Source organism: Lissotriton helveticus, chromosome 5_1, assembly GCF_964261635.1.
Source record: "Lissotriton helveticus chromosome 5_1, aLisHel1.1, whole genome shotgun sequence".
NCBI classification, from domain to species: domain Eukaryota; kingdom Metazoa; phylum Chordata; class Amphibia; order Caudata; family Salamandridae; genus Lissotriton; species Lissotriton helveticus.
The window spans coordinates 1,557,533,779-1,557,677,957 of record NC_136065.1 but is presented as its reverse complement, the minus strand read 5'-3'; positions in this window follow the sequence as shown (position 1 = coordinate 1,557,677,957).

The following is a 144,179-nucleotide window of genomic DNA, read 5'->3' as shown; positions in this document are numbered from 1 at the left end:
ACCATGCCCATAGATTTACACAATTTGCACAAAACAATTGAAGAGTGCACGTTTTATTTGCTATTTGTGGTGCACATTGCTTCATCTTCAGGCGAGCTCCAGCCCTCCTCCCGAATGGATAATTTCCTGGTAACTGGATTGAGGTTTACCGTCTCTGAAGTGCAAGGCTGTGGCTCGTGTACACCTTATGTCAGGATACACGCCATGGAACCGACGAGGCACTATTTACACAATAGTCGTGCTTCCCACTCACCATAATATGGAATATTAGAATTTTAGAGTACACATCTGGTTACCGCATCATTTCAGTGACTTAGCCGCACAGCTGCCTGCTCCACTGCTACCTTGTGATTTAAAGATTCATTTTAGATAAAGGGAGTGCAGCCTTTGTACATCCCGACATTACACCACACCTATATAAAAGATCAGCGGCACCACAGGGAAAGAAACGCCAATAAACTCGCTTCACAACAATTAGGTTCTGGGTTAGGGTGGGAGAATGAAAGCCCTCATTTCATTCCTTTCAGAGATAAGATGGGCCTTTGAAGTTTCAAACACATCACAGCAGCCGCTCCGCGCCACTGCCTGCAGCCAACCCCGCCAAGCCCGTTTCACCCCAGCGCTCCACGTGCTGAATAGCGACTCCCCTGCTCGCCTGCTCTTGGCCGCTATAGGTTTATCAAGGGTATGCGCATTGGCGGCATGCACTGATGGCAAGAGCATATTTTACTATTTTTACATCTTAATTCCCCTAAACTGGCCCTTCACAATTTATTGCGGGGGCGTTTCTTTACAAAGCCAATTACGTTGATTCTGGGCAGCTGAGCAGCGCCTTACCCCTCAACATCCCATTCAGACCCCGCTGCTTTCGCTAAATTGCATGCAACTCATCTCTGCTAACAAATACCATTAACCAACCACGCACTAATTCCCCCACCAAAAAATCAGTACTTAACTAGTCTCAAAATCGTATTGCGCGTTATGTCGGGCATGTTCTCCTTACCCATTTGCCTCATGCACAACATGGAACATATATTTGTTTGACTCCTCCCCCACTTCTTTAATCATATGTAAATGTTTCTTCTTTGGCTTTAAATGTTTACACAACCTCGCATAATGCCCCCTCTGGTTACTTTTTTTTGCATACAATAGAACATGCAGGAGAATTGGGGTTATTAGCTAAATGGTTGTAATTTCCACAGCAGTACCACTTCAATCTATCCTCTTTTCATTCTCAATCTTCTTTCTGCACAGACACTCACTAAACTGATATGCTCCCTGCCCTCCTCTGATCAAACAGTTGTACCACCTTTAAGCTCCTTGATGCCTACGGGTTTAGTTGCGCTCTACAAATTTAATTTCAATGGACAACGAAAACTGAGAAACCACTTTTGAGGAAACCAAATCACAGAAAAACAATTTTAAGGAAAGACAATTTTAAGGAAATACAAATATAAACGAAAATTAAAGGAAACATTTTAAAGGTAAGATAACTTTAAAGTAAAATCCAAAAGTATGTTAAAATTGGGGCAAGTTTAAGGCTACTGCGGGGTTTCGGGGTTCAGGGAAGGGTACTGTTTAGGGCGGTGAGGGTTTTTTTTAGGTCGGGAATAACTGGAGTTTGGGCATAAAAAAGGGAAAAGTGTTTTTTAGCGTTTAGAGATGGGTGGAGTGTAGGGGTGGTGAGGGTTTTTTAGAGTTCACAGATGAGTGGTGTTTAGGTGTGTGAGAAATTTTACATTTCAAGGATGGGTGGAGTATAAGGATGTTGAGGAGATTTAGGGTTCATGGATGGGCGGAGTTTGGGGCTGGTGCAGGTTTTTAAGGTTCAAATATGAGTAGCAGCAGGTATAGTGAAGAGTTTTAAGGGTTCACGATGAGGTGGAGTTTAGGGTGGTGAGTAATTTTTAAGGATTCTAGGATGAGTGGAGTTTAGATGTAGAAAGGGGCTTTCAGTGTTCAAGGATGATTCATTTATGATGAGAAACTCTTATGGGTCATGGATGTGTGGAAAAGTAAATTTTGCCATGTTCTGTGTCCCTACGTGTCATCCATCATATGTTATGTGTGCATGATTAAATATGCATATGTACTCCCTATATTTGATTAATGACGCAATTACAGTTGTGTCCACCTCTAATATGCCAGTTTCCAGTCCTCGTGAATACTACGAATATCAGGCCTATGTAAAGCTACGTTGCCACGTTTCCCAGTGTGCACGTTATTTCATTATAAAGTCCCCGTTTCTAGGCCTCAAAAGGGCCCGGACACCAGATTCAGCTCCTGTATCCTGAAGCCCTCGCTGAGGAGCGATCCAGCCCCCACCTGTATCCTCGACCCTTCACTTACTTCCTGCCTCTCAGTGCCCGGTTCAGCTGGCTCTGCCTCTGAGTCTGCCAAAAGTATGTTATAGTTCCTGTTATCAGTTCAGTCCTCCTTCTCTGCATTCCTAAACTACTGAACTGCATCAATAGTTTCCGTCATTGTCTAGCCTCCTCGTCTCCACGTTAGAGAAATACTGTATTTAATGGTCATTTCATATTCTTCATCATGCACTACATGTAGAATAATGCATGGTCCAGTCTCAGAATCAAGTTAGCCTTTCCCCTCCTGACTTATAGTTTATATCAACATGTTCTCTAAACATCAGATACTAGATACTGTTTAGGTACATGTCGCCCTGACTCTCCAGACTTCAGTCTCTGCTCCTAGCACAGAGTTCATAGCCCCCAGCTTCTCCTAGTGATACGTCATTGCTAGTTTGCGCGCACCATCAGGTTAAAGGTCCCGGCTCCTTAGGTAGCCCCCTCCATGGTTTCCACCCTATTCATGACATATTCTGTTACGTTTGCATCACATGTCTATGTATACGCCCAGTTACACCTACTTTCGCCCTTATCTTTCGCGACTGCTACGCGTCACACCTTCTGCTCCACCAACTGCTACGCCCACTGCAATGTAATGCTATGTGTTTGCGTTATGTATATATGCTCATGTATTGTTATTAAAAGTCAGCGCGCTCATCCCAGATCCAGCCCCAGCAGCTGCTGGGCCCTGTCACCCTATTCCTATGCAGGTTGTCCTGATCCTGTCCTTATGCTGTAATAAACCTGCAAAACTCCTACTACCTCGAATCTTGACTCTTATTTATTGAGCTATCTGTTATGATATATGTCTAGTCAAAAAGAGAGGTATTATTTATTTATTTACCACATAATGGCGCCCGAATAGGGACTTGCCCTTTCCCCACGCGTCGGTGAAGCCACGCCGACCCCCTGACCCTCTGCAGTCGTGACGGAACTCTTCTGCGCAGTGGCAGATATTTCTGCTCAAGTATCCCTCAGGCCCACGGAGGAGACGGAGGAGGCGGTCCAGCATCCAGACGAGACGGTGGAGGAACGCGGCGAGTCCCGACCAGAGCCCAAGCCAAGAGTCCAAGGTCCGAGGTATCCGGAGGTCCACCCGTAACTGAAGTCCGAAGTTCGTCGTCCGTCGTCGTAGCAGTCCAGTCCAGCCTGAGGCCTTCCGTTCTTGCTGCCCGGTGAGTACCGTTACTGGGGTGGTATCTAGACAGGGTCAATTTAATTGACTCTGGTCTGTGGGTTGGTGGTACACAGTCCCACAAACGAAGTGCCCACTTCGGTGGATGCGGGTCCTGACGTGTCTCTTTATGAGACCGGTAAGTTTCGTACTGTTTCAGCAGTGCATCTAGTTTCTGTTCTAGTCAGTTTCTGTTCTCGAGAAAATTTATGCGTTCTGTTCTCAGTATTTCCAGGTAGTATTCTGTTCGAACTGTTATTTTAAATGTTTTTCATGTATTCTAATGTCGTGGTATGAATGGGGAATAAGTATCGTGTTCATTGTGTATTGTATTGTGTCTAGATTACAGTTCAGTCATGCCCATATTTTCCAAGTTACGTCAGTTGAAAACTAGAAAGGGTCTGCTGGAAGCAGCAGTTCCCGTCCCGCCCAGGGACAGTCCAGGTCACTTTATGTATCAGAAACATGGCATAAGCGCCATATTGTATCTAGATTTATGGGTAGAGTATACCAAACAGTTAGAAGAAAAGTATAGATGGCCCGTATCGGGTACATGGGATGCCGAGTGCATCATGCGAGTAGAAGAAGCATTATGGAAAAAGAAAGCCAGACAGTCACAGAAAGATGCCATCGAGTTATGGCGCAAAGAAGCTCATAAAAGAACCGAAAAAGAAATCAGAAAGTCAGAATTAAGTAGAGAATCCTTAGAACGAGCACAAGAAAAAGAATTAATCGAGATAGGTGAACAAGTCAAAACTGAACAATCAGACAGACAGAGGCATGCCCTTATTAGGGGTATGTATCCTCTTCTTGCCGAGGGCTTGCCAAAAGCGACCCCGGAGGCATCCAGTAATTTCCCGCCACCACTAGTTCCGACCAAGCTACGTCACAAACCGACCGCAGCTGATATTTTTATTTCGTCCTATCTGGACGACACAGTCCCGGAATATGCAGATCCTGTTCGCGCTCCGCCAGTCCCTGTAAATCAGGCACATCCTGCTCCTCCAGACACCGGGGCACCCCATGCAGTACCTGCTACGGTACCCCCGGTCCAGCCAGCATTTCAATTTCCCGCTCCGCCACGAAGAATATCAGTCGACGATTCTAGTCTAGGGGCCGCAGGAGGAGGTCCTCCTCAAACCCCGCCGCCACGCAAGCGTTTATCAGCACTCGAATTACATGCTCAAGCATCACAGCGTACTCCCAAGAGTAATAAGTCTGTTGCAGAAATCAGGCAAGCCCTTGGCGAATGTGCTTATGACCCAGTCCCAGGCGAGAATAATATGGTTTTATATTCAGTACGCGTAAGGAGGGTGACCGAGTATCTAGTCACCCTACCAAATATGAAAGAAGATCTAGACAGAATATATCGTTTCATCCGTACAGGGGATGATCCAGAAAGTATTAAGGATGCCATGTCTCAAAGGAAAGCTGAGATCCAGCGTATGATATTAAAGTTTTTAATTAACTGTCTAATAAGAGAACAAGATTACCCGTTTAAAGATCAGGCCGAAATGAAAATCCTGACAAAGTGGAGTGATAATATAGCCGAGGGTAAGCACAATACCATTAGTGCCATGGAGAGTATGTACAAGAAAATCCGTAGAGAAATAATAAAGATACACGAACAACGTAAAGCAGCACAAGTAAGCGAGAAAGAAAGTAACTCTGATACTGAAGAGGTAGAGGACGAGAATCCCGCCAGAATAGCGTATGTAGGAAAATCTAGATTTCCAGATCGCCATTTACGCCTAGAACACAAGTCAATTTTCCATCATTCAGCACCAGAACAAGGTTCCCTAGAACAAGTATTCCAAGCTACCGATCACATTCTGAAATCACGAATCGGTTACAGTGAGTTAGGTACTATGCATGAACAAGAAATAGCCCGATCAGCAGTCCGATGGATTACTGATTCTACCACTTTTCCAGACGAAATAGTGGCACAAATGTTTCTGAAACTGCCCCCAGCCGAGCAGCGACTGGTGGGTATGTATATGATCCAGTACCTCATTACTCTGTATGAGGGTCAGCACTCTGATTCAGGTCCGTTACACGATATCCTGAACGAGTTACTCCAGTATAGATGGAGAGGTTTAGGTACCGATTTAATTAGTGTCATTCTAGAACAGCGCCACAAATATAGAACGTTTCTGAACCCGCATTTTGTTCATGTCTCACCCCCAGAAAGTAAACCATTTTACATGGAAAGACAGAACCCGTTACGAGAAGTGCATCCAGTTAAGACAGAGGACGGTGAAATGCAACGAGTGTTTGTATACACTCCAATCACAAAGATGGAACTCCTCGAGATGAAGAAATTAATTCCCTGTCATGACAAAGATCCAGCAGGGTTCCATAGAGAATTAAAAGACATGCTCCGTATGGGAGAATACACTTACCCAGATATCATTAAAATGTTAAAGGTCCTGTTGCCCGCAGGGGTGTATGAAAAGCTAAAGGAAAAAGAATGGGAGGTGGGAGAGAAAAAGATAGATTGGGCAGTTCTAGAAGCTGAAGACAAGTCACGTGTACCAGGTACCGGTCTTGGGGATAAATGTAAAGAATTACCAGAATTATTGATTCAAGTTTTACCTAGATTATTAACAACTAGAAAAGAAGACTGGGATGCAATCTCAGCCTGTAAACAGAAACAAGAAGAAGACATTAGTGATTTTTATTCTAGGTTTGAAAAATGTTTTAGCATCAACAGTGGTCTCAAGACAAGTAGTGAGTCATACCCTCACCTTTTGGTTACTAAATTAGTCGAGAATTCAAGCCCACAAATTAAAAATCGAGTTTTGAAAGTCGAAAGTACCTGGCAAGCTAATACCCCGTCCCAGATGCTCCAGATGCTTCAGTACCACCAGAATAGAATCAGGGAAGAGCAAGAACACGAGAGAAAACGTATGAAAGACACGAAAATGAAAGTACTAGTTGCACAATCTGTTCCTCAAGACAGTCAGAAGAGGGGTCCGAATCAAGCCAGTCATCCTGCAGCTCCCGTTAAAGGGAATTGCAATTATTGTAAACAGCCAGGTCATTTTATAAATGAGTGTGCAGTTCTGAAACACAACATAGCTACTGGTAAGACTAAAGAAAGACCACGTCCGCCTAGACAAGAGCAAGTTTCACAGATTCCTCAGCCACAGAATGCACAACAGACAGTTACAGTACCGCAGCCTATCGCTGCAACACAGCACGTTACATCGCAGATGTACCAGTATGCACAGTCTGAGTATCCAGAGTATCAGCCATATTCATGAAACAGCCTAGAGAGGGAGGTAGGCTTGCCTCTCATCGAGATACCTGTAGATCAAGAAGGTCCCTATGTTCACAGTCAAGTATTAGGGAAAGACAGAAAGTTTTTGATTGATACAGGGGCAAGTGGGACCACAATTAGTCACGCCGAAGTTCCAGGGGCTCCGCTCTCAGGCTCAAGAAATGTTTCCCTTGGATTTTCAGGAAAACCTATTGTAAATGAGATTTCAAAGCCAGTTACTCTAGAAGTAGGTCCATTGTCCCGTACTACTGATCTGTTACTTACTAAGTCATGTCCAGAAAATCTATTAGGCATTAAAACACTGAAAGAGTTAGGTGCAGTTATATGCTGTTCCCCAGAGGGAATACGTCTGTTCCTACGTGACTTCAAGGGTCACTATGTGTTACGAGATTTTGATCCCAGATTGTCTAATGTCCCGCAGCATCTATGGGCGCAAGGTCCAACTGATGTAGGTTACATGCAAATCACACCCTATCGTGTGACTCTTAAGCCAGGTGTAGTGTTACCACGAATCAGACAGTACAGATTGCCACCTGAGGCTGTAGCAGCCTTATCCAAAATTATTGACGAGCTCATGGCTCAAGGAGTGGTTGTAGAAACTGACTCCAATGTATGCAATTCTCCGATCATTCCAGTCATGAAACGTACTGATCCAAATGCACCCCCAGTATATCGATTAGTGATTGACCTACGAGAGCTTAATAAATGTATTATTCCGCAGTACCCAGTTGTCCCTGACATCTCTTCCCTATTAACAGCCATTGATTCCGAAGCCACGTTCTTTACTGTCATAGACCTCAAGAATGCATTTTTTAGTGTTCCTATCCATCCAGACAGCCAGTTCCTTTTCGGATTTTGTTTAAATGGAAGGAGCTATATGTTCACACGCGCTCCTCAAGGTTTCACAGAAAGTCCTAGTATTTACAGTCAAGCACTCAAGAGACAACTTGATAATGTTCACATGCCAACTGACACTGCCCTTCTCCAGTATGTCGATGATCTCCTGATCACAGCCCGTTCTGAACGTGCTTGCGAGCGAGCATCCCTTACAGTCTTGTATTTCCTAGCCGAGATGGGGCACAAGGTGTCCCCTTCTAAGCTACAATTCTGTGTCCAGCAAGTGGTATACTTAGGACACTTACTGTCCAAGAGGGGTAGGCAGTTGACACCAGACCGTATCCAGTTAATAGCGAGTCTTCCTCAGCCCAAGACCCAGAAGGAGGTACGTGCTTTTATTGGCCTCACTTCTTATTGTAGACAATGGATTCCGCAGTATGCATTTCTAGCTAAACCACTGATACAGTTAACGACACAGGAGGCAGCCGTATCGACTGTCCTCCCTTGGACATCTGAACATACACTTAGTTTCAACGAGTTAAAGAAAGCTTTATGCCAAGCTCCAGTTCTAGCTACACCGAACTACAGTAAGCCTTTTACACTTTTTGTTACTGAACGCGAAGGTACAGCATTATCTGTTCTCACACAAGATCAAGCAGGACAATACAAGCCCTGTGCTTATTTTTCGAGCACATTAGATCCTGTAGCCCAGGCTCTGCCTGCGTGCCTCAAGTCAGTTGCAGCCACAGCATTAGCTATCAGACAAAGTGATTCCATAGTTTTAGGACACTCTTTGACAGTACAAGTTCCACACTCCGTGGAAGTTCTTCTGAATCGAACACAAACTCAGCACTTGACAATTGCACGTTTAACAGGTTATGAATTGACACTGTTCCAGCCACACATAGAAATCAGACGCTGCAACATCCTGAACCCTGCTACACTGTTACCATCAGTTACTTCAAATTCTGCCACACATGATTGTGTGGAAGTAGTTAACATTACGACTAAGCCAAGACAAGATCTGACAGATACTCCGTTACCAGACCCCGACCTGACACTTTATGTGGATGGTTCATGTATGAGAACAAGTACAGGAGAACTAGTCGCCGCGTATGCAGTGACTACTGACACTGAAGTTATTGAAACACACCGCATTGATACCCTGTCCGCTCAAGCAGCAGAGCTAGTTGCTCTGACACAGGCCTGCATACACGCCAAGAACTTGAAAGTTAATGTTTACACAGATTCACGCTACGCATTTGGAGTCGTACACGACTTCGGAGTGCTCTGGCAGGAGAGAGGTTTCATGACTTCTCATGGAACTAAGATTCAGCATGGTCTCCTTATTCAAGCTCTGTTAGATGCCATACATTTACCGACATCTATCGCTATCATGAAGTGCAAAGCACATACGAAGGTCACTGACATTATTTCTCAAGGTAACGATCTAGCAGATCGCACAGCCAAGCTTACAGCACAGACTCCAGACATTCCAGTTAACATGACACACACTCCAGAACCGATTACATGTATGACAGTTAAGGACCCTACACAAGATGTCATAGATATCCAGTTACATGCTACTCCCGATGAAATCAAGAAATGGTCCGAACAAGGAGGGGTCCAGACAGATCAAGGATGGTTAACGAAGGGTAGAGCCACATGGTTTCTCCCCGACTCTATGGTTCAAGTCATTATCAATACCGCACATAGTCCAGCACATTTAGGGGAAAAAGCTATGTTAGATAGTATCCAGAACATTTGGTTCAACAAGCATTTACGAGCTGCAGCCAAGCAGAAAGTCCGTACCTGTATGATATGTTGTCAGTTTAATCCAGGTAAAAGTGTCCCGGTGGAACAAGGTGGATTCCAGCCCCCTGACCACCCTTTTGAAGTCCTCCAGATGGATTATATTCAGATGGAGCGATGTCGAGGTTTCAAGTATGTCCTTGTAGTTGTATGCGCTTTGTCCAGGTGGACAGAAGCATATCCAGTCCCAGATTACACAGCCGCGACCACTGCCAAGCAGTTGGTTCGTGAGTTCTTCCCTCGTTATGGACTCCCTAGAGTCGTATATTCTGACAACGGCCAGCCATTCTCATCCGAACTCATGAAGCACGTTTCCCTGTTGTTAGGGTACCAGTGGAAGTTCCATTGTGTACGCCATCCTGAAGCAGCCGGTCTCGTTGAGAGACATAATCAGACCCTGAAAATCCGCATCGCCAAAATATGTAAAGAAAAAGGTGTGGACTGGCTAGTAGCTCTGCCAGTCGCTTTATTTTATATGCGCATGGTTGCACATTCCAGATCAGGTCTGTCCCCGTACGAGGTCGTATTCGGCCGCCCCCCAAATATGTGGGGTACTCCTAGACCCCGAAGTATTACCGATGTTTCAAGTAATATGCTGACAGATTACCTAGCTTCCTTGATGTCTGCCCTCAACTCATGTCGTTCACAGGTTGCCGCCGCATTTCCAGACAATACCGAGGTGGCACCGCATGAAATCGTTCCAGGATCCATGGTGATGATCCGCAACTTTGACAGATCAAGTCCGCTGGAGCCTCGATGGAAAGAGCCCCGACAGGTCCTCCTCACTACCCGTACAGCCGTGAAGTTGGAAGGACGCAAAGGCTGGGTACACCTTTCTCATATTAAACTTTTTAATGGTCTGAAACCCGCCTTTAAGAACATTTCCCAGGATTCAAAGGATTGCCAGAATATTGTTCTCAAAGACTGTCCCGCAAAAGACATTGCTACAACCCCTCCCCTGTTAGAGAAAACTCCGCAGCAGGAGTATAAACAGAAACTACGGTCTAGTAAATTAAGTCAGTCAGTTTGATTGTCTAAGTCCTCCCCTAGGTGAAACGGTTAGACTGTTTCTGACATGTATAAAATAGACCCTCATAGTGAGAGAGTTAGTCAAAACTCAATTCGATGTATCGTTTTTCTATGTTTCATTTTATTTCTCAGCATTATGATTTCCTGCACCAGTTATGCATTTTACCTATATTTCCCAGTTTCTCATGTAAATAAGTCTGCTAATGCTACAGCAGAGCACACGTTTAGTGATCTGCCCCCTCATGAACTGTCCTACCGCCTCGCTATGCGTAATAACTCATTTATCCGCATGTTACATTACTCACACCAGACCAGCAATGCCACTAATTGTTGGGTGTGTGGTCGACTCCCCCCTTTCCAGACCCCGAAGGGAGTTCTGCCACTTTTTCCTTATCCATTCTCACATAACGGTTCGTGTGGAGCATGGTCCACGTTAACGTCATCCTCAACAGATATGTCTTTTCTTAACAGTACATGCTTTCCAGACAAGCAAGGTCTTCCCCACAGAACAGGTTTAGATCTAGAAAATGAGGTGTATAATTTAGGTAATTATTCTTCGAATTTTATGGTCCTGAATGTTCAGTCTGATACTACTCCAGACTTACCTGCTATTTCAGTACTACCAGTCAAAGGCGAATTATGTGTCCGAAATAAGGGTTCCGTACATGTAGGACATAGTGATTGTACTACTATTGTCAAGTATAGTGACAGTGGGAAATCTATTTTCAAAGCTTCACGTCATTCTTATTTTATTTGTGGTCAAACCGCATATGTTCGTCTGCCCCTCGATTGGGAGGGAACCTGTTACATTGCCTTCCTACTGCCACCAGTTTTTCTAGCCCCATCTGATTATCATAGAAACACACATCTAGTACACGTTAGACATAGAAGGGAGTCCCCAATTGTCGATTATACTGAAACTGCTCTAGAACAGTATACAGATTTCAATAGAGGTTTCTTTTTCTTTGTAGGACCTATCCAGAATAGTAAGCTGATCCGTAGGTTAACCAGAACCCTTGAAGCTGTAATAAATGAGACTGCTTCTGCTCTAGGTAACTTAACCGAAGAGCAATCTGCTATGAGATTTGTCGTTTTACAGAATCGTCTCGTCCTTGACGTCATACTGGCCGATAGGGGCGGGGCCTGTAGAGTCATCGGATCTAGTTGCTGCATTTTCATTCCAAATAACGCGCCGTCTGTTTATTCAGCTATAACCAGACTCCATAAGATTGCCCATCTGATACACCAAGACCCAGGCACCTGGACATGGTCCGGTTGGTTCTGGAATATAATTTCCGCCTGGGGATGGAAAATATTGTCCTTTCTAGGTATTGCAGTAGCGATCATATTCAGCTGCTGCCTCTGTATACAATGTGGCCCTGCGATTTGCGGCATTTGTGCTACTTCTTGTATTCCTAGTCCCAAGCCCCGTTCTAAATCCCGTTCCAGGATAATTCGAGACGAGCAAATGATACTGTATGAAATGATAGATGGTATCATGAATATTGATGTTTCCTGATGGAAACGTAGTGACAAGGAGGGAATGTGGAAAAGTAAATTTTGCCATGTTCTGTGTCCCTACGTGTCATCCATCATATGTTATGTGTGCATGATTAAATATGCATATGTACTCCCTATATTTGATTAATGACGCAATTACAGTTGTGTCCACCTCTAATATGCCAGTTTCCAGTCCTCGTGAATACTACGAATATCAGGCCTATGTAAAGCTACGTTGCCACGTTTCCCAGTGTGCACGTTATTTCATTATAAAGTCCCAGTTTCTAGGCCTCAAAAGGGCCCGGACACCAGATTCAGCTCCTGTATCCTGAAGCCCTCGCTGAGGAGCGATCCAGCCCCCACCTGTATCCTCGACCCTTCACTTACTTCCTGCCTCTCAGTGCCCGGTTCAGCTGGCTCTGCCTCTGAGTCTGCCAAAAGTATGTTATAGTTCCTGTTATCAGTTCAGTCCTCCTTCTCTGCATTCCTAAACTACTGAACTGCATCAATAGTTTCCGTCATTGTCTAGCCTCCTCGTCTCCACGTTAGAGAAATACTGTATTTAATGGTCATTTCATATTCTTCATCACGCACTACATGTAGAATAATGCATGGTCCAGTCTCAGAATCAAGTTAGCCTTTCCCCTCCTGACTTATAGTTTATATCAACATGTTCTCTAAACATCAGATACTAGATACTGTTTAGGTACATGTCGCCCTGACTCTCCAGACTTCAGTCTCTGCTCCTAGCACAGAGTTCATAGCCCCCAGCTTCTCCTAGTGATACGTCATTGCTAGTTTGCGCGCACCATCAGGTTAATGGTCCCGGCTCCTTAGGTAGCCCCCTCCATGGTTTCCACCCTATTCATGACATATTCTGTTACGTTTGCATCACATGTCTATGTATACGCCCAGTTACACCTACTTTCGCCCTTATCTTTCGCGACTGCTACGCGTCACACCTTCTGCTCCACCAACTGCTACGCCCACTGCAATGTAATGCTATGTGTTTGCGTTATGTATATATGCTCATGTATTGTTATTAAAAGTCAGCGCGCTCATCCCAGATCCAGCCCCAGCAGCTGCTGGGCCCTGTCACCCTATTCCTATGCAGGTTGTCCTGATCCTGTCCTTATGCTGTAATAAACCTGCAAAACTCCTACTACCTCGAATCTTGACTCTTATTTATTGAGCTATCTGTTATGATATATGTCTAGTCAAAAAGAGAGGTATTATTTATTTATTTACCACAGATGGCTGGTGTTTTAGGGCAGTGAGGGTTTTGAGGGTTCAGGAATGGGTGAAGTTTGGGTGAACTGAGGTGTTTTAAGGGGTATGGGATAAGTGGTGTTCTGGCGTATAAATGGGTTTTTAGGGTTCACGAATGGGTGAAATATGCGGTAATGAGTGATTATGTTTCAGCGATGGTGTTTTTTTTGGGTCAAAGGCCTTTTAGACTTCAGGGTTGAGTGTGCTATAGGTGTGGTGGGGTTTATGGGACCAAGGACTGATGGTGTTTAGGGGCTGTGCGGGATCAGCGTTGGGTGAAGTTTACAGGTAGTGATGGGTCAGCGAATTAACAAGCATCTGAAGTAATTGTTTGGCAAGGTAAAAGATATAAATATGAAATAATGTCCCCTGAAGTAAAGCACTAAAATATTTATCTTCGACAAAACTGTTTCTGAAAGTAAGACCTGCAACGATTCATTGAAACTTAAAAAATAAGCATTCAAAAGCCATTTTTGACTAAAAAGACATTCTATGAATTGGTTTCTATGAAAAGGCAAATGCCATTCATTATGAAAATTTCCATTAAACAGTTTAGATGAAATGGTTTCTCAGTAATGGTAGTCCATTAAATAGCTTTTCTATTAAATCACATCCAACCTTTTAAACACGTTTGCGTGATAATCTACTAACAAAATAACACAATACTACACTTAAAAAGAAAGAAACGGCTAATTGTCCTTAACATGCTTGTTTGAAATTAATTCACACAAAAAATTACAATAACTAAGGCAATAGCTCATCACAAACATAAATGCGAGATCTATTGGCTTTAGCAGTGCTCGTTTTATTTTGAGGCACGCAAACCATGGGCTGGCCCATTACCTTATTAGGTAATGTAATATAATGATATATAGTAGCTTTAGGGAACAGTCTGCATCTGTTATTTGTTCCAAACTCTTAAGATCTAAAACATTTCTTAAGATGTGGCTGGATCTTCCTTTTTTAACTCAGGAGAATGAGTTGAATGTAGCTATATGACAAGCGTGACTGTAAACTGAGCGATAACTTGAATTTATGGCAAACCTAATGTTTATTTGTTTAGCGCACAATCGCCAGTTTCTTGGCATTGTATACGGTTTGTCTCTCATAGTGAAAATGAGGTGCAGGATTAAGCAGTGCAGGATTAAGCGTTAAAAACATAGGTCTTCGGGGGCGTCGCTAGGTGCCTGAGGAAGATGGTGCCACCCATGTGACTTTCCATGGCATGTCATCAGAAAAGTACGGTTTTATGGTGGTTTCCTCCGTCTGCAGTTCCTTCCTAAATGAGTATGGTGCTAGTCTTTCTGATGGCTCATTTCTCCTGACTGCTAAGTATCGGGTGTAACGTGCTCCATGTTTCCCGACGGCGATGCACTTTCTTACCTCAGAGGCATCCGCCATCTTAAAATACCTGCATAGCACGGGAGAGTGACAAAGAGCTAACAAACACCCTGGACATCAGTATGGTTGGCCTGCAGTAGGTACCAGGTTTATTCTTTGTGTGGACTTTGCGCAATTCACCATTAGTCTGCCTGAATATTTATTTAAACAGCTACCTGAAGGCTCACACTGCCCCTCATTTTATGCAGGAGGTTCTCTACAGCATATTGGGATTTGTTAACTCCTCAACAATTTTTATGTCTTGGCATTTGCTCTTTCCTCTTACTGACCACTATATTCACCAAATCAAAATTGATAACCACATAGCCAAGCTATCAATCCTCAAAGTTATAACCATGGTCTGACCCTTATGTTCTAGCTGGACAGATATTATTAACAATACCATTTTTCTTTTTACTCCTCATTGAATGTATACCATCTCCACCCCTTTCTTTATTTATGGGTAGATTAGTAACTGTCAAATTGCCTTTCAAGTCTCCTCCTCAGGCATTCTAGACTTTCCTCAGTAGTATCTCAGATTTCAGAGAAGGAAGATCCATGCACCCCCCTTACTGAGGTTCTGAGAATTCTGAACCCGTGGGTTCCATTTTGCCTTAGTGAAGGGAATAACGGATAATATTGACATTGATTCAGACACAGACTGAGTGATTGCCTATGTAAGGGCAAAAGGAGGGTCTGAGGTTCTGAGAATTCTGAACCCGTGGGTTCCATTTTGTGTATGGCAGCCATTTTGTGGTTGCCCTCACATAGGCCATGATTGTGGCTGAAACTAGTCTTTTGAGGACATGTACACCTTAGCTCGAGTTCATGCTGACTCCTGTTTGACCTGAGTGAACTGACCCTGTTGCCTGAAGCTGACCTTGTTAAACCAGTTCCTGCCCTTTAGCTGATCAAGATTGAGGATCAAAGCACAGGACATTGTAGAGTTTGGTATGCACACACACACCCCTTATCCTGCTTTTTATCTGTTTTCTGTTCCTTCTTTTATGGTCTGTTTATGATATGGGTTGTGGTCCTTTTATTATGGGTTTGTCCCGGCTTGTGTAAGAAGGAATGTTAGGCATTTTTGCATGCTTGCAAAAGCTAGGACTGCCCCTTACTTGTACGCTGAAGTTTGTAACCCTAAGCATATAAAAGGCCTCGGTTTTCTGTATTCCTCAGACTACCTCATTCAGTTGCTACGGCTTCTGTGTGACGTGGCCTCACTTATTACATTTAATAAAGATGTCTTTTCATATTTTCAGCTTCTGTGCCAAGTTCTTTTTTTATTAGTAAGTATTCCCTGAGAATGAAGATTACAGTTCTTCAAATGGCGCGGCCAACGTGGGCTTCATCAGAGAAGTGACTTTCTGAAGGAGTGATCTTGTCAGGAGACTGAAATCTACTGAGGAGGAGAGGATGGGACTCTGCTACTTTGTGCACAAGGATTCTGGAGATTCTCTGTCTTCGCAGCCCGGTATATTTCTGATCTTCCTGATTTTGATCCTCCACATGATGTCACTCCTGACTGAGAACCTTTTTGGCGTGAGTATTCTAAAAAAGACCGTTAGGTCATGTAGAACTTGACAGTTAGAATTTGGATAACCTTTTGATTAGTAAGAATAAGAAGTACAAGTGGGTCGCTCCCACGACTTTGTTTGGTTTCTTGGTTTTGATTTGGTTATTGCAATTACCAAAGCCGAGGGTTTGGTTTCTTGGTTTTGATTTGGTTATTGCAATTACCAAAGCCGAGGGTCTTGTATATTTGCGAGTATATTGTTTTTGATAACCCCTTGAAGTTTGAAGCTAGATTAGTGAGCTATGAGATGCCTGGTCTTAGCAAATTTAGGACAGTAACTTTGGAACTTTGGAATTTGTGTTGGCCAACTTTAGATTTGTATAGGTTTGTATATGCGAATTGCAATTTGTGTAGAACAGGTAATGAGGAGAATTTTCTCTATTTGGTTTAGTTGAACGGTGCACGTCCGAAAAGTACATTAAGCACTACATTGATTATAATATTGTATATTTTGCAATATTTTTGGCATGCCTGTTTAAAAGCTCACATACGAAGAATGTGTGACTTTATTTGGAAGGTACCATAGTGTGATGTGAAGTAAATTAGCCGGCTTCTCTAGAGGGAATATCTAAATAGGTTTAGATTTACAAACATATTTCTTCCTTGGTGATTTTGTATCCCCAGGGAATTAAAATATGACATAATACATATAAGGATCCTTTGTTCTGCGCAATGTTATGATGGAAGATATGCAGAGCGATTTTTTGGTGTTCTGTTAGCCAAAGCTAGTGAATTGAGCGTATTTTCGCTTCTTGGACATACATCAGTCTGTTGGGCTGTTTTAGCAGTCTTTTGAAACACAATTGAGAAGCGTTTCTTGTAAATATGACTTACAACTAGTATTTACAAATGGTTTGGTTTAAGTACAGTCTGTGGGCTGTCCTTTGTTTTTGTTCGGAGTATTGGTTTGTGGGTTAAATGTGTGTTTAAATGTCTATGTGGTTTTCCCATTAGTGCAATTTCTGTAAGTGAATAGCGTTGGCGCTATTTATGAAATGCATGGCTAAAGCGCGCCGTATTGTGTGTCCTGAGTGTTTCACCCCTTTCTGTTTATGTCTGAAATAAGGGATGCAGCTTGCTTTTATATGTGAAATTAGCCAAAATGATTGGGTTTATTAAAAATAATTATTAAATTATGAAAAATAATTATTAAAAATAAGTGCTACAAAATTCGTTTTTTACTATTCATGAAGCTTAATGCTCATACTGTGACCTCCTAGTATTATAATTTAATTTGAGTTGTGTTGCACTGCATAATGAGGACATTAGCATATGACATCTCACTTAGCGCAGGCGTAAAAAAACTCATTTTTCTAAGGATTTACACAAGATATCTCTAATGTCTAATATCTGTAATGTGTAAAGAACATTCTGAGGATGATTAATATGTAACATACTTATAGGATATTTATTTTTAAGTGCCCAAAATATCAAAGTCGAATTTGGGTATTTTTGCCATTTAAAATAGCTTTAAAGTGCCTTAGGCTTCAGTAAATGCATACATTTAGGTATAAAACACAAATTTGCAGGTTGTTCCCATTTGGGGTTACGTTTAATGGCTCAGTGAGCCAATGTGCCTGGTGCAGAGGTTTGAATTTAATATCAGGGTTGAAGGTTTTTAACTTTGGCTGGACCTAACTGAGACCTTCATCTATTTAAGGTTGATGAAATGAGTACCATTGCAAACAAGCATTTGTTCTAAAAACTGGTATGTGTGTTATTATGTTCTGCGAATTATTCACAGTAAATGTTTTAATAATATAAGTATAGAAATAAATTATAGCCCCTAACAGGAGTAATATATATAACATGTGTTTTAAATAGAGTGAATTATTGCAGGTTAGGAGGAATCCGGAAGGCCTTTTGACTTTGTCAGCCTCAGAATGAGCAGAGGGTGGGGGCTAATAGAACTGCAGAGGTTTGCTCAAGTCCCGCTGAGGTGTTATCTTTAGTTTCCCTGTAAACAATGGAAGGAGGCTGTCATGTTGACATTTGTGACCTTTTAAATTAAGGCCTTGTCTCTGTGAAATGCAGAATGACCTTGCTAAACAGGCCTCTAAAAGGAAGGGTTTCTGGTTTCTCCACAAAATTAAAGAACTTAATTCCAAAGGGAAAATTTGAAAAAGGTTTCTTTGAAAGTCCCAACACATGCTAAATGCTCCGCAGAAATGATATATTTGTATCTCTGCCTCTAAAAAAGTAATGTCTGCTAGTTGCTTTTATTTGACCGAAAATGAAGCATTGCATTAAGCCTTAGACAGAAAATAAGACAAAGCTTTTTATTTAAATTTTGAAGGCTACATGCCTAAGTGAGAACGATTTTCCAATTAAGAATTATTTTTTACAGTGGAAATTGTGGCCCAAAGATAACATGGAGTGTCAGTGAAAGAATTTTACTTTCGGAAAGTTAAAATGGCTTAATGTTGCAAGCTGACTGACAAGAAGGTAACAGTTAAGTAATGGACATTTATTTTTGTGTCTGTTCATGTGTATTATGTTTTGTCTTCTGATTAAACGTTATGATTGATGTCTGTTTGTTATGAGAAATGTCTCTCTTTTGTGTGTTGTGTATTTTATTTTTTGCTTCTGCCCACAGATCATTCATGGATTGTTCTGGGTGATTTTAAGGCTGACAAGACACGTGAGTTTGGTTGGTTGAAATGAGATGTGTTTTTGCGTAACTCCTTAGGAAAGAAATGTCCATGCGTTTTTCATGTTTGTGTATTTGGTTCTATCATGAATTGTTCTTGCTGGTTCTGTGTGTCTGAAAGTTGTATTTGACAGCAGATATCCACTAATTGGTGATCTACTGTCAAAAACGAGGGTAAGGATTTTAAACCTGACACGGTGTTATGTGTCACCGCTCATTTATATATGCTATTGTTTTGTCTATGCTTTTTGTGCTTGATATACAGCAAGTATATCTGATGGCTTGACATGTCCGTTTTGTGCATTTTTTTTGCATGTTTTTTGTTTTATGTTGCTGCTTATGATACTATTACAAGTTTACCTGTGTTGTGAAGGGATATACATGACGATGTGTATCCTGCAAACAGTTGGGTAGATTTGCTTTGACACTAAATTTCACAGAAAGACAGACAACACTTCATCAGTGTATGTCAAATTTGGCTTTAATGGTATTTGAAGGAAAATAAAAAAGAGATATACAGAATCAAAGTGTGTCACATGCTGTTAGTCACGTACTGCCCCTCCCCTTAAGGAACAGGCAGCCCTACATTTATGCATCCTGATTGGACGTAAGGATAAATTATAGATCTGTGACTTTTGCGCATGGTGACCTAATTTTTATATTACATTAGTCAGTTTTGTTCTGCTTCCTGAATAGTGTATGGCCTTGTACCATAAAGGAAACAAGGTTTCATTTTTCCCTGAAGATAGGAACTGGAACATTAGCTGAGATTACCGTATATGGTTTAGCGGCCAGCGGTAGAGCTAACATTCACTCAAGTAATTTCTTGTTCTTCCTATAGATTTTTCTTTCATCACTTCTCCCCTGATTGATGTTGCATTGTCCCTTGTAATTGGGGGTGTTAGCTGTGTCCTAGTCCCATTTTCCCTTTTCCATATTCCTTTCACCAGTTAGCCTTCTTTTATTATTATTATTGTATTAGGTTCACACTTCCAGATTACAGTAATGTACCAGAAACCCCTATATTATGTAGAATTCCCTTTTGTATGACCAGACTGGTTTTTAAGAATTTTCTTTAGGCCTACTCCATGTCCCTGATAATCTGGATTATGCGATTTTTCTTTTGAGATGTTCTAGATAAGGAATTTAGGAACACCTAGACTTAATCATTGAGAGACAAAATGTGTTTACCCCATTAGACGATGTCACTATGTGTGAGGACATCCATTTAGATAAAATTCTCATATAGTTATCTACCCTTAGATGGTAGAGGATATGCTCTCACATGGAAACCCAATTGAAGAAAATAGAGGCGCTGTTTTGCTTATTGCCTTTGTCTTTGTATTCTATGAGAATGACCGTGTGTTCTAGACCAGAATTGTCTCATGGTGTATGGCCACTCCCTCGCAAATTGCAGGCCACCTGCTTGCAATCCTCTTGTTAAAAACAAACTGTTTTTGTACTAAATTGAAGGAAAATAACAAATGTGTCCCATTTCCTACGTCACTAGGTTCTGTTGGATTAAGTCATAATAACCTGCGGACCTTTGATGAAAAGCTAATTCCCATCAGTGACAGTCCCAGCACCCAGACAGTGATCGCCAGCGTGTCATCAGTGATATCTCCAATGTATTGTACTTGCTTCATCAGAAGGCGTTGAACATCAGAGAAGAAGGAGGAGCTGGTTTTGCGACAGAACCAGAGTTTCAGTGCAAAAGAGCGAAAGAGAAGGATTCCAGTTATTTAAAGTTTTTAGTTTTTCACCTGTCATGTGCTGGTAACCTCTGACAGTAGGTAGTCCATTGAGCCCCTTGGCCTGAGTTTTGGCCACACACACCCCCTTTTCTTTGCTCCAACGGAAAGGCAGTGCACCAGAGGATCCAGGATTGGAAAAAGGCACTACATTGTGGTACCTATGATTAAATGGAAGAGCAGCCCAAGCATCCTCTGACACTGAAAAGCGAGTGTTGGAGTCTGAAAGTGTTGCTGAGTATGAAAGCCTGTTGCTCTTTCCTGATTAATAGTACTTGGGTCTGCATGAGATGATCTGTGCCCATGATCAATGGAGAGCACACTATCTGTAGTGCCTGCTGCAGAGGAGAGATATTGGTGCCCTGCCTTGAGACATTGAGACTGTCAAATAAGCTGCAAGTGTTTGCCAGGAGGGCACTCCAACGGATACTGAGAAGGACCATTTTCATGAAAGACCTGAATGAAGAGGCCCATGCGGAAGAAAACAACACAAGAGGACTTGATGAACAATAGAAGCCTGCCGGAGAGGCTTGGACGGACTCTGGGCATTTCCCGTGCGATTGCATAAAATGGGTGTTAGGAGACTAATTTTTGCTGTTTTGCTGGCATTGTTTTAAAGTAGTATTCTGTTTAGTAAAAGCAGAATAAAGTCCATTCCCTGTGGAAGAGTATCCCTTTTCACCTCAGAGTATTGATGAGGATCACCACTGTTTCACCTGAACATATAATAAGTTACTGAAATGTATAGGAGACATAAAAAATGTTACTAGATAATTTTAGGATTTGCTTTCTGCTTAGAGTTGTGAAAAATTATAATTTTGTATGTAATAGTGGTCATTACTTTCTCTTGTTGTCCATATGTTCTTAATAATATGTTTTCTAGTATTTTTAAGCATGACGTTATCTTTTGTGGGTTGGATTGTTTTCACTACCCAATTGACTTCTGCACCCACCTCCCAACCTATGTCTTTTCCTACTACTACTTCTTTGCATTCTTTTCATATCTTACCTGAACACGAGCAGATTAGAAGGTCGGAATTTGTGAATAATTTATTTGTACAGTTTCAGCATCAATACCAGTTAGTACTGAACACCACTAATTGTTGGGTATGTGGTCTTATGCCACATACTACAGATAGAGGTATTCCCTATTTGGTTCTGTCATTTAGTTACAATGGGTCTGTATGGGCATATCAGACGATGTTTATTTATGCCAACGAAGTCTATCCCTTGCGTTCCATGAAAGATAACTCGAGTAATAATGCCTTAGTGAAGGGAATAACGGATAATATTGACATTGATTCAGACACAGACTGAGTGATTGCCTATGTAAGGGCAAAAGGAGGGTCTGAGGTTCTGAGAATTCTGAACCCGTGGGTTCCATTTTGTGTATGGCAGCCATTTTGTGGTTGCCCTCACATAGGCCATGATTGTGGCTGAAACTAGTCTTTTGAGGACATGTACACCTTAGCTCGAGTTCATGCTGACTCCTGTTTGACCTGAGTGAACTGACCCTGTTGCCTGAAGCTGACCTTGTTAAACCAGTTAGCTGATCAAGATTGAGGATCAAAGCACAGGACATTGTAGAGTTTGGTATGCACACACACACCCCTTATCCTGCTTCTTATCTGTTTTCTGTTCCTTCTTTTATGGTCTGTTTATGATATGGGTTGTGGTCCTTTTATTATGGGTTTGTCCCGGCTTGTGTAAGAAGGAATGTTAGGCATTTTTGCATGCTTGCAAAAGCTAGGACTGCCCCTTACTTGTATGCTGAAGTTTGTAACCCTAAGCATATAAAAGGCCTCGGTTTTCTGTATTCCTCAGACTACCTCATTCAGTTGCTACGGCTTCTGTGTGACGTGGCCTTACTTATTAAATTTAATAAAGATGTCTTTTCATATTTTCAGCTTCTGTGCCAAGTTCTTTTTTTATTAGTAAGTATTCCCTGAGAATGAAGATTACAGTTCTTCATTACTTAGAGGCCCTGCTTCCTCATCCAGTTCATCTGTCACCACAGCTTCATCGTCACTAGGTAGAGCATAATACAGAAGACTAAAAAATGACCCACCCTCACCCACAAGCTCTTTTCTTCCTGCTTAAATGGATGTCTTATTGAATGTATGTATGTATTGCGACTTATATAGCGCACGTATCACCCGAAGGTATCAAGGCGCTTGCTTAGGGAACCCGTCCTGGTATTCCCCTGTGAGATACCCCGGCAGGGTATCCACAAGGTGAAAGCCAGGCATCCCGCCGCGAGGGGCCGTAGTGGAGATTAAGCAAGCTATTGCCCAGAGTCGCAGAGTGTGACCCCGTGAGTCGAGTAGGCACCGGAGCGAGAATTGTCGAGTCCGTGGAATTTTTTTAGCCCGAGACCCGCTGAGGCGGGGAATCAAACCCTGGTCCACGGCCGATCTCAGCTTCTGGGTCTGCCGCCTCTAACCACTGAGCCACGCTTCTCCTCTGCCGCCTCTAACCACTGAGCCACGCTTCTCCTCTGCCGCCTCTAACCACTGAGCCACGCTTCTCCTTGAAAGAAATCAGGACCTTGCATCCCTATATAGAAGAACAAATGCAAAACTACAAACCCTTAGTGACAGATGGCCTCACATGCAAGAGCAACTCATCAGTTGAACATCATCTGGCAGTCTTTACGGAAACTACCCTAAAGGTAGACACTCTTCAGTCACAGGTTTCTATCTTACAAAAGGCAAGTTGAAGATTTGGAAAATAGAGATAGGAGGAACAATCTGCAAATTTAGGGTCTGCCTGAGGTTACTTAAGGGACCTCCCTATTTACCTTTTTCAAGTCTTTTCTGCCTAAATTATTGAATACTCCAACAACACTCTTGCTCAATATCCAACGAACAGGTAGTTTGCCTAATGAGGCTTCTACTTCCAAAAACCCAGAGGAGTTATTCTCTACGTCCTTGAATATGCAGACTTACTCAAAGTCCTCGCTGCAGCTAAAATGATTAAATGAATTTCCTGGTCAGGTAACACGATCTACTTCACAAAAGACTATGCAAAGACTACTGCAGACAAGAGCAAAAAAATTACTATATTTGCAACTAATGCTTCGCTCTCCAGGCAATCGTATTGAATTATTTCACCCTTTCTTATTTTAATTGACTTACAAAAATAAAACAACCACTTATGGAGACCCCATTCGTTTGAAGACTTTTCTAGAGTCTTGCAGAGCTGAGAACATGGCACTTCAAGATCTCCCAATGCATAATTTATAATTTGTTCTCACTGTAGGTTTTGTTTATCTACATAGGGATTCCACTCATCAGTTTTATTGTTAATTGTATACAGTTGTTGAAGTTGCAAAGTAAAATTATTAGATTTACTTGTTCCTTAATCCAACACTCTTTCCCACTATTTTTGTTTTTCTCTTGCAGGTTTCATCATGTTTCTGCTTGTATTCATCCTACATTTCAAGTTCTGCCCACCTCCTTGCATCTCTCCCCCAGATTCCGGACATCTCATCCCTTCCATGTGGCTCCACCTCCCCCCATCTATTTTGAAATGTTTGTAGCCATGTTTTCTCTCTACTTTTAACTTGTCTCTTTCTTCATACGATCAAGATCCTCAACCTCTATATTCCGTCTCTTTTCTATTCACTCTCTATTCTATCTTCTCATTTTATTACTCTTTTCTTTTATATTTCTTCAATGTCTCTTATTTGCATTATTATATCGCTTGAATATTACATGGTTCCTGTTAAATAATTTTAAATAGCTTATCTGACACATCTCATTATCCCACTTCTTTTTTATGTCTTTGAAAATTGTGTCTTGGATCTCAATTCTTCTGTTAACCGGCAACGAGTTCCAAGTCATCTCTCAAGCTCGGTGCAGATACTGCACTCATTCAAAAATCACACCTTACTGCGGACGAATCTATACAATTGGAAAGGTGCCCAGAGGTAGTCCACAGAAGCACTCCAAGATTTGGCAGGCATGGGTAGATTACAGAAGAATTGAGTAAGAGCCTGTCTGTTCCATGAGACAAATGGTAAACAAAAAAATTCACATGTTCATGGGGCTGGATGGGGGCAAGAGGAAGTGAACCTTGCATTTTACTTTTTACTTTTTTTGCATTGTCTTGTGTTCTTTTGCCGGCATGTGGGGGTGGGGTGTGGTGGGATGGGGCTGAATCTGCAGATGTCCTCTTATGTTCAGGTTTGTTTGCCATTTTATTTCTTTGCATGTGTTTTTATCATACAACACAGCAAAACCTAACAAAGTTTGTTCCCAAAAATAATTGGAAAGGGGTTGGTGAAGTTTACTTTTCTCCAGGAAATGACAAAAGGAATGGAGTTATAACTTTGTCCTGCAAATCTCTTCCTATTCATTTAATACCACAAGAAATTGATATAGATGTAAGAGGTTTGCACTTTAAATTATTGATTGTTAAAGTTTCACTGTCTCTTTTCAATCTTTATGGACCCACTGCTTCTGACTTTCAGTTTTGGTTTGAAGCCGCCAAAAATCTTATGAAACGTTCAGATGATAACTATTTTAGATAATTCCTTATTTTAAAATGGGAAAAGGTTCTTTAATCTATTTAACTGAAAGAAATAGGTTTTGGACACATTGGATATTGGCAAATTAATTCCAAGATTTGAGTCATTATGAATACCAAGACTGGAGACTTGTGATGCCGCAATAAGAGGAGTAGCAAAAGAAGATCTCACTCAGTATCTCACCCCATCGCAGCCCTCAGTCATTCGATGTCTACACGAGATTAACATTCAAGGACCTGCCCTCTGATGGATTGGTTCCTTCTTGACAGAATGAACAGAAGAGGTCATCCTTGCACCATATTGCTCGGAAAGTCATCTACGGAGTGCCCAAGAAGGAGATACCACTGTCTGGATTACTTGAACTTTCTATATGCTGGAATCACAAAACAACTCACCAGAAGACTACAAACCATCCAAAACACAGCAGTCCGATTCGTCCTCAATCTTCCACACAGCACATACACCGTCCACACCTTAAGGAGCTCCACTGGCCCCCAATACACATATGCACCAAATTCAAACTCCTCACCCACACACTTATAGCACTGTGCAACAAAGGCCCAACCTACCTAAACAATTGCATCTCCTTCCACCAGCCATCCAGACACCTCAGATCAGGTAAACTCCTACTAGCACACATCCCACACAAACAGTAACAATGCTGGAGGTCAAGCCTTCACTTACATTGCTCCTAAAGCATGGAACACCCTCTCCTTCACATAAGAGCCTCCTCACTTCCTGAGTTCCACAAGAATCCATTGCTTTTTGACTAACCCAAACACCTTTTCCCACCCTACGAGGCAAGGTTCTCCCACCTGATGAGTGCCAGGAAACCCTAAGGGGTGATTGTCCACTCTGTAGGTACACAAAACCTAACCGCATAGCATAAGATGGCCTACTAAGAACAGTTATATGGATTTTAGGAGAAGCGTACAGAATCTTAGCTTTGTAGTGTTTAGTTTCAAAACATTGTACTTCATCTGCCATCAGGTTAGGAGTAAGCATTCAGCTAATAAAGCTTATAGCTACATAGCTTATAAAGATACAATTGTGTATTTGTTCATATAAATCATTCTGAAGCTGATATACAGGAAAAATTCTTCAGACTTCCCCTACTGCTGCTACGTATCGACAAACTCACCCTCTGAAGTTACACAGATGCGCCTGTAGAGCCATATCTTGGATATAGGGTGCTCACCATACACGTTAATTTTACTTATGATATATAGTACTTATAATCTGGATTCTTCCTACCACTGACACACTGAGATTTCCCTCTAGTTTAAACCTACTGGTTACATTTGGCACTCCCTATAAACGTATCCCCGGATACATCACTGATGCTTTTTCTACAGTTTAACTCCACCATTAATGTACATGATTGTCCTTATAAAAATACCCTCACTCAGACATAAGGGGGAGATCCCATAGACGTATGACACATTTTGTAAGTATAGTGCCGTCCATGTAGTTATTCTAGGGCTTTCAACATAAATTGTTCCTACTTCATAATTAGCTGGTAGCAACTCAACGGCTAATATACAGGTTGTCCTTGTTGTTTAATTCTACTACCGATATACAGGACCATTCCCATGGATTTTTCCTTTCACTGGTGTATAGAACTGTCCCCATAGATTAATCCTACAATTTATGACTCTAAAGAATTTTCCTACGGCATGCAAGGCAATTGCTACATATGCATCCTGTTGTTCTAGGACATGGCAGTCCATATAGATTCATCTTACCTTGGGGGGTACTTGCGGAAGCTGGTTTGCCTCCGGAACTATTGACGTTACTCGTCCGCTTACATGAGAACAATTTCGCGAGAATCAGGTGGGGTGCTCAGGGCGAGGTGACAGACACGGTGATGGGTGATGAATTTGCCCCCTTAAAGCGGCTTTCAGTTAAACGGGCCCACGCAGCTAATCGTTGGTTTACTTCCGACCTTAAAGAAAAAAAACTAGCTGCAAGGAGGGCTGAACGAGTCTGGAGAAGAACTTACGACCCTGCCCAAAAAACAATCTATCTGGCTGTTCTGCAAACCTATAAAAAAAGCATCCTGGAAGCAAAAGCCGAATATTATACTAACAGAGTAATGATTGCCGAGTCCCAGTCGAAGGAAATTTTCTCCACTGTCCATGAACTAGCATCATCCACTGGAGCCACAGTCACCATCCCCCCCTCCCAATCCCTCTGTGACTCGCTTAACGAGTTCTTTATAGACAAAGTTGTCAAAATTAAACACAACATTCCTCCGCCTTCCTCCTTTTTTGCTGACCCTTCCCCTCCCCCTACCACTGTTAAATTGACTAACTTCCCGCTATTAACTACTGACACCCTCCTTCCTCTGCTTCATCGGGTCAAATCAGGCTCTCCCTTGGACTTTGCCCCTGCTTGTATCCTCAGAGAAATTTACTCAGTCTGTCCCACCCCCCCTTTGACCCTTCTCAATGATTCACTTGTACAGGGTTCTGTTCCCAGTTCTCACAAATCGGCAGCTGTCATCCCAATCCTAAAAAAATTGGACGCCGACCCTTCCTCCCCCTCCAACTATCGCCCTATTTCACTCCTCCCTTACCTTGCAAAAGTTCTGGAAACTCACATCACTTCCACTTTGGGCACTCGCGTTGAGGCAAACCATTGCCTCTCCCCCTGCCAAGCTGGCTTTCGTCCCCTGCACTCTACAGAGAAAGTGGTCATTTCAGTCATGGACAAGCTGCGCGAAGGTATCGACACCAACCTTCCGCAAGCCTTGATTCTCTTAGATTTATCCGCCGCTTTTGACACGGTGGACCACTCCATCCTCCTAAACCGTGTCAGGGCGGCGGGCATAGAAGGCCTAGCCTTCTCCTGGCTAGAGTCCTTCCTTGCTGGGAGAACTCAAGCAGTCCGACTGACTGGCTTTGCGGCGGCCTCTCGCAAGGTAGAGTGCGGGGTCCCTCAGGGCTCATCACTTTCCCCTCTTTTGTTTAACCTTCATATTTTTCCCCTCATTTTTATGTTACAGCAACTGGAGGTCACCGTGTTCAATTACGCGGACGACCTCCAGTTAATCTTCAATCTGTCTCACTCACCTTCATCTGCCCTGAACGTCCAAACAGTAATGACGTTCATTCAAGATTGGATGAGCTGCAACCACCTCAAACTTAATCCGGACAAGACCGAGCTGGTCCTGACCTGAGGTGGTTGCAGTCCATGGTCCCCTTCTTTCTGGCCCCCTTCCCTTGGTGCCCCTCCACTTCCGGTACCCAAAGTAAAAACCCTGGGAATCTTTCTGAATCCCCAGCTCACCGTTCACCCCCAAGTCAGTTCCGTGGTTTCCTCATGTTTCTTTTCCCTTAGAGTAATTAGGAAAGTGTCCCGTTTTTTTTCTCCCTCAGCTTTAAAAATTATTATGTTGACCATGGTACTGTCCCGTATAGACTACGGTAACATAGTCTACAATGGGGCCCCTGCATACTTGATCCATCGATTACAACTGGTGCAGAACCAGGCGGCCCGCCTGATCCATGGCCTACCCAAATTTCATCGGGTCACCCCATTACTCAAAACACTGCACTGGCTCCCTGTGAGAGAGCGTGCCCTGTTCAAACTCGGCTGCCTCACATATCAGGCCAGATCGGGCACTGCTCCCGAGTTCATCTGTTCCCTCATCAAGCCGTATCGCCCTGGCAGAGAACTCCGCTCGGCCAATCTGGCCCTTCTCACTATCCCTCGCTTTAAAAAGCAGAAGGCGGGCGGAGTGAGATTCGCTGTCCTGGCTCCAACTTTTTGGAATTCCCTTCCGGTCACCCTACGTACCTCCCCTTCTTACCTTCTGTCCCGGAAGAATCTCAAAACCTTCCTTTTCACATCAGCCTACCTGACCTAATTGCTTAGTTGCTGCCTTCCACTGTTCATCACTAGCACCATGAAACCGCTGGGTATGCGAGCGCTGTACAAATGTTTTTAAATTCAAATACACATTCCCCGTTGAGCGAGGGGTACGGCAGGGGTGTGTCTTGGCACCAACACTGTTCTCAATTTACATCAATGGGATTGTAGACTACCTAAGCCGTTCCCCCACTGATGCACCATTATTGGCTGGAGCTCGAGTACCCATTCTCATGTTCGCGGACGACATGCTCATAGTTTCCCGTACACCAAGTGGGCTCCAGAAGGCAGTTAGTGCCTTCGGAGAGTTTTGCAAAGTTCATGGACTCGAGATAAATACATCCAAGACTAAGTTCATGTGCCTAAACCAGCGGAACACCTTCAGGGGTTCTATAAATTTCGATGGTACCCCATTGGAACAGGTTGAAGCTTTTACATATTTAGGTATAAGCCTCCAAAATAACTTGAGCTGGAAAAAACATACTGACATGGCTGTATTAAAGTTTCATCAATTGGCTGGCATAGTGGCTCTTAAACATAAAACTTCATTGACCAAGCCTATTACTCCTGCATTAGAAATTTACAATATGAAGGTAGTCAGTGCCTCTTTATACGGTTCTGAACTATGGGGTTTCTCCAATATGAAGCAATTAACACTGGCGGAAAATAGTTTTTTTCCGTTGTTTGATTGGGGTCCCTCAGAGTACTCCTACCGTAGCATTGACCTATGACCTGGGCAGGAAAAGGATTAAGGATCTAGCAAGGCTGCGTCCGTTGCTAGATTGGAGACGTTTAATGACCACACCAGAACTTGTGCATTTTGCAAATGCTTTAAAAGACATCACAAGGGCAGATCGTTTCCATTCGATCCTGTGGTTAAAAGAAATAAGAGCACTGCTTAGCAAGCTGGAACTTGATCACTTATGGAATTCTTCCGACATCGAAAATTTTCCATCTAAGGCCATGTTAAAGAATATGTATTGGGAAATGGTATGACTATCTACCCAATGCACAGGCTCTAGCTCAAATTTAACAGCGCGTTATTTGAATATCAAATCTGCACCTTCTTGTGAACTTTATTGGGACATTATCGAAAAACCCCTTGATAGAAAACTGTATTTCCAATTTAGGATTGGGTCGTTACCAACAAAGGCGTTCACCTGTAAATGGTCGACAAATACAGATGATAAATGTCCCAACTGTAAAGATTTGATAGAGGATGCAGCCCATTTATTGTTTGTTTCTCCCTTGTATGCCATCCCACGAAGTAAATGGATAAAACCAGTGTGCCTGAACTTAGGAACACGTAGATGTAAAGAGGCATTAAGAATATTGAAAACAGACTGTACACCCCATTTGGTGATTGCTATCGCAAAGTTCCTAGGCTGGTCATGGATCATACGTACTCGCACTTTATAGCAGCGAGGCACAGTTTGAAGATACCATAGATATGGTTGATTATTATATTTTAATGCTGCTAATTTCGTAACAACAGTGATATGTTTAATCAGTTTCTTAAAAGATGTTTTTTAACATTGTTATAGTATTTATTGTGTTGTGTAAGTAGGGATGTAGAAATGCTTTTATGACTGTTGTCGAATAAAGCTTTGAAATTTGATTTTTCATCTTACCAGTGCTATAGGGACAGTTCAGTGTGGATATATCCAACCACTGGGATACATGGCTGTTCCTATTGATGTATCCTGCCCCTAAATATCAATCCAGTATGTTATGCACTCCACATAAAACAGTCACAGGACATATATAAGCAACTATTCCAAAAGAGTTAAGTTACTGCTGATCAACGATGCTAGCCGTAGAGATTACCAACCTTGGTATACAGCCAAGAAAGTTCCTGTACCCCCACCTTTTAACTAATGTACATGTCTTCTGGTAGAGATTAAGCTCAACTCCAATATATAGGTTTTTTCTACAGTTTCCCCAACAACTGCTAAACATGGCTGTCCACATATGTTCCGTCAACCATTGATACACAGCTCTTACTGGTTTTAGGCCTGGCCTTCGCTTATTCTCCCTAGCAGTGATATGTCCCACAGGATCAGGCCCATTAGGAAAACGAAAGGTGCTAGACAGCTCTTTCTTTAGAAATTTGAATCTGCAGCACTTGCCATATAATTCCCAATAAGCAAGTTGATTTAAGGATTATCACAAAAAGAATGTATTTGCAAATCAACAGATCAAAAGGTATTTTAAAATTGTTGCATTCTGGGTGTAATGCCATGCCTGACACTTTGCAAATGTGAACTTGTCACCTTTCAGCTGCTCATTGGTGTGCAAAAAAATGTAAAGCAGTGACAGTTTTGCTCACATATTATTAATTTCCTCAATTGATGGATTGAGACATGTGCTTCTGACCGTATCAGGAATCAAATATAATTCAGGATGATAAAGAAGCATTCGTTCTGTAGGATGAAATGATCTGGTCGGATTGTTCACACAGATTCTTGCATGCATGACACAGGTTTCGAAGCAGTGGTTCTTTTTAAAGCAGGTACGGCCCCTTCAGAAGCATCACTGACATGTTTAAGTATATATAAGGTCCAATGTCTTGAATAGTAAAGCGCCTCCTAGTGACAAACATGAATGAGTATGAAAACACTACCTCTTCTTTACAAAAATGTGTTACTGGAAAGAGGTGCTTTCTGAAAACAATTTTCAGACCAGAACTGGGATGCTCTACATAAATGAGGAATGCAAAAACAACAGTTGATGGACAGAATGCAGAACAATGTCATACATTCACCCTAGTACAGAGATCTGGGCCTAAATCCATCTTTTGTTGCTCACCACACCAGTTCAGACATGGCCATATGCAAATCAGCCTTGACCCTGTGCCTCATGGGAACAGTCCAGCCCGAACTGCCAAGCCATGTCTTCCCTGGACCGGAATCAAGCATCCTAGGACCGGTTTCTGGCTATCAGCCGTCTTCAGCCAGGATAGCTTGACTCCAGTGGCGTGGAGAGCGCGGGACTCACGTCTGAGCATACCCGTCCCACTCGGGGTGACACATGCAAAAACAACAGTTGATCGACAGAATGCAGAACAATGTCATACATTCACCTCAGTAGAGATCTTGGCCTAAATCCATCCTTTTTTTTTTTTTTTACATAAATGAGGAGCATATTTTATTACAAGAAGCGCGTGCGTCTATGCTTGTCTTCTGCCGAGCGGAACCTGTACATGCTTTTTACTATCTATTTTCAACAGGAGGCAAAAAGGGCAGTATTAATAAAATGGCATTCGTTCTTACTGTTACAATATAAAATTAGAAATTGCTGGGGTATCACCTTTTAAAAGGATCTGCTGAAAATGCGCATTTGTTTCCTCAAGTTGTCTGTATATACCTATAGTCCTGGAAATCCCTTTTGCGACAGTACAGTAAGATGTCACAATAACTAGACAATAATGGCACAGAATGAGTTGAGTAATTATTCTTTGATTACAAAATATGCCTCATATTTAGCCTCACTGTCACTGAACAGCACACACCGTCACGTGTTACATTTAAACTAGTGTGAAAGGAAGGCTTCCCTTCCGGCCCAAACATTGCATTTACGGGATGCATTTCCTTGAAGGTTACAGATTTAATGGAACTTAGTGAAAAGTGGGACTGTAGTTGGAACCCATTGGGTTTATATCAGCTTAATATTCATTTTACCACTGATATGAATGGCTCTGGGAATTATTTTTCATTGTCCACGTTAGTGTCCAGTTTTGGGACCCTCTATTAGGACACACAGACCGCGGCAGCCCGCAGCACGGTGATGGTTTCTCCATGGCAACAAGCGGTGCCCGCACACTGGCTGAAACCGAGGGCATGGACACAATGCGCAGGGACCGGCTCCCTCCTGTAGGCCGAGATAAGGTGAAGGCAGGAAGCATAATGCCGGGGTGAGATAAGGGCCGCGACGGGTGGGCAGCCAGTGATGGACGGCTGCCCACAGAGCCCTCGCCCACAGGGATGGGGACATGATGGAAATCAGAGCCTGTGATGTGCTGTGAGCAAACCAGGCGCGAGCCTTGCACGGGCCCCTTTGCCCAAGGCCTCGCGGTCTCCTGGGAGACCCAATCTACGCACACCCAGCCTGCCCTGCAGCAGCACCTGCCATTGCAGACTTGTATTGTAACATCTATATAGCGCTTACGACCCCTGTGTGGGGCGCTGGAGAGACTCGCGCACACAACTTAGCCTCCTTCCCGCCCCTCTATGTTATTCCAGCCACGAGGACCATGAGCACACGCTCCTAATGCAGTATGGAGTGGGTGGGGGCCTTTCACCACCAGGACACTCCGAGCGTTCGAAAATCCGGACACAACTCACCACACAAAATAATCACGTTTTGCTCCCTGAATCACCCTCTCTCCCTTCTAAAGTAACCACTGTTTATCTTTATAACGTGTTCTCTTTTTAATCTTTTATAGAAATAGTTGATATTGAATATGCATATCCCTGCTTCCCCCTCTCTTTCCCTCCCCACCTCGCTCTCTTTTTCTCTCTCTTCCCCATCTCCCATAAACATTTTAAAAGGCTCTTTTTCCTTCGTGTATGTTTATCTCCCATTTTTGGGATTGATTCGCATGTATGTTTTATTAATATCATTCCAATTTCCACTTACTGCTATACATTTTTGTAATGATGTTTTACTATGTTTATCATTTTCAATAAAGCTTTCTAAACTCTAAAAAAAATAATCACATGTTGGAATGTTTACACCATGAGAATAATCACAAACAAGATGCATACAAGACCAGTCATTCCCAGGACTTTCCACATCAGGACATTTAACATCTTCAAACCTGCACAGCTTCAGACTACTGAATACCAACAACCCACTGCACCACAACCATCACAACCTACAAAAATCGAGAACCCCCAGACACTCTTGTCAACTCGGTACTCACAAAAGCGGACACTACTGTCAGTCTTGGGGCAGTGAAATATTTCCACCTTGAGCTCCAGTGCTCTCGATGCAGTGCCTTTCACAAGCTGCATATTCAAACCTGGAAGTGTCCACAGCGCCGAAAGGCATGCCAGTTTGGAGTGAGTGCCATATACAATAAAATATACTACGAAACAAACATACACACTCGGATGGATATACACACACACAGGCTTGAAACGTTTTTCTTCAGAAGTATGCACTAAGACTCACTAAGGGTGTGAAAAAATCGTTTGCACAATTGTGTGCACACTTTTTGTAAACATTCATCCTCATACATACAAACATGCTCTCCATAGTATAGGAGCTACCCAGTATCACACTACCACACGCGCACACATTTACACTTCAGTATTGTATAGACCTCCCCACAATCTTTACTCGTGTGCATTTTTAGTTGCACTGTGTACTCGTATGCATTAAACTGTTGTGCGCAAAATCCATAATGAACTTATGCTCTGTGGTTGGGTAGAACCCCTCAGATAACCTCAAATTCTCCTACACGCATGTGGCCGCACAGGCACAACACATGCACTTGTGCTGACAGCCCCTTTTGTAGTGGACTCGTAGCGCTATAGCTGGCAGGGTGACACAGTGACATGAGCTCAGCCACGTGACCAGCAGGTTGTTTCCCGGTGTCGGCAGAGAGCAGGTCACATGACAAGATTTCGCAATAAATGAAGATTGGAGCTTCTGTTGTGCCAGTGGAGTCTGGCCTGCCCGTAGTGCAGCATCGTGCTTTTCCTGGGTCTACGCACTGGTGCACTTTTATTTCACAAACCGGCAAGATTACCTTGCAACTGCTTCTTTGCCTTAAAAATTATGTTATTAACTTAAGTGTTACCTTATAAACTTTTTTTTTTTTTATTAAGCCCCCATTCACAAAGAAGTCATTTTTAGGTCTCGCCTGAGCCAGCGCATGCGCTGCACTAGCAAGACTTTTAGTAAGTGTGCTTCAGAAAAAGGCGCTATCTGGCTTTCCTCTCTCATCAGCAGCGTATGTTTTGTTGCCACCATCCCCCCATCCAGTTGTCTCCATGCCTCTGAACATGTCTCTTCGCTCTCCCCAGCGGACGGACGCACGAGACGCACAAGAAGGACGTCGAGCAGGTCTACCTGCGCTGCTCTGTCGGCTCCATCCACTGGATGTAAAGGAGCTTTTAAAACGCAGCATTTAGAGCGTTCCTTTTTGAAAAGTGCACCAATTTGAAGCTTTATCTGAACCCTGGCAAATAATTTCTGATACCGATGTTTTGGCCAATGAGAACATTCTTCCCTTGCTTGATCGAGCCTGCCCTAGCTGTAGCCAATGAAGAGGACTAACTTTATATGACATAATCAGAAACGCGCCTGCTCCGACGGCACAACTAGAGGTAAGAAACAGGAAACTCCATACGCTGACTTGTGCAGCACTTCCTAGTCAGTGCATAGTAGGATCCAAGAGAGTACACGTGACGCTGTTGCATGAATTCTACGGCACTCTTTCCTTCCTTTTATCACTTTGTATCTCCAGTGTCTAAGCAAGGTGGCTGCTTCAGCTTGTCAAAGTCGATAACGTATCTCTCCCTGCTATCGAAACTGGCCACAGACCCATTAAACAGATCGTAGTTGGCAGGAAGACTCAGATTCTCCAGGCAGCTCATTTCGATCGCTAGCCGATTCAGCTCTTCAGCAACTTACCGGTCTCGGAACATACCTTGCCGAAAGTTCTTCACTGTGATAATGTAGTACCGGGTAACAACTTGTGACATCGGTTATTTTAACCCTTTGGCTAATACACTTAAAGTACCAAATATATAAAGAAATTAAGCGTATTTGAGAGCTGTGTACATTCGTTCTAAATGATTAATCAAGCAAATCGTAGGACACATATTACAAGCATTGGCACAGCCAATAGGTCTCGCTTTTGGGACCATATAAGTATTTTGTTTTGCAGCACAATATCCTTGGTGCAACAACATCAGCTGTTGCATGGCTAAACCTTGTACCTTATAAGTGTTTAGCCATGCAACAGCTGATGTTGTTGCACCAACGATATTGTGCTGCATAACTAAATACTTATAAGATCCCAAAAGCGAGACCTATTGGCAATGCCAATTCTTATTCTTTGAGAGGTGTGGGCTCGGAAGCAGTTCCAACAGGAGAAGGGCTCATCCGCTCAAGGTTTTCTAACCATCTCCGAGGTTCCCATGGAGCCAACCTCAAGAAAAGCAGGCAAACTGAGGGATCGTAACAAGCTGAAAATGACTCCTCCTCCCTGCCATGGTATTACTTATCACATAATCATAGGAGCTAAAATTGGTATTGTCTAATCATTATTACTAGCCCACTCTTCCCAAGCCACCCAAAACCTCACTTTTTTTTATAAGCAGCTACGATCAAGCCTACTAACTCTTTTCACAGAGTTGACCCAATTCAGAAATTCTGGAGGTGAAGGAGATACCCATTTCAGACAGATTGCTCTCCTTGCCATTAAAATTAAGACAAATATTAGTTGTGCATGCTGTTTTATAAGTTCAAGTTGTGTCCACTCTCCTGGCAGGACCACAAAAATAACTATGGCAAAGCTTACCTTATCTCTTTCCCCAAAATTTCTGAGATGGTTTGACCAACTCCTTGCCAGAAGACCTGAATCTGAGGACACTGCCGGAACATATGAATATCACTCACATTCACAATAGCACACTTTAGGCAAGCTTTGGTTCCTTCGCCTCCCAATTTTGATAACCTTTTAGGGGTCCAGTATGTTCTGTGAACTGTAAACAAATGGTTTCTTCTGAATGGTGCAGCTTTAACAATCCACCATAAAGTGAGCATTGATACTTGCCATTAATATGTTGTATCTATCGTTTGCAGGTCTCTCTTCCAGTACTCCTCCATAGGCACGGATGTCGGATACCCCTTTACCAGCATCCAGTACCACTTGGAAACTTCTTTGCTTTGATGAAGGGGCCCCAGCACTTTATTTTCCCATTCTTCGTTTTCTTCCCCATATTTACTGAGTTCGTGTGCCCAGCTCGACAATTGATAAAACTTAAACCTATATAACCTTTGGTTCATGATAGTGTTTAAAAACTAAAGCAAACAGCTGGATACAAAGTTCCCCAGGGGAAGTGTGACAGAGTGGAGAAAAGAGTAGATATCACTAGTAAGGTGACTGGAAGGGATCCCTTGTCGGAACTTAGAGAGCCTCACACACCCAGAATATTAGGTGTGAAACACACCCTGACTGGAGGGTGTCCAGTGTCATCATCGACTCACTGCCCCTCGACAGACCGGCGCTGCAATGTCTGACGGAGCACCCAAAGGCACTCTTTTGGCGGGGTTCTTTTGTTCCTTGCCGATGGTGGGTGTGAGTGAGGATGAAAGAAAGTGTAGTCGGTGCAAACGTGAGTGAAAGTTAAAAAGGGTAGTCAGTCCACACTGACTTTTATTAACGTGGCTGATTCCCTGTTTAAAAAGGGGTGAGAGGGGAGCTAGAGACCGTATAGGTATACAGAAGACTAACTCAACCCCCTGGTGTGGTCAACATGTTTCTCGCCAACCGGCGATTCGTCAGGACCTCAACAAAGTACTACACAAAGACACATGCTTATTCACTTTGAAGAAAGCAGATACAACCTCTCTCGGTCGAAGGAAAAAGAGGGCCAGGGGGTCCTGCTCTATTTAGGCGACCTAGAGTTAGGGTAAAAAATATATAGGTTAGAAAAGAACAAGTCAAGTCAAATCTCACTTAAGTGACTTTCCGTTTAGAAGATATAACGTGACTTCGGTGATAAATCTCCACTCTGTGAGGGGTGAGGGGGGGGAGGGGGGGTGTATATAAGTGAAGAGAAAAAACAGTCGTACCAGACATTGGGTGGAAATTCCCTTCTAAATCGGTCTAATAATGGCACGATTAATGTCTCACATTGGAGGTATCCCAAAGTGCTATTCAAACACGAAACTGAGGTGTGAAGCCAAAGCTATCAAGAGGACACCCATTCCTAGGAAAAAAAGCAGGCATGTTCTTACCCTTAGGGAAATGATTAGGGCCTCGCAGCATACTCCCGTGGGGCCAGCGCTGTTAGGTTAGATGAACCTGTGGGGTATGTAAGGGAGGTAAAGGTTGGCGTCTTAGTCCAGCAGGGTAGGGTTGAGGAGATCTGGTGATGGAGGCTGGTGGGAAAAGTGCCCTCCATGGTGTGACCCTGGTTATCGTTAGGTATAGGTGCCAAATTAAATGCAAAAGTAAGTTAAATTCCAAAAACATGGAAGCGGTGTGCATACTCTATCGAGCCCGGGCTTGGCTGGAGTATGATACTAAGATCAAACTGCATACTCCAGTCTCCAGCGTAATGCCAAAGAAGGGCGCTCGGGTGAGGGACTTCAAAGCGTTGATCCCAGCCTACCGAGTGGAAAATAGAGGTGAGTGGAAGTCAGTTCACCTCATGCATAGCGTTTATATGTCACTCGCGCCATGTTCAGAGAATGACCCGCGCTGAATTTAGCCTTAAGGAGGTAGAAATGACCCGGGGGCATGGGGGACGCAGAGGAACCAACGAAGGGGGGAGGAGGAAACACCCCAGGGTACTACCCTCACTCCGTTTGATTCGTATCCATGCTGCGTGGGAAGGGGGAAGCGGTGATAAGAAGGTATGGCGTAAAGTGCGCTATTGCCAGTGCCCACTGATTAGCGGGACGAATTGAGGTTGTGTTAGAATAGTGGAGACTCTCAGCGATACTGGTTAGATCGCCGGGAACCATGCCGGGTGCTATCCGTAGAGCTGAGCTTAAGGAAACTGCACGCGACTCGGGGATTAGAGTAGGAGCTTACCTTAAGTCAGGCGCTGGATCGGCGGGACACCTACCCCTCACGCTCACGGCACCTGGTCAGGGTGCGGAGCAGCTGGTGAGGAGTCACTTCGGTGACCGCCTATATGTAGGTAATAGTCCTTTGACGTCAGGGCTACATCGGTAGTAGTGTTTAAAAACTCCCAGGGAACTATTTTGTTTTCCCGCAGTAATTGCCCCCATTTATTTATTCCTGCTTCCATCAATGGGACAGCCAGTTTATCCTGCAGGCAATTAGGAGTCCCTGGAGAATTCCAATCGGTGCACTAGTCCTGCTATATGGTATCTTCAAAATTCTTCTAATCTGGTACCAAAGCTCACGTGCCGCTCTTAAAATCTTTAATTTAAATTTCTTAAAATTTTTGGGATGACCGACTTTAAAAAGAAAACCATAGCTGCCAAATGATAAGTTTATCTCATCGCTTGTAAACGGGGGGCAAAACAAGCTGAATTAAAAAAAAGAGGTCTTATATTTTTTAACTGGAAGGACCAACAGTAAATATGGAAATCTAGCCTTGCAATGCCTCCTTCTAATTTCGATCTACGAAGTTTCTTCCAAGCGATCCTCACTCCCTGGCAGGACCAAATAATACTTGTTATTTCTCCTTGCAGAGCTTTCATAGCTTTAGGATTGAATGACAGCGGGATTGCATCAAAGATAAATGTGAATTTTGGTAGAACAGAATTTCTCACCAGGTTAGAACGACCAATGATTGAAAGCGGTGGACACCCACCTCCCAAGACCTTAACTGAGCTCTAGTCTTTCATTTTTTTGTCCAAATTTGCCTGGACCATCTTCGTAAGGTCCTCCGTAACCTGTATTCCGGAATATCTTAGCTCTTGTTTTATCAAGGGGTTATTTAATTGAGTATTCCATGACATGATCTCAGTTTTTTGTCGATATATTTGATAGTCGGAGACCTCCCCAAAATCAATTAAAAGCTGTTCTAGCACAGGAGAGGTAAGATTAAAGTCCCTTGTAAAGACCATCAGATTGTCAACATAAAGTGCCACTTTTTTCACCCACTCGATCCATTCAAATGGCAGGATATTTTGATTTGCCCTAATTTTACACGCTAAGGGTTCGATGTATCAATCAAAAAGCAAAGGAGATGAGGGGCACCCCTGTCTATTCCTTTGCTCTATATTAATTGACACAGTGAGGGTCCCATTAAACAAAATCCAGTAGGTTTCTTATATATGGCACCAATAGCTTTAACGAACCTCTCGCCTAGGCCAAATTGGTAAATCGTTTGAAGTAAATAAAGCCAACTCACTCTATCAAAGGCTTTTGCGGCATCAAATGTAAAAACGGATAGAGCGAAGTTATTTACTAAGGCTATATCAATTACGCCTATGAGATCGTATGTTAGATCATGCAGTTGACGGCCTTTGATAAAACCCTTCTGATTGGCCTGAACCAGGGAACCGATTACTTGTTCCAACCTCTTTGCTAAAATGTGCGCATAGATTTTATAATCCCAATTCAGCAATGAGATTGGTTTGTAGGACTCACAATTTTTAGGGTCCTTATTTGGTTTCAGAATTAAACTAACTGCTGCTTCGTCCCAGGACTTCGGGCTCGACTGCTCTTGGGAAAATATACCATCAATCAACTTAGCCAAAACAGGCATAATTTCCTCAGAGAGAGATATATAAAACTCATTGGGGATACTGTCCAACCCAGCATCCCAGCCTCTTTTTGACTGCCACCTTAACCTCCTCTAAGGAACATTTCTGGTTAAGCAGCTGTGCTAAATCATCACAAAGTGAAGGCAGTACTATACTGTTGATATAGTCTTTTACCTGTATTTCAGGGGCTGAAAGGTCCTTAGTATATAACTCTTGAAAAAAAGTCATGAATGCTTGTTCTATCTCTGCCTTCTCTGTGCATCCCCTTCCCAAATCTTTGGATACTATTTCTTTTATTCTATTTAGGCTTTCCTGTTTTCAGTTTATATTTTTGGTAAATTCTGTTGGTTACACATTTTCGCGCCACTAAAAACAACAGATAACGTGTTTTTTTCGGTGGAATGTTTAGCTTTTATTATTGATTGCTTTCTGCACTGATAGAACATGGTATATAGACAGTGTACGTATAGTGTATATGAGGTCCAAATACATTTTTGCAAATCAACCTTCTTGTGGTACACCATACAATACTTCTTCTCTCGCTCTTTCCTTCGCATGTAAACTTCTGTGAAAAGGCCCTCTCAACATTGGCACTTGAGACGGGCAATGCCAAAACAGCCAGTACACAAATTGTTAACTCTGGCCACTGACATAGCTTTCCATGCCAATACTTGTGCACTTGAAGATTGCGATTCTACGGGCTGGTTCTGCAACATTTGCATTGAGCTAGGCGCTTGTGTAAATCGGTCAAAAATGAAGCAGCACTTTTGAAACTACGGAGGAAATTCCCATGTACTGAAGGGAACTAGAACTTGTACAGAGTACCACAGTGAGTTTTCATTGACTTCAAATGCCTTTTGTGGTGAAGGGACATTTCTGTGCATCATTGCAAGCCATTTCTCATACATTGTAAAATAAACATTCCTGAATTGCTCTTCAACATTGCTTTGCTTACCAAGTGTCAAGCACTCTAACATGGAACATGTTGCAGTGCCAAAGTCACTAAAGGTTTTGCCTGGCCTACTCTCAAGGAGATGTTTCACATCTACACCAATTATGCTGAACACTTGGCAGACAAGGGTGTTTTTCATACTCTTGTTTTTATATTATGTCCACTACAGCAGTTATGTTTTCCTGTAAAAATCTAATAATGCAGTAGAGTGTACTTTTTTCACATCACTATCAATATGCGACCAAAGATCCTCACATTTCTTGCCTTCGGCATTACTCAGCAAAAATTCTGTAAACGGTTGCCACATGGATAATATAGCATTCATAGCCCCTTGGACTGAGAACCATCAGCTAAGGGACACAGTTGGGATGACTCTTTGATGCCACACAAAGCACGAAATGATAAATATTCGTGTTTTAGTTCCTGTGCATAAGAATGGACTAAAAAGTCAATAGCATCCCTCATTAACTCTGAAGATTATAAAGATGCTCTCAGTATACCGTCTAACAAGTGGCAAGGATCTCCTACAGGGAATCACTTAAGCTCGGGTATCAATTTTGACAGGTCATCACACAACTTTTTCATATACGTAGCTGAATCACTGCAAATTCAAACAATATCACTCCAATCTATGTTGAACTTGGAAAGAACCTTTTTTGCAGAGCATTCCAAGTGACACTTCATTCCATGTTTTCCAAAAGTCTGGTGACATGCTTTCACCACTATCCCAGATGCTTGGTGCTAGCGCTCTTTATACATATACTTGTCACTATACCTTGCATTGATCGCTTTGTTTGTGAAGGCACTGTACTCAAATGGTTCTCCTCGTTCCTCCAAAATAGATCACAACAAATTAAGCTCAGTCATTGCCTCTCTAAACCTCAACCTGTCTCTCTCGGTGTCCCTCAAGGATCTATCCTATCCCCAACCTTATTCAATCTCTTCATGGAACCACTCACCCTCATTCTCAAACAAGCTAAAATCAGTTACCACCTCTATGCTGACGACACTCAACTATACTACAAGATCAAATCCCACAATGACATCCTTCACCTCAATGATACCTTGATTAAAGTCCAAGCCTGGTTCCATCTCAATCATCTCAAACTGAATCCTAAAAAAACTGAAATCATCCTTTTCACTCCCAAAAACCATTCCTTTCCCATTAAACTCTGGATCAATGAAATCAAAGCACTTAATTGCTCCTTCTCCACCTCTAATTCTGTCAAATCCCTAGGCATCAGCATCGATCAGAATAGTAATCTCATCCCCCACATTAAAAATGCAGCCAAAAGTGCTCTTTTCACCCTTCACCACCTCAAAAAAATTAAACCTTTCATTCCAGCTGACGATTTCAAAATCGTTGTCCAATCTCTTGTACTTTCCAGGATCGACTATGGTAACGCCACACTTGCTGGCACCCCTAAAGTTAACTTTCACCTATTAAATCTATTCTCAACCTAGCTGCCAGACTTATTTCTGATTGTAAAAGATTTGACCTCATCTCTCCCGTCCTCAAAAATCTCAACTGGCTCCCAATTGAAAGACGATCCAACTACAAGATAGCTTGTATCACGCACAAAGCTCTTCATCAAAACACCCCCTCTTACCTTTCATGCAAACTACAAAAAGCAGGGTGCACCAGGTCCCTGAGGAGCACTAACACCCTTGTCCTGATCCCCCTAGACTAAAATGTAAAAAGACCCAATCACGTGCTTTCTCAGGTAATGCTCCTACGATTTGGAACTCTCTCCCCAAAGATCTTCGCTGCAACCCCCTTACCTTCTCCAAAAAAAGACTCAAAGTGTTTCTCCTCAACAAATATTGGGGTTCCTAACGTCTCTGATTCTGACCCTGCTCACTCTTTCCCTCCACTTGTTCACACCTCTACTTAACTCCTCTCCCTCTTCTCATATTCTCACTCCCCTTCCCGACACCCCCCTCTCTCTTTTACTTAAATATTCCTTGTCCCCTTAACTATCCCTCTGTTTCTCTGCCCCCATAGCTCATTTAATGCTATGTTTTATCTCATGTGAATCTTCTGCACATTTTCAATTGTATATTGTATCCTAATATGTTCACCTACCTTGTAAAGCACTCTGATACTCTTGGGTCCTGCAGCGCTATATAAAACCTTTTAAATAAATAAATAAATAAATGCTGACCCACTAAAAACTGTGGGTTGATGTCTTAAGGGTTTTTACCCATTCTCTGTGAGTAAATGTGATGGCACATATTAGGAAAGATTCTTATGAAACCAGCCATTTTACCTATCAGTGAAAGAATCAAACACAGCCAAATATCAAATATGATTTTGATATTTCCGGATTCTCTACAGTTTATAAAATAATGAAATGAGACCTAAACATGCTTCTAAACCCTGTATCTTTACACCTAAGACCACAAAACTGAAAAAAGCAAAAGGAAGAAGAAACAATATTTTAGTGGCGTCCCTAATCAACAAAACTCAAGCAGAATAATGTTAGCCCAGTCTTTCTTACTGTTAGCTTGTGTAACAAAGTTACATTGTATTGGCCCCTTCAGGAAGAAAAACAATGACTCTTTCACTCTCTTTTTCCTTTCTTTGAATGGCATTTAGTTTGTGGTTTTACAGGTGTTTTTTCAGTGTTTATATGTTTTAACGAGTGAGAGCTATTTTTCGTTCAGTGGGGTTTTGTCAGTTATTATAGGGTTAAACCTAAAACCCCACAGCTTAATTATATTTCTTGTATATTCAGTATGAGATTTCCGAGCGAGAAGCTTCCCACACCCTCCCCCATATTCATAGTGGGCTAATTTACTGGTCTCTCATTTTTTCCTTAGAATACCGTCTAAGTAACCTGCTAAGGCCAGTCTTGCTGTTCAGATTTTATTGTCATTCATAACCTGGTCCTGCTCTTTTTGCTTAAAGATTCTCTCAGTCAGAGCCCTTGAAATGTCTCTTTCCAGAACTTTTATCCTATATTTAGTCTCCTTTGGTTTTTTGGCTGCAAGACTAAGAACTCTACCTCGGATAAAGGCTTCCCATATCACATGCATTGGAACTGATAAGTTGTTAACTTCGATAAAAACAGTGTATCTCTCTTCAACTGAGCTATTACTCTTGAATCTAATAATAGGGATCTATTAAACATCCACCTACTATTGGAGGACCCCCTTTCTAGTTGCAACTCTAAGAGAACTGCTGAATGATCTGAGAGGTGCTTGGGGATATGTTCCTCCTTTTTAACTCTATTGACCAACCTGGTATCCACCAGTAAGAAATCAATTCTGGAGGCATGCCCGTGCCTTTTGTTATGAAAGGTAACATTTTGACTGCTGCTCAGCCCCTTAGTTTTGACTCAACATACATCCATAAGTTCTAGATCTTCCATCAAAGTTTTGATAAACTGTCTCATTTTTAGAGAACCAAAACTCTCCCCTTTGATAGATTTATCAAGATTAGGGTTAAGCAACATGTTAAAATCACCTCCCATAATAATTAGGGCTTTAACCTCAAACAGCTGATAATATATTGATTTCAAGGGCATGTTGTTGTCAATGTTTGGTCCACAGTATCCTACCAAAGCATGCCATACATTCTGTATTTTACCATATGCAATAATCCAATGCCCCGTCATCTACTTTACACTCCCCTAAAATGGTTTTGCAGATTTTTTTAATAAGTAAGGTCACTCCCTTAGTGCAACATGGTGGTTAGTGTGGACTGACTCTACAATCCACTTCTGTTTACACAAGATGGCCTTTCATTCATATTGCATTAGATGGGTCTCTTGCAGAATCATTATTTCGTAATTCACTTGTCTCAAATGTTGCAAAATTCCTCTCCTTCTACTAGCTACTCTGAGCCCATTGACGTTCCATATTAGAATATTTAAAGGGACATGTTCTCTAGACATCTGGGTGTTTTTCTTTCATAAGAACATCTCTCAACTAGGCTCGTACCCCCCGCTTTCGTACCTCTGGCCTCGAATTCTAGATTCCTATAAATGAGGACTTTACATTTTTTTTCTTTTTTATTACCATCTGCACCCCACCCAGAGTATTTCTAAATGTAATATCTCATCAAATGACCACATCCCACCCCGGGGAATCCTCCCCAAGAAAAAAAAAAAGGTATGTTTGATATGATACCCTTTGGAGCTCTCTGCTCTCTCCGGCGTTTGACCTTTATTCTTTATGCTTCTGCTGTGCCCTTATCTGCTCAGTGAAATTTCCAGCCTCCTTAGGTTCTCTAAAACGGTCCATTTTGTTATTCCACATGACTTTCAACAAAGCTGTGAATCTCACTTGGGCTGTGGCGCCTAGCAATCTAAACTCTGGTATAAATTTCCCCAGCTCCCACTGTCTATCTTGTGTAATCTTAAAAATGTCTGATCGCACATGGAACAACCACTTCCTTTTGGTGAAGCTGGCAGCTTTTAGGGCCTCCGAGAGGATTGTTCTTTTACAGTGTAAGACTTAAAGTTAATCAAGATTTTCCTTGGATTCTCCCTATTCAGACTCGTTAAAACATTTTTTTTAAAGGGTCCTGATGAATCCTCTGGATATTTGCCTCCAGCTCCACAGTGTCTACAGAAGGGATACATTTGTTAAGTAAACTTATAAGAAAGCCCTTAATATTGGCAACCTCAAGGCCCACTGGGATCTTGAGTATTCTGATATTATTATGTCTAGCATTGTTTTCCAATGATTCTATTTTGTCTAATGTATCCTTCTCCCCATTTTGTGAGCTTGGATTTCACCTTGATTGAGTTCCACTACCCTATTAAGGTCCTCTAAAGAGGCTTCCATTGAACAAATTATCATAATAGAAGACATTCTTGCCTACAAAGTCTCGCAGGTCTCTTGAACTTTAATGTGATTTCTCTCCGATATGGCGAACTTGCTTCTAATTTTGGTAGATAAGGCATCTAGCATTTCTGCCAAACCCAGATGCTTCTAACTACCTTAAGTTGTTCTAGAATCGGCCGTTGTGACTAAGGGATCGGGACCCTAGACCACCCTGTAGAGTTAATTGCGCTATCACCCAGTACCTGAAATCTGTTAGTAGTTTCAATGATCATTTTATCTTCAGTAAGTCCAATCAATTCACTAGCAGCAGGGGCAGGGAGATAGGGTTTATCAGACCCTTTGGTCTGTGCCTTCACCTGCACTTTAAAAATGGGCTTTAGTGAGGGGGTTACCTTAACTCGCTCTGCTTTTCTTTTCTGCCAAGCCGAAGCAAGAGGACCCTTAACAGTAGATAAAGCAAGTGTGGAGTCATTTAGCCCCCCTATTTTCCTACCTCAATTTTCTCCCATACACTCAATTTTCTCCCATACAGAACCTTGGAGAAGTGGAGGTTCTATTGTACTGATATTTTTGTTTCTTAGAGCATACCGGTTTGGCTGCCTTACAATACTCCCATCAGTTAGCCCGCCAGTTAATGCGGCTGAATCCTCCACTCTTATTTGAGATTCCTGCTCCGGCCTTCCTTTGAAACTCTTTCTAGTGACTGTGAATGAATGGATATGGAAAACCCTAAAGGAATAAAGGGCGTAGAAATCCTGAATTTAATGTGAAAAATCATATGCTAAAAACTTTGGGTAGTTATCATAGGATTAACGAGAATTACAGAAAGTTTGTAAAAGAAACGTTGCACCTACCACTCAGAACAAAACTTGTACTTGTGAACTTTACCTTGCTGCCATTTGCAAATATATCCACAAACCGGATGCATGCATGCTTCTCAACACGCACGGTCAGAAACACACAACACAACATTCAAACATGTAGCACGTCATATAAAGAAATGCCACAATCATTGAAGTGTACAATCACATCCACATACACTTACACACACCTTAGCTAGCACAGCAGTACATACTTCCAGGCATACACCCGACCCCATCATGTGGAAACACATAATGTGATCAAACACACGCGACCTTCTAGGAAGAGTGGCCTTCCTTTGCTGGTTGGACGGTCAGCAAGGATAAAGAGTTGGTGAGTTAGCACAGTGGGTTGCAGGCCTACTGCACCACTTCTTTAGAATATGATTGAGCCCATGTTAAGAATTTTTGGAAATTAGTATAATTGTGTTGGGTTGCAGTGATTTCTCCTGACACAGCACATGTATGCCCAGTGGAGGTTTAGGCACCATTTTAAAAAATGCATCCGCCCAATATCTCTCGCTTTTTGTGACCCCTCGTTTAAGTAGTCCCGCAAGCAAAAAATGCTATTACTTCTTCAGATACTTCAACATCTGAGCGGAACAGCAGCAACTGGGGTTAAGGTTGTATTGTAGTATTAAAACTCTACACCCCCATGCATCCGTCCACTCACTAGGTGATTCAGTTTGTGTAGTATTTTAAAGCAGTGGTTATTAACCTGTGGTCCGGGAACCTCTGGCATTCAGCTTAGCCTACTCAGGGGGTCCGTGACAGCTCAGAAAATAAAATGAGATTAATAGAGTGCACATAACTTAAGAAGCAACATGCAAAATGGAAAAAACGTCAACTTTCAGTGAATGTAAATTAATTTGAAATTGGAGGGTAAAAATTAAGTTAGTATCTTCAGATTGATTTGTAGGAGCAGGGGAAGCGTATCGAATAGAATACAGTATAGACAATGAGTGGACTGCATTGAAGTTAGAAAAACTCCAACCTTTTCAATAAAACTGATTTAAAAAAATGTGTTTGTGAATAAAATATTTCATTATTTGTGTATTTGTTTAATGAATGCTTGTTTCTGTATTTTTTGTGTATTGTTTTGCGGTTCAAAATAGTTGGAAATGCTAAGGGCAGGGTCCCTGGCTTTCAGTAATGACTTAGTAGGGGTCCCAGATGCCAATAATAATTCAGTGGGGGTCTCCCGGTTCCAGTAATGATTAAGCAGGGAGTCCCTAGAAGTTAAGAACAACTGATGTGCAGTACTGATATCTCGTCTCTTGATTCTATTAGTGTAGTCAGTCTGAATAATAGGTCAGAGAGTTGTGCACAGTCAGGAAAATGGTTCCAAATCCCTTCTGGACTAATATGGTGTTTTATCCTCCCAAAGTCCAGAACATCAGTAGCATGTTCAGTGTGTGTGTGTTATTTAATCATACAGAGGCAGTGCAGGTTGTGTGGTTTGCTTTAGGATTGTGCGAGGGGGGGAATCTGATTTCACATCCCACCTGCCACTGTTTTCAACAGAGATCATACAACAACACTCATTGAGCAGACCATCAGTCGTTAATGGCCATTGATAGCAGCACACAATAGCAACACATTAAAAAGTTCTCCGTAAGTGATCAGTCACAGGCATGTGCAAAGGTGGCGAAGCTGTAGATGGCGGTGGAAAGCGTCCAGCCGAGGGGTCAACGAAATACAGGCACTCGCGGCTCACTCATCAACTAGGGAGAAAGTACAGGCTACGGGTTCAGGAAAGGGTTTGAGGTGAGTAACCTTAATAGAGAGGGAGGGTCTAGCTTGAAGTCTATCTCATTTCCTTACATGTCGGACTCAGCCATTCATCCTACCAACAACGATTACAAGAGCATCATTGAGCTGAGGCCGAATACAAGATCTTATGAAAGTGTCTCATTCATTTTGCGGGACTGCAGCATATCACTGTCCTTTTTTTTTACATATAGATTGATAATGTGACAACTATATTTTACAGTTTGGCCTTTCATTTGTAAAAATACAAATCTATGGCCTTTCTGCCGCCCGCTGAGCAGAGGGGGAGAGCAATGTGGAGGGAGAGGAGTGTGGTGGTTATGGTGGCGTGGAGGAGAAAAGCAAATGGGTAAGAGAAAGACAATCATGGAGCTGGGGTAGAAGCACACTGCTAGAGAGCAACGCGGAATGGGAAGAACAGGCGGGCAAGGGCATCACGGGGGGAAACACATGAGAGAGAGAGAGGGCAGCGCAGAGGAGACGTATCTAAGCTGTCTAGCAAGACAGCTCGTAGAGTGCTTCCATAAAAAGAAAAAGTGGTGGCTCAAAAACAAAGCAGTGGTAGGACACAAGTAATGAGTACATGCTCCAGGGGAAGAACAAAATCATGAAGAGGAAGGAAGCCTAGGAAGCTGACCAATAAGAAGCAAGTAAATGAGAGGGACAATGAAGTCAACCAATGGTAAGCAATGGACAGGCTCTAAGCACACTAAGTTGACAAAATGTCTCTCAACACACAGCGCAGTCTAGTAGGCTCAATTTAAAAAGCATCTGCGTCATTTTTAGGCATGCACTTACAAAAAAACAGGCTAACTAAAGGATGAGGAAGGTAGCGTAAAAAGCTTTTTTTATTATTATTCATTTTGAGCAATGCGGCATTGCATCTAGGATCCTGTGCCACATACCTAAAACCATTGGCAGAACTAATGGGTCCAAAAGGCGAGACCTACTGGCTATGCCAATGCTTGTTGTTTCTTGAAAGGGAAAAGGGAAGGCGAACAGAGCTGAGCTGTGCAGTAAGGAACAAACACAAGACAAAAGGAGGCTCTTTCTAATTATGTGTCCTTGGGAGGACATGAGGAATACTTTAATTTCAGCCGGAAAACCACAGCCTGAAAGTGCACCTCATTTCTGGCCTTCAACACCCCAACTGTTCCCGTACTAAGATCACATGAAAAACTGTAACTTCACTTCTATCTTGGCCTGCAGCAAATACCCTATATTCAGAGCCACTGGAATTAAGCGATTGTGTGGCCACGGCAATTTTCAGATTTGCCACATAATCCATCTGCCGCATAATCTGAGATTTCAACAAAAAAAATGTTTCTAGCTCAAACAGCTCAAAAGTAATTTAAAATGCAGCGACACGTGTTGCTGCACAGTTTAAGGCCTTTTGCAAAGCTGGACTGCAGGCCCGGACTGGCCGTTGCGGGCACCGGGCAATCCCCCAGTGCGCCGCAAGGGTGGGTGCCGGTTTTGGCTGCAAAATCGGCCCTGTAACAAAATCTGCCGAAAACCGGCCCCGGCAAAGAGCTTGGTCGCACCCCCAGGGGGCCTGCTGAGCACTTTGCCAGGGCCGGTTTTTGTTCTCAGTCCGGCCCTGCTGGACTGGTCACCTTCCTGTTGTTTATTGCTATATTTGGGTGTTAAACTGGTACTAATGAGGTGCAACCAATGCCCATACAGGGTTACCACGTTTAAAAATGACAAAATAATGAAGCAATACTATTACAAAATGTTCCACATTACACCACATAATTTGGCTTTTCTTGCCGCACAATTTACTCAACCCAGCCACATAATTTGAGCCCTATCCTGCCGCACCCTTCCAGTGACCCTGCTTATATTCCAGAAGTACACCCCAACACACAGCTCTGCCAAAGCATTTCACTTCAAATGTGCAGAACTCCTGTTAGTGCAGTACGGGCACCATGCACACCTCTGTTAGAGCGCCTTACTGCTCAATAGCTCAGACTTTTACTCCGAATCTGGGACCCACGCACTGCACACATTTTTAAATGCAGGCCCCAACACCTTTAGTGGGGAACTTTACAACCCTCTTCTTAAAGTAACTATCACGTCGTTCAAATACTTGCACCCTCTTCCTCCGGATTCCTGGTTATTATTCAGCTGCAACCAGATGTTGTCTTGCCTGCAATAAATGGCCTTGCAGGGCACTGGGTTTGCGAGCCAATGCCTTTGTGCAGGTGTAGCGCTGTAGTGTAGCTCCTATTTTCCCAATAGGCTCTGCGCATTGGAATAGTACCTGCAGCAGTAAAGGCCTAGGCCAGACGTTAACTAGGTCTACTACTGTCGATACTAGACTTAATTTTTGGGTTTGCCAGCTAAGCTCAGAGTTCGCTAGAAACTTTCTCGAATGTTCAAGGAAGGATTAACTCCCCTGATTAGACAAGAAGGGATTTAGTTTCTGACAACCATAGAACATGACAACTTTGCTCTCCCCTAATCAAGAGTCAATCTCGAGAGTCGTGTGAGCACAAGGCAATTATTTTACTCAGTCAGTACGTGCATTCTTAGTCTCATCAGAATGTAGAGAAAAGGAAGAGACGGGCGTGTTCAATAAAAGATGTTATTTATTGATCAGTCTCTTTTCTCGTACAAGAGAAATGGATCGATATTATTGCAATACTTATAGTTAAGTAAAGTGCATACATTAGAAGCAATAGTATAAAATAATACTGTAAAAACATTGATATGGTTTCTGAGCCATATGATGTTTAAAATGAATAAAATATATTTACATACACATATACATTTGACTAAACGTACTCAACTGGTGTTTCTAAATACGCCTACCCCGTGTACCTGACCTAAGTCTAATGCGTGGGCGGGAATAGAAAGTTACAGTTTAGTTTAAGTTTGTTTTTGCCAAGTGAATAACTAAAGAATTCTCTAGGAGGGGTTATTCAGTTCTGTACCTGGAATTTAGGATGAATGAGGAATGGTATCTCTTTCTCTGCTCTCGATATTCCAGGCTGCCTGCGAGGGCTGCCCAGAAGCGCCGGTGCTGGGTCTCTCGGCTTGAGATAGCAGCGCGTCTCTCAGCGCGTCAGGAAGGCGGGGCTGCTGGCTGCGGGGTCTGCTTCTGCTCTCGGCTTCGGCAAGTATGGCTGCTCCGTCTTGTCACCACGCGTGTGTTTGCATAGGGCAAGGTCGGCAATATTTATACCTTAAAGGTGCCGGGATTGACGTAAGGATGGACATAGGTACGTCAATAAAGATGTCATACGACTTGTCATACGACTTGCTCGTTAGCACATTCTTTACTAAAGTTCTCTGTGAAATCAAAACAATGGCCGCACGGATTATCCAGGTTGTCATAGGTTTGATTTGTTATGAGAACGTCGTATGCCTTATCAGGGGCTGGAGGAATATCGCTTGTCTAATTAGATCTCAAGCGTTATGACCTAATCAGATAACACGTTCCTGTGCCGTAGTGTGACTGCGTCAGATAACGGTATCTGCATCATGGGGAATTTCTTGCCTCATGGGCTGACTGTTAGTTAACTAGCTAGTAAGTTTAACCAGAATAGGGTCAGGAATAGGGGGATCGAATCAGAACCTATAGAAATACACGACACCCACTCCACGCTAACTATGGTCATATCTACTAATCTATGCATAGTATAACATAGTACAACATACTATAGAGTATAGTGTATACCTTACCACCCCAAAATACATAAATGCATTTCGAAATTTTCAAATATACTGAAAAATTGCAGTCATATATATTGTATGCACTTAAGCTATGAATTAGATGCAAAAGTGAACACGCATTGTTATGCATTATTGATTGTTGGTATATGAGAAATACACATGAAATGGCTCTTAATATGGCTATACAGAAAAAAAGTCGAAACCATTTCATCACATAAAATCTATTGCGAACATACCAGCGGGCAGCTAAAGTCTATAAAGTCTATAAAGTATCTAAAATAGAAATCTTAGTTCTCTAGGAATAGTCTCTTACTTTAAGCAGAAAATCAGTGTCCCGGGAAAAAATATATAGAAAAATATTTTAGGGGCTTGCTGAAAAAAGTTGCTGTCCGTGAACTGGATTGTAATTGTTCATGTGACTTTATTTTTAAAGTTGAAGGCCGAATTCAGGGAACGCCGTGTGCGAGTTTACTCAAAAGTCTCTATTTCTGTTCCGGAGAGAACATCATATCATTCAGGCTTTCGAAAAAACTGTCAACAGCTTCATGGGAAAGTTCCTCTAAGTCGGAAATAGGGGTAACCATGCATTCATGCGCATGATTGTCTCCATTGACATTCTGATTTGCATTGCTGACAGAAGGTCGTACCTGTTCGATGCTGCTTTCATCTTGAACTTCACTACTCTTCAATCGCAGTGGTGAAGATTCCAGGAATGCCGTCATCAGAATTGGCAGCCTTTGAGGGCAGCACAGTGCGTGAACCTTGGTAGGAACCAACAGTGTATCTGCATCCACTGGCGCATCCGATTGTAGCGTCAGACAGGTGTCTAACACGCATTCTTCTCCGCATAGCAGACACCTTAGTACAGGTAAAACACACCTTTGCCACATTGGTCGAAATGATAGAAACCAAGTCATGTTTAGGTCTCTAAGCCGGGATAGTCCCAGGATTTTTGATATCCGGTCCCGGTATCCAATGGCTAGGATCGTATCTTCCATTGTCGTGAGATTTTGTTCTGTGACATGGGTTGCCATAACGAAAAATAAGGACTAGGAATAGGATTCCTGCAATTAGTCCTAGGATCAGGGGAAGTCCGCCAAAAATCGAATGGACGAAGTCTGGAAAAATACCCAGTATGGCTTTGAATGGTGTTAATGCCATCGAAAATACTGTCTTAAATACCTTTGAGACCCCTGTGGTATCAGAAATATTTAAGATTTCGCTCAGGATTTCCGCGAAATGTACGGGGGAATTAGTTGATAATAATGTATGTATCTCTGCAGTCGTCCTTGCGACTTGTAGATCATACGTTTCTTTAGATGACGTGAGCCTTGTAGGCGTCTGAAGAAGCACTGTTTTCATTCTGCTTAAAGTGTCTATTCGAATAGAAGTAATCTTCAATCCGGGCCATACCCTTGCCTCCTTGTCTGGAAAGGAGCTGGGAAACAAAGAACGTCCACAGCACTTGACCTTCGCCGTCGTAGTGACGAGATAAGGAGTACCGGGCATAAGACTACAGCATCTGCGGTCTACAATAAGAATGTAACTCCCATTATAGAGTCTTTGAAAGAATGGTTCTATTTCAGTTGCAGGTGCGCCTTGCTGGTGACATGAAAGGTTGTATGAATTCCCTTCACAGGCTCCGTGCAAACTAATTCCGTTACACAGAAGCGTGCCGCTTAGTGACATAACACAATTGTTGCCACTAAGAAACACTTTCTGTCCTTTATTACTGACACATGCATGTGAATAGGGCAGGTTCCATGTTGTTTTAAGGTACCCCTTTCCCAATTTCTCGTACATGCCAGCCTGTATATATTTTTGGCAGTATTGAAACCTGAAGGTTGAGATTGGAATATTTATGATTCCGTGGATTATCCATTCACTGACAGGTCGTTCTGACATTGTCAACGGTAATCTTTCTAGTTTTTCAATGCTCAAGATTGTATAATCAGCACCCTTCTGCGCCATACCGATCTGTCTATCAGTAAGGTTAAAGATTTGGAATAGTGACGTTGTGTTGATTAAACGCCAAGGCACATAGCCTGAACGCAGATTTTGTAACGTCCAGCCAAGCTGTACAATAGAACGCAATTGTGACTGACCATGTTGTAATAACAGTAAGTCTTGCGATAATATATCGATTGCTGACGACACAATGCTGTCCAATGAAAAAATTCTGGAGGACAGAGTCATTAACCCATTGTCCACTACAGAAAGTGATTTTTCCAAATTAATACGGTCAATTTCCCGTATTCTTTCTGCTGTCTCAATTTGAGTAACCTTCCAGGCCTCATTGTATGCTGCATATACAGAGGCTGCTATGAAACGCTTATGACGCTGTTTGCGTGGTCCCAGTATGAAATCACGCAAGTCAGCACCATCAGTAAGTAAAGTTAGGTGTTGCTTAATTTCAGGCAGTGTGGAAGTTTGTAGCCATTGAAGGCATAATTTGCCCACACTGTAGGTTGTTATTATCCCTGGGTGATGTCTTTGGGGATATCTAGGGTCTGGCCTGGTCATTTTGAAACCCTGTGTTTTATTCAGGAATCTATCTTGACAGTTATTTGTATCTGTGGGCCAGATCAACCATTGTTTCCAATCAGGATGTGTTCTGTTTTGGTTAAGTATATGGTTTATGTCTATTTCTTCATCTGTTTCAGAGTTATTGCTAAACATTGTTGGCTTTGGAATAGACAGGTTATTTAAATCTTTGATTTTGGCTAAGCCAAGACAGGTGGTTTGTTGAACGGTGTCATTTAAAAATATCATTTGTTCTGGGATCATGCAGGCTCTAAACAAAGCTTCTAAACCCTGTACTTGCCATTCTTTTGTACCCCAAACACTTTTCAAATCAACATGTTTGTCCCAATAATCAAATCCAAAAGTATTCATTTTTTCAAAGAAAGAATCTGAATATATCAATTTTGTGTTGGTTATCATGGTTTTCATCCCTGTCTTGTTTGACAATTTGTAATAAAATGTTTCAGCATTAGTTATGTTAAAACCTGAAAAATATGAATATTTGCCATATACGGTTCTAGAGCTCCCTTTTGGAGGTGTAGCACAATGTTCCCATTGATTAAAATTTAAAACATTTCTAGGTTGTGCAGATTTATGCAAGAAATGGTTACCATAATGGTTATAGCAGTACATGCTGTCATAATTTGTAGAACCCTGCAAATAATCATGTTTTGTAAATTTAGCAGACATTACTAAGTCAGACATCATATTGTTTATACTTTCAAAGTCCCAATCATCAGCAAAAGAGTTTGGTTTTGCAAAATCACTCAAGGAGATCTTGATTTGGTGTGGATATTTCAGGATCTCGACCGGACCATAAATTTCATAGTCAGTGTTGTCCCAGGCTACCCCACCAGATATTGGAATTGCTGTGAAGTTGGCTGAAGAAAGTTCTGAAGAAAGTTCTCTTTTCTCGACGTGTGAAGATGTGTGTGGTTTGAGGACCAAGTTGATGTTCTGACTTGCTGTGTCCATTTTAGCATATTTTCCCTCAATGAAGCGTCCCAAAGTAAATACCATGATGAGCCAAAGTATGAGGATAAATGCACCAAAACCCACCCAAAATTCAATCCATGGAGAAACTAGATATGTTTCTTTCAGTTGTTTTAAAAGTTCCTTCGCTTTGTCTTTAAAGGATTTTGATGATGGCTGTGTCTTTTGTTCGCTGAAGCCTTCAGAGGAATCATCGAAGTTGATGAAGTAACCGGATGCAGTTCTGTCAATTGTTCCAATTGGTTCAGGATTTTTGTTTCTTGCATTTTCACTTGGTACTTCTGTATAGATTGGTGTGTCTCTGCTAAATGTCTTTATTTGGGTTTTCAGAGGTCTAAGTTCTATTGCATTGTTGCATAGTCCTTGTTGTTCTTCCGTAGGCGTTTCGAATGTGATGAGCCTCTTTGATAGGACCTCTGTACTGGTAGCAAACCTTGGTGTTCTGCTACTTATTGGGAGTCCACTTGGCCTACTGTTTGTTATCGGCCACATGTTGTGGTTTTACCAGGTCGATGGATACAACTCGGTTCTCCTTTTTTCCAGCAAGTGGCGGTAGTACAACTGATCTTGTCCCGTTGACAGACAATACAGGAACTGCTTTTCTGTAAGAAGGCCCAAATTCCTTCTTTACCGCGATCTTCTCCCTGACTAGATCCCCGACTTTTGGAATCCAGACAGGTCTTGCTGGGACAGGTGGTGATTCTTCAGTGGTCGTTGGCTGTTGTTTCAACTGTATGTTGCTCAGGTCTTTTCTTGTTTTGTTTAAGTCCTGCAAAATAGCCAAACGGTCTTTGACATCAAAGCTTTTTTCTGTTACCACTGAAGTCTGACTATCAAGGTCAGAGATCAACATCCTAGTTCCGAATAATAATTCGTACGGACTGAATCCCTTCAGAGAATTTCTTGGCAAGTTATTTAGACTACGTTGGACACTTATTAGATGTTTGACCCACCCAGCTCCCGAACCTAATATCCTTTCTATTATAGATTGCTTTCTGTCTTGGTTTTTTCTTTACACCATCCCATACCCTCAGGAAGGAAGTGAGAAGATTCCCGCTGGGCTGTGCTCATTTGGCCATTCTTTCCCCCCCCCAGGCTGGATTGCCTGAGAAAAAGAAAAAAAATGGTCGAACGTAGCATGCTCTTAGCGTATATGCCATTTAGACTCGCAAATCTTGTATAACAGTCCGGACGTCAGCCGAGTGCTGTGGATCTACATTATAAGTGGGAACTAGCCTGTATATGTTAATCGCAAGCCATTCTTTTTAGTGGTGATGTTATCTGCCTTGATACGACGAGGTATTAAACTGCTTCTCTCCCCACTGCGATCTCTGTTGCAGTTTGGGCAGTTTTTTACAAACATGGTGTAGTGCAGGCTCATGCCTGGCCACCAGTACCGTGATTGTAATTCTTCCAGAGAATCTTTTAATTTAAGGTGTCTGAGACCCTCGCCCATGTGTGCGTCTGCGATTAACAAGTTTCTCCTGTCCATGTTTGGAATCACTCTATCCCCCACTCCAGGGATTCGAGCAAAAGGAATGGAGTTTGCATCTATGATGTATGTGTAATTGAGTGGATAGTTGATCGGTAACGCCGAGCAGTCGCCTTTTGATGACGTTTTTACTGCCAGCACTGTTTCGCCGTCAATGTATTTTAATGTACGCTTTTTTCGATCTACGGGAGCCGGTTTACTGGCTGCCGCTGCGGCTGTTTCAGCCAATGAATTCCCTACAACGTGAACGCCATCACGCTGGTGACTCAGTGAGTGTGTCACGTGAGTCTTTGGTAGTTCTTTTTTCAAAAGAGCTACCTGTTCCCAGAGCAGTCTCTGCTTTATTGGTGCATCCGTGTCATCTTTGTAATCGTTCTGAATCCAGGTCTGCAAATCCTTGTTATATGCTTTGACGCAGAAATATGAATCTGACACTATAAGTGTCGGGAATTCGCGATCCGCATTATCTAGCGCCATTTTCAAAGCTAATATTTCAGTTTGTAGTTCTGGATTAGTTTCTACTGAGTGTGATTTTGTTAATAGAGGTCTTAGTTTACCTCCGTGCCACACTTCTTTTGTAATCTCACATGTGGGATTGTATGCATGTTCTCCCCAAACGGAGGGTTGAGCATGTCCGTCTGTATAGATTACACAGGCGTAATGTCGTAGAGGCAGAATGTCGATTGGCAGAGGATACGTTTTTTCATATTTTAGATTTTTTAATTCTTCTAGTTCTGGATCAAAGAAGTAATATACTTTGTCCGTTGTGATTGAATTTACCCATTGTAACCATTCTGGATCCAATGTTGTTGTTGGTAAATTACACGGTGTTGTTAATGCCTCAAAGGCTGATTCTGCTGTTCTGACTGTGATATGTCTACCGTCAGCTATGTCTTTTTCTCTAGCTATTGCGGTTTGAACTGCTTGAACAATTTTTCCTTTGTTGTTGAATCTCTGTTCAGCTTTTGTGTACAAATGTGATTTGAATGCAATTGGTACCTTATCTCCCTCATTAGAGGTTAGGTATGTGAATCCGTATCTCCCTGGGATGACTCGGATCACAAGGTTGCGTGTATTATCACGGGTTTCTAATTTTGTTTTAATTAGCATGTCTGTTTGTAAGGATCTCAAAATTTCTGTGTGTGCTTGAGTCCAACTGGATCTTTTAAAGTCTGGTTTAATTAGATCGTAAAGGGGTTTGACCCTTTCTGCGTAATTTGCAATGTAAGTTCTTCCGAAATTTAGGAAGCCTAGAATTGACTGTAGGTTTTTTAGTGTTTTAGGAGCTTGGATTACGGCACATTTCTCTAGGAAATTGTCTGCCAGGCTCTTGCCTTCACTTGATAACTCATATCCTAAGAATAGGACCGTCAGATGGGCAATTCTGGACTTTTTGAAGTTGAATTTGTAACCCTCTGCAGCGAAACCAAGTATTATGGTGTTCACTCTTTTCAAGTGAGTTTCCAAGTCATCATCTGTTAAGTAAATGTCATCGACATAAGATAATGCTTCATCATCATATAGTTGTAGTAATTCTGTTACTCTCGCTGAGAATACCCCCGGGCTGTTCTTGTACCCCTGGGCTAACCGACAGAATTGTTTTTGAGTGCCATTTACTGAGAATGCAGTTAAATATCTGCTCTCTGGTGCTATGTTTTGACAAAAGAAACCGTTGGAGATGTCCAAGGTTGTTTTGTATTTTTTGCGCACTATGTTATTCATTAGTGCAGCACTGTGTGAGTTTTGCACTGCAAAAGTTTTGCAACATGTGTTAAGGTGTCGGTAATCCAAAACTAGACGGTACGAATTGTCTGGTTTGGAGACCGGAAACAAAGGATTGTTCATTTGTGAGGTGCAAGTTTCAATCACCCCTTGGTATTCTAGCTGATCTAGTATTTCATTTACTTGTTTTTTAGCTTCTTGCTTAATTGGGTACTGCCTTTGTGCAGTAGGTTGTGATTTTAACTGGACTTTGTGAGGAGGAGAATCCTCATCCCATCCTACATGATTTTTATATAAAGCAGGTGCTAAGGCCACTGCCCACTTTCTAGCAAGTGTATATTTTTTATGAATCGGTATTTGATTCGAGAAGGCAGGCATAATTACTTCTTCGCCATGAGGGCACTCCCTGACAAACTCTGGTGGCCAGTCTTTTTCAGCTAGAAGGATGTCATAGCCCTTGGATAGGTTATCCCAAAATAGTCCCCTTATTTTCCTAGTCTTATCTCCCTCTATACGTAATGTTATCTCGTATATTTTGTGGGGCTTGCTAACTCTGGTATCTGCAGTTTCCACTTGAAGGTATTCATTCGTGTCCACTGTCTCCAGATGATTCATAAGGACTTTGCGAGCTATGCTCACCTCTGCTGCGCTGTCTAGCATTGTCTGAGCCCATTCTCCGTTTTTCAGTTGTGTCCTCAGTATTCTCGGCATTGTTAACTACCTTGATACTGGCTACCTTCTTTTTTGGAAATTGTGATTTCTTTTTCAGTTGAGCAGGTTCCTTGTCTTTGGACTTGGCGTGCTCTTCTGATCGTCCTCTTCTTTCCGATTTCTGCGAGGAATTCTGAAAAGATTGAGAGGGACGTGTATCAATGTCTTGATATCTATCAGGTTTTTTAATATTATCCCTATTTCTAAGGTTATATCTATTCCCAGAGGGTTCACTCTGAGGTGACCTTTGTCTCGGGTTTGGAGATTTCTCTCTTCGCCTAGGAGACCTTCCTCTGGACTGGAATTTCTTTTCTTTAGGATTGGATTGTTTATTTCCATCCCAGTTCTTTTTTGGTGAATTATTATTAAAAAATATTTTTTCTGGACTTGTAATCAGTTGCGGTTTTACTGGTATTCCACCTAGACTATCTCTGCCTAGTTCTTCATAGGATTTTTCTATGATTCTGGCAATTTCAGCTGGTTGGTCTGCTATATCTGTCTCTTTTAACCTCTGGCGGATCGCCACGTTTGCTGCTTCACCCTTTATGTTGGCTAGTAATATAGCCGAGACCTGCTTGAAGTCTTTTAGTAATTTCATACCAAGAGTTAAAGCTGGTTCTGGACCGTATTCATCTTGAATTTGTTTTAGCACATCTGGTATCACCGAAATGGATGGGACACCGTGCGTTTTTGTATAGATGGAAGCAAAGACTGTACCCCAAGTGTCACAGTCCTCAATGTGTGGTGCGATTCCCATTGGGAGACATATAGTCAGAATCCTGTGTTTTTCTAATGGGGTGGTGTCAGGAAACACCGCCTCTATTTGGGTAATTTTCTGTGCCAACCAGAATGGTATCTGTTCCCGTTTAGCTGGAACTTTACCTAGGCAGGATTGGATGTTCTGTGGTGTAATTTTATTTGTGTTCCCCTGGTGAGGGGTCAGCTGTGGAAGTTTAATCGCTGGCTGAATTGTTGAAGTCCGCATTACATACTGAACTAATTGTCTGTGAATTTTTAGTAGTTGTTTTAGCTGTATTAACAGCTCTGCTGCAGGCATTCTTTCGATGTCTGGATGTGGTGTGTATCCGGCTAGGACCGGCCACGTTGCTCCTGGTCTTCCTAAAGGACCGAGCCTTGTAATGTGATTGTTATGTATTAGGGCGCCATCAAATAAGAGCAAATGCTCTTGGAATTTGAGTGGTACTTCCACCTCCTCGAAAGGAGTGTACTCATTAGGAGGTTCCTCTACTTTGTAATAGTGGAAGTACTTTGTTACAGCATTTGCTGCTGGAAAATTTATCCATGTATAGTATACCTCTGTCTGCCGATATTCGTGTGCCTCGATTACGAATATGACTGTGCCACCTCTAGGTGTCAGTCCATTTTCTATAAGTTTTTAGAGTTATAGCTCTCCTTTTGGCGACCTGGATGAGTATTATATCCGGGTCTGCATCGAGTGCTGTAGTATCAGCTGCTGCTATTTCAGTAGCTAATCTAATTGCCTCTCTTTCTTCATCACTCTCTGTCATTTTACCGACAGGAGGCTTATGTCTTTTGTTTGCAGATCAGGTTTCTTTATGGAACAAAGATTAGGTGCACAATATTTTGGAACTGTTTTATCCTTCAACGTTGACTAGACCAAGAACCATACATAGGAGTTCCCTCCTGCGAGGTTTTGGAGGATATTATAACCTTTCACCCACTCCAGACGTCTTTGGAGTATTTAGGAAAAGGGGTCTGAGTGAGAAAGCACGACTGAGTTACTCTAAATGTCTTACGTTAGTTTTATCGCCCTTTCCAAACGCGTTGGGCGCCATGTAGTGTAGCTCCTATTTTCCCAATAGGCTCTGCGCATTGGAATAGTACCTGCAGCAGTAAAGGCCTAGGCCAGACGTTAACTAGGTCTACTACTGTCGATACTAGACTTAATTTTTGGGTTTGCCAGCTAAGCTCAGAGTTCGCTAGAAACTTTCTCGAATGTTCAAGGAAGGATTAACTCCCCTGATTAGACAAGAAGGGATTTAGTTTCTGACAACCATAGAACATGACAACTTTGCTCTCCCCTAATCAAGAGTCAATCTCGAGAGTCGTGTGAGCACAAGGCAATTATTTTACTCAGTCAGTACGTGCATTCTTAGTCTCATCAGAATGTAGAGAAAAGGAAGAGACGGGCGTGTTCAATAAAAGATGTTATTTATTGATCAGTCTCTTTTCTCGTACAAGAGAAATGGATCGATATTATTGCAATACTTATAGTTAAGTAAAGTGCATACATTAGAAGCAATAGTATAAAATAATACTGTAAAAACATTGATATGGTTTCTGAGCCATATGATGTTTAAAATGAATAAAATATATTTACATACACATATACATTTGACTAAACGTACTCAACTGGTGTTTCTAAATACGCCTACCCCGTGTACCTGACCTAAGTCTAATGCGTGGGCGGGAATAGAAAGTTACAGTTTAGTTTAAGTTTGTTTTTGCCAAGTGAATAACTAAAGAATTCTCTAGGAGGGGTTATTCAGTTCTGTACCTGGAATTTAGGATGAATGAGGAATGGTATCTCTTTCTCTGCTCTCGATATTCCAGGCTGCCTGCGAGGGCTGCCCAGAAGCGCCGGTGCTGGGTCTCTCGGCTTGAGATAGCAGCGCGTCTCTCAGCGCGTCAGGAAGGCGGGGCTGCTGGCTGCGGGGTCTGCTTCTGCTCTCGGCTTCGGCAAGTATGGCTGCTCCGTCTTGTCACCACGCGTGTGTTTGCATAGGGCAAGGTCGGCAATATTTATACCTTAAAGGTGCCGGGATTGACGTAAGGATGGACATAGGTACGTCAATAAAGATGTCATACGACTTGTCATACGACTTGCTCGTTAGCACATTCTTTACTAAAGTTCTCTGTGAAATCAAAACAATGGCCGCACGGATTATCCAGGTTGTCATAGGTTTGATTTGTTATGAGAACGTCGTATGCCTTATCAGGGGCTGGAGGAATATCGCTTGTCTAATTAGATCTCAAGCGTTATGACCTAATCAGATAACACGTTCCTGTGCCGTAGTGTGACTGCGTCAGATAACGGTATCTGCATCATGGGGAATTTCTTGCCTCATGGGCTGACTGTTAGTTAACTAGCTAGTAAGTTTAACCAGAATAGGGTCAGGAATAGGGGGATCGAATCAGAACCTATAGAAATACACGACAGCGCACCATCTGCTGGTCACTGGGGGGAGCGTCACGTTTGGAAACGATGAAAAGGGAGCAATCGACGAACTGTTGTATATTGCCTGGTGCACATTAGGGACCCACGTCAAAATGAAATAAATAGACTCGATCGTGTGTCAATTTCCAACTTCTGGAAATCTCAAACGTTTTATAATGTAACCCGCGACTTTGTGAATTCCTTTTTTTGTTATGCTTCTCAGCAGACTTGCACCTTTGCATAACAAATTTACTAAGTGTAAATAGGTTTGTTAACTTCTTACTTTATTTTCCAATAGAAGATTTCCCCCATGCATAAACACTTATTTTATGGGTGGGAGGGTGGTTCGGAGGAGAGGGGTGTCTAATGATCCTTCCCACTGTGGAAAGGGATTTACTCCTGCTTGGTATAAGCAAATATTTACTCTTCTTCGTGATAAGGATACAGAAATGAGTTGGTGAATACCTACAAACATGTATGTTTGCAAGTGTTCAGATACTTATGGGCACTCCCACACTACACCACCAATTCATGCTATGCCCACTACCGCTCATTCATTTAGTCACACGACAATCTTTGTATGAGCAAATTCTTTTACAGGTGCAAAACCAACTTTTCAGCGTAGCAAAACTCTATTTTCAGTAATTAAAAAGCCTGCTTAGGTGTGCGAATCAAACGTGCATGCACAAATAGTTTAGGAAATTGGACTCTAAATGTTTTTTTTTATTCCATCTTGAGTTGGGCTGGTTTATTGTCCTCAAAAGAATAAGATGCAGAGTCAGGGCCAGTCCTATGATTTGTGGGACCCCGGGCAGTATAGGAACACGTAAGGACCCTCTAAGATTCCACATCATAGGAAGCTACATCAGTGGAACATTAATTTTCTCGCATTGTTAAAGCAGCTTTGCAAGAAGCTTCTTTCCTAGTGTAGATATCACTGAAATGGCTAAAAATATAAATAATAATCTTAATAACATAAGTACATATTTAAAGCTGCATTAAACATAAATACATTACATCAATCAAACTGCTAGATCAGGTGAGTGACTTGCAGGTGCTACAGCACAGGACAGGAAGCAAGACTGCAAAAGATAAGAGGAGACAACACAAATATACACGTGAGGTGGCTAACAGATTGGCAGGCAGAAGCACCAGGGGCTGGACCACACTTGCATAATTAGAACGCCTAAATACAGCAATTGCTCTCAAAATCTATTCTTAAGAGCTGCAAAGAGATGAACTGAATTAAAGATATACAGAAGAGATGGCTATAAATGGACAACAGTTTCTGGCCAGGGAAAAAAAAACTGCCAAAAGCTATACTGGGAACCAGTCACTAGATGGATACATTATAGTAACAAAACAAGAGGGGCTTATTATAGTAAACTCTGTGCAGTTTACAGCTATAAGGAAAGGACATTTAGGAATGTAGAATAGGTAGTTTGGGGAAAGTGGAGTTTGACTTGCAAAATAAAGCTAAAGCAATACCAGAAACTTACAGAAAAATACACAGTGGTGCACCAATAGTAAATAATAATGGAAAAAATCCAAATCAAAATGTAGAATGTTCTATATCTTCTTTATTTTGCTTGTACATTAGACATTTAGATACAACTGTTACAGCAAAACAACACAGCCAACGTGTTTGGTTCACCACTGAACTTCTTCAGGGTGTTTTGACTTCGTACAGCCAATATACCATGATATGCATCTCATGAAACTGTTGCGAAGAAATAACCAAATTGCACCTGCCCTCAGGTAAATGCATTGGACCTTGGATATGAGATAATTAAATGCAAGACCATTTCAATTGCCCACAAGTCACTCCAATCACTCACCAGGCTATCCAACCAAACACGTTTGGTCTTCTAACCTCCAATGGAAGATCTGCCTCCGTTAACCTACTGCCCATCTACTTGTATAGGCTCAATGTTTGGCAGATCACTCCATGTGCATTATGTACTTTATGGAATGCCCCGCTCTCTCCTCAGCTGCCCTACTTATCCGTAGCTCTCTTCTCATGTAAACTCCCCACTCTTCTCTTCACCTCCCACAAGAGGACAATTCTAACTGAAAACTTGCCATTTCTCTGGGCCACTCTGTCACTCCCTGAGGTATTTGCAAACACAACAATGATGGACAGAATGTGGATCAATGTCACACATTCACCCCAGTCCAAAGATCTGGGCCCAAATCCATCGTTTTTCCACTCCACACCACCCTGGGTTAGACAATGGCGATATGCAAATCAGCGCTGACCCTGTGCCCCATGGGAACAGTCCAGTCCGAACTACAAAAGCCATGTCCTTCCCAGAACGGAAACAAGCATCCGAGGACCGGACCGGTTTCGAGGTAGCACCTCTCATAAGCCCGGCTAGCTTGATTCCAGTGGTGTGGAGTGCCTGGGACTCACGTCTGAGCATCCCCAGTACACTTAGAGCGGTAATTGCAAACACAACAATGATGGACAGAATGTGGATCAATGTCACACATTCACCCCAGTCCAAAGATCTGGGCCCAAATCCATTGTTTTTCCACTCCACACCACCCTGGGTTAGACAATGGCGATATGCAAATCAGCGCTGACCCTGTGCCCCATGGGAACAGTCCAGTCCGAACTACAAAAGCCATGTCCTTCCCAGAACGGAAACAAGCATCCGAGGACCAGCCCGGTTTCGAGGTAACACCTCTCATCAGCCCGGCTAGCTTGATTCCAGTGGTGTGGAGTGCCTGGGACTCACGTCTGAGCATCCCCAGTACACTTAGAGCGGTAATTGCAAACACAACAATGATGGACAGAATGTGGATCAATGTCACACATTCACCCCAGTCCAAAGATCTGGGCCCAAATCCATCGTTTTTCCACTCCACACCACCCTGGGTTAGACAATGGCGATATGCAAATCAGCACTGACCCTGTGCCCCATGGGAACAGTCCAGTCCGAACTACAAAAGCCAGGTCCTTCCCAGAACGGAAACAAGCATCCGAGGACCGGCCCGGTTTCGAGGTAACACCTCTCATCAGCCCGGCTAGCTTGATTCCAGTGGTGTGGAGTGCCTGGGACTCACGTCTGAGCATCCCCAGTACACTTAGAGCGGTAATTGCAAACACAACAAAGTGTACTGGGGATGCTCAGACGGCTACGTCTTTCATCCCTTCGTGTAGGTTGGTTCTGGCGGTGGCTGGGTCGTTGGTGAGGGAGAGGATCAGCTGGGTGTCGTCGGCGTAGGAGATGATGTTGAGGTTGTGTTGGCGTGCGATGGCCGCGAGGGTGCTCATGTAGATGTTGAACAGCATGGGGCTGAGTGATGATCCTTGTGGTACGCCGCAGATGACTTTGGTGGCCTCTGATCTGAACGGGGGAGGCGGACTCTCTGGGTTCTTCCGGCGAGGAAGGAGGTGATCCACTCTAGTGCCTTCTCCTGGATTCCGATGTTGAGTAGGCGCTGTACTAGGGTGCGGTGGCAGACAGTGTCTAACGCTGCGGAGAGATCCAGGAGGATGAGGGCCGCTGTTTCCCCGTTGTCGAGCAGGGCTCGGATGTCGTCGGTGGCTGCGATGAGGGCGGTCTCGGTGCTGTGGTTGGCCCGGAAGCCAGACTGTGAGTGGTCAAGGGATCCATTCGTCTCGAGGAAGGCTGCCAGCTGTCTGTTGACTGTCTTCTCGATGACTTTGGCAGGATAGGGAAGGAGCGAGATGGGGCGGTAGTTCTTGAGGTCGGTGGGGTCCGCTGATATTTTTTTCAGTAGGGCGCTGAGTTCGGCGTGTTTCCAGCTCTCTGGGAAGGTGGCGATATCGAAGGAGGCGTTGATGATGTCCCGGAGATGGGGTGCGATGACGGCGTCCTGACCTGACCTGGTCAGACCCGGTAGCTCCTCCCGCCGCCCCGTGGCCCACCCTGAGTGAGCCCGGCCTTGTCCTGCTGCCGCCGCTGCCTAGCTGTGTTCTGCCCCTGTGTGGATTGACCCCCTGCCCCTGCCCGTTCTGCTGTGCCTGCCAGGTTCTAAGTATTTGTTCATTTTTATTCTCCTGATCTGATTGTCGCTCCCTCTGCCGTCTGTGCTCCCCTGCCCCTCCACCTGTTGCTGCCCGTTCTTCTGTGCCTGCAAACGTTTTCTTAAAGTTTTTTTTGTGACGCTTCTTGTTAATTGTGCCGTTGTCGCCCCTTCTGCCGCCTTACTGCCAGCTGTCCCCCGGCCCCTCCCCGCTCCCTGCCGCTGCTCCCCCGCGGCCCCACCCACACTCCCTCCAGCATCACCTCACCGCTCCCCCCCTCTCGCCACCCCGCTGGTGCCAATTAATCATCCATTGATCCTGATCCAAAGTAAAGGGCTCAAAATATACTTCTGCTTTTTCCTTTTGCATAAAAATATTATGCAACTTTTGAGAAAAAGGTACCAAAGAGGTGTCATAGGATGCTGAGAAGTTTTGAGCCAGCTGAATGTTTTTTTAGCAGAGGAACGACCAGTTTTTTTTAATAGTTTTTTTCCATTGTAGGAACTGATGATGAGGCAAATAATATATTGTAAAGCGAAGTCTGGGCTGATGCTAAGATCTTTACTACATCTCCAATATCCAGGAAAGGGTCCCACTGGGAGCGAGATTTAATAGAAAGGTCAAGAGGACTAATAAAGTACACAGGAAGCAGGTACGTTGAGAATGGTTCCAGCTCACCAACCTTTGTAATGGATGACACATGCATCTAAAAAATTGCCCTTTTTTTCACATGGAAAGAAAAGAGAGGGAATTGTAAACTTCAGCAGAAGCCTCAATGGACTTAGCAACACACGCTGGTTTAAAGACATGTTTACCTCTTCTCCAGCCTCTTACGTTTTTGTTGATCTGCCCACTGACATCCACTTCTCCCTTCCCTGCTCTACCTTTCACCTCATCTCTTTCCCAGCCTATTACCTACTCTTGCTGGTTCAGTCTCCTCTTATATCGATTTCAGCCTGCATTATCTCTTCTTCACCTATCATCTTTCCCCAAGCATCTTACCTTCTCCCTCCAATTATGCCACTCTTACATCCATCTATCTTCCCCTCAATGCTCTCTCTTCTCCTTACCTCTCAATTCCCCACCCTGCCTCAACTTTTCTTGCTAGTCCTGTCCTCGTGCATCCATATCTCCCTCCCCTTCCATACACTTCACCTCTCAACTCTCCTCCCTGTTTTTTATCTTCTCTGATGGTTTTGCAATCCTAAGTCCACATATACCTTTTCCTTGTCACCTTTACTTTCATCTTCTCTCGCTGTTTCTGTCCCGGTTACATAGACCTCTCCCCTTCCTCCTCCCCTTTCTCCTCCTACCTTCTTTGCTGATTCTGCCCCTTTACGTTGATTTCAACATCCCTGATCTACTCTTCATCCCTCCTCAAGCCTTTAACTTCTTCTTGCTGGTGCTGCCCATCTAAAATCCACCTTTCCTGTCCTCTCTCCCTCTCCCCACTAACTTTTTACTATCTCTTGATCGTTCTGTTCTCTTTCATCCACATCTCACCACCATCTCTCTCTCTTGCCACTCTGCTTATGGCAGAGCAAGCCACTCTTATATCCATGCCTCTTATCTATACCATACTGACCACCGCTAGCCCTGCCTACTAACTTTTTCACTTGTTCGGTCTCCTTTACACCTACCTCTCCATTTCCATCCTCTCAAAGCCTCTTCTCTTTTCTCACCGATTCTGTCCTTCTTACACCCAATCTCTCTCTCCATGCTTCTTCTCATCTCTCCCCAGCCTCCAACCTTATCTTTCACATCCATCTCTCTCCTAGGTTTGTCACTTCTTTTTCTGGTCCTGTCCTGGTTATATCCATCTCTCTCCTACATGCTCTACACTTCATCTAATTTCTTCCCTGCCTCTTACATTACTCATTGATTCTGTTCTTCTACATGTTTCCATCACCATTTTCTCTCTTTCCGCCTGCAGACGTTCTTCCAATGGTTCTGCTACTTTTACATCTACATCTTCTGTTCATGTCCTGCCCTTCACCTCTTATCGTTCCCTTCAATCTCTTACCTTCTTTTTGCTGCTACACCCCCAGTCTCTTATATTGTCTCACTGTTTCAGCTTCTCTTACATTCACCTCTCCCTTCCTTGCTCTACATTATATCTCATCCCACCCCCCAGACTTTTACCTTCCTCAGGAATTCTGCTCACTATTACCTCCACCTCATCTCCCTGCTATAGTCGTCGCCTCTCATGTCCCCTTAGCCACTAACCTTTGCTTGCTGGTTCTACCCCCTTAACATCTACCTCTCCCCTGCCTTGCTCCCTCAGCTTCTTACCATCTCTTGGTGGTCCTGCCCTCTTGCATCCACCCGTCACAATCCCCTCTCCCTTTCACTAAAGTCCTCTTGATAATTCTGCCTCCTCTATCTACCTCTCTCTCTCCACACACTGCTTCTACTTTTCTCTTTTACTTTCAGCCTCAACTTTTTTCTGCTGGTTCTGTCCCTTTACATCAACTTCTCATTTTTTTCCAGCCTCTTCTTGATGGCGTTGACCCTTTTACATACTCATAGCCCCTCCATGCACTATTCTTCACCACTCTTCTCTCCCTAGTCTCATCTTGTTTCAGCTGTTCTCTAATTTACATCCACCTCTTCCCTTCCACCCTCCCACTCTGTGAAACGTTTTTTTATTTTTTTTAATGGATTCTGTCTTTCATTTCTCTCTTTTGCATGCTAATATAGGTGGGCAAGCTACTGAAAGGTTCCGCCAGATGCCTGGCTCTGCTCAGTTCAAAGTCCTCTTGGAACCTCAAGCCCAAAATGAGACGAGCTTTCACACGAGACTACGTGGCCTAGTGGCTCCAGCTGCCCACAATGCATCATGGGGAGCCGGGATCGAATCCGGTCTCAACTCTGCATCCTGTGACTACAGGCAATCTCTGTGCTAGAAAAAAGATTACATAGCCTGTGTGTTGTGAAGCACTCTTATGTCCTTGGGCAAGGGCAAGGTTAGTGTTATGTAAAACGTACAAAAATGCAATGTAGACCCAGCCCATAATCCACACTCTAGTCTAATCCTCCAAGAATTGAAGACAAAGCATTAAGTTTTAATGCAATAGAGATATCCATCTAGTGGCTGAATTGCACAGAAGGCAAAGTTACCTATGCCCTAATCAACGCCAGGTCATTAGAAAAAATAAAATGTAATTTGCAGGTTTCACAGATAAACACAGACTTCACATTGTCTATGTAATAGATTTGGGCCAATTCTACTTCCGGTCCAGACTTGGTTTCGGCAATCCCCCCCAGTTATTCCATTTATAGATTCGACAGGACTTAAAAGAGGGAAGGATGGTTAGCCATTATCCATTGCAACAATATGTCGGCAATGCTTCTACCAGTATCCTGCGCAGAGTGTGAAGCATTATCTTTTAACACTGAATTGTTTAAGACCCAGTCCTTTAATGGATTATTGGTGTACTGTTTACCTGATCCTAGGACCACTTTTACACAGGCAATTAGTTCTCTATTTGAATCCTGTCTGTTCTCCACTGATTATACAGTCTTAGGAGACTTTCATTTTCATTTAGATGCTCTCACAGACAAAGACACAGAGGTATTAGTTGACACTATGTCAAGCCTAGGACTTACTCAAGAGTTAGACGACTTGACATACTTTAGATGGAGTTTTCACAAATAACTCCTTTTTAACTGTAACAAGCTCCTTACATTTGATTTGGTCGGATTAGAAGGCAGTGATGTTTAAAATAAATCATCTCCACGGGGCGCTACTAGTTAATGTTTCTCATGGTACTCAAACATCACGCTCCTGGCATAACATTCAAACTGATCAAATTTGAATTGGAATACAACCCAAACAGGCTCAGGATTTAGACCAATTAACTTTTAACTATTCCCACTGGTTGAGTAAATTCCCTTGCACCCGTCAAGTCATCCATGCACCAAAGAAGTAAACCATTGACCTGTGGTTCCTGGATTTATTTATTTTATTTAATTTATTTGCTTATATAGTGCTTGAATCTACCCCCGAAGGGGTATCTCTGCGCTTAGGACGGGCCGTGAGGGTGTATTGCAGCTACAGCAGAATCAGGTGCGGAAAAGAATGGTCTTGAGCAGCTTCCTAAATTGTAGGTGATCACGCATTGTCGCAAAAACATGGGGAGCTCATTCCAATATCGAGGGCCAAGATGGGAGAGGACTCTTCCTCCTAATCTAGCCTTTCTTACTCGAGGCACCACAAGAAGACGTTTGGCACCCGAGCGAAGAGATCTGAAAGGTACATATGGCGTGAATTTCTCTGAGAGGTAAGAGGGGCCTAAGTTAAACAGTGACTTCTGAATAATGCAGCAGATTTTAAATCGGACCCGTTGGCGGACAGGAAGCCAATGCAGCTTCATAAGAAGAGGGCGAGAAGGGGTCCTAGAAGGGGCATTGGGGACCAATTGCGCCGCTGTATTCTGAACTACCTGCAGTCTGCTGAGCGTGGCATCATGAGCGGAGATCAGCAGGCTGTTACAGTAGTCCAGACAGCTTAATACAAGAGCCTGGACTAAAGTTTTCCGGGTTAAGTCAGGGAGCAAAGGGAAGACTCGACAGAGCAGGCCTATTGTATGGAAACAGGAACCAGCTGCCTGAGCAACATGCTCTTTCAAGGTGAGGGCTTGATCCAGACGGATAACCACATTTTTAACTGTGAGCTTGGGAGCAGGAAGGGGGCCCAGATCAATCAGCCACCATTTTGGTGTCCATAGGGAAGGGGCTTCTCTGAAGAGCATAATCTCTGTTTTTCCCACATTGCACTGGACTAAATTACTCTTCATCCAGTGGGAAATAGCTCTCATGCCGTTAGACAAGGCCAACTGCACAGAAGTGGTAAATTTGTCGAATGGAAAGAGCAGCTGAGTGTCGTCGGCATAGGATATGGGAATACACCCATGCATACTCAGAAGATTGGCCAAGGGAGTATTATATATGTTAAACAATGTAGGGCTCAAACATGAGCCCTGAGGAACTCCCTTGGACAATTCTGGTGGAGCCGAATGCTACGGGCCTAAGTTGACAATCTGGGTGCGAGCTGATAGAAAGCTCATCATATATGCAAAAGTCAGGCTATTCCCCTAAAAGGATTATAAAAAAAAAAATCAAATCTCAATCCTATGGAACCGAACAGCTATCACCCAATCTCCAGACGCCTGTTTCTGGTTAAGATTGTGGAGAAGGCCATGAATCTGCAACTTGCCTCCTTGATACAGGAAAATCATCTTCTGGACTCTGCTCAGTTTGAATTCAGAAGTGGCCATAGCACCGAAACTGCCTTGTTTGTGGTGACAGAGGACATAAGGGTGGCTCTTGATAATGGAGGGAGAGCAGCCCCTGTGTAGGAAAGTAGCCCTTTTTGAGATTGTCACCCCCATATTTTGCCTGGTAACGGATGTGATTTCAATTGGAAGTTCACTGGGTTCCTGCTAACCAGGTCTCCAGTGCCAAAGCTCTTTCCCAAAACTGAACAATTGTTTCCCCAATTGGCAAAAACTGTAGCACTCCATGTAAGGCCCTAGTAAATGTTACCCCTGGCCTTAAGAGCAGCAGCACTACTTGTGCCACCCCAAGGGACTCCTCACCAAGCACATGCAAATCTGTCATTTTTTTTTTTGCAGAGTTTTATATAGCGCGAACTAGAACCGAACCGAATCAGTTATCAGAGCGCTTTACATAGCACCAGTTACGTTACATGAGGACACACTTTCATTTTAGGCATGGGGAGATTAAGTGATTTGCCCAGAATCACAGGGGGTTTTTGGCGTTGTTACCGAGACTCGAACCCAGATCCCCAGGTCCGAGGTCGAGCGCCTTAGCCGTTAGGCCAACCCCTCTCCCCTCTCATTGCTGGCTGCATGTCTTGGCGCATACAAAAGTGCAATACAACATGTCACACATGTCTGTGTACCATGTCCCCTAACACTGGATGTGATATTTGTTAGTCACCCCTACAGCAGGCCTGACAGCCCTAAGGCAGGGAGCTGCATATTACATATGAGGGCCTACCTGATTGAGCAGATATGCCCCAGTGCTGGTCGCTCCTATTACTACCAGTGTGAGTGGATAGAGAAGCCATGTTAAAACATGTACTTAACATTGGTGAAAACGAGTTCCCCAGCTACATGATGGCTTCACTGAAAATACGGAAGTGTTATTGATAAATCCACACTGATTCTAGTGATGGATCTCAAATACATGCACCCAGAGGACACCTAAGAGGAGCCCCCTCGAAAACCTCTGCTGTGCTCCCTGGCTAGTTTCTGCACGCCCGCCAACCAAGACGCTGTTCTGACCTCCTAGGGTGAGATCCTCTGCTCTCAGGTGGCCCGGCATGAAAGCCTATCTGGGAAGATGTAACACCCCCTCCCACAGGATGATTTGCTGATTAGCCTTACTGGGGCGGCAATCTTCAAAGACCTGCCACCTTTGAAATGTACATCTGATTCCCCTCACAGGAGAGGAAGCCGCCCCCCTTTGTCCAGGACCGGTAGGAAAATTAGCTACTTAGGTAGGCGTGCCACCTCCAGGCTAGCACCACTGCTAAGGGGGCCTACACCAAGGTGGACACAATTTTTCAGAAGTAGCAATCTTTGTGATGGCATACTTAGGAATTCTGGAATAGGGTTATGCCCACTTCCCACAGGAGGTGGTCAGATAAAGGGCATAGTGACCCCAAGGGTCAGTAACCCATTGGCTACTACCCTATACTCCCCTAACATCCCTAAATTCAGTATTAAGGGGAGTCCCTCCCTGGCTCCAGAGAAGCAGAACCTGATGACCTAAGAAGAGAAAGGACACCTAAGAACCACAAAAGCAGAGAGGAGAGAAGAAGCAGCTAACCTGGTACCAAACCTGCTGTCCTGTCTGCATCCCTTGTCAAAAACTCTGCCAAAGTCAACTCATCCTGCCACTCTTGACTCCAGAACCCAGGGAGGACTACCTGCCTTCGATAAAGACCCCTTTGCCCCTTGTGGATTCAACCTGACTGGACTTCCAGCCAGAGCCTGCAGCCTCTTTTCACAGAGACCGATCTCCAAAGAAACCTATTGGGCCGGTGATTAATTTGTTAAGCAAAAAAATACGTTCCAGGGCCCTCGTCAGGACTCCACTGCAGCTTGCAACAACATTTACCCCAGACATCACTGCCAATGACAGTCCCAACACAACAACTAACCATCACACTCCTACAAGTGTGACCATTCAGAACATTCCAGGTCCCCAAAGCTATAGGAATAGCTTCGGACTTGGGTATTAGCCAATTTTAATGTATATTGCATTATTAAACAACAGCTGTTGCGCTAAATTAGCCAAACAGCCCGCCATGGGGCTGACTGTCATAAGTGCCGGCATTGACAATTAAGTGTCTGTGTCGAGCACCAGAAACCACTGGCTCAAATTCGGCACTGTATTGAGCTTCCAATGCTTGTTTACACCCTGCACCCGGCCTCCCCAATGCCAGTAATGCTGGTGCTGTCTTGGACCTTGCCCACCACTCACCTTAACTCATGCAGATTGGTCCTGTAAGTCACTCTACTGCACTTGTTTGCAGAATTGTTACTTCCTTCCACAGGATAACATTCCAGAATGGAAGTGGCCACTTTTTAACAATTTATATTTAAAAATGTACTTAACTGAAAGATTTTTCTCTAAAGCCAAATCATATATGAAAGATATTTGGCATTTTTATAAATTGTTGTAATTTGAAAATGTCTTGCACTCCTCTGTGTTAAGCCTAAGGCTACTCGACCACACTACTCCCTTGCAGAGCACTTTGGGATAGCATAGCAAGCCCCTCAGAGTCATAAGGGAACTCCTGGACCTTTTACAATGTATATCAGATTTTTGGTATATCACATAAAGAGCAAGCTTCCTACACCTTGTCTTACTGGATCTATCAGCAGCATTTGATATGGTTAATCAGAATTTGCTTTTTTTTTGCAGTTTTAAATAGCGCGAACTTGACCCGCAACCGAACCATTTATCAGAGCGCTTTACATAGCACCACTTACGTTACATGAGGGCACGGGGAGATTAAGTGATTTGCCCAGAATCATCTACTTCACATCAGGATCAGAGGGGCCACGTTTGCCCTTCGAAGATCTTTTCTCTATAGGCGAGAACAAACTGTGGCATCTAAGGAGTTAGTTTTAGAATCCTTTTCTCTAACTTGCAGGGTCCCTCAGGGGTTCTCGCGGACCCCAAAGCCGTTTAACATCTATGTCACCACTCTGGCCTCTTTGATTAGATCATTTGGTTTCTCCTTGACATCCTATACTGATGACACCCAGATTGTAGTCTCGCTCTCTAATGATAACACCACTGGAACTAGATTTTACAACTGTATGTGGGCAGTGAATAACTGGATGAACAACAATTGCTTAAAGTTAAACTCTGGGAAGACAGAGGTCCTCCTACTTGGTAATGAATTCTTTTTGGTTCCCGTCGTGGTGGCCTAATGAGTTAGGAACTCTCCTGACTCCAGTTATGAAGGTAAGGAACCTGGGAGCTCTAGTTGACAACAAGCTTGCTGTTGTGTTTATCTTTAAACCACACACTAGCACCGGCATCACTTTGCACAGCGCGTGGTTGTTGTTTATGTTAGTACATGGAAATGTTGGATTAGGGCAAGAGTTATGGCATTTACATCGGGACTTCCAACGAGAGAGGACGTGTTGGACTTTCTTCTTGCTTGTACTCTCATGTTGGAATTCCCGGTGTAACTGTCGCAACTCCCACACTAACCCAACATTCCCATATTCTAATCAAAACAACCACCACGCGCTGTGCATAGTGATCCAGGCACATGTGGTTTAAAGATAAACACATATCAGCATTTATACACAGTTAGCATAAAATACAAACCTATAATTAAAACACTTCTAAATACATAATTGCGGAAAACTATTAACACAATCTAAAAATAATAGATTACACAATTCTCATTTTCTTTATTATACAACATAATCCTTCAAATATGCTGGTTGTTTGACTTCCCTCTTGGATCTAATAATAGATCACTCTTCCTTATCACCATCCACATGCACCACTACCTCACTCGCTCCAGTAGCCCTCTCTGCACTCAAACTTCCTTCTCCTTCACTCAGCTCCCTACATACCTACAAACCACATGCTTCTTTACTTCCAACACCTCCATCCTTCCTACTTCCTTTACACCTTTCAATTCTGTTCAAGTACCACACACGTCCATCATACAGCTTTTGAGAATTTCTTTATACTTCTGTAATATTTAATAGGTCAGAATACTTATTCTCATCCTTATTCACTCTCCAAGGCAACTTCCAACATACCACATCTCCCTTCTACTCCACCACTTACTTATTTAAATTTTGTTTTAGTTTTATATAGCGCAAACTTGACCTGAAGGCATCAGGTATTAAAGTGCTTTACATGAGCACCAGTTGCATTACACAAGGACACATTATTTTTGTTAGGCCACATCCTTGCTTCTGATACTATCCGCACAGTTCTTATATTTACCATGTGCCTTCACAATATTCTCTTACAATCTCCGGAGATCACTGCTGTAACTGAGATTGAGTCATCATCCTTGTTGTCCTTCAAAAATGTCAATCTCCCTCTCATAATAGTGAAAGGGCTGTACCCAGTAACAGAGGGTGTGGGGGAATACATCCACACTGTTCTTTTAATACAAGGTTTCCAATTTAACCTTTTGCTTTTAGCCGACTGCAAGGTTCCTTTTGTCACACCTTTAAACCTCTGAACGTCACCACTGCCACTCGGATGAGATACCAAGGTGAATTTGTGTTCAGTTCCATTAAAACACAGGAATCCTTCCATCATCTCACTCCTAAAGTGTACTCCATTATCTGCAATGACTTCCTTCGGTAGCCCTCCCCTGTGAAAGATGTCATCGAGAAACTTAACCACATTTTCTGCACCAAAATAACACAACAAGATTGGGTCAGAGCTATTTACTGCCTGCACACTATTCCACTATGTTTAGTCTTGTATCTAGTACTCAAAAGCCTGTGCGTGTAGGTCGAGGGCGTGACCCGTAAACACCCCCTAAAACGTGATGCAAAACATCACATACAATGAGAATAACAAAGAGACCCGCACAAGGAAAGTTATACATACATTCTATTTCTTGCTAGCGTATGCAATAGTATTTACAAATATACAGGATAAACGCTTTCCAAGAAGAAGTGAGGTCCAAGTCTTGAGAGTTATGAAGGAGGACTTTTTATTCATGAACAAGCATGTTGAAGATTCAAAAAATTGCTAGCAGCCAACGCGTTTCGTCACCACTGTGACTTCTTCAGGGCTCTAAGGTCAGTTGAGCTGTGTTAAATAGAGCTTGCGTCGCTTGAACAGAGATACATCAATGTAAGCACAATCAAAATCCTCTCTCCTAGTTCCTTAAGTATTTAATCTGACTTCTCAGTTTTTCTTCTAGTGTACAGCATTTAACGGTGTTCCCATCTGTGTCGCAAGGATAATATCAAGGGTAATCTGATTTATCCCCAATAGCGTCTTGTTTGTTTTTTCTGTGTATTCAGATGTTGTAGTATTATGGGACCATCAGAAATTCTTCAATAAGTAACGGGCATTTTCAGCGTGCTGCCGGATTCGTGTGCATGGTCCCAGTACTGGGAAGGGACCATGCACACGAATCCGGCAGCACGCTGAAAATGCCCGTTACTTATTGAAGAATTTCTGATGGTCCCATAATACTACAACATCTGAATACACAGAAAAAACAAACAAGACGCTATTGGGGATAAATCAGATTACCCTTGATATTATCCTTGCGACACAGATGGGAACACCGTTAAATGCTGTACACTAGAAGAAAAACTGAGAAGTCAGACTAAATACTTAAGGAACTAGGAGAGAGGATTTTGATTGTGCTTACATTGATGTATCTCTGTTCAAGCGACGCAAGCTCTATTTAACACAGCTCAACTGACCTTAGAGCCCTGAAGAAGTCACAGTGGTGACGAAACGCGTTGGCTGCTAGCAATTTTTTGAATCTTCAACATGCTTGTTCATGAATAAAAAGTCCTCCTTCATAACTCTCAAGACTTGGACCTCACTTCTTCTTGGAAAGCGTTTATCCTGTATATTTGTAAATACTATTGCATACTCTAGCAAGAAATATAATGTATGTATAACTTTCCTTGTGCGGGTCTCTTTGTTATTCACATTTTCTGCACCAGCCCCGTTCACAAATGCCACTTCAGGCAACTTAGGGCCAGATTTAGGTCGGCAAATACCGGTCGGTAACGGCCGATTTCGGCCGTTACCGACCGGTATTTGCAAATGGAGATGTAGGGGGCATTTCATTTACAGAATCGGTATATTTACCGAATCGGTAAATTCACAGAATCGGTAAAATACCGAATCGGTAAATATACCGATTCTGCAAATCAATATGTAGGTGGCACTTCAAAAAGTGCCACAGGCCCTTTAGGAGTCGGTATTTACCACTCAATCCTATTAGGTGGTAAAATATCGAATTCCAGTGTACATGCAAATCTGTGCATGTACACCTATGCCATGTGACACACAGACATGCCCTTGGGGCATGTCTGTGTGCCACATGGCACACAAGCCTGCAATTGGTGTGCTACTGGGTGTCAAAGTGACACCCCATTCCCCCTGCCAGGTTTCCCATTGATTCCTAAGGGCTTCAAGGCCCAAAGGAATCAATGGGAAATACCGATTCGGTATTTACCGAATCAGTAAATACCGAATCTTACAGAATAGGTCATTGTAAAAGAAAAATTACCTACATCTGCCTACTTCCAATTTACCTACTCTTAAATACCGAATTGGTATGATTCGGTATTTAAGAGTAGGTAAATCGGAATTACCTACATCTGGCCCCAAGAGACGTAATCAATAGCTACTAAGGTATACCAAGATTCTCCACCTTCACCCTCTATAGACCCCATGATATCCACACCTAACACCTCCCAAGCCATTTCAGGACAAGGTAAGGAATTAATTGGGGTTTAAACTTAATTGCACTTGTAACTTCTCTGCATCCATGAATATGTAACAATCCCTGAGAATCCTCTCAATTTCAGCATCAATGCCAGGCCACCAATAATTTTCTGTAATCCTCCTATTACTTTGGTCACTACCCAAATGCCCATTATGGCAAAATGTTAGGACATACTCCCTCATTTCCTTAGCTGCAACAACATACATCCTGCTCATAACATTCTCCTGCATAACTTTGAGTTTACTATAAACCTCCCAAAAATTTCTACAACAATAATCCAACCATTTCTTCTCTCACCAGCCTTCTATAATAAATCCCTTCACCTTCTCAAAGGTGACATCCTGTTCACTTTTCTTGCGCCATTCCTCTTCTGAAATGGCAGCAATCCTTTCATCACTCATCCAAGCTACACACACTTCATCTTTGTCATTAGTGACCCTCTCTTCTAATGGTAATCTATTAAGGCAGTCGGCTACTTTGTTCTTAATACCTGGGAGGTGCCTCAAGGTGCATCTATAATCTAAAAGGCGTACCGACAATCTCGCAATTCTAGGTGTGGCATTAAATAAACCTTCCATTGACAACACCTTAAGTAAAGGTTTATGATCACAACTCATCTCTGCTTCGTACCACCCACACAAAATTTCTGAAATGCTCCAGTCTCCTCACAATGGCCTGTGATTCCTTCTCTATAACTGAATAGCGCTCCTCAGCTAGCGAGAAAGCCCTTGATGCAAACCCCACTGTGTGTTCCCTCCCTCAGGAATTCTTCGGAGACAGTACAGCTCCTGTACCTTTATTGCTAGCATCAGTAGTCAAGATGCAATACAACTTTGCATCAAAACTTGCAAACTTCCAGCAATATAAATTCTGTCTTTGATTTGTTGAAAATCACACTGTATGTTGTCGGACCAAACAAACTTGTCTTTGTTTTTTAAAACCTGGCGTACATTATAGGTCTTCTTAAAAAGTTCTTCAAGAACTTAGCATAAAATTCTACCAGCTCTAAGAAGGACCGCAATTTTTCCTTATTAGTGGGTGCTGGAGCCTCCTTAACAGCACTAAGGAGATTATTTTTGGCTTGATCCCCTCTGACATGACCTCATGTCTTAGGTAGTCAAACACGTTCAGCGCAAACTTTTACCAAGCTCAGCAGTAATCCCATTCCATTACTTCTCGCAACCTGCAGTCATGCTGGTCCCCGTTTTCTCCACATGACCAAAATGTCGCCCTGGAAGAATACAGTTCCCACTTTGTTTTTGAACAACTTGTGCATTCGTTTTGGAAAACTGCAGCAGCTAATGCGAGTCCAAACGGCATGCGTTCCAACTGACAGCATCCTTGTGGGGGGAAAGGGGGTCATGAATGTGGCTAGTGGTCTACTTTCCTCATGAAGCTTTACCTGGTGGTAAGCAGAGGACAAATCAATTGAAGAAAACCATTCTATGCCTTAGTCACCATAAACAGCTTGCTAACTTTTCGGTAATGGAAATCTCTCAATCACAAGGTTACTGTTGAGGTACCCGAGATCCACGCACAAGCGGATATTTCCATTGGTGTGCCTGGCTATCATCAATGGGGCTTTCCACTCACAGGCATCCACAGATTCAAAGACCCCCTGCAAGGAGCAGTTTCTCAATCTCGTTGTTCACTTCTTCCCTCATAATCCACAGAATTTCTCTGACCATTTGTACCTTGAAGATAGCATTCTGCTTGAGCACAATTTTGTGCAGAAACCCTTTGAGTGTATCTTCCCAATAAACACATCTGGGTAGTTCTCTTTATAAGCTAACCCCCATTGCTCATCACCCCTCACCACTAATACCTGTTCCTCACCATTAGGGTCCAAAATGAGGTTTAGGCCCTCTGGCCAATCCAACCAAGAACTGAAGGCCCCTCTTCTGCCACAAAGTTTGCACATTGATTTACTCCCTTTAAACTCAAATGACAACCTCCTGAACCCAATCATAGGAATGGGATCTCCCGTAAAACTCTCAGGGGCAACATCAGGTACAGATAGGGAATTCTCTAAAACTTCTACAAATTTCTCCTTCCACACCCACTTGTCCACAATTGTGTAGGGAGAACAAGAGTCTGCCACAATCGAAATTTCCACCCCACCAATCTTCATGTCGTACACTGGTTTTGACCTCGAATGTTTACGGAGGAGATTGGCATCACTGCCATCAAAATGTTTGTTGATACCAAGTACACAATCATTGCTTTTGTGGTTTGACTCTAATTCAGACCCTTCCAAGCCAGAATCAGAGTCTGGCTCATCCTGCACTCTAGTTACAGTTTCACCTGCCTTCCCTTTTCTACACACTTTAGAAAAGCTCCCTGTGATACCACACTCTTTACATTTTTGGTCTTGCGCAGTACATTGTTTGCTATTCGCCAAGTGGTCTTTACTCCCACATCTGTAGCATCTGCTCTCCTTATTTTTACTTGTGCTCTACTTGGTATCCTCCTGAACCTTAGGTTTATCTATTTCAACTTTCTGTTTAACTTTACAAACCACATCCTAAAACTCTTCCTTTTGAAGTTGTCCCGGTCGCTTTTGCACACTTATTCAAAATGTCAGCTTTCTTAACTACGGCAATTGCATCCGCTAAAGATGCCTCCCCATATATCCGCAACCTTTCCTGAAAACGCTAGTTATTGGCATACATGATGATCTGGTCATGAATGAGCTCATCGTGTAAAGTCCCAAATCTAGATGTAGGGGCTAGCCTTTTTAGTGCTGAGACAGTCTTCCACAGGCTCCAATATGTTCTGTTTCCCCCGGAAATAATGGTGTTAGTCAATCGCAATACACACAGATGTAGAATAATATTTATCCATATCCTCTAACGCATGTTGAAATACATCAGAGTCACCTCAACTACAAAGTTTTTTCTCCATGGCATTGTAGACTATGAGCTCTTGAGTACTTTGCGGGGTGTACACGTTTTTTCTTTTTTTTGTTCTCAAATGCAACAACACTTCATCTTCAATGGTGTCAAAATAATTGAGACAATAGTCTTTTCACTGATGCCATTTAATGACTGGATCACTTGAGGAATGTAAAAAATGTATGTGAGGCACACAACTCAACAAATGACTCCCACTGTAAAAGACTACACTTTGTGAATTGCCATACAAAATACAAATGATCGGTATAAATGGAAACCAACACTGCTGTGTCCTATTTAGGCGAACATCACTTAAAAATGCCCCAATAATAAGGTAGAATGTAATCCACTTGTACTGTGCCAAAGATCTCCGCGTCTGTTCCACGTATTCTCTCTGCCACCATTGAGGTATAATAATCCACTAAGTGCTGCAGAGGCGTAATCCACTATGCAGGCTTGCGTGAAAACTGCCAGAAGTACCACTGATGTGCTCAAAATTTGTATACTTTTTCTGCCACTGTCGAGGTGTATTCCACTGTGCACTGCAGACTAGTGTGATAACTCCCAGCAGTGACAATGATGTGCGCAAATTTTGTAATCCCAGACTTCACACTGGAAGGTGCAGTGTGCAACTTCAGGTTGAGTGTAAAGCCATACGAAAGGGTACTGTACACACTGTGAAAGGAGGGTTGTCATTTCAGAAGTAGAATTGCCCAAGCAAGTGAACAAGATGTCACCTTGGAGGAGGTGAAGGGATTTATTATAGAAGGCTGGCCAGAGAAACAAGCTTTGGCAAAGCCAGTAGGTCTCGCCTCTGCAAGATCTATTGATTTAGACTATTTTAGCTGTTTTGTACAGCAGTGTGATTGTGCAGTACATGCAAAATTTGAGTAAAAAGTGTTTTGATACAGCAGTATTGTTGTATTTGTTACAGTGGGAGGCGTGATATACAACCAAAGCATTCCATAATAAGAAGCTGAAATGAGGAACACATGACTATATGATGTAAGGTCAACAATGTCCCACTAATATGTAATGGTGGCACCAAAGCATTTCCTGTAACCAACGTGGAAAGAAAATATAAACAATGATGGAGTGACACTTCAAAGAACCATGAGTTTAATTAAATAACTCAATACCTACATAAGCAATATCAAACGTGCTCACCTTCCACAAACAAACAACTTCAATTGCTTCTTCAGCCAGATTATCATTTTCCTTACAGTTGCATGCGCTGAACATATAGCGATTTAACCATGCAACGTTAGTTTTATTTTAACTTTGAGAGAATAAAAGTTGTTAATAAAAATGTAGGTACCAAAATGGAAACCCACATTTTTTTTAACATGGCATGTATATTCATCATGCAATGTACTGCCTTGCTCCTCTAAAATGTTCTTTGTGGTCCTCTGTGTTATCCAATAAAAATTCATTGCTAGTCACTCAGCGACGTGTAGATTATCTGCTTCACCGTGTGCACAATCTAAGAAACCAATTCTGCATCTTCTGAGAAGGTAGTATTGTTTGATCATTGGCTGGTTTCGTTGGAGGCTTTTATGAGATAAGGGATGCTTGGTCATAGATTGGGTGGAGTGTGTGGAACTTTTGAGGTTTTGAAGTATATTGCGATTGGGAGCATGTATGGCCCGCTAGTTGGCGATGAGAAACTTTTACCACTGCAGTCAATAAAGATATAGGTGGTGTTTGCTTCAGTGGTGTGCGTTTTATTGGCTTGTTTCCTTACAGCTTAAAGTTTTTAAGTGTTCCAAAATAGTAACAGAAGGGGGATAAAGTATAGATGATCTTTTATTCAAGGTCACACGATTTGTGTAAGTCATGTAGGCAAGATTCAACGTATGATCCACAACCCAAGTAATATAGTCAACAAGAAGACTAGAGTATCCTGCTGCTGGCTACTGAAGCAGGAGGGAGAACTGAGAATGATCTGCAACGGGTTGGAGAGAAGTCATTAAAAGCGATGGGAGATAGAGTTTGAGGACCCGGTGGTCTAACGTGATTTGCGAGCCAGTGAGAGCGAGAGTTAGGACCCTCTGATGAAGTGATGGCTGAGTAAGAGAGAGAGGCGTTGTGGAGAATGAAGGGGCAGAGTGAGGCGGGACCTGAGGGCTGTCATGAGTGGAGGGAGAGTAGTCTGTGACTATCCGAGCTGCAGTGAATGAGTTAGATGGGGAGGGAGAGCATTCAGGGGTAGGAAGAGGGGAGGGCAGTGTGTGGTGAGTGAGGAGAAGGTGTGAGAAGGAGAGCCTGTGATGAGTGGGAAGAAATAATGAGAAAGGAGAGAAGATAAAAGAGTAGACGGTGAATGGGGAGACGTAGTGACAACGAGAAGAGAGATGGGTTGTTTCCACAAAAGGAGGAGAAAGGATGAAATGAGAGGAAGGAAAGAGCGAGTAAAGTATAAAGGCAGAAAAAGTGTGATGAAGCATGAATGGGAGTATGAAATGAAGAGAGACTGTAAAACAAACAAAACAAAGCTTCACGGCAACAGCTGCCACAGGTGGACAACACCAACTATTAAAAGCCAGAGGATCCAGTGTTGGCACGAAACTAGAGGGAAGAGGTGTCATTGGCTGGGGGTGGAAGAACGAGGTGGATGCAATGTAATGACCCCATTTAACAACGGGCATAAGCACCAATGTGGTAAAATGCCAGTTCAGCACGTGGTCCAAATAATGGATTCCTTGAACCAGACCTATAAAAGTAGAGACTAGAGTGTGCACTCAGACAGGAATGGAATAAGCCAACAGAAAATGCAACAAACCCTGAGTCTATTGCAGCAAAGTGCATGTCCAGGGATCTTTTATGCTCAAAGTTCAAAAACAAAAGTTTCCAGCTTCCTCGTCACGTCGCCATGAAAGGGCCAACGAAAGTATTGACTGGATGGTGCTCATCCATTAAAAGAACTTCAGATGTCACTCTTGGGTGCAGGCCACCATAAACTTTACAAAAAATGTATGGTAAACAGATAGGCTACAGTGGCCCTGAGAACCGTGTGTGAGAAGTTGGTCCGTCCGGAGCGCAGAAAACAATTAAAAACTAACAATGGAGCAGGAGGTGTGGGAAGGAGGGGGCAGGAGGGAAGATGCAATAATATACGTGTACTAAAGCTGAACACAAACAATTTGTGCATGGATGCGGATAAGTCATAAGTGCAGTTAAAACCCCATTTGTTTCCTGTACCTTGTCCTGGAATGCCTTGGGAGGTGTAAGAACACATGTAAGAGGGCCAAGGAAACACAATTCCAAAAGGAGGGACTACTAGGTGTATTCACCAATGAAAAGCCAGCATTTCTAAAGGACAGCACCAGGAACCAATTAAAAAGATGGGCATTTTATCAAGCCGGTATCCTAGGTACAGCATGCCTCGAAGAGACAGCGCAAGCGCTGTCTAGGTGAGAACAAAAAATAGGCTGTCTTTCTGAGCATGCTCTTATTATGGTGGGACTACTGAGTGTTCCAATTAATTTACCAGGGGCCTCTGGGAAACTTCCAACTTTGTTTATGTTGCCCGTGCCTTAAAACTGCTCTGTCTGGCACAAGGGCATCATTTGAAAGAAAAAACGCAGTAGCAAGCCTTCTGGTAAATAGGACAATATCACTCAGCATCAGTGATACTCAAAGTATGGCTGGGGAACACTTGTGTCCCTTCTGACCTTGACATGCGGCCCTCTGCTGAAGGACTGCACTGGAACGCTGTTTAGGAAAGATAGCACTAACTTTAGGAAGGATGTTAAATAAAGGGGCAAGCGTTTGTTTACAAGATAACTAACTTTAGGAACACATTCATTTTTTAAGACTTCTTGCAACAAACGTGTATAAAAATGACAAAGCCTCTTCAAAACTCAAAAGCATTCATTCCATGAACATGCACAGATGTTTCACTTTAGTACATCAAATTAGATCAGTGCATTAAGAATTATTTTTTAGAAGTGATAGTTTTCAAATAATGAACGTAAAAGCATTCATGCCTCTTACCTCCATGACAACAATTCCAATAGTGAGGTAAGAGTTAAGTCAGGTGTCATGTAGACCCCCTCTGGGTGGCCTGGTTTGTCATTATACATGAGAAACATTATAGTTTATTAAATCAATCACAAAAGAAGGCATTGTACAGTGCATACCCTAAACATATATATTTCAATGTCCATTTCTATGTGATAATGAAGAAAAGGGTGACAAAGTGAAATAAAACAATTGCCTAGAATCACACAATTTGGTCAAGTGGGGAAGCCGGGACTAACAGTAGGTTTTCTGGTTTCACATTCTGCAATGCTATTTCAATCCAATTCAGTAATTAAGTTACTTCTGTTTTTTTACACAATAACACATACATTATCACACGTAATAAATATAATTGTTTACTGGATGTATTTCTCAAAAAGGCATATATCTGTGATTTAGAGGTGGAGTGAAAGTGCAACTAAAATCAAATTAAAAACTGAAAACCAGAAGGGCCTGGCATTTCCGGATGGGACGGGGAGGGGGAATTATGATCCCAGGTAGGTTATACTTCACATAGTGTAATAAACAAATGGTGACCACAGCCTACACTTTGAATACACAGACACTCCTCTATGGGGCAGAGTCTACTGTCCCTCAGAAGCACTAGTTTTTTTTTTTTACCAGAATATTAAGTTTTTAATATCATTCTGTCAAAATATTGTGGACAAATGCGGACTAGCACCATACTGGTAAGGTAAATATGTATAGGCAATAAAGAAGTACTACTCCTAACTCCACATGTACGTACCTTGACGACATATACTTTTTTTTTTTTTTTTTTTTAATTTTCAAAAACCTTTATTTGTATCGTCAAAGAGTACACCGCTATTTAGCCAACAACCCGGAGGCAGGCAGCATAGGTTACATCTGAGCACACCAAGGTATCAAGTCTTGTACACTTGCGCAGATAATCAACTTATTTCTCTTAGTCAACAATTAACAATAACATACGTGAGAGACTGTCACAAGTCAGCATATTCAATTCCGATTAATTGTCCCCAAGTCCCGCTGCCCGCAATCTCTAGTAGTATGTATGGAGCCGTTCCCTCCACCCCCCCTTCTCTTCATCAATATGTGCCCCAATTTCCATCCTCAGTCACTCACATCACCTCCTGAACGAGCTAGCCAGTCCACCATTGGTTGCCAGATATCAGCAGGCCTAGAGCGGAGTGGCATCAATTCCCAATACGCCGACAGCTGGTCTTTGCAGTACATTGCAGATTTTATCCAACCAGATATCGTAGGCGGGGGCTTCTGTTTCCATTTAAGTGCTATCTGTCGCTTGGCAAGTAGGAGCAATAGAGCCACCAGCTTTCTAGACGTGCCTGGCACAGGCAGCACAAATCCCAGTAGTCCCACGATTGGGTCGAGACCCATGGGTAGATCCACCATCTGACCTATAGTACGAAAGACGTTCTCCCAGTATGTGCGTATCTGGCCGCAGTTCCAAGACAAGTGAAAGAATGTAGCCTCTCTCTCACCACATCTCCAACAAGAGGCATCAGCCATCAGTCCCATCCTAACCAGTTGCAAGGGTGTGCGGTACGTTCTGTGCAAGTAATTAAAGTGTATGAGCCTCAGCCTGTAGTTGGGCGATAGGTGTTCTAGTTGCGTGCAACAATATGTCCACTGTTTTTCCGATATATGTATATCCGCCTCCCTCTCCCAGGCCGTCCTCGAGTCAGTGTGCGGGACAGGTATCGTGGTCTGTGCAGCCCTGTAGATCCTCGTTATCAATTTATGCGGGGAAGCATTCGACAGTACCTCTTCCAATGCCGCTAGTGTTGGAGGGGCCTCCGGGAAGACCGGGCATCTGCGTTTGCACGCAGCCCGCAGTTGGTAATATAGTAGTAGTTCCGAAGCAGTCGGGTTCGTGGATTCAGTCATGTCTTGTAGGGCAATAAAAATGTCATCTGGGTACAGATCACCCGCCACCTTCAGGCCTCGCTCACTCGCCCTGCGGACCACTGCCGCGTCCGTGAGCGGTTCAAGTAGTGGGTTGCCGTCTAGTGGCATGCTCGGTGCATACAGCTCGCTCACTCCCGCACGTTTGGCAATACCCGCCCATGCCCAGCGCACCACCTCCACAGTGTCAATGTCCTCCTGGGATCGTTTATACTTTTTGTACACCGCCACCTTGAGGGGGTAGGGAGTTGCCACGTCCATCTCTATGGCCACGTGTGGCTGGTACGGGATCGGGTGGTGCCAGTAGTATAGATACTGGGCCTGCGCACTATACGCATAAAGCTCAAAGTCTGGTGCAGCCAGACCCCCCCGGCGGAACGGGAGAGTAAGGAGGCTCCAGGCCACTCTAGGTTGCCTACCTGCCCAGACCAGTTCTATGATAGCAGACCGAAGCCTGCAAAAAAATGCCTTTGTGAGCGGCAGGGGTACATTAATGAATAGATATAAGAATTTGGGGACCACCACCATTTTGGCTATAGCAATACGACCCGTCAGCGAAAGCGGGAGCGTCTTCCACTTTTTAACTTTGCCCTCCAGCCAGTCCATTGCCACACCAAAATTCGAAAGCCAGATGTCATGTATAGTGCGGCTCACTCTGATACCTAAGTATTTGACGTCCTCCATGACCCATTCAATCGGAAATTCAGTATGGCACTTGACCGTGCTGTCTGTTAGCGGTAGCATGGTTGACTTCGACCAGTTGATATTGATCCCAGTGAGGCCGCTATATCTAAGCACCTCCCTCATCAATGGGTCGAAATTCTCCTCCGGATCCATCATATAAATTGTAACGTCGTCCGCGTATAAGGAAATAAGCAGACCACGCGTCGTGAAGCCGATGCTTCTCTGGGCATGGTGCTGTCTCATTCGTGCCGCAAGCGGTTCCGTAGCTATGGCAAATAGTAAGGGAGAGAGTGGACATCCCTGCCTCGTCCCTCTCGTAATTCGGATAGAGTCTGAAGTCTGACCATTCACACGCACCCTTGCAGTCGGGCTATTATATAGAATGCCTATGCGCCTGGCAAATAGTGGGCTAAATCCCATTCGGGTAAAGAGCGCGTTTAGGAACTTCCATTCGAGGGAGTCGAATGCTTTAGTCGCATCGAGTAGCGCAGCAGCAGCCTTCACCTCAGGGACCAGATAGTGGAGTAACCCGAACAGTACTCTCAGGTTATGCGATGTGGATCTCCCTAGGACGAAACCCGACTGGTCTGAAAGTGCTATTTGTGGCAGCATATACTTGAGCCGGTCCGCCAGCAGTTTCGCATATATCTTGGCGTCTACGTTGATGAGCGAAAGGGGACGGTATGAGTCCGGCTCGGTAGGGTCCTTACCGGGCTTGAGTAAGGTAATGATCAGTGCCTCACGCATGGATTGCGGAAGTATCCCCGTTTCAACCGCCTCCTCGAAGACCTTGTATAGTCTAGGTACCAAAATATCGGCATACTCCTTGTAGAATTCTGACGTCAAACCGTCTGGTCCTGGTGTTTTACCAGGCAGCATACTCGCTATTACTGCCCGTATGTCCTCCTGTGAGAACGGTAGGTCCATGTATTGTCTGGCCCCATCGTTAAACCAAGCCAGTGCGATTGTGTCTAGGTAGTCCATAAGTGTTTGGTCATCCGGCGTGATCTTGGACGTGTAGAGTGTGCGGTAGTATGCAGTCATGACTTTGAGGACGGCCTGGGGTTCCCTCACCATGTCTCCTCCCTCATCTCTTAGTTCTAGTACATAGGTCGCCCCCTTTGGTGTTCTAAGCATGTTAGCTAGTGTCCGGCCTGCCCTGTCCCCCTCCCCATATCTCCGGGCCTGACCATCTTTCGCTAGAAAGGACACTTCCCTGTCCGCCTCTTCCTGGTATTGCGTGAGCTTCGCACGAAACTCGGCCCTGACCCTATCTATTGGCGCCTCCTGTAGTATTGTCTCAAGCGCTGCCAGTTCAGTTTCTAATGTTTGCAAGGGGCCCCTAATGGAACGTAGTACCCCTGTTTTCAGAGACATGCAGCATCCCCTCGTCACCACTTTACATGCTTCCTAGAGTGTGCCTGGGGAGTCCACCGAGCCCTCATTTAGTTCGAAGTATTCCTCCAGTTTTTCCCTCAATTCCTGCTTGAATACCTGGTCTCGAAGCGCCCGGGAGGGGAATCTCCAACTGAAAGGCTGGATGTACTGTGCTGGGGTGGATAGTGTGAGACAGACTGGCGCATGGTCAGAGAGTGACCTCGGCAGGTGTGTCACATCAGTCGTAAGTGCGTGGACATCCCCGGATAGCAGCCAGTAGTCCAATCTTGACCACGCGGCCCTATGTATTGTTAGACATGTGCCCTCTCGGACCTCTGGGTGCAGCACCCTCCATGAGTCGACCAGCTGCGCCTCCGAGATTATGTCCCAGAGCGCTGCCGCCGCCTTGGGGTGATGTTCCCTGGTCGTCCCCTGTCTGTCCAATGTATCTGATAATACCACATTGTAATCACCTCCCCACACAATCGCGGCCTGCCCTCGGGCTTGTATTTTGAACCAAAGGTCATTATAGAACTCAGGATTGTCATCATTAGGTCCATACACATTTATCAATATCATCCGCATGCCACAGAAACTCCCCACCAGTAATATGTACCTCCCTTCATTATCCAGTAGCACCTCAGTTGTTTTCCAGTGGAGGCCTCTCCTAACCAGGATCGCCACCCCACGAGAGTAGTTGGAGTAGTGTGCATGTATAACCTCCCCCCACCTACTATGTCGGAGCAACGTATTAGCATTAGCAGTCAGGTGGGTCTCTTGCAGAAAACATATGTCTATAGCCTTCCGCTGCAAGAATGCCTGGACCAGTCTGATTTTACGTCTGTCATTCAAACCGCGCACATTCCAGGTTAACAATTTAATGTGTGCCATATCTGCAGTGACAGGTTGGTAATTGTATTCTCTGCGGCTTTACATACAGCAGGACCGGGTACAATCTGGGGCGATCAGTCACCTGACTCCTCCGGTCAACAAGCGACCATCGAGGCCAAGTGTGTTTGACTGTGTTGGTATTCGCTGCATGTGTCTCAACGCTCTCAACAAAACAAAAATCAACAATGCAATTCAATCCCAAACCCCCCCAACTCCCTCCCGCTCCAACCCCCCAATCAGGTCGTGCAGTTCCACCCCCCCTCCCTCCCAGACATCAAGTTCCCTGTAGGGTATCTCAATAGAACTAGTTCAGTGGGAATCATCCCTCGGGGAACGCGGGTCGTACGCTAACTAACCCTGTACTTTTGCCAGGGCGACCGAGCGCCAGCCCGGCAGTGATCCCGTGAGGACCTCCCCCCGCTCTCCATATGTAACTACATAAGTCCACTTATCTGTACAGGGAAGATTAGCAGTGTCTCAATCCGGCAGTTGGCTCTTCCTGCTTCCACATCGTTGTTGGCACCGCCGATAATCCACCGTCCGCATCTCTGTCACTCAATGTCACTTAGTCTGGCTTGTGCTTCCGATTCGTCGGGTGGTGTCTGATTTTTCTGGTCTCGTGACAGTTGCTTCGCGTATTTCAACGCTGCCTTCGCGTCCACAAAAAAGGAAGGTTTGCCTGGACCTTGCACCCTCAGCTTGGCAGGGTAGATTAGTGAATATTTGGTCCCAATTTGCTGGAATATTTTCTTGGCCGGTACAAATTCTCTCCTTGCTGCCTGTACCTGCATGGTGAAGTCCGGGAAGATCGATATGTGATTGCCCTGATACTGAAGATCTTTCACATCCCTTGCCATGCGTAGTATAGTATCACGGTCTCTATAGTTCAGTATTCGCGCTATTATTGCTCTCGGCAGTGCGCCAGGCTTGGGCTGGGGGCCTAATGTCCTGTGCGCCCTTTCAACCAGGAACATTTGTGAGAGGCCCGTCCCGAAGAGTTCCGACATCATGGTCTCTACATATACTTCCATTTTTACTATATTGGTCGATTCCGCCACACCCGTGATGCGGACGTTGTTGCGTCTTGAGCGGGCCTCCAAATCTTCGTTCTTCTGTTGGATCAGCGTCAGGATCTTGTCCATGCCTCGTAGTTTCTTTTCCATGGCAGTGTGACCCTCCTCCGTGTCAGTCACACGCGTTTCCAGCACATCCACTCTACCGTCCTGCTTGTCCATCCGCCTGGTCAGACTGTCCATGCGAGCTGCCAAGTCGTCCATCTTGTGATCTATCCCTTGGAGACTCGTTTTCAGTTCTTGAAACATGGACTTTATTTCGGACGCTTGCGAGCCCCCTTGATCGTTCTTCGCAGCCTCCTCTTCCGACTGTTCCTGGCCGGCCGTCCTCTGTTTAGTCTTGTCGAATGTGATCTTCGGCTGCCTCGTGTCAGGTTTCCCCATCGTAGCTGCCAGCCGCGATAGAGGGAGCGTAAGATTCACCTCAGGTCACTCGCAAGGGCACCCGCGGATTACCAAATCACCCCTCGCCGTCCGGGGGAACAGCTGCCAGAGATTCTGCGCCTATCCGACCCTTACTCAACGTCTCTGCAGGGTTACACAGTGGAAACGGCCCTTGTTTCAGTGGTGTAGGGTCGATTCAGCCCCTGGCGTTCTCTCTTGCCTACAGGCCTTGATTGTGGGACATCCCGCCAGGGCTCAGATAGCACAAGATGGCGGCCTGCGCCTCAACACAACGCCCCGTGCCACTGTTTGCGGCGGCCAGGGCTGAGGCTATGCCACTGTCCGTTTCCCACTCCCGCGGACGTACTGTAACCCCAGGGGGCGGTGGGCGAGTAAGTATATTTCCAGGGTTCAGGTCCTGTGCAATTTACACTGGCGCTGAGAATGGCCGCCCGCCCTGCCACTATGCCGAGCCCTGCACCGTGACAGCAACACAGTCACTACCTCTTTGGGGCCGTCAGATTTTAATCTCACCTCCAGCAGTCCCCGCAATAGTTCTCACCGGGCCGGCTGCAGAGCGGACCGTCAGAGCTGCCTCCCGGGCGCTCGTCCACGCTTTGGGTCTCCGCTTCGGGACAGTCCCGCTCTGTACCCTCCCTCCGGTACTGTAGAGCGCGCAGCCTCTCACCACGATGTCTCTCGCAGCCTGGCACTCGATTTCGGAGCCCACGCTCTGACCCCTTGTATCCGGCGCCCGAGTCCCTCTGCGCCTCGCCGCTCTCGTCTGGGCCCGGATTCACGCAAGGTCCCGGCTTCCGTCGCGTCACCAGGCCGCTGCTCCGTCCGACGGCAGTCCGCTTCAAGAGCAAGCGATCTCTCCGTCCGCGCTGATTTCTCACCACCGGAAAGCTTCCCTGTAACATTCAGTACTGCTGAGGGGGAAGGTCCGGGGTAGCACACCAGATTAACGTATAAATTTCGGATTTATGTGCTCGGTCGGCGGAGCTGCGGGATCAAGCAGCCATTCCGCCTTGCGTCCAAGCCACGCCCCTTGACGACATATACTTAAAGGTGTGTAGATATAGAGCGGAGAATCCTAAATCTAGATGTATTGATGTATACTTACTTTACGATATTATGGTAGTCAATATTTTGAGCATATTATGTTATCAGGACAATCAATAATTTTTCATCCATATTCACAAGCTAATAGGACCTTCGGCAATTACTACTATATTTAGAAACAGTCAACGGAGTTAGAGGCTTTTGAACTTTGGGGTTGTGAGCCCGTGCTCCGGAGTCAACCTCGGTTGGAGGTTCAGGATGAGACTAGTGGGTAGGCAAAAGGTTGTTTTAATGTCAGATTTTTTGGAGCCCTAAAGCTGCTGGGAGCTCAGGATTTGGAGTACAGGGCGATGTCACAATCAAGATTTTTTTAGAGCCCTCCTGTTAGGATCAGGGCTACGAGGTATCACAACAATAGGATTGAAAATTCCTTAAACAATCATTGAGGAAGCTGCTTTGCTCCAAAATTTGTAAGCTTTTACGGTTTACTTACTACGCAGAGTGTAGCAGGGCTTAACCTAGGAACCTAAAAAGTTTATTTCATTGTTTTGGAAATCATACAGTTTTGCCATTCTGACAGACAAAAACTTTTTCCAATATTTAGATATGAATACTTTCGACTTGGAGCACGGTACATTGCTGAAAACGCATGGGTCTAATGGTGCTATTATGAGATATGAAAGTTTACCACTTTGGGTATGAGACCATAAGAGAAGATCAGATTACTGGAGTTTAACAGAGTGTGGTATGAATGTCACCATATGGCCATGTAGATGCACGTATAGCACTTTTTCCCTGTACTTGGGGCCAGATTTACGAAGCTTTTTTCAGGTAACTAACGACCAGATTCACAGAAATGTGCCATTTGCAACCAGACAAAAGCATTTTACCATGTGTCAAACCCTAGTATGTGATTTGGTAATAAATTGCCAAATTCTAAAAAAGGTTAGCAATTCGGTATTAGGTAGGGGCATGTTAAGGGCATCCTTTCCTAATAGCAAACTTGCAGTGGTATGTATAAATGTTTTGTGACCCAAATGCGGTGGTAAAACATTTGCTTTTTACCACCAAATTCAATTTGGTGGTAACCATTCGGTAACCCATTCGCAAACAGGAAGAGGTTCCCAAGGAGGGAACCCTTCCCCTTTGTCAATGTATGCAAAAACGTTTTTAAGAGCAGGCAGTGGTCCAAAGGACTATGGCTTATTCTTAAAAAAAATGATAAGAAAATTTCTCATTTTTGTTTCTGAAACACCCCATTTTCCCTAGAGGAAAACGGGCTGCATTTCAAAGAAAAGAATGTTGCTTAATTCAAAAGGAACATACATGGTTGTCTGCTAGTCCCAGCAGGCCACCACCATCCCTGTGTTTTTAGCGATTCCCAATGGGTCGGAAAATACGACCCACCTCATGAATATTAATGTGGTAGGTCAATTGCGACACATTGGAATTCGCATACAGTGTAATGCACACTGTTGTACATAGCGGTTTGCTATTTCCTAATAGCGAATTGCAAAAATTCACTATTAGGAAATCTCAAACAGAAGTCAATGTACATCTATACCTTTATCGCCAAACTCAAACAGTGGACATAAAATATTCAGGTATTGAGAATATCAGTAGAAAGGACAATGTGAACTACACGGTTTCACCAATGAGGAGCAGTGAATTTAAATGGTCCTTTACAGAGATCCTGATTTGAGACTCGATAGGAGGAGCAGAGAATTTCAAACACAGTGAGGTGGAATACATGCAAACAGGCATTCTGATTGAGAGGTACATATTTTCTTTCTGAGAGAAGTAATCTTGCCTGCTCGCTAGGTCGTATTTAACCGAAAATCCCATGGTGGGAAGTCAGTGTGAATTACAGGAGCCCAGCTCTGTTGTGAACATCTCAGGATTCAATCCAGCTTGACAACATTCAAGAAATACCTGAAAACGGGTACCTTTCAAGAAGCCTTCCCAAACCACAGAACTATAACTCGTTCCGCCCAATGGATAGTGCCCCTGCATGCAAAGTGCTGTCCCCAGTGAACATACAATCAGAAATGACTGATGGCACAGCCTTTCAGTCAACTCAACTGATGTTCAGACAAGATTAGCGTGTGCAAATTGCATAAACTGCTGCTTTTCAGCATTACCAAGTGTCAAGATAGAAGCATTTCCTACTGTGAGGAAATTTCTGAGCACCATTCCAGGGGCGTAACCTAAGCCCCTGTAGCTCTGGTAGGCCCTGTAGCCCCTGCAGTGCAGAGGTGCCCCCACACCTTCATTGGGGTCCAGTCACCCAAAGCTAATGAATATTTGTGAGATATTGAGGACTAGGGATAAGCCTTGAGGCATAAGTAGCAGGAGTAAAGGACATTTTCTACAATTGTTCAATTATCCCCCTGTATTCATTTTAAATTTAACAACTAGCGACAAGAAAGACATTGGTGGTGTCAGTCTGGAAATAATCTTAATATATTCCCTCTTTTCTGTTTTGCTCCTTTGTACCTCTGTAGTTGTTAGAATTTGTGTGTTCTCGTCATTGCCTCATTGGCTAATACTTGAGGCATAACAGTTCGCTACTTGAAGAAGGTGAGCCTACTTATGATGAAATATTGTCATACAATTGAGGAGTAGTCCTGTGATGAAGCATGTCACTCTTGGGTGGGTGATGGATGGCCCAACATCCTTTAAATAGGGTAAGTAGAAAAAAGAGCCTTCTGGGACCTACTTATGATTGAGTAAGTAGCGAAACTTAAGAAAGTTACGCATTTGTGCAGGATATTTGTAGTCTTCCATTATTATTCCCTAGAGGACTAATGGTTTAGATGAACCTCATTTAACCTAGTGGCAAATTACATTTGTTAAAGCTGGTATTCCTATGACACACCTTGAACAGCCTCTTCTTTACTATCCCTAGACAAATGTGTACTGTCATTTGTTGGCATAATTGCACTTCCAAAAGGTTGTACCTCAAAAGCATTCATGATCATTGTAGAGTATTGACCAAAAATAGTTTTTCTGTGTTTTGAGTGCTTGCACATTGTAGTAGTGATTGATTTCTACGTTTGTGGTTTCATTTTGTATTCCATGTCAATTGCTACTAGGCAATTGAATGCACTTTCAGTAGTGTATTTTTATCCAAAGATGTGAACCATATAAATGTGTTTACTGAAAATACTGAAATTTTCCTACATAACTGCTCAATCGTAAATGCCTTCCTTGGCACTAACATGGCTGGTCGTCCTAGTCCTACATGAGAGCTCTCATACCTCTTGAGTAGCCAGCAGGAGAGGCTAGTATAAAGGGACCTCACCCTAGGCAGAAATCCATAAAGTCTGCTCTGCAGAGGTGTAATTGTTCAGCTTTCTGAACTAAGGGGTGGAGGGAGTCTATAGACTTTTTTTTAGAGTTCTGAGAGCAGACAAGAGACACCGCTCCAATCAGAACAGTGTGGCTCAAAGTACTGATGACTAAGCGTGCTAGGTGGTTTTATTCCCAGGCAAAACTAGGCGAGCTTGCTTGAGCTGGGGAAGGATGCCCACTCAAGCCCCCAAACTAAGTATTTGGTGAAAACTCCTTATTTGGAGAACTGGCTATTGGCACCGCGCTTGGAATTTGGGAGCATCATGTGCACACGATGACCTAATAAATGGGGATAATATTCCATTCAAGGCATCCACCCCTCAAATAGGGGTCACAGGCATGCATTAACCACAATTGAGCTTCAGACAGACGCACACAGACAGACACACACACAAAGATAGGCACACAGACAGACAGACGGACACACAAACAAGCTGAGGGCTCAGTAATGGGAGATGGCAAGAATTTAACTGGAGTGTGTTTGGGGAGGTGGTGGAGGGGGGCTGAGAATCAGTAGGGCTACACCTCTGAGCTACAGTGAAAATACTGTCCCCCTATCTATATAAAGTGCCACAAAGCCAGCCAGCATTCCATGGTCAGGTCAGGAGAATGAAAAGTTCACTCTTGTTGGTTTTATTTAGCAGAGTCTAGACAACAAATAACAAGCTGCTCTGCACTTCCGTTCTTACAGATAGAAATGGGTCTAGAATGCCAAGAAGTGACAGAGGTAGTCCCATGGCCACCTTCTATAGACCAATCGTCAGAAATCTGCGTGAAGGTCGGGACAAGGACCACTCGCTGCTTCACAACCCCTTCCCCCCACCCAAGGAAACACTGGTTGTGCAATAAGGCCAGATACGGCCTGGGGCGCTCAGATGGGTGGCTTCACAAGCACCACAATCTGACTGGACAGTCATGTTAATTGACTGACAAAGTCAGAGTCCATCACCACGTAAGCGCCCTCTTGTCATTGCACACCTACGTATGGAGCCACTTGGCGCTCTACTCACAGATAACAGCATCAAGATTCACCAATATGCCGATGTTACACAACTGATTTCTGAATTGAAAGTCTCCTCTGCCTCAGACATGCAATGCCTCAAATACTGCCATCCCATCACCCAGATCCGGCTATCCAACTTCTACCTGAAGCTCAACACCATACCAAGGCAGAATTCCTGTTATTGACAAGAACAACAAACGAGATACAGTACAAACTATCAAGGTTCAATGACCTGAACCTTGATGTTTTCGATCCCAACCGCTCAATGAATGCCAAATCTATTGGATTCACCCTGGACATCACCTCTCCCTCAAGGAAAACCCTGTCAGACAAACAAAAACCGCCTGATGCCAGATCGCTCTTCTTAACAAATACTTCAGAACTGCTGTGCAAGCCCATGTACTTTTGCATCTAGTTGATGGTAATGCCCGGCCTCCCAGACTCCACACTGGCAAAGGCTAGGGGCATTATACATGCTGATGTAAGTCTCATCCAGGGCCTGAAGAAATATGATCACATAGCCCCATCCTGATGCAACTTTATTGGCTCCCCTTGACAGCCCAAACTATCTTCAGAACTAGCTGCATCATTTCCAAAGCCATAAAGACCAGGACACCCGCTGATGTTGCAGACAAGTTCACTATCTCTGGTGGTTCTCAGAACACCTGCAGTTAGGACACCCTCAGACTATGTTTATGTTTATGTATGCTTGTAAAGCGCTCGAATGCCGAGGCATCTTGGTGCTGAGGTGTATAGAGGGAAAGGGCTGGGGGGTGAGATCTTATACAGCTGTGAACAGCCAGGTCTTTAAGCTCCTTCTGAAAAGCTGAAGGTTGGATTGAGTCCTCAGAAGGAGCTGCATTTTGTTCCAAAGTTTGGATGCACAGTGCGTAATTGCTCTACCCCCCCCCCCCCCCATCTTGCCCGTCTTATCCTGGTGGTATCAATAAGGCCCTGGTTGGCTGATAAGGGGACGGTTGGGAATGTAGAGCGTAAAAAGAGCTGGAAGATCCTCGGCACCTCCACCATAGATTGCTTTGTGTACCACAGTTAGAGCTTTAAACTCAACACGCTGTTTAATAGGCAGCCAATGTAGAGTTTTTATGCTGGCTGATGTTGGCTGCCCTCTGGGAATACCCAGTAGGAGTCTTGCTGCGGCGTTTTGCAAAGACTGCAATTTTTGCAACTGGTACTTATCTATTCCCAGAAACAGGGCATTACAATAGTCCAGCTTCGATAGTAGAAGAGCGACCATTACGGTCTTTTGGAGTCTTTGGGAATTTACGGGAATATTTTCCTCAGAGTTTTAAAAAGATAACAGCATGATGCAATCAAGCTGTTTATCTGTGAGCCAAAGTTCAGTTTGGTGTCGAAAATAATGCCCAGGTTCCTAACTTTTTCTACTCAGGAGGGACGGTCTCTCGCCTCCAGGGGCCACCAGGACTGGTTCCACAATGATTGTCCCGGCCCGAACTCCATCACCTCCGTTTTATTGGTGTTAGTTTTCAGATGATTCTGGCTCATCCAGGCCATTATATCGGAGATGCAGGTGTGAAAACTGGCTGCTATGGTCTCTGGCCGGTCGCTTATAGAGATGACAAGTTGCGTATCATCGGCGTACGAGACCAGATCAAAGCCATGCCTTCTGACGAGATTTGCCAACGGGCAGACGTATAGATTAAACAGGGTGGGGGAGAGGGCGGAGCCCTGAGGGACACCACATGGAAGGATGAAGCTGTCAGATTTTAAATCATGTTCACAAAAAGAGGACAAAGTTCCTATACCAGGGTGCAAAAGTCACCCACGTATCTGAGTGCAAATAGTCACCCATACATTAAAAACAGGGAAGAATGGGGAAAAGTAATCCTAGGTAAAAAATACCCTGATGGGAGAGGGAAAGACATACTACATCCTCTGCTGCCCTCACACACCCTGGAGGATGTCATGCTTCATCATCGGGCAATTTTGCTCCTCGTAGGGCCGGCGCTGCAGTTCCCTACGGGTCCCCGAAGGGTCACTTTATCGGAGATCTTTTAGAGGATTAGCCGGATGTTACATGCAGGTGTGTGGGGAAGGGTAAGGGAGGGTAAATCAATTATGTGCAAACATGATAGTGTGATAAAATCAAGGGTATGGAAGCAGCGACAAGATTGTCTAGGTAACCCTTGGCAGTTAAAAGTACTGCTTAAAAATGACTGACCCCACAAGGCCCACTATGCCTGGGTGTCACTAGTCAAGGTCAACATGTTTCGCGCTTCTATCGCCCGTAGGTCATTGGTGCTTCGTCAGGACCAAAAACAAAGTGAAGGGCACGTGAGTAAAATACATAAAAGTTAAAATGAGAACCCTCTTATCTCATCCAGGGCGGATCAGGAGACCTGTGTCCCCACTATGTGGTTGTAGCTGTTACATAGAAGCTGCTCCTGGATGATTCCTAGAAAGAGAAAAAGCAAAGTAAGCCGCATGTGAGCGCCAGTAACGACTTGATGCATCACAAAGTGTCACTTATGTGTACACAGCGCTTCAAATAGAAAGATTACGCGGGCACACAAGACTGGTCCACAGTAGATCGGGGGCTGCTAGTTCAAGGAGCCCTTAGGCTCAAAATAACGCATATAATGGTGGTAAAAGGCAACTAACCTTGGCTGTATAAGGTTGATTAAACGTATAACAACTATAGGGCAGAAATCTGCCAATGTTGAAAATTGGTGAAAAGTACCAAACCGTGAGGTGGGTAGTTCACATCACAGTGCTTACCAAATATTAATTAAAGCTCTCCTCCAGTGGTCAAGGGAATGGATGCCAGCGAAAAGTCGGGCTGTGGAAGCAATAGACAAATACCAGGTACATAAGCACAACGGAAAAAGTACCGGTGAAGTAAGATGGAATTAATTGAAATGGTACTTACTAAGTAATGCGGGTGTAGCCTCTAGTACATCTACCCCTGTCCAAACGCTCGCCGAGAATGAAATAAAGGCGGCAAAATGCAGAGTTTAAATAAATGGATCGGGTGGGGGGTGGAAAAAAGAGAGGCGGTAACTCTTTACGGTGAAGCCTCACAAGGAAGTGTTAAACTGCGCATGTGCGAAACAACGCAGCAGCGGCGCATGCGTATTAGCCGTGCACACTGCTCCCTCGCTTCTGCGCACTGGCTTCATAGTCAAGGAAAATAACAATGCCGGTAATGATTAAGAGTTCACAAAAATCTACAAAATGAATCCGGTTTAAGTTACTCCTCACTAGTTCAGGCCTTCCCGTATAAGACAGGTCCTAGTATCATGATTGGACCACACCTCGAAAAATAACTTAAATCTATGTAGGAATTTCCCGTTTGTGACATGTCCTGATGTCGTGACTGGACCACGCCTTGAAAATTAACTTAAATCTTTATGGATGTTTCCAAATTCACAACCATCAACATATAGTTGACGCTTAGGCCATAAAATGGGGACTAAGAGAATACAGCCAAATTGCCTAACACCAAGGACAGTAATGTAAGTCCTCACGTATTTTAATGTAAAGAATGAATCCCCCGGAATTATCCGAAGTTACCAATTCAAGGCTTAACATAAAGTCAGCACCCAACGACCCCAAGGACCCGTCTCGTGTGCCCACTTGAAAAGGGAAGGAAATAGGGTAGGTCCCGCGCCCGTACAGCCGTGCATAATCAATTCAACAAAAGAGAGGGGGGGACCAAGGAGCCAATAAAGGTCCAGTGTCCATGCTCCTAAACCAAATCTGTTCACAAAAAGAGGACAAAGTTCCTATACCAGGGTGCAAAAGGCACCCACGTATCCGAGTGCAAATAGTCCCCCATACATTAAAAACAGGGAAGAATGGGGAAAAGTAATCCTAGGTAAAAAATACCCTGATGGGAGAGGGAAAGACATACTACATCCTCTGCTGCCCTCACACACCCTGGAGGATGTCATGCTTCATCATCGGGCAATTTTGCTCCTCGTAGGGCCGGCGCTGCAATTCCCTACGGGACCCCGAAGGGTCACTTTATCGGAGATGTTTTAGAGGATTAGCCGGATGTTACATGCAGGTGTGTGGGGAAGGGTAAGGGAGGGTAAATCAATTACGTGCAAACATGATAGTGTGATTAAATCAAGGGTATGGAAGCAGCGACAAGATTGTCTAGGTAACCCTTGGCAGTTAAAAGTACTGCTTAAAAATGACTGACCCCACAAGGCCCACTATGCCTGGGTGTCACTAGTCAAGGTCAACATGTTTCGCGCCTCTATCGCCCGTAGGTCATTGGCGCTTCGTCAGGACCAAAAACAAAGTGAAGTGCACGTGAGTAAAATACATAAAAGTTAAAATGAGAACCCTCTTATCTCATCCAGGGCGGATCAGGAGACCTGTGTCCCCACTATGTGGTTGTAGCTGTTACATAGAAGCTGCTCCTGGATGATACCTAGAAAGAGAAAAAGCAAAGTAAGCCGCATGTGAGCGTCAGTAACGACTTGATGCATCACAAAGTGTCACTTATGTGTACACAGCGCTTCAAATAGAAAGATTACGCGGGCACACAAGACTGGTCCACAGTAGATCGGGGCTGCTAGTTCAAGGAGCCCTTAGGCTCAAAATAACGCATATAATGGTGTTAAAAGGCAACTAACCTTGGCTGTATAAGGTTGATTAAACGTATAACAACTATAGGGCAGAAATCTGCCAATGTTGAAAATTGGTGAAAAGTACCAAACCGTGAGGTGGGTAGTTCACATCACAGTGCTTACCAAATATTAATTAAAGCTCTCCTCCAGTGGTCAAGGGAATGGATGCCCGCGAAAAGTCGGGCTGTGGAAGCAATAGACAAATACCAGGTACATAAGCACAACGGAAAAAGTACCGGTGAAGTAAGATGGAATTAATTGAAATGGCACTTACTAAGTAATGCGGGTGTAGCCTCTAGTACATCTACCCCTGTCCAAACGCTCGCCGAGAATGAAATAAAGGCGGCGAAATGCAGAGTTTAAATAAATGGATCGGGTGGGGGGTGGAAAAAAGAGAGGCGGTAACTCTTTACGGTGAAGCCTCACAAGGAAGTGTTAAACTGCGCATCCCAAAACAGCCGCTGCTCTCTCGCCTCCAAGAAAGAGGACAGGAGTTCTAAGGCAGTCCCCCCTATCCCCGCATCTCCCAGCCGCTTTACCAGAGTGGTGTGATTCACGGTATCAAATGCGGCTGAGAGATCGAGAAGCACGAGAATCGCTCTCCCTCCCTTATCTACCGCTCTACGGATTTTTTCGGTGGCAAGGATTAAGGCGGATTCGGTGGAATGCTGCGAGCGGAAGCCGTGTTGGGAGGAGTCCAGTAGTCTTTTTTCATCGAGATGTTTAGTTAGAGCCGTGTTTAGGTGTTTTTCAAGCACTTTGGCTACTATTGGCAGGCCAGCAATGGGCCGGTAATTCTGAGGGTCAGTGGGATCTAAGTTGTTTTTTTTTAAAAGAAGGGTGATGAATGCTGTCTTCCAGATTGCTGGATAGCAGCCGGATGTTATAATTTGGTTAAGGACCGGAGTGAGATTCTCACAGACAGTATGAGCTGCCTGGTGCATAATGGAAGGTGGGCAGGGATCTGTGGGCGCCCCGGATTTTATGGAGAGTAGTAGTTTATACGTCACTTCATTTGTGTGGGGCAGAAAGCATGTCAGTGTACAGGGGAGGCAGCCACCCTTAAATTCCTGACTTGGGATGTTGTATTTATGGAAAAATCATTACAGATGCCTTGCACCTTCTGTTGGAAGTGTTTGGCCAATCTGTTACAAAAAGCTTGATCAGGCTTGAAAGTGTTTTCTTGTTGCGGTTTTGTTAACATGTTAACTGATTTAAATAGTTCTTTAGTGGAGTTTCCCGCCTCCTTAATTTTTTTGGTAGTAAAGAATTGTTTTATTGTAGCAGTAATAGCTTCCTTATTTTGAAAGATAGTGTGATTATATAGAAGTTTCTTTTGGTTGTCATAATCCTGTCTCCAAAGATGTTCTGCGGCCCTACAAAGGATCTTTAGACGCTTGAGCTCAGGCGTATACCATGGTGATGATTTTTTTGCCTTTTTGACTATCACCAGCTTTTCTGGTGCGACCTGGTCTGCAGCTGACAACAGCCAGCTGTTAAACTGGAGGGAAGCTTCGCTATTGTTGTTTCCCGAGAAGACGGGACAGGGGTCAAGTGCTGACTCAAACACACCATCTTTCAGTTTTCCCCATCGTCTAGATCGTATCTTGGCTGTTTTAACTTGTGTATCGGAGTGTGGTTGTTCTATTTTGAGACCAAAGTGTATGGCTTTATGGTCTGTCCAAGGAAGAGCCATCAAACTAGAAAGAATGATGTTGGGGCTGCTTGCGAGTCTCCTGAGGCAAAATAGCCGGGAGTAGTGATTTTAAAACTGTGATATTATGATTATGTGCTTTTAAAAACTTACTATCTTACTGCCACAGCACTTTTCACCTCGAGGGCGCCGTGTAGCGGACCTAGCGCTCACGTGACCCCCTCCCTCCGGCTTCCATCGCGGCTGGCCACGCCCACCTAGAGGCCACGCCCCCTTCCCACCCTTCTTAAACGCTGACCTGTTAGCGCTCGGTTGGTTCGAGTCTCCTGAGGCAAAATAGCCGGGAGTAGTGATTTTAAAACTGTGATATTATGATTATGTGCTTTTAAAAACTTACTATCTTACTGCCACAGCACTTTGCACCTCGAGGGCGCCGTGTAGCGGACCTAGCGCTCACGTGACCCCCTCCCTCCGGCTTCCATCGCGGCTGGCCACGCCCACCTAGAGGCCACGCCCCCTTTCCGCCCTTAAGATTTCCTATATCAATGTGCAACCCCAGAACGCGCAGCGGACGTGCGCCGGGGCGCGCCGTTTGCGCGCCGAAGGCGCGCCTAAGGCAAGCCCGTCTGCGCCCGTCCGCGGCCGAGCGGGGCTAGGGGCACGTCCCCATGCCACTTGTATTTGCTACTCCTCTGAGGAGATCACCTCCCTCCAAGGCCAATGGCCACTTTCAGAATCCATCCGTAGGCGCATTGCCTCGTTAGAGCTTACCTCTTTCTCTTCCTCTATATTGCCGCCGCCACTGTCGGCCCTACCGTCGCATTTCCCCTCCTTACCCAATGCCCCCACCTCTACCCCTCCATTATCCGTTTTTTTACTCAACACCAGATCTGCGGTCAAACACCATCATGAGCTGTCTGTCCTTCTCGACTCCGAGAAGCCGGACTTACTGCTCTTGACCGAAACCTGGTTCTGTGACTCATCCCTCCCCGTTCTCCTGGCCACCCTCCCCCCTTCCTACGTTGCCCTACGCGCTGATCGCCCGGCGGGCAGGACAGGCGGTGGTGTGGCATTAATCGCTCTGTCTGATTTGATCTTTCAAATCCTCTCCGCTCCCCCTATCCCCCCCACTGAATTTCTTGTCGCCCGTTCCCTTTCCTTTTCTCCACCCATCACATGCCTCCTGATGTATCGTCCACCCCAGTCTTCGTCTCTGTTCTTACCAGCTTTTCAAGACCTATTGGCCAACTTGGTGGTCAACTATGCTTCGGTCCTGGTGCTCGGTGACTTCAATTACTGGCCTTCTGACCCTCTTGAGTGTACTGTCTCAAAAGAATTCACAGAATCTCTTCTTTCTCTGAATTTTGTTCCGCACATTTCTGTTCCCACCCATTCTCACGGTCACATACTTGACCAGGTGTGGTCCCTTAACCTTCCAGTTTCCCCGGTGACTGTTTCTCCGTGTCTCTGGTCTGATCACGCCCTCATTTCCTTTTCCATTTCTATCAAACCGGTGTCTAAAGTCCCACACGTCAAAAACACCTGGGCGCTAAATTGGAATAGAGTTGATCTCCCCTCTTTAACCTCTCTGCTCCGAAATTCCACTCCGACCCTGTCTGGCCTCTCATCCGACTCTCAAGCCAAGGCAATTAATGCCTGGCTAGCTGGAGGCTGTGACTCAGAAGCTCCCTTGCGTCGTATTTCCACCCGTCGACCCAAGGATTCAAATAGGTGGTTCAACGACAACTTAAAAAAGCTTAAACTGACCGTCCGACAGGCAGAGAGGCATTGGAGGAAAGACTATTGTCCTTCACTAAAAATCCTTTATCTCACATCACTTGCCGAATATAAAACGGCAATTCTCGCTGCCAAAACCACCTATTTCTCTATTAAAATAACGTCAGCTGAAAATAAACCCAGGGAGATTTTCGGTATAGTGAACGACCTAGCCTTCTCCGACAGAGCCTCACCCCAAATTCCCCCATCCCAGGCTCTATGCGCCCAACTAAACACTTATTTCTTAGATAAGATTGTAACCATCAAGGCTAACATCCCTCCCCCTTCGTCTGCTTTTATTGACCCTTCCCCTCCCACCGTCCAATGCTATCTTACCTCCATTCCCCCCCTCACTGAGGAAGCATTTTTGGAGATCCTCCCTAAAGTAAAATCGGGTTCCCCGGCAGATGTCTGTCCGGCACGTATTTTACAACAAATCTACTCTTCTTGTCCCGAACCCCCCATCACTTTCCTTAATAGCTCTCTGACCCAGGGAGTCGTGACGCCTGCACTCAAATCAGCTACTATAGTGCCCATCCTGAAGAAGCCTGGCGCTGACCCATCCATCTCAGCCAACTATCGCCCCATTTCCCTGCTGCCCTATTTGGGCAAGGTGCTGGAGCGCCATATCACCACGGTACTCAGCGCCCATGTAGAGGCAAATGGGGGATTGGCTTCCCGCCAGGCTGGCTTTCGCCCCAGGCACTCGACCGAATCAGTCGTGGTATCGGTCCTAGATAACCTCAGGAAGGGAATGGATCACAACCAACACCAGGCGCTGGTGCTCCTTGATCTCTCCGCCGCCTTTGACACGGTGGACCACACCATCCTATTGTCCCGTGTCAGGGCGGCTGGAATTCAGGGAACAGCCCTGGTCTGGCTCTCCTCCTTCCTGAGGGACCGCACCCAGGCGGTTCGGCTAGGAGACTTCACGACCACTTCACTCCCCGTCACCTGTGGTGTCCCCCAGGGTTCTTCCCTCTCTCCCCTACTATTCAACCTCTACATCTCTCCTCTTATCTTTGCTCTTCAGCAGCTGGAGGTCACCGTATTCAATTATGCAGATGACCTCCAGCTCATCTTTGATCTATCCTCCTCTTCTCTCTCTGTCTCTAACTTCCAGTCCATTATGATTTTTATCAGGGACTGGATGAACCACAACCATCTCAAATTGAATCCGGATAAGACCGAGTTGGTTCTCACTGGTGGTTCGTCCAGTCCCTGGAACCCCCTCTTTTGGCCCCCCACTCTTGGTCCCGCCCCCACTCCATCTGCCTCGGTTAAAACACTGGGAGTCAAAATGAACAGCCATCTTACCCTTCAATCACAAATTAGTTCCGTAGTCTCCTCCTGCTTCCTCACCCTCCGAACAATCCGCACTGTCTCCCGTTTCTTTTCCCCCCAGGCACTTAAATTGATCATGGCCGCATTAGTAATCTCGCGGCTGGACTATGCCAATGCCCTGTACAATGGCATTCCGGCATACAGCCTGCGGAGGCTCCAGATGGTGCAGAACCAGGCGGCCCGGCTAATCTATGGTCTCCCACGTTACCATCATTCCTCACCCCTCCTTAGGGAGCTCCACTGGCTGCCTGTCAGGGAACGCTCCCTTTTTTAAACCGCCTGCATGACCTTCCAGGCCCGCCAAGGCACTGCCCCTGCCTTCATCTCCTCGCTGATAAGCGAATACGTCCCCTCCAGAGAGCTTCGTTCCTCTTCCAAGTCTCTCCTTCAAATCCCACGATTTAAGCGCAAAAAGTGGGGTGGAGCCAATTTCTCTACCTTGGCTCCCACTCTTTGGAACTCTCTTCCCGACCACCTACGCTCTGCCACTCATTATGTCTCTTTCCGGACAGACCTCAAAACGTTCCTGTTTAAACAGGCCTTTTCCGTGTAACTCGCCCACTCCTGTCATTAGACTGCTATTCTGCCTCAGCTGCCGGACCTCTCGCTAGCGCCAAGAAACCGTACGGTGAACGATGCGCTTTATAAATGTTTTAAATTGGAAATTGTAAAGATCCTGTCTAGCGTGTGCCCTGCCAGATGAGTCGGTTCTTTTACAATCTGGTTGAGATTTAAGGCCACTAAGTAATCCACCAGTCTGGCGGTATCGGGATTATCTTTGGATTCCAGATGATAGTTGAAGTCTCCCAGAATTGTAAAGTCCTGGGAGTCAGTCTATGTTTCCAACAGGGTCAGGAGGGCTTGGGGAAAAGTGGTTTTGGTGCCGGGTGGTCGGTAGACAAGAATCCCTTGGAAGCTCTGAAGATTATTTGGTTTTATTTAAAAATGCAGAGCCTCAGCGGGAAGAGTGGTAATCTTATCTATCTGCACTTTGTAGTGCTCCCGGTAGATGATAGCTATCCCTCCCCCTTTACCTGTCCCTCTGTCCTGTGATACAATGCATACCCGGCTGGTATAGCAATATTCCAGTCGGGCGTGGAAGTGATATCTGTCCAGGTCTCCATTATGAAAATGAGATCAGGGGAGGTAAATTGGATTAAATCCTCCAGCTCGTGTTTGTGCTTGGGTATCGATCGGGCGTTAAGCAGTAGACCCTTGATGTACTCTTTACTCGTATTGCTAAGGGTCCTATTTTCCCTTTTAGCACCCGACATCTACTGCCCCGTTCGTTGTTTCCCTCATTGATGGACTTTTTACCCTTGCGCCCTTCTCCAATACTGACTTCAGGCCAAGAGCCGGAGCATGGTATAGGGTATGCTGTGAACAGACATGTCTTACACAGAAACTCCCTCTCTGTGATGTCTTGAGGCGGTAAAAACAGTGCGGAACACACCTGTCTGGGCGTAGTGCTAATAGTTCAGACCTACCATATGAAAATGAGGTAAATTGACCAGGGGTTCTGGCCCTGGGCCCGCTCCGGAATTAGATCTACAAAAAAAAAACCTGACCTTTTGTATTTATGTACCCAGGATTCAGCTCTTTAAAAAACACACCATCTCAAAGCATCCACCATCCTCAACCCACCTTCCTCTCCTATTACTCACGGACTTTAACAATGCACTCGACCATGTACAGCTCTCCGCTGCCTTTTGGCTAGGTTTGCGCTACAGAAATACTATATACAAACATACATAAATACTTGCACACTAAGGAAAATCCAGCACAGAATACTCCAGTCATCTTGCAGTGAAAGGTCCGGATCTCGACCTGGTAGTTCACAAAACATGGTCACCGTTAATCAAGATTAGCAAGTTTCTATCTTAATGTGCAGAGGTTATCCTCGGTGTCATCCCAGGAGTATGCCCAGTGCCCTTAAGCAGGGAGGGAGAATAGCCTAAAGCCTATTGGTTGGTAAAAGCATCATGCCCTCTACCCTCTATGCTGTATTTTTGTTGGAAATATATAAGCATAGCACTTGCATAAGTGCTAATTTAACGGTTTGCTTTTGTCTGTTTTTTGAGTTCTCTGAAAAAAATCTCTGCAAACATGGCATCGCTTCAGTGTGCGCACACAGTTTCTATTTCTATTTCTATTTAGGGAGTTTTGTAAAGCGCATGGTGACGCAACAACGGCGTGTCCCCGCGCTAAGGAGCTACTTTCATTACTGGACCCTACAGAAACGACGCATCAACTAAGCAAATAGAGCAGTTTTGAGCTTAGCTCTAAAGATTGATTCAGATGGCTCAAGTCGAAGCGCCGTAGGCAGCTTGTTCCATCTAGCGGCTGCAAGGCATCTGAAAGATCTTCCCCCCATCCGCGCTCTGGACACCTTAGGAACCGCCAGGAGTCCAGAACCGGAAGATCTCAGGGAGCGGGGAGGCTCATAAGGTGTCAAAAGTTCTTGTAAAGGGAGAGGGGATCTCCCATTGATGATCCGATGGCATGTGCAAAGTGCTTTAAATTCTACCCTGCTTCTGACTGGGAGCCAGTGCAGAGAACGGAGAGCCGCTGCAGAAGCAGCTCTTCTGGGTAGTCTAAGCACCAGTCGGGCAGCGGCGTTCTGTAGGACCTGTAAGCGGTTAAGATTCTTCTCCAGGGTGCCCAAATAGAGAAGGTTGCCATAGTCCATCCTTGAAGTTACTGCGTGAAGCATATTTGCTCTAGTGTGTGAATTGTAAATAAACCAGAGGACTCAATACCCTCTGGGCAAACTCATCTATCTCTCACTTCTTAGAGCCTTGCAACTCCAGGGTGCAACTTTTAAGTCTGGCCTAGGAACAGCTTTAGTTGCCCTGACCGCCTCATATAAATGTTTTTAAAAATGAAAAATGTATGCTCACTTAGGTCAGCCCTCTCATCCAGTGGTCTTTTCAACCGTCATTCACATTTTGGTTCCACCCACTGCAGAATACAACATGTGTCAATGGGTAAGTCCACCGCAGCCACTGACGGATGTGCTCTACGAGTGGCAGCATTTTACTTCATAATGTGCACAACTGCTTAAAAAAAAAGTGCACTTCAGTGCCAGGGCTAGTAGGCCAATACTTCACTTTGGCAGTGCTTTTTTCCTTCCGTTGTTCATCCTTTTTTGTTTGTTTCAGTCTTTCCTCTTGTGTGTTTAAAGTATGTTGTCAGGTTGCAGCAACTGAAAGCCAATAGTAACCTTTCTTTGCCCAAATGAGAATGATATTTTCCTGTGATTTGCTGTAACACTAAAACGGGTTTCTATACCCATTCTAGCTACACCTCCCTGCTAGGAAGCACCTGTACCGCTCCATTAAAAGTGTGTGCTATGGTTATTATTTTTTAATGTTTTTATTGTAAGCATATCACAGCACATGCTTGCAGTAAAAAAGGTCAACAATAACAGTCACACCAGTTATCAAGTCTAGACCTATTGGCTTCACCAACGCGTGTACTCTCCAGTTACTAGGTTCTTCTAAAGATGTAGCATCCTAGTGCAATATCAGATGTTAGAGACATTAAAAGCCGTGGCAGGTGAGATGAGCACTGGACTCAGCAACTAACTTATAACTGGCACATCAACACCCTCTCCATCCCCCAACATTCACTGTGAAGCACTGTGATGCATGTTGATTAAGAGATAACAAGCAAGGTTGCTGGAAGTATGGGGGTGGGGTAATAGTGCTGCAGCGCCCCCAAAATAACCAAACTATACTGGAGTTCTTAAGATCAATGAGCAATAATGATGCCTTTACGTTTTGTTTGCATCTTCTCACATTTGCTGTGCTTTCAAAGATGGAGGTCAAATGTCAGGCCATGTCCTCTGACAAATTGCTGCTTTTCATTTTAACATTAAGATTGGTTTTACTTTTCATTCTCTGACTGCCAAGTGAGGATTTTGCAAAGTGAACAATGTGGCAATCCTGCTGGTGATTATGGAGTGTGAAAGGAAATGCTGTAGGATATAAAAACATATTTCTAAAACACATTTTACCAGCTGCAAGTAAACTGCACAAATATTTCCTAATATATCAGCAGTTAAGAAAGCACAAAAGAAAAAGTGTCAATTCTGAAGTGTGATGGAAACAAAGGTCACGTGGGTCAAAACAATCCAAGAAGCTGTACTTTGTGATGCGCAAATTATATGTATTTGCTGAGTCCCATTTTCCACACATTACCGTTTGTGCAGTATATATTATATCAGTAAAGCTTTATGCGAGTGCAAATGGTGTGGCCATGTCAATGTAAAATGTACTGACTATAAACTAATGTGCTACCACAGCATGCTTTAATAATACATTTGTGACAGTATGCTCCAAAAAGCCAACCAAGTATATTGTACACCCTTCTCACCAGTACTTAATTTGTAAAAGAATAAGTGCCAGGGCTCTTGTCGGGAAGCCACTGCAGCTTACACCACACATTGCCCCTGCCAGCTGCCAATGACAGTACAAAGACAGCTACTAACCATCACACTCAAGTGTGACCATTTAGACTATTTCAGGTCCCAGAGCTATAGGAATGGCTTGGGAGGCAGGCATTAGTCATTGTAAATGGAAATTGAAATAATAAATGGCTATTGTTGTGCTCATAACTAAATTAGCCAGACAACGCCATCATGTGGCAGACTGTCATAAGTCCCGGTGTTAGCAATTAGGTGCTGGTGCCGAGCACCGGAAACCACTGGCTGAAATTAAGCACTGCCTCTCACTCTTCTGCTGAATGGGCATGGCTCATTTGCTACACTCGTACAATGCTTGGATTTTCACAATCCCTAAAAATTCTGTGGTGCAACTCTGATGGCAGCACCGTACTCCGACAATTTTTCTAGCACCACTTGTAAGCAGGAGCATATTCATCTGCCTGGACGGGATCTGCACATGAATGCAAGGCAGCATTATCAAACATAACCGGAGTCACCCTAATACTGACCAAGTCAGGCCGCTTTCCCAGTGCCACCTGCAGCCAAAACATACAGAATATAGCCTGGGCTCCTGGTGTACATATAGAGCTGGGAGACTCCACCGGTCAGGCGAACTACGAGAGGCTTGTGACTATGGTGAAGGAAGTAAGACCCAGCTGCTGTAATGGCGCCCAAGGAGGGTACGTCACAAAAATTAGTAGTAATTCAGGAAATGCACAGTTGCCCACCACCAGTGCTGCAAATTGGGATTTTTTTAAATTATGAACAACGTTTAAAAAAAAAAGGGAAATAATAAAAAAAAATCTATAAAGCTTACTTTATCATCAGCTTCTTTGTTTTGCCTATGCCTATTAACATACTGAAGTGACCCATTTCCCTCTCACAGAAATAAAGTAGAAAGGTCATTATTAAACTACATTTTAAGAATAATGTGCAATATAATCAGTTAGTATCGTGCATTAACTGTCTGCAAAATAAGTTGTTTTGCGGTAAGTTGCTTTGGAGGTGAACCCCAATGCATGGCCATGGCAGAGCATGTAACTGATGGCAAGAAGCATGCAGAATCAGTCCGCAACGATGGAGAACTGGAGGAAGCCCTCAACGGTAGATACAGACATAGGCAGAGTTAATCACAAGTAAGGATTAAAAGCTCGTCACCTCTAGTGGCTCTCTGAGCACTCACAATTAGGACACCATTGGACTGAAGACAAAGAAGTTTAAAGGTAAACAAACAATGAACCCATGGTCTGGAATGACATCTCTGCATCCATCAGGACTGCATCAACCATATTTGAATTTAGGAAAGAGCTGAAGACACACCTCTTTAAAGAACACTACATCATGACAAAGCATCTCCACTCTCAGAACCCAGCTCCTCCTCCAATCACTCATTGACTGTATCCTTGCCCTTATCCCTTTATCATGTTCTGCTGCCTTTCGGCTAGGTTTGTGCTATACCAATACTGCATGCTAAAGCTGAGCAGTAGCTGGCGTGTGCTAGGCCTAACCTAGTCGTTCTGTCCTACTGAGCGAGGGACTGGCCGTTCAAAGTCTCACGGACTACAGTTTCACTCTTGCTTTTTAACTTGTATCTTGGTCATTCAACTCATTGGCTGCACGTGTTAAACTTGAGCACTACTTGTACGCAGATGATACTCTGGTGCTGCTACATCTGTAAGATCAAAATCCCAATACTTCTATACGTATCTCGTAGGCATTTCAGTTCCTCTGTTATCGGGTGAACAAAAACATTTTGTGGTTGTGATTTTTGGCCAGAGTCTTGGAGACACCCGCGTAGCTAGGGGGGTGCGGTGGGGGCGGTCCGCCCCAGGCAACACTATTTTGAGGGCGGCGGCCGCAGCAGCCCTTTATAATTTATTTGAGGACACTAGAGTGTCCTCAAATCACCCGCGTAGCTAGGGGGGGTGCGGTGGGGGCGGTCCGCCCCAGGCGGCACTATTTTGAGGGCGGCGGCCGCAGCACTGGCCTGCGGCGGCCTTTTATAATTTATTTGAGGACACTAGAGTGTCCTTAAATAAATTATGAAGGGCCGCCGCAGGCCAGTGATGCGGCCGCCATTTCTTGTGCAAGCGCGTCACGTGACTTCCTTGTACCCGATTTGATGCGCATGCGTAAAGCGAGGAGGAAGTAGTGGCAGCAATGAGCGCGCCACACACAGAGGATTCAGAATAATTTTTAAAAATGTGTTCCTGCGAGGCTGCGACCGGACCCACCCGAGCCAACCCCAAGGAAGGATCGCAGCGGCCTCGCAGCCCAGGGCACACCCTGGAGTCCTTTTCGACCCGTTCTGCAGGTATTTATTAAAATGTCATCATGAGAGGCCAAGGGTGGAAGGCTGGAGCCAATCTCCCTACAGGATGATGAAGGGAATGGAGCCCAGCTGGACAGCAGAAGAGCCCAAGAGGATAGGTATCCTGGACAGAGGTGTCCCAAACATGGTAAATAAAAGAGCCCGCGCTGGAGCTGAGAACATATTAAAATGGCATAGTGATCAGGTAAGATTGACAGATTGGGGGTATTACTGATTTAATAACGAATTGACAGACTCTCTCAAGACAGTTGAAGAGCTGGACATTCTAAAAGCTTCTTTGGAGTAGCCTGGCAGTACAATCTACAGTAATTCACTTCTCAGTCATGGGGGTTCTCCAGTAAAAACAAGAAATATGGCATCACCAGAGCACCCATGTAGGAAATAGGGTGAAAAAACACAACTGACATCTTCCAAATGCGGAGGCAATAAACAGACATGAAGACTGGTTGAGCTGCCCCGCGAGTCACAACAGGATGAGCAAAAAGAACAATTGGTGGACGGAATGCTGAACAATGTCAGACACTTACCCCCCAGTCAGAGACGTGGCTCTAAATCCATCATTTTATTTGCTCACCCTGCCATTCTAGTTTGGATCCTAATATATGCAAATCAGTCTTGACCCTGCTCTCCATGGGAACAGTCCAGCCCTAACTGCCTTGCCAGGTCCTCCCTGGGGCAGAAACAAGCATCCTAGGAACGGTTTCTGGGTATTACCCCTCATTAGCCAGGATAGCCTGAATCCAGTGGCATGGCGAGCATGAGGCACACATACCTGTCCCACTCAGAGTGACAAATGCAAAAAGAACAATTGATGGACAGAATGCTAAACAGTGTCAAACGCTTCACCCCCAGTCAGCGATCTGGGCCTAAACACATCGTTTTTTTGCTCACCATGCCAGTAGAGATATCTACAGAGGAAGTTATAACTGCAATATCTAAACTTCAGGGAAATCCCCGATCGGTACACTGCCGCACTTTATAAGCTTTATTTGACAAACCTTGCACCAATTCCCACTAGACTCTTCAATGATATCAGAGAAATGGTGTTTCGTATATCTCAGTTAAATATAGATGTTAAACTTCTCGCAGGGATTTTAGCGGCTTGGCTAGGACATATTTTCCCAGAGTTGGGTGAGGCTGATCAATCTGGATTCATACAAGGATTGCAATGTGGAGAAAGTTCCAAACATTTGCTCACCCTCATTGAAAATGCACAAGATTAAAGAATGTCTTGATACTGGTTTTAGACACCAAAAAGTCATTTAACAGGGTCGACTGTACATATATGATGGAATTCTTGATGGGAGTGGGGCTCAGATTCCTCTGATGTATGCAGTGAAGCTCTGAAGCCTTAGGGCTACGACCCTACTGGTCCTCCTACCTTGGGCTGGTCCAACTTCGTCAGGCTGCCTTTTGGTAATTCGGGCTTGTTCACTGAGGCACATTGAGTGCATTTGCCCAGAATGCAGCCTAGAGTCCACCGCAGGAGAAGTGTGGCTCACTGGTTAGAGGAGGCAGACTCTGAAGCAGAGGTCCGACCCGGGACCAGGGTTCAATTCCTGACGCGGCAGGGTCTTGAGCCCAAATGTCCACGGACTCGATAATTCTCGCTTCTGTGCCTACTCGAATCACGGGTTCACACTCTGGGCAATAGCTTGCTTAATCTCCAGTACGGCCCCCCGCGGCGGGATGCCTGGCTTTCACCTTGGGGATGCCCAGTAGGGGTTATCTCACAGGGAAAAGCCAGGACGGGTTCCCAAAGCAAGAGACCTTGCGGTGATAAGGCGCTATATAAGAACCTTTGACATGACATGACCGCCGCCATCTATCAATCTCACTGCTCCAATATGTGGGAAAGGGAGGGCAGGGGGGTTAATGAGGTACGCAACCTAGTCACACTCTTAATCGCTTGGGTTCAAAACTGGGTTTCAATTGCCTATGGAAAGTGCAATATAACATCGTCTATTCTGGCATAATATGCATACATATATCCTTTTATATTTACATTTTTCCTCACTTCCATCTCTCATCCTTTTACTCTTTCCTCTGGTCCTTTCATTCATTCCTTCCATCCTCTTGTCTGTGCCTTGTCTGTGCCTCCTGGCCGTTCTCTATCTCTATTCTCATCCCTTTCGATTCCCCTCCCCTCGTATTTCTTCTCTCAAACATTCCTTTCGCTCCCTTATTTACCGCCTGTTTCCTTCTCACCTCTGTAGCCCTACCGATTGTTTCCTCTTCACCTATATAGCCCCTTCTGTGTTTTTCAAATGTTCTTCCTGTTTCTCTTGCGGTCTCCTCTCCCTCCGTGTGTATTCAGTTCCCTACTTTTTTCTTTGCATCCATAACTTAGCTCTATGTTACCATCCTCTACTCCGGTAATTCCCTCACCCTGTCAGTCCTTTCGTCATCCTTCAATTCTCCTTTTCTATCATTCTTTACGGTCTACCTTCCAGATCTAATTCATTTAATGTAAAGCACCCTTTTGGCTACTGTCAAAGCAAACAGCAAGAGTAATTCAGTCATCAGTTATCTAAGGAAGTAATTGTTTTTTTAATGATCCCCAGGTAAGAGAGCAGAATATTGATATCCTAAACCTCATAATTAGATTATGCTGGTATGCTTAGAGAAACCGACTTGATGAGTATTTTATATTCATGACAATATTTAATATTAGCAAACAGAGAAATGAGCACCAAAGCACAAATTACAACAACACGTTACCTTTTAAAAAATAGCAACACATTAAACGCTTTCAGTTTCTTGGAGACGCAATTTTTCTTCTCCGTTCCTAGATCTTTTAAGTATTCTAAAAAGTTGTAAATGAATGTAGGAAACATGTCTCATGGTATTAGCTGCTTGGAGTGAGAAGGGTGTTCAGTTATTTCCCCTCTTGTGGAAAGGGGAGGTGTCTAGATACTGACCCTAGGTTTTGGTCAGGGACATTCACTACTCCTGTAAGCTCAGTAGGTGATTTTGTGGACTATGCCAAGCCCTTCGAAGGAAATCCTCTGAGAAACTGGGCCATTGGAGGTGTGACATACAACGTTACTAAGCTCTGTGGCTGTAAGATGTAGAAGAAGTCTTACTGCTGCCTTTTGTACATGCTGGGTTTTGCACTTGAGTAACAGAGCAAGGCCTACATACAGTCCACTGGATTCTTCTATTTCTGTCACTATGCTGGGTAATATGTGGAGATCTTAATCCTGGAAATTTATGTAAGGTTTATATTCAGTAGGGTCTTGAGGAAGAAAAAGGTTGCTTTCCATATCGTGTTGACGTATTAACGTGTGAGATGAATAGCTGGATGGAGATAAGGATGGATGAAGAGAAGAGTGAGTGTGAGCGTAGATAGGTGGGGGCGGTCCGCCTCAGGCGGCACTATTTTGGGGACGGGGCTGTCTAGACCCGGACCGTGTCATGTATGTGCATGTCACTTGCATGATCGAGGTAACTATTAGCGGCGATACTACGTGTCTCTCGGACCTCTTTCAGGTGCTCGCCGTCCTTTTTCCCCGAGCACCCTCCGAGGGGGGTGGCAATCTGAAGGATTGCCCCGGGCGCCACAAGCTCTAGCTACGCCCCTGCTTGAAGATCCCATCTGCGGCTCTCACAGATGGCAAGAACTCTAGCTACTTAGTCCGATGCTAAGCCTTCTGCATCACAGCAGGTAGATGGTTCTTCCAAAGTATGCGACCTCCATCTTAGTAGGTTAAAAAGGGTCTGTTCTCATCTTTTCTACAGAGAGTCGTCGCGATTGACAAATGTATGTAAAGTTGTGCTGATTTTCGACATCAGGTTTACCGAGCAGGGCCGGACTGGGAACCAAAACCGGCCCTGGCAAAGTGCTCGGCCGGCCCCCCCGGGCGGGAGGGGGGCGAGCGCTTTGCCAGGGCCGCTTTTCAGCCAATTTTGTTACAGGGACGATTTTGCAGCTATGCTGCAAAAACGGCTCTGCTGCAAAAACGGCTCTGCAACAAAAACGGCCCCCAGGGCCCAAAACCGGCCCCCACCCTTGCGGCCGACCGGGGGATTGCCCGGTGCCCACAACGGCCAGTCCGGGCCTGTTACCGAGGGCTCCCCAAAGAGAGATTTGCTAAACTTCACCATATACAAAACACAGCAGTGAGGCACTTTCATTCTGGAGAAATCTGACCACACTGGCCAGCCTCCCTGGCGACCCTTTCACAAAAGAATTTCAATTCAGGAGGTTTGTTGATTCCTCACATCTCATTTTAAGTGAAGATCTACATTTCGGGAGGAGCAGTTCTCTAAACGCACATCTCGAGTTACCCTTAGATCAGCGGTTCTTAAGCTGGAGGCTGCTACACCTACACAGGAGGTTCACAAAGGTTTCGAAAATTAAATATTAGAAAATTAATTTAGTATATATACAAAAATGCAAACTTAAAATGCTCTGAAATTTACATTGAAAGATAAACTTTAAGTTAATATTCTGATCTTGATTTTTGGGAGAGGCACAAGTGCGGCAAATTGTATCTAGTATGAATTGGTGGCATCAATCGAAATAGCACTGGTATGCATTGACAAAAAAAGGCACGCATTTGGAGCAAAAAAGACAAACCGATATGCTAGAGTCTACCTGATCGCTTTGTCTTTTAGAAATAAAACCACATTTTGAAAAGCTTTAAATGTCCTATTAAAATTTCGATTTGTTCACGTTTTTGTTCAGGAATTGAATACATTTTTTATAATTTGTGTATTTGTTTGATGTACACTCGTTTCTGTATTTTTGAGTCGTGTTTTGACCACACACATTTTTTTTTATTTGTTTAGGCTGGGGTTAGCAGACTCCAGTAATGATTCATCGGGGGTCTACAGGAGTCAAACAGGTTAAGACCCACTGCCTTAGATCAAGAACCGGAAGAGGTGCACCCCATTGGCGGGAGGGGAAATCAGTGTACAGTGGAGGGAGGGAAAGAGGAGTACAAAAGAGCACAAATGAAGAGAGCAGCAGAGCAGTGAAGGCAAGAAAGTGCAGACTCATGCTTACGTTAGAATATTATGGCAATGGAAAGTGTACGTTTCCCATCATCCACCCATCACCACAGGCTCATTATGCAGGCAGAAGGGGTGCACACCTTTTCTACTGCAGACAGTGGGTGTTGTTCTAATTTATGAGTTTGCAACACTTACTTGGTTTACCATGTAATGTCAATATTTCAAAATATGCCCTAGACGCCCGTGAGCAAAACAGGACAAACATTTGCTGTATGATCAGCAGACCAGAACAGGGGAAAAAAAGCGATTCAGAAGCATTAGGCTGTCTTAAACTACCAAACACGTAAAAAAGAATGAAGCGACGCAAGACTGTACCAGCAACAGCAGCCAGAGTTAGACTGGGACAGAATATAGTCCAGAGAACCAAAATAAAAGTGGCCCTCATTTGTGAATTAAATAGCAAACAAAGTTGCCCATCTTTGCAAATTGGTGCCATTTTGAACTTATAAAGACGCGTGGTTTAATTATTTTGCAAGGTATGGAAGACTGCATGGATTTGAGCTTGTTACAGAGAATAATTGTTTTAATATGAAATACATTAAAAGTAAAAACGGGCCCAGCAGTCCACAAAACAGGCCCAGAAACAGCACAAAAAAATCTGCCCAAACATGGACCATTCAGACCAGCCCATCGGAAATGCCCGATTGCCCTGTAGGCCGATCAGACCCTAACAACAGCCAAGGTAGGCGATGTCAGACGCCGCTAACAGAGAGCACTGTGCATGGCATTGGCACTAAAATTCCAGTCAATTCTTAAATGTTGAAAACGTATTTGTACAACAAACGTTGATAATGCAGAGGAAACCATAGAAACTTGTTTTAAAGAATTTTTAATATTCGTGCATCTTGTTCAGTCTGGCTTGACAGTGCTGCTGGCTTAAGACCTATTGCGTACAATACAGATAGTATGATCAGCCCCAATTAGGCCACTGACTTATTTGCATAAGCACCTTCAATGCATTTTCTTCAGACATGGTCAATAAGCCCAAAGGCGGTGTCTTTGACATTCAAGAAATTGGTAAACAACACACTAGACCCCCTCCTGGTGCTTCGTGACCGCTGCGGTAATGATGGGTTGGAACTTGACGACGAAGAGTGGCAAGAGGCAGTGGCCTCTCCAAGACAAGTGGCTATTTCATCCACGTTACGTCTGGTCCAACGGAAGATCCTACATAGAATTTATGTTACGGGGACTCCGCTTGTCCGTATGGGTAGAGTGGGCGATGTCATGTGCAGGAGACAGTGTGGACAGGAGGGCACATTCATCCATATCTTGTGGTAGTGTGAACATATTCAAGGGTATTGCAGGGGGCTGCACAGGTGTCTGGGGGAGGTCCTTGGACTCACAGTTGTGATTGATATCAGGAGATGTCTGTTGAATGTCTGGGAGCCTACAAATTTAGGTAGGAAAGACCGCATTTGGGCAACAATGGGGTTAATGGTCGTAATAAGAAACCTGGCACAGGTGTGGGGGCCGGGGCTCCGCCCACGGTTGAAGGCTGGAAAGTAGACATGGACTGGTGTATGCTGCGTGAGAAGTTTGTGTATGTTTCTAGAGGGTGCCCCCAAAAATGGATTGACATATGGGGCAAATGGAATAATTACTGTGGTAATATATGTGAACCCCGTGTACTTCTCCCTTTGGAAGATCCTGCAACACCTTAGAATGTGTGTTACCATAGTGACAGAAACTATTGAATGGTGACTATTGTCATCTTGAATATGTATTGCGAACTATCTAATCAAAACTGTGAATGGAAATGTCGTGTTAATAAAAAGATTTTTTTTTTAAAGACATGGTCAATAAAATATTGGATTATCCCAGAGCATTATTTCTCTCTTATTGTCAAGCTGATGGTTGCTGTAATATGATTGTGCCTCCTGTGGAACGGTTCTCTTGTTATGCATGAGGGACTATGTTACATCTATATAAATACACTCAACCAACACATTTTTGGTCACATTCAATTTGTATGACATACATACATTGTTTACAGTTTTCAATGAAGCAGGTGTTTTTATAAGTGTTTGTGCAAGTCTGTGCATAACATACCTTCTCATTGGCTTATGGTTAACATATTGGATGGCCATCTTGAGGTCAGGACATCCAATGCAACACAAAAAGCAGTTAGGTGTACTAGAGGTCACACTTCCAACAGCACCTGAACTGGTATTACAAACAATAAGACCAATGTCACCAATAACACCATCAAATACCACCAATATCCCCATCATAAATATCAATACCTCTACTACCACCACTACCAATAACACTAATATTAGTAGCATTACCAATGCCACTTTCACCACCAATACCACCAACAGTACTCTTACCATCATTTGCCCTAAAGCCAATAGGTCTTACCGGATTGTGCTATTGCATGTAAACATTTCAGCGTGTCGCTATTTGTATGGTTGTCACAATAAACCCAGACCTATTGGTTATGCCAATTATTTTGTTTATTACATGCAGTTTTGCTGAAGAGCGATGTGAGGTGCAGGGATTTATTGGCAAAGTATCAAACAACTTGGTCAAGTGAGGGAGACTGATGTAGAAAGGACGTCTGCTTAACCACTAGAAACATTCTCCTTCCTTCACTGGGTTAAGTAGTATCCTGTTTTTTTACAGAGGCATTTTCTTCTCAGAAGAGGGATTTAATGTCAGCAAATGCTTCCCTTACCCTACATTCCAGTAGTAAGACTGCTGCAGAACACCTCTCCTGCGGTGACGTGTGCGCTTGTCACTGCTTTCCCGAGGCCCTCTATCGCGTTGAACTGCAGGCCCATGATTTCTTAATCAGTCCCAAGTCAATGCGCTTTAAGTTCGTATTCTTTGTCCAACACATACCCTAGCCATGCAAGATGTGTAGTGCCAGCCCACCAGGACAAACTGAGCTCTTGTCTTTAGTGTTCACCCTGCAGCAGCACACAGAGACTGGGCCATCACAACATGGGGACAAAGGAGAAATTATGACCCACCCCAACGCTTTCCAGGGCCCCGCTGTTGTTCAGCAAGCAAGCCTGTCGTCTTCAATAATAATGAGGCGACTTTGTGTAAGGCCATTAGAGGAAACCAGACACAAATGTTTCTCTTTTCCAGCAGGATTTTGTTATAATAATTTGAAAAATGCTGCTTAGCACACCTGGCCAAAACAGAAGAAGCATCCACGGAGCACTGCTTTAATTTTTGGCCCCAGGCGCTCAAACTAACTTCTAACAAGCCTGCACACAGAGCTGGGCCATGCAGAGCTTTCAATTTCCACCTACACATAAGCAAAATAAAGTAATGTGTATCGACTGATTCTTCTAGCATGAAATGGTAACGCAGCATCATATGTGCCCTTATCGAGGACGTAATCTTTAATTTAAACTATGCAACCCACATTTGAGTGATCTGACGAGCTTTTTGGGGCTTTGGTGTTCCAGAGTTAGTCCTATGGAAGGATTTTAAAGAATATGGTGGTTTACAAGTGGGCAGAAACCTAGTACGAACAAGTTTATGAAGCGTATACCTGCATGTGCTTATACATAATAGCAATTTCCAGGTGGATATACCTATGTGAGAATTAGGTTTGTCCCATAGAAGACATTGTGATTATATTTATAACTCAATTTAATTTCATTATCCCAAATTTTGTTTATCAAGATAACAATACATATTTTAAGTGTCCTGAAGATGGTGGTTTCCAATATAGTTCATCCACTGAAACATGTCGACAAGTAATACAAGTCTCATTTCTTGTCACATCTAGTTTTAGAGATCTTACATGAATGGATCGAAAGTGCCAAAAATGTGTTTTTATTATGCATTTTTTCTTATAGATCAATAGATTCTCTATGTTTGTGCTTTCCGATATAATATATATATATACACACACACACACACACACACACACACACATATATACATATATATATACACACACATACACAAAAAAGTGTACATGTGATTATAATTGTATCTATACTACTATTATAAAGGAAGAACTTTGAACCTTTGAGGCGGGTAAACTCGGGAACCACAGCGCCAATCCACACACCCGATACATCGTTGTAATCGTCAGGGTGTGCAGATGGACATCGGTAAATTTTTTAAATAACGTATATTTATTACGTTTGAAGAAGCGCCGGCCGCGACGTGCTGAATGCGGGGAGGAGCGGCGTCCAGGAGCGCGAGGAGGACCGGCGGACATGGCGCGGGGAGGAGCGATGAGGAGCGGCGGACAGGCGGTGAGGAGCGGCGGACAGGCGGGGAGGTGCGGCGGGGAGGCGGGGAGGAGCAGTGAGCGGCGGATGAGGTAGGTTATTTATTTATTTATTTATTTAGGAGCGGTGAGCGGCGGAAAAATGAAGCAAAAATGAAAATCGTGAGCAAGAGGAAGCAAACGGAGCATTACAAAAGTGAGCCAAACGGTGCATTACTGGAGGAAAAAGTTACGTGCCTTTTCAGTAGAGGTCTGAGCACGGAGCCAGGCTATGCAGAGCCCACTGTGTCTGGCCTGGTGGCATTATCATACTGTGCACTTGTGGAGCACTCCACAACTGTACCTTGGCCATCCGACCCTTTTTCAAGAAGTAGGATGCTCCTTTCTACACACAAGATCCTAGCAAAGGCTGGCGTCTGTCACAGGACCCAGACGCTGAATGCAAAAGCCTCGGTGCTCCTAAGCCTCTTCCACCATCACCTGTAGAGGGTTTTGCACAGCTCAGCCAGCATCCTCCCTCCTCTCATGCATTGTACAGCTCAGAGCATCACTTCTACCACACTAGTCAGGAGTGTATGCAGGTCTCTGCGGCCCCTTGGGGAGGCAAGGGGGGGGGGGCAGACCTTTGTGGGACCCTATTCAGCCCAAGACAAATGACTACTTGTGAGATAAGGGATATGATACAAAAGGGCCCCTCAACACATTCTGCGTGGGTGGTGGGGGTCATTCTGCATCACGCCATAGGCATTAGTCTTCAAAAGAAAAGGGCTATGATGGGAACACTGCTTTTCTTCTTGTATTTTGGAATGTAGCTGTTCCTGTTCCAAGACCGGGGAAGCAACAATCATCATGAAACATGAATCACTACATTGACCTTAGATCACTCTGCGCTGGCAGTGGAGCAGCAAGGATGCCACAGACACTGAGGCAAGCAAAATATATTTAGCACTCACTCTTCCACTTATTCATCCAGTGTGATATTAAAAGACGGTCATTATCAGGGTACCACGGCCTCACACTCCTGGCTGCACTGCGCCACCTCTGTGCATTGTGCCTTGCAACCAAAGTAACAGAAGCACTTAATGGCAGAGCACAGACCTTATTATGCCAGTTAAATTGTAAAGCACGCATGCTGGGCAACAGCAACAACAAAGAAATTAGTATTAAAAGGCAAGCCTTAAGTGCACATCAAAAAGTTAACAGATCAGACAACTCTACATGTAGGTGGCAGCTTCTTCCATGACTTCAGGTTAGAGACAGAAGCTGCGTCCACCACATCTGGACTGTAGAATCTTAGGGACAACCAGCAGGTTGGCCAGCGGGGGCGTAAGGATCAGCTAGGAATATATCTCTTCAGACAGCTGGAAATAAAATCAGGGGCCGAACCATGAAGAGCTTTGTGTATCATGCAAAGGGTAGTCAACTGAGGTATCTGCGAAACAGGAAGACAGAGCAATACTTTTAATAATGGGAGCAGACGCTAGTCTAGATGGTTTTAAAATCAGTCTGATCACATCATTTTGTATTTGTATTTTGTAAATTCAACTATTTACCACCTGTTCAGAATCATAGAAGGTAAGCAGAGGAAGAGGGAATTGGCATAATCCAATGAGAGACATTAATACACTTTTAACAGCTGGTGTAGACAAGGTAGCCCATTCACTGTACCAGTAACCATCAAGCCAGATATTACTTTTAGCAGTGAGTATCAAAACCATAAGTGAATCTTCTTGCAACTTCTGCCATACATTTCGCCTTTTGTAATCTGACTATTTCCTATTAGTGGTGCTAAAGTTCTACTAGACGCAGCTACTGCAGGTAAGCACAGAGGGGCAGGCGGTGGGGAAGTCGACAGACGACGGAATTGGATTTATGGATTTCATTTTCCCTATTCCATCGTCTGTTAACGTCCCCCACCTGTACCACACCCCAGGGCGCTTACCTGCAGGAGCTGCGACTGACAGCATCAGGAAATCAATGGTTTAAGCAAACAGGGTTTCGGAGAACTCTTGGCCAAACTGTGTATGACCTGCCAATGAGACATTTTGTACTTAATACCTGTAGAATGTGTATGGGACTAGCAAGAGATGCCCATGGGCCTTCGTTTCGCGCTTTACAAATGTTTAAAATAAATAAATGTTTAACTACACCTGGCATGCACACTTCTCGCAAGAACATTCCTGAGGTAAGCCACCTCTGCCACCTTGGTTCAGATGTTTGAAAGACGGAATGGTTGCTGCTGGCAGGGGTGGCCTTAGGCATGTGCAACAGGGCCGCCAAACCCCAGGGGCCGCCACGCCAATATACATCCTTAATATAATAATCCTCTGAGGATGGATACATATTTGCGTGGCGGCCCCTGGCAGGGATTTGGCAGCCTCCAGCTCTGTTCCACTTCCAAACACCTTGACCCCCCTCTTCACTGGCCTCCACGCCTGCGTTCCTCCGGGGGCCCCCTACCCACGCACTCTGCCCAGGGCCGCCATGAGCCTAGAGCCGCCCCTGCTGCTGAAATAGCAATGGAGATGCAGGCCGTTTTCAGTGCTTCAAGTAGGACGATTAAGGTATGGGGGCCTCCGAAAGGAAGCCTGCCAAAGAAGCATAGCTAGGAATCCTTTACAACAGACATAGCCCATGTGATTAAGAGTGTGACTTGAAACATGTGATTTGGAATCCCGCAACTCCGATAGAATTCCACCTGACCAGTATGTGGGGTCTCTTTAGCCCTTCTGGTTTTGCATCCAGGAATGTTACACAGCGACATACATATGCTTAAAACAAACCAGACCGCTCAGCTTTGCCAATGCTTGTTAGCACTATTAGATAAATGAGTAACACCAATGCTACTGTTCTGAAAAATTGTAACTGGAAAAGTTTAACTTCTGAAAATATGAGATAGTAAAATACACATTATTAAGATCTGTGGAAGGGGTAGTGGTTTTCAAAGTCTCCGAGTCACCTCTGCCTCACATCACTATTCTCTGCTATCTCTCACTTTGTTAGACAACTTTTTCGTCCCATTTACCCATATCTCACACATCATCTCCTTCCTCCTTTATCACGGACTTTTCACTCTATTCTTCTGCATGTACATTATACAACACTTTGTTTAGGAAACCAGCTGAAAGAAATTCTTTACTCATGAACTCCAGTCACCATCCGACAGGTCTGGAGACAACCTTACCCATGGTCAATTTTCAAGGTTATATAAGAATTGTACCAGAAAGGCAGATTATTTCAGCGAATCTGAATTACTAATTTAAAGACTAGCTAGTCCACCTAGACTACTAAAACAATCTAGAAAAAGTGCATGGTATTCGAACAGAGCAACTACTAGCACCTTAAACACGCTCAGATATTGAAGATTGGATCATTTTTCTAGCACTTTCCATACTAACATCGTTAGTATTATTCGTAAACACTGGCATCTTATCAAAGAAAGTAGAGCTCTCCAATTACACATTCAGCTCAGCCTGTAATCGTTCTGGACATTTAGAGTGACACAAGCCAACACTATTGGCAGTTGTGCCTTACACAAATGCTAGATTACTTACCACACAGAACATGCACTAAATCACACTAGCAGGCGTCAGTTACACATACCCGAAGTTAAAGGACTAATACAAGTTTGCATACTGGCACAAGCACCTCTCCAAACACACGCAGAGGATACATAGTCTGGATGGATAGCTCTATGCTGCTCACTCAATCAACGTTGTTCACGAATACGAAGTTTTCAGTGGAAGTTAAGAGTACAATGATTACCGACTACCAGGTTACAAAGCTCTCCAAATGATAAATATGTGGCAGTTAAAATTATTTTAAATTAAAAACACACCATAGTGCTATAAAAGCCCCTGAACATGGTTAAGGAGCACCAATGCACCACAACACACGGCCTGGTACCTTGCCTCATTCGGGGTGAGTCGAAGTGTTTGTATAGGACTAGGAGCTTTTCTGAAGCCGCGCCAGAACAGGTGTACTTTAAGAGATTATCAACAAAAAGAAATACAGAGTTCCCCGGTTGCAGTCAGCTAAAGGACTGTCATTGGTCTCTCTCTTGTCGGGTCAAACAGTAAAAAGGTGAGTGTAGTGAACCCTCTCTTGGAATTTTTGGGGTACCTCACACAAGTCGCCGGTTGGACTACACTTGTAATCCCACCCGGTGATCGTTCAGCGTCATCATCGGTACCCTGCCCCTGCGCCAGGCTGGCAGTGCAATGCCTGTCGGGCAACAATACTTGTTGCTCTTTGGCGGGGATCTTCTATTCCTTCGCCAAGGGTGTGTGGATGTAAGGGGACCATGCAAGGAGGTAATATGTGAGTGTGCAAAAGTGAGCGTGGGTGAAATAAAAGGAGTCAGTGGAGTCCAAAAATTGAGATTTTAATGATATGGCTCACTGCTCTATTAAAAATACAAGGGGTATAGAGGCAGAACTATCAAGGTAGTAAGCCTCATTCAACCCTTGGTGAGTGGATGGTCAACATGTTTCTTGCTTATAGAGCAATTCGTCAGGACCAAGGGGTGCTCATATGATTTGCAAGGGCTCCCCCGTGATCAGGGGGCCCAATATACGACCTGGTAGGTGTCGTATGGCAGTCCTTTCCTCAGGACCCTTCCCAGGACTAAATGGGAGAGAGAAGAGAGAAGTGTACTGTTAAGGAGAGACCAGAGAGACATCATGGACAAACGTGGAAACATTCGCGTTTTGTGACTGTCATAATATACAGTGGGTGAGCATGCCTTTGGTTTGCTCAAGGAAGATCGCATGCTTAGTGGTATCCAACAAAGTTGGTTGGAAGTTTGTCATGCAGTAAAAAACCTGTGAAAATCAAGGGCTATTACTGTGCTATCAGCATGCGCGATAGCTAGTGGAAATTGAGACAACATTTGTGGGGAGAAAAACAGACTTCAAACATGTCTTTGTGAAGTTTCAGAAAAGAACACTAGATGGAGTCAGTGTATGGGTAACTAACCCTTGGATTAAACCGTAACACCAGCCGCAATAATACAGTGATGGTAAAATTTAGAACAACCTTACCCGTTTGTTACACTACGGAGGCTTCCTCGAGCTGACCGGGTGGGACCAGGACTTGGTGGAGACCACCTGTTAGGAGGAAGTATCCCCGCCATGTTATCGATTGGCGGTCAATGCGTCTCCCCATTCAACTGCTTAAAGCTTGGTCCCGCCGTGGCGCTCAGAAAGAGGCGCACGTGGGGGCGCAGAATGGAGCATATGTGCCTTACCTCGGAGTTCCTGGCGTAGGGCGTCTAGTCACCTACCCTTCCCACTGCGGACGGTGCCGCAGATCAGCCGGTAAAGCTTGGCGTCCCGGGCGCACTACTTATGACCCGTGTGTGTGGCCAGTTTAGTGGGCGTGGCCCCGGCGTGTTACCAGGCAACGAGTGGTAAATAATGGACACAGAAGATTCACTCGCTCCGTGTGTTGCCGGTGGTTAACAACGAAGACGGCTTCGCGTGCTAACGAGGAGGGAGGGAAACGTGAGTGCCATCTTGAGAGGGAGGTGGAAATAGGCAGCTTAATGGTTATGGGCTGGGTTCGGCATAGTAAGGACAATCAGTCCATTGGTCAGCTATCTAGTGAGCATTGTCCAGGGCACCGCATCGTTGAGCCCGTTTTCATCTGTGTGTAGACGGTGTACCCATCTCTGCTCCAGTCTGAAGAGGGATTGCTGATTCATACCAGGTTGGCATTCTAGAACTGTCCACTTTATGTCCTCAGTGGTATGTTTGTGTTCCTTGCAATGTTCATACAGCCCGGTGTGTGTTTTGGAGCATCGAATATTACTGTTGTGTTCCATTATCCGTTGTTTCACCGGGCGCATTGTCATCCCGATATAGAGCAATCTGCAGGGGCACACCAAGATGTATATACATCTCGAGCTGTTACAATTGGTGTGTTTGTGAAAGGTCCAGGTGAAATCTCCTGGGAGTTCGATTGTTCTGCCTTGGATGGTTTGGGGGCATACCACACAGGAACCACATTTGTAGTGTCCAGTGACAGGGGGAAGATCCCAGAGGGTCCTGACTGGTCGAGTTTGTAATTTCTTAGGGCGAGTGTGGATCAATGTGTCCTTGAGGTTGGCAGTCCTTTTGAAAGCGAACCGTGGTCGTGCCAATTCCATCCCAGTGGAGTTCAAGATACCCCAATGTGTCATCACGGCTTTCTTGATAAATGATGAATGCCTGGTGTAGGAGGTGACACAGGTGATGATGTCATCTGGTTCTTTAGGGTGGACCTCTAGAAGGGCATCTCTATTGTTGTTCAATGCTCGTTTGTACGAATTCTTTAACAACCGGGTGGGATACCCTCTGTCCTGGAGTTTATGCTGTAGGGTCCGGGCCTCTTGTCTGAAGTCTTGGACAGAGCTACAATTCCTCCGAATTCTAAGGAATTGCCCAAAGGGTAAATTATCTCGCAGGGCTTTAGTATGGTGGCTTTGGTAGAGAAGCAAGCTATTTCTGTCAGTATCTTTCTTGTATAGCGTGGTGGTTATTGCTTCGGGTCCCAGATTGATGGTGAGATCGAGGAATGGTATGGACGTCTCCGAGATGGTTCCAGTAAATTTAAGGAAGGGGTCTTGTAAGTTAATCCAGTCACAAAAGGCTTCACAGCTGGGACGGTCCCCTTTCCAAAGAATCAAGATGTCGTCGATAAAGCGACGCCAGAGAGTTAAGTTCTCTCGGTAGGGGTTTTGCTCCGGAGGGTAGATGTACCTCTTCTCGAACGAAGCCATATAAATGCAGGCCAAGCTCGGCGCGAAGGTAGAACCCATCGAAGTCCCCCGCACTTGATGGTATAACTGGGATTCATACCTGAAGAAGTTCTCGGTCAGGGCGATGTGGGCCAGTTCCATAATGAATGTTATTGGTGTTGGGGATAACCATTCCTCTTCTCGCATCAGCGAATCCACTACTTCCAGGGTTGCTTGTTGCGGGATATTAGTATAAAGTGCCTCCACATCGAGGGTAAGAAGCAAGTCAGTGTCCTCTCTGCCATCTATGTCTGCAATTAGACGGAGTACATCCCTGGTGTCTTGCAGGTAGGATGGTATCTGTTTGACGTAAGGTTGGAAGAACGCATCACAAAATTGTGACAGTGGTTCTAGTAGAGATCCAATTCCAGAGACAATGGGTCTCCCAGGGACAGGAGACGTGCCCTTGTGTATTTTCGGGAGAGTATAAAAGTAGGGGATAACAGGATCCGGAGTGATCAAGAAATCTGCTTCCTTTCTACTAATCCACTCGTTGGTCTCCCCCTCAATCACAAGGCCCATGATGGTAGTTGTCAATCTTTTAGTTGGGTCCTCAAGGAGAGGTCTGTAATGGTTGGTATTTGTCAATTGTCTTCTGCACTCACGATCATAGTCTTCGTAGTTCTGAATGACCGTGGCGCCCCCCTTGTCTGCTTGTTTAATGACGATCGACTCGTCTTGGCCTAGTGTTTTGACTGCTAGTCGTTCTATATTGGACAGATTGTGGAAGGTTTTCTTCGAAGGTATCTCACGCATGCTCCTCAGGACCGCCCGCTCAAAAGTCAGGACTTCGGGTGGTACCATCCCGTCAGTGGGAGTAAAGGTGGAGGGTTTTCTTAGACCTGTATCAAGAGCCCTAAGAAATTACAAACTCGACCAGTCAGGACCCTCTGGGATCTTCCCCCTGTCACTGGACACTACAAATGTGGTTCCTGTGTGGTATGCCCCCAAACCATCCAAGGCAGAACAATCGAACTCCCAGGAGATTTCACCTGGACCTTTCACAAACACACCAATTGTAACAGCTCGAGATGTATATACATCTTGGTGTGCCCCTGCAGATTGCTCTATATCGGGATGACAATGCGCCCGGTGAAACAACGGATAATGGAACACAACAGTAATATTCGATGCTCCAAAACACACACCGGGCTGTATGAACATTGCAAGGAACACAAACATACCACTGAGGACATAAAGTGGACAGTTCTAGAATGCCAACCTGGTATGAATCAGCAATCCCTCTTCAGACTGGAGCAGAGATGGGTACACCGTCTACACACAGATGAAAACGGGCTCAACGATGCGGTGCCCTGGACAATGCTCACTAGATAGCTGACCAATGGACTGATTGTCCTTACTATGCCGAACCCAGCCCATAACCATTAAGCTGCCTATTTCCACCTCCCTCTCAAGATGGCACTCACGTTTCCCTCCCTCCTCGTTAGCACGCGAAGCCGTCTTCGTTGTTAACCACCGGCAACACACGGAGCGAGTGAATCTTCTGTGTCCATTATTTACCACTCGTTGCCTGGTAACACGCCGGGGCCACGCCCACTAAACTGGCCACACACACGGGTCATAAGTAGTGCGCCCGGGACGCCAAGCTTTACCGGCTGATCTGCGGCACCGTCCGCAGTGGGAAGGGTAGGTGACTAGACGCCCTACGCCAGGAACTCCGAGGTAAGGCACATATGCTCCATTCTGCGCCCCCACGTGCGCCTCTTTCTGAGCGCCACGGCGGGACCAAGCTTTAAGCAGTTGAATGGGGAGACGCATTGACCGCCAATCGATAACATGGCGGGGATACTTCCTCCTAACAGGTGGTCTCCACCAAGTCCTGGTCCCACCCGGTCAGCTCGAGGAAGCCTCCGTAGTGTAACAAACGGGTAAGGTTGTTCTAAATTTTACCATCACTGTATTATTGCGGCTGGTGTTACGGTTTAATCCAAGGGTTAGTTACCCATACACTGACTCCATCTAGTGTTCTTTTCTGAAACTTCACAAAGACATGTTTGAAGTCTGTTTTTCTCCCCACAAATGTTGTCTCAATTTCCACTAGCTATCGCGCATGCTGATAGCACAGTAATAGCCCTTGATTTTCACAGGTTTTTTACTGCATGACAAACTTCCAACCAACTTTGTTGGATACCACTAAGCATGCGATCTTCCTTGAGCAAACCAAAGGCATGCTCACCCACTGTATATTATGACAGTCACAAAACGCGAATGTTTCCACGTTTGTCCATGATGTCTCTCTGGTCTCTCCTTAACAGTACACTTCTCTCTTCTCTCTCCCATTTAGTCCTGGGAAGGGTCCTGAGGAAAGGACTGCCATACGACACCTACCAGGTCGTATATTGGGCCCCCTGATCACGGGGGAGCCCTTGCAAATCATATGAGCACCCCTTGGTCCTGACGAATTGCTCTATAAGCAAGAAACATGTTGACCATCCACTCACCAAGGGTTGAATGAGGCTTACTACCTTGATAGTTCTGCCTCTATACCCCTTGTATTTTTAATAGAGCAGTGAGCCATATCATTAAAATCTCAATTTTTGGACTCCACTGACTCCTTTTATTTCACCCACGCTCACTTTTGCACACTCACATATTACCTCCTTGCATGGTCCCCTTACATCCACACACCCTTGGCGAAGGAATAGAAGATCCCCGCCAAAGAGCAACAAGTATTGTTGCCCGACAGGCATTGCACTGCCAGCCTGGCGCAGGGGCAGGGTACCGATGATGACGCTGAACGATCACCGGGTGGGATTACAAGTGTAGTCCAACCGGCGACTTGTGTGAGGTACCCCAAAAATTCCAAGAGAGGGTTCACTACACTCACCTTTTTACTGTTTGACCCGACAAGAGAGAGACCAATGACAGTCCTTTAGCTGACTGCAACCGGGGAACTCTGTATTTCTTTTTGTTGATAGTCTTTCTAGGACACATACATTGGACCCCTTTAAATAATTGTCCTAACCCTGTGTTCCTCCCTGTTGATACAAGTACTTTAAGAGATACAAGACATTTTCTTTTGTGTGTTGCATTTTGCAGCCATCGCTTCCACTAAAATTTAGGGGGCATTTCAATTTAAGTTTATAACAACATGTGTTTACATAGCACGTACTACAGTTTCCCCCCGTTATGTAACACTCTAAATAAATAATACGTGGTCTTTTTCAGTTCAACAATACTGGTTTATATATTACAGAAGAATGAAAGGCTGAGATGTCTCGATTGGACTCTTCAAATTGTCTACTGCAGGCTACAGGTAGAAGGCGTAATGTTGGCACATATCCCCGCATATAGACAGGGTACCGTGTGCATCAAGCAGAATGTTTGATAGGACATGTTTTAATTAACAGACATATTGTTTGCAGTATAGGTTTCGTTTTTGTGTGCGGCCACGTAGTGAAGGGGCTCAGGGCACTATGAAAATAAGTCAGCCACCACTAGGATGTGTGTTCTAACTTCATGCACTTTTTGTATTTTGTTATTCTTGGGAACCAAAGCCGCTCTTAGAATATTTCTATGCTATCACTGTCCTAGCCTCTGAATGACCCTGTAATGGGTGTGTGCATTCCCGGGCTTCAGTCTTTGGATGGTGAAGAGGCGTGTGGAATGCAGCCACCTTCCTGGCTGATTTCATTCCTATCCTCAGAGACTGACACATAGAACTGGAGCGGTTAGACAGAAAGAGTGGGCGGCAGAAAGAGTGGGTGGGATGGAAAGCATTACAAAACAACCATTGCCACAGACAACAGGTCTGGTTTAATATACTAACGCATGCATATACCATTCGGGCATGTGTGTGCATTTGCATGCGCTAGTTCAGTAGCCAGACCAATTGGCTTTGCCAATGTCTGTTAATGTAGTGTATCGAACAAGGATCAGAGTTAGAACTGGCAAGGATGAATGATTCATGGTGAACAAAGCTGTATATAGAGCTGATCGGGACATTCCCCTCGTGTGGAGTCCGGCCTCCAGGTGGTCAAATTGAGACTAGTTCGGTTTGAAAAAAGATACAGTCATAAACCTGCACTATCACTCACCTCCACTTCCTGCACAGGACACCTGACCTGGTGTAGGGCTCTAGCAGGGAAAGGTGCAGTGCAGGCTGGCAACCGTTATGTCTTCTGCCTGCCCTGCAGGGCATCATACATCAAAGCACATACAAGCGTCATGCATTGCTAGAGTGTTGATGATGAGGGAGGGCATACGTCAGGCACCAGCGTCACTATTTTTGTCATTCATGGGCCACTTAAGGCCTTTGCAGAAGCACCTGCATCTTACCCAGGTGAGTGGGAAGGCTGGACCTCCAGACATGAACAAGTCGCTGCCCCACTCATGTAGCTCATGAGAACAAATGAACACTAATGTAGCGCTACACACCCGCTGCTTTAGTTGTGATGAAGGGCTGGCTCAAAAAGGAACGACCTGCTCCTCTCAATTCAGTCTCAACTAAATTCATCCCCGCCTATGGTTTTATATCCAGCACCCCAACTTTGAGATCAATTGCTAGACTGGACTTACATATTTATGGATGCTTTTTCCAGTGCTTTGTTTCACTTCAGAGTCCCATATGATAAACAAAGTGCTACTCTACTGCGTGTAGCTAGGTCCACGTCAGCAAAAGCCTTTGGGACCTTATAAGTGTTTAGCCATGCAGCACATTTTCCTGGCTTAAACTCGCGTAAATGTTATGTTATGTTATGTTATTTTATATAGCGCGCAGATGCCGCAGCCAAGAGGCGTCCCGGCGCTTTAGGAGATAGTGAAACACAACACAGCAGAGATAACCAGGCAGGAATGGGACTAAACTGCAGAAAATAGGAAGGTTTTTAATGCCTTCCTAAAAGGGAGCAGGTCAGGGATGGAACGGAGTGGGGCAGGCAAAGAGTTCCAGAGAGCTGTCGCCAACACTGAAAAAGAACGTCCACCCATTCTTGCTTTTTTAAAACGTGGAACAATGGCTAGATTTAACCCTGAGGATCGAGGGGCTCTGGAAGGGGCATAGTGAAGGATTGTCTGTGAGAGGATAGGAGGGGAGGCTAACTTAAGAATTTTAAAGGTTAAGCAGAGAGCTTTAAACTTAATTCTTTGACCTACAGGTAACCAGTGGAGATCTTGAATGGTTCGACGAGCAGAGACCAACTTCGGAAGGCCGACCAGCATCCTGGCCGCCGCATTTTGAACCCGCTGAAGGCGAGCTAGTTCTGCCTGATTCACGCCCAAAAACAGAGAGCTGGCATAGTCCAATCTGGTGAGAACCAAAGCTTGGACTATGATCTGTCTGGTGTCCGCATCAAAAAATTTGAAGATAGGTCGAAGGCACTGCAGGGCACCAAAACATGTACCAGCTACACGTTTAGTGTGGGGAGTGAAGGAAAGTTTGTCGTCGAGCCACACCCCAAGATTTCTAGCTTCAGCTACAGGAGTGGGAACAGGGCCCAACTCGGATGGCCACCATTGGTCTCCCCATAGCCCACTTTCCCTACCAAAAATGATGACCTCGGTCTTAGAGGCATTGAGTTGGAGTCGATTATTCGCCATCCAGCCTGCCATGCGAGACCTATTGCATTGGAAATGCTTGTTTGGGCTGTATGTGGGCCTGGTAAATGGTCTGCTAGCCTTTTTTTACCGTTTATTTTCAAAACAAACATTGCTTGCAGCAAGCAAAAATCCATGAAGTCTTTCAAACCATGCAAACCACATATACAGCATGTTTTACAAGTTCAAAACTTCCCCAATTTACAAACATGCCACTTTTATTAGCTATTTGATTTCCTAATGGGGGCACTTGATGCAAGCCTATTTTGCGTCCAGTCCGACCTGGACAGATGGCAGGTGCTTGCCACACATGCCACCTCCTGTGTGTCCACGGGCGTTTCAGCCCTGTTGCAGTTGTGGGTTTGTGCACAGCAAGGCACTAATTTTGCGAACAGTGAACGGCTGCACTGATGGCAATGGTAAAGCCTAGTTACACTCGTGGGATGTACCAACCACACTCGGAAATACGTTTCGAGACACCGTTGGGGCGGAGTGTAACCTTTTGTCCATCTCCCTTTACTGCTGCAGTACAAGTTCTCATTTTTGTCAAGTAGCTGAATATTATTTGCCCTTAATTGTGCTCGGAAGGCCTTGAGGAAGAACACTTTGTTCTTCCACTTAAAAAGCGTGCTAACCGGAATACAGAATGATATCGATCTGAGCTTACAGAATATAAGATGTGGGCTTAATTAACATGGTATAAGACTCTATGGCTGATACGTCCATGGCGAGCCTTCTACACGCCGGCCGGTATTATCCAATACTCTCTGATAGACGTTCAACCTCATTATCCTCTTTAGCAGGTGACAGCTGCAAAGGATGCAACGGATGTGGCGTAACAACCAGAGCTGCCGACATTGGAATTGGGGAAGTGGGTTCGAGTCTCTGCTCGGCTCATCATTGTAGGATTTTGGGCACATTACTCAATCTCCCCGAGTCTACAAAACATGAATGTGCTCTTTTGCAACAAAGTGCTTCAATAATTTCAGGTCGAGTTTGCGCTACACAAAACTCCAAAAAATAAAAAGTATCGTCTTTGGGCTTTCTTGCAGGATTGCGGCGACCACACCTCCCCTCCCCCCCCCAAAATGGCTTCCACCTCAGCTTCCTCTTATGCCTTTGTCATACGAAATCACTTTCATTCTTCAGCGCTCCGAAGTAAACAAATCACAATGCGCAGAGCTTTCTGAAACTACTATCCGAAAAACTAAATTACAATTATTGTATGCCAGTGCGTTACTTGCTTTTCTTTACAAAGACTGCAGAAACTGGCAGCCTCCTCTTAACATCATAATTATGTTTTCTGCCGTTTATCTCGCCCGCCAGTCCTAGTTCACCTTCTAAGATGAACATTCTTTCTGCTCTGAGCGGCGCTGCTTCGGCTCGGCACGGCGAGATAATGGAGCCCAGTTAGCTGAAAGCGAGTCCATGTGTTTCTAATTAGAGCTTTTAAAGCTCTTTTGAAGGTGTGATTTAAACAGCCTTCGGTGCGATCGATATCCTGGTGAGGTTTTGAAGCGGCACTTCCTGACTACCTGGAACTAGATAAGAACCAGATGGACTCTCTCCCTCAACTCGCAAACAAACAAACCTAAACAAGCGAGGTCGCGAAAGTGAAAGCGACCGTGCTTTGTTAATTAGTAACATGATCCTGGAATGCAGCTGGCACCCTGACCTCGCTCCCGAGACCCAAAGGCCATGGGAGTGAATGTTTACACAAAAGGCGGGACATGCACCAGTCTTTGGCCATTTGCGTGCTTTCATTATTGAAAGCCACACGCAAAGGCCAATGGAATGTGTGGAAAATAAAAAGCCACACGCGCAACTTTAGTGAAAGTCTGGAGAAGTCTGGAGTAATTCCAAAAGGCCCTCTCCTAGAGCAGTGCATGCGTGCTGCGCTAAGCACGACCTAAAAATGTGTCAGGAAAGCTGTTTGCACTTCACTAATTGCTGAGGAAAGAAACAAATAGGAATGACAAAAGCACAATCACTAAACTACCTTTCCCAGTTTCCACTGGCTGACACCACTCCATTCCATCACTCCTCACCAAGTGTGAAGTCAGCGCTGGCCAAAGGTGATATACATTGTAAATGCATTTATATAGTGCTCAGTACTCCTAATGAGGTTTTGAAGCGTTTCATGGTGGGTGGCACACAACTCCAGAATATGTGATTTCTGAGGGTGAGAGGAGTAGATAGACTAGAAAAGGTTATCTATGTTACAAGCCTTGAATTATACCCTAGGCCTAAGGGCTCCAAGGTGGTGGCACAGTGTGCCAATTTAGCGCTTTTATTCGCAAAGCGCCCCCTAATGAGAGGTTGGAAGTTCCCAGAGGCGACCCTTGTCCCCCAGTGGTGGGAAAAGGTATTGCTGTGTAGCAAGGCTGAAAGCAGAGCCTTGCATAAATGAATTATATTCGGATTGCAGAAGCGACGCATAGCTATGGAATGGGATGCATTGATAGAATCATTCAGGGCTCAGGAGACTGATGATGTCTAGCCTTGCATAGGATGGGCATTGCACAGTGAATGTCCCATCCACCATGGTCTTGTGCCACTCACCTGTACCAGGTTAGACAGACCCTATGCTACCCTGTAACATTTCCACTATAGGCCTTATGGTTTGACACGTTGCTCAAGACACATGTACCCATTCTCGGTGGGATAGATGGTCCTACGAGTCATATCCCCGCAAGGATATCTCTACCCAGTTACACAATGTATGTAAACCTATGGATACTATGACGATGTCGAGTTCAAGGAGGGGGAGGCGATAGCGGGACTACTGAATATGTTTATAGACTATTAGGATTGCATTCAAGAGGGCCATGTGTATGACGGATTGATATCACTTAACATTCTTGCTCTCTGTACTTTACTTACAAATCTGAATTTTATCATTTTCATTTCGTCGTCTTGAAGCTTGACAATTGTGTATTTTTATATTGCCTTAAGTGGCACATGTCTGTAGGTGAAAATGCAATAAAGTTTGTAGTAAAAAAGGATATATGATAAAGGAATAGTTTCTTAGTATGGAAGGCAGGCATGTGACAGAGTAGAGTACAACCTGAGTAACCACGGCGGCTAGACAATGGAGCGGATGAAGAGAACCATTGAAATGCAAAACATTGGAGAGATAATAGCCCCTAGCTATAAATCAAGGTCCATATTCATGGAGTTTAATTTTAGTTATGAGGTGGAGGTGGGCTAGGTATATGGTAGGGGTAGGCTAGGTACGTAGTGGGGGGAAGGCTAATGCGATAGGATGCAATCAAAGTAAGTATAAAGAGCAGAATAAAGGTTTCAAGCTGATATATTTTGTTTGATCCTAGATTGTTCTACTTTCCTGTTGAAGGTGATACAGTCAGTCTATGTTTTACATAGACATTGACAACTATTGAAATTGTTTGACCTTGCGCTGGTTTTCATATATGGAGGCATGTGGCATGTCCAGGAAACGTGCCCTTTAGGTCTGTCTGGTAATATTTCGAGGAGCGGAAATTTTTTAATGCTTTTGCAATGATCATTCAATTATGTATTTGAGAGGAATGCCTGGGCGCTATGTTTGTAGCGGGATGTGGTTCCCTCAGATATTAGTAGGGGTTCATTGAAAAGGATTCTGCGGATTTAGCTCTTTCTTGATTTTAGAGGGTCCTGGAGGGTGTCTGTCTGTAGCTGGAAATTGAGCTCATGAGGATTCTTTGTTGCATTGCACTGGGAATAACCAGGTCTGAGCCATCATTCTAAACGCTAAGTGATTCTCAGTGTTCTTTACAGGTAGATAATTCCAGAATTATGTGACTTGAAAGGAGAAAGTATTGCCACCAATGGTTTGCTTTGTCTAAGCAGGAATTAAGCGTTGCCAGTCAGAACGTGAAAATACTTGGGAAAATCGAAGAACACCATTAAGTTCAGAGATAATGGTGATGATAAGAAAACGATTAAGTATTCAGTGCATAACTGTCACGGTCTTATGAGCTCATTCACAACATTTTGCATACACAGAAACCCGCATTCCATCTGTTGCTTCCACCATTGCCCTGCCTACTGACTTTGCTCTTATCTAGTGGCAATAAATGTGCAGCACAGTGAAACACTAGCTTAATTGAACTTTCTTCCCAAAACCGAACAAAGAATACTTTGGATCATGAATTTTTGTGTTCTCTCTTGCCCATTTGCCATATTTTTCCCTCTCTAATTGTACAAATGCAATTAAGAGTATATGTAGTTTAATGGACTTCACAGTGCTCCTACAAACAAAGGAAACATTCTTAAAAACAAGCTCCTGAGACAGGCTGCAATGAGACACTGTTGAGGACTCCCTAGGCATGGCAAGAACAACAAACAAGAAAGAAAACAAAATGGTTCAAAAACATTAACATTGGTGGCTTTTAACCCCAACTTTCATCGAATGCCTAGCCCCTTGGATTCTACCAGGATACTAACCTCCTTCTCAAGGTATTCACTGCAAAAATACAAAGATGGCCATGGTCTCTTATAAAGAAGGAGAAACAATTTGTTTCAAAAAGAAACGTCAGAACTCCTGTTCAAGCCACCAAACTCTTGCATTTGGATAGGAATAATGATCTGCTCCTTGGCATCCAAGACTCCACATTAGCACCTCTTTAGGGCACCCTAAGCACCGCAGCACATTACATCCACGGCATGAAGAAATATGATCACATCACCCCCATCCTGAAGGAACTCCATTGGTGCTCCTTGCTGGCTTAAACCATTTTCAATAGACGCTGCTTAATTTACAAAGCCATCGCAACCATCACCACCGCTTATCTTGTGAACAAGCTCACCATCTCAGATAGATCTTGGCACAGCCAAAGCCAGGACAGCATCAGAATGCAGACTAAGAAGTATAAAAATGGAAAAGAAAGGCATAAGGCCTTTCCCAGCTATGGACCAACCATCTGGAACAACATCCCAGGGTCAATCAGGAACTCCCCAATGCTGCCCCAGTTTGGGAAAGAGTTAAAAAGGTTCACCGTTTTAAAGAAAACTACTTCACAATGCATTAACAGTCCAGAAACCAGTTACCTGTCCCATCACTCGTTGACTTTATCCGAGTCTTTACCCTGTTCAGTGCGCTGATGTCTTTTGGCTTGATTTATGCTCCCAATTAGAGACCAATCAAAGCTCTTCTGCCCAAAACACACAAAATGTCAGCACTAAACACTGTCCTACACCTCAAACACTGAATGGTTGTTTTGTGGGCGGTTCCAAATTACGAATGCCAATGGCTACCAAGCCACTGGCTCAGGGGTGGACCACAAGCCACTTTCGAGGCATTGTTATTGAAAGAACATCTGGTAAGACAACTAAACCTTTTAATTGCCAAACCTTAAAAAAGGAATTAAAAAAACAATTGTCAAGGTGGGACTGGGCCAAGGCTGGGATAGAATGCTCCTCTGGATGGTCCTGACACAGTTATCCTTAAATGATGCCCAGCCTGATGTTCACTTTTTACAACTTCTGGCTATCTTTCTTTAATAGTTTGCACTCCTCCTAGATAATGCCCAGCCCTGCCTTGCCCTGTATCCTCATCACCGAAACAAGCCATTCCGGTGACCAATTGTAGTGAAATTGGTAGGGTTTATTTCAGTAAACCGTCTCTTTAGCTATAAATAGTGGGATCTGGGATTATGAGTAGGAGTCCAATAATTGGTTTAACCTTTGTTTGTGGTTTTCTTACATCGCAGTGCCTGTGGTATATATTGTGTTATTCATGTGATGCCGGATTTCTGATTTTGTTAGTGCTATAAGTGCATTAACCCCAGTGAAGGTTGAGCACAGTCACCTCAACTTGATTCAGCTGCCACAACAGCAGTTGAGAGGTCCAGCAAAAGGGAGTAATTTGGGACTCCTGGCTCTGTTTGCCACCTGTAGTATGACATGGTGTGCATGATCAGGACAGCGAAGACTAGGATTGGGCATCAGCAATGTCTGAAAATAGCATGCAAGCAGGGAGCACATTCTCACAAGTCTGGACATAGATCCAACCTCCAAAGGGGTCATGTATAGTAAACCGACTTCTGCACAGTCTGAGCTCTTTAAAGTCAGGCATTGTTGGCACCCAGGGATTGCGATGTAAGATACAGGAAATGACATTGGTACGCTCAATTATCAAACTCTAATTGCTACTAAATCATTTTATAAAAAGACAAGCTTTCAAATGCACTTTTGTTTGAAATATAATAACTACGAATGCTTGTTTCTTTGGAAGAACAGAAGTGAGGAAGGGAGGCATGATGTGTACACAGTAATGGGACTTGGGTGGGACAGGGTTGCCCCATCGGCCTCACTTCACTTTCCGATACTGCATTCAAAGTTCCCTTATTATCTCGTAGGAGGAATAAAGGAAGTTATTATTTGTTAATATTATGCTACTATGGACAGACCACCAGCAATGCAAATAGTCCGAGTTTGTTGATCCTGTGGTACCTCTCCCCGAGTGGTCTGCTCAGCAGAGCCCTGATATTTCAGGCCCATCAGTAGCACCTAAACTTGGGTGAGCGATGTGAATTCTGATACACAAAGGCCTCGTTATTTTCCGTAATGTTGAGCTGTTAAACAACCTGATAGAGCAAGATTTCGCATCGCGACTTGCTCGATTCATGAACCTCGAAACTGTTGTAACATCGTAACGAATTGTACGTTTTACTAATATCTTTTATTTCCGATATATATGTATGATAGAGATGCTTGCCTATGTGTTTTACTAATACGATTAATCCGTGTTTCTAAAATGGCCGCTGCTTGACTTTCCTTTTCTGCGCATGCGTCAGTCACACTCACGTGACTCCGTGTAGAGATAGTTTTGGAGGGAAAGGGTGCGCATGCGTAATAAGCAATAAGATGGCTATGCGCAGATAACATGGTGAAGCTTTGTGCTGCTGCTCTTGTGAAATTGTTCGTTGCACTCACCAATAATGTCTAGCATATTTTTATAATGATAAACCTGTAGTGTGAAATCATGACATGTAATACATTCATTTATTTCTATGTATTAATTTGTTTTCGCTTACTTTTCATGTATCTTCGGCACTGAGGGGTGAATGGGGCTTGGGAGTCCATCTTGGAGGGTACTTCTGCGCAGAATCAATCGATGGTGAAGATGGCATTGAAACCAAGCCAAAGAAGGTTGTTGGCAGAGCCTGCATGAGAACATGCACCTTCACCCAGCCAGAAGCATCTAGATTGTATTATATTGTAACACATTGTATTCTTTTGCATTGTATTCCGTGCGACTTCTCGTGGGAACCCCAATCTTGTTAGGCGGCACCTTAGGATGCAAATTAGGCCTTAGAATAGTCTGTTCAGGTTGGTGTGTTAACCAAAGCCTACCTTAGGACCAATCCAAATTGGGGATTCTGACACTTTGCAACATTTGGGGGGTGGTACCCTGTCCCAAAACAGTATAACTAGCCTAGGTTTAGCTAGAGAATTTGTCCGACTTGTCTGAATAGCTGACCTGTCACTGACCCAACGCACTCAATAGGTGACTTGATACAGAGGTGCTGCGGAGCTCTCTGTCCGAAATTTGACCATAGACTCTGAAGGTTTTACTGAACCTTAACCACTTGGATGCTAAGCTGCTTCCTGGATTTCAATGTAATTTCCATTGAAATCAATGGAAACTCCATGACGAGCTGGGCTCGTCATGAGCGTCGAAGGGGTTAAGTGCTGGCGGAGCATTTGTTCTGGGAATTCGCTGACCCAATCGGGGTCCTGATCGATAGCTGCAGAGAGGGTGGAGCGCAGGCGTTGCTTCCGAACTGCGGGTGCTGGTCGTATCCTGGTGGTCCTGTCTTGATCCGAATCTGGGTTTCCTGTCCTGTCCTGGGGTGTCCATTCTGCACCTGCTGTCCCACTGAGGGTTATCCTTCCTTGAGGGTTTTCCTGTCCTTAACTGACCCGTGGCCAGGGTTGGTTTTCGCACCAGTCTAGGTAAATATTGCTCTGAAACTCTTAAAACTGCACCTTTCTATTTTTCTGTCTTTGCTTCAATAAAGACATACCTTTGCACGTGATAATTTTCCATGCTTTCTCCTGCAACCATTGCATTTTATAAAGTCATTTGCATTTGATTTCATAACGTGTTCCTATGTTACCCTACCTTTTAGAAATCAATTTCTGTATTGCAGTTTGCAACTTCCTGATATGGTCTTGGTTTTTCTCTCGTAAACTGAGTAAAAGTAACTCAGATTTATAGTGTGTTCACTTTGCCACTTATCTTAGTTTTCCTCTCACTTAGCGTGTTCCCTGTCGCACTAGCACTCTTTGATAAAACTGTATGACTGCCCTTTATTTGAATTTAAGATAAACTTTTCAAAACTTCCAGTTGTCCGTGGTAATTTTATGAAAAGTAAAGATATATGATGAATAGTATATTTTGCTGCCTTTCCTTTTACAGCTAGCTCCCTGACCCATCGTGGTCATAGGTACCCATAACGGTGGATGGTAAGTTGGGTACACTGGAAATAAATCGAAAGGGAACTCACAATTATTGGTAGTAGATTGTGTGGTCATCTGATCAATGTATATGATAAAGTAAAGTATATGGGCCCGAAGCCAGAAGTGGCGTAATTATTGGTCGGGTGACCCGCGATCTCTAGCAGTA